We start from the raw sequence: 121896 nt of genomic DNA, 5'->3' as shown, positions 1-121896 counted from the left end.
CTGTATCCCTCTTGTGGGCGTTGTAAAAAAAAGACTGCGGTTCTCAAACACTTAACATGGTTTGCTTTAGCTGACAAAGTATAATAAACAAAATGCCATAAGCAATTCAAACCATATGAAACCCTAGGAAAGCAAATACACACCTCAATAAAGTGACTTGTGTCCTGTATCCTCTCTGCCATTGTTGTTTAACAGCACAACAGTTACTAGGTAGCTGTCACGTGACCTAAGGACCGACGCTCGCTCAGTTGAGTGAATCCTGAACTAATCATTTCTGTTTCCTTTCCTGCTGAGGTTAAGCAGCTGCCTGCCATCGTGTGGCGAAGGAAGGTACTGCATTAAAATGAACGAACAAACCACTCAGTTGAGTCACTCCTGAAATAATCATTTCTGTTTCCTGTTCTGCTATCTGAACTTATGCAGCTGTCTGCCATGTGGCGAAGGAAGGTACTGCATGAAAATGAACGAATCACTCACTGAGATGACTCATTACTCCCGAGTCATATAAAAGATTAGTTCATTTTGAACGAAACGTTCACGAACGACACATCACTAGCTCACAGAGCCTTGAGTCAGGCGTACCGTTTGCCTCACTCAGTGACTTTTTACTGCTGTTTTATAACTAATCTTCGAGCCTAAACACGTTAGACAAATATATCTCATACATAATCCAGATTTTGGAAAGTCAGAACACATCGTCAGAGTGTTTTATTTTGGATATACAGAGGGACAGCAACACATTATTTGCTGTTTGTGAGGTATTCAAGTAGGTCCAGCTGCAGACCCGCAGACCACTCAACGACACACAGGGGGTGTGTCGTTGAGTGGTCTACGACACACCCCTCACACCACACGACACTCTGATTGGGTCACAGAAGAGACTGCGTCTGAAACGTGATGACGTTTTACTGACGTAAATATTTTAGCAGTTTGGCTATAACATTTCATAGTTTACAAAGTGACAATAATTATTCACAAATTGCACAGAAAGAACATTTCTGTGTTCATAAAAGTCAACACGAGTGTTTATTCTTCGCTATTCCTGTCGCACACCAGGATAAAAGTCTCTTGTCAACAAGTGCCTGTGAAATACGCGTGTGTAAATAAAGTTTCAATAAAAGTAACGTCATCACGTTAGTAAACGTCATCACGTTTCAGACGCAGTCTCTTCTGTGACCCAATCAGAGTGTCGTGCAGTGTGAGGGGGTGTGTCGTAGAGTGTAAGGGGGTGTGTCGTTGAGTGGATGGTGTGTCGTTGAGTGGTCTGCGGGTCTGCAGCTAGACCCTTAGGATAACACTATTCACCGAGTGGCACAGCAAGGTGCTGCCTCACGACGCGTCTCTTCCCTGTATTTGAACGGGACATTTTGACATTTTGACATTCTTAATTGAAAATATTTTTCTATTATTGGAGTCCTACGTAAAAGGGATTTGTAATACATACCCGGTGACAAATAAAAATGTATTATATTTTATAATCAACTTCTCTCTTTCTTTTCAAGATTGACAGGTGAGGTTTTTTTTTATCGTCACTTTGTCAATGAAATCTCAGTGTAAGCAGCGGCCAGCAGGGGGCGCACTGAGGCAGAGAACCAACATCCAACAATCCAACAGATTAACTTCCTCTATTTATTTATAAACTTTATTCAAAAAATTATTCAAAACAATTTTGCAACACTTTTAATTTCAATGACATAAAAACATTGAGTTTATGCAGCAAACATAATTAGATCAAATAAAACTAAAAAATAATGCACATTAAATTATTACATTCCAATGCTCTGTTATTTATCTATTTATCTAATTGTTCCATTTTGTATTTGCACATTTGGGAAATAATGTTACATATTAATGTGTGTGTATATATATACATATATGTATATATATATACAAATATGTATATATGTGTATATATATACATACAGTATATACATATACCACTGATGACGTCACAAAAGTGATCAAACTTTCAAGAAATCCCAGTCTAAAACTGTCAAATAAGCTAAAATATCTATGTCAAAACTCATTATAAATAGAAATAAATATAATTTTTTTGGATGAGAGAGAGGCCACGGCGCCTGTCAATAAGATGAAGATGAAGAGGAAGAGGAGGGTGTTTTTATTCAGTTTTTAGGCTTTTTATTCAAGCCTTAAAAAAACAAATTTGTTTCCCCTGAAGGCAGTGAACGCAGCACACACACAGTGTGTTTAATCCTCAGGTGGATCATTGTGAATGGTACGTACGTGCGTGTGTGTGTGTGCGCGCAGGCGGAGGATCGCAGCAGAGCCGCACAGCAGATACGCGCCGCTAGGAGCGCAAGAAGAACCGCAACAGACGAGGAAGAAGAAGAAGAGAAAAAAAAAAAAAACATTACAGCAGCCGATATTTGGAGCTGCGAGGAGACCAGTACCAGGACCAGAACCAGAACCAGGACCAGGACCAGGACCAGAGGAGCAGCGTCGGCCCCGGGTAAGAAACATCGTGCCCGTTAAATCCTCCATGTTTTTTTTCTCCTTTTTATGCACATGATGTTTGTGCGTGTTTTTTCCATCCCTTTTGTCTTTTTATTCTTTATGTGTTCATGAGCTCGTGGAGCCGGAGCGCGCGCGCGCGCTGCGCGTGCCAGGAAATAAAATAAAAGAGTAAAGGATGCGAGAAAGAAAGAATTCCGAGCTCAGTGTAATAAGAATAAATAAGAATAAGAATAAGAATACGAATACGAATAATCATCATCATCATTATCATCGTCGTCGTCGGGTTTTTCTCCAGCAGATAAAAGTGAAGGAGCGGTAGAGAGGGGCGTGTACGGGGCGCGCGCACACACACACACGTCTTTTTTTCACTTTCATGTCAAAAAACCCGCGTGGGTGTTTCCTCTGTTTATTTATTATCATTTAATGACGTTTTTATTGTTTTTGCGTCGAGATTGTCTTTTTTTCCGGAATTGCCATGGCAACGCGCGTATCATTTACTAATGTGCGTCCAGAGAGAGAGATGCTCTTTGTCTGTGTGGAGGTGTCTCTCTCACACACACGCGCGTGTATTCATGATTGTGATGAATTATTGATTCATATTCCCGCGTTATCTCGTTGATGATGAAGGAGGAAGATGATGGAGATTTTTTTTTTTTTTTTACAGAGCGAGCGCGCGCGTGTGCATGTGTTGAGGAAGATGTGTACACACACACACACACACATACACTTCGAGTCAGACTTTATTAATGCTTCCTCCGTCAGTTTAATTGTGCACGGTCCTTTGTTTGCAGCGGCGCGCATGCGCACTGAGTGTAGGGTGTGGATGAGAGAGATGCCACGGCGCCTGTCAATAAGATGAAGATGAAGAGGAAGAGGAGGGTGTTTAAATTCTTCTGATATATGAGAGAAAAAAAGAGAATTAAAGATTTATAGAATTAACATGTGTGTGTGTGTGTGCGTGTGTGTAATCGTCACATCTCACTTCATTAATGTGATACTGTCACATTAATTAATAATCAGCTGTGAGTGAATTGTTTAGTTAATCTGATTTAATTAATCAGATCACACAGGAGTGTGTGTGTGGGTGTGTGTGTGTGGTAGAATGAGTCATCTGATGTCTGCACAGACACAACCTACAGGACAGCGACAACATGGCTGCCTGTAGACACACGAGCAAAAACAAGATTTAGCCTCTTCATAAAAAACTATCCTGATAAAATCTACGTCAGTTTAAGTTTCTACGATGTCTATGTCACATGTTCACGTCTTTATCTCACTGTGAGACACTCACTCTCCCACACCAAAGTCCATAGAATAAAATCAGGGATTCCATCATAGCACACAGGAGTTGTTGATCCACTGCTGCCGCCATCACTAAGTTCAAATGTCTTAGTTTGTAAAATTTGCACAACAAACCAAACACACATTGAGAAATAAATTCATGAGCATCCTCAAACTACAATACAATTTCAAATGCACAAGCTGGTAATACAAAGACTATTTTTTAAGATACAATGAAGTGCGGTGCACCTGGCCCCTCTGGGATCCCACCTCGGCCGACGCATGTCGACCCTCACTTTCGCCGCATGGCACAGTCCATGCGGCCGAGGAGAGGACCCGCTAGGGGATCCTTCCAGAACGTCTCAGTTTTTTGTATGTATATTTGTTATTTTTCCTTTTCCGTAATAGGAGTGTCGGAGCCACTCAATACACTGTAATGCAGTGTATATTGAAATGAAACATCAAACGGATGAAGTACCCAGCACTTTTTAAATCACACTTAAGCTATGGTTATTGTCCCCAGCACTTTTATAACGAAGTGATGCCCTTGATGTGGCTTACAACATAGGCCTACCTTACATCTAAGTGAAATCCATTCGTCGGTCTTTCCTTGTGAAGTGGGCGATGGCAGTGTAGTAAAGCTTGTCCTTTGACTTGAGCTCCAAAAGAAGTCCTCTTCTATGGACATCAGTACCAAAGCTCCAAGGCGATCCTGTCCAGTACTGTTTCTGCCATGCGTCTTGATTCGCTTCAGAGCCGAGTAAGAAAGCCGGTGGACACGGGGGTGGTCAGCACCTCGCAGGTGGGGGAATACAGCTGCGGCATGCTCTCAGTCAGCTCGTTAAGTGTCAGAAAGTACAGCAGGTCTGATGGACTCCTTGCCTCAAAGTTTGACTGTCAGTTCAATCTTGAGCCTGGGGAAGTCATAGTGCAGCCCGTAATTTTCACTGTGCAGCTTCCAGTACGCTGTGCGCACTTCTCCAACTAATAAGAATTTTCGGTTTTGAAATGCTTTTCCACTTTCATAACCTTTTCTTTTAATTCCAGTTCTGGAGTTGGACTTTTTCTGTGAAAGACAGCCTTGACAAAGGCGGTGCTAACAAGCTAGCCACAAGCCCTAGCAAGAGAAGTCCTAACCAATGAATGAGCCAGCTAACCGGGCCTAATAGAGACGGACAATTCTGATTGGATAACATGTTTCAGGACAGTAACCCTTTCATTGCTGATGGGAACTTGACAGTAAACTTAATTTTAGAACATAGATGAGAGATTTATTTATTAAATGTATTGTATTAAATTAAATTACATAGATTTTTTTAAATATATGTATATATTATTTAATACTCTATTTTATCTATTATTATCTACTATTTTCTGGTCCAGAATTTAGGTTGGGCCTTAGAAGGTCCTGAAGGTTCCCCACTGATATGTATATATATATATATATATATATATATATATATATATATATATTTTACATATATATATATATATACATGTATGTGTATACATATACTTGTGTGTCATATATCTACAGACAAATACATGTATATATGTACATATATGTATATATATATACATATATATTAAAAACTACATGGAGTCAACAAAACTATGTTTAAAACTTAGTATTTTAACTGCAAAAGTAATCTGATTACACTCAGTGTAGTAATCTGATTACACCCAGTAAAGTAATCTGAATAATCAAATCCTCAGATTCCAGACGTTCTTATGAAAGAGGAACAGATTTGTTTTTATAAAGCAGGAAGTGAATGGCGCTGGTTAAAGAATAACTTCCTGTGCTGAGGTTGTTTATTTTCTCAGCGACCTCAGGTTTGTTGACCGTGGGATCATGTGATCACGTGACCTTTTGATCGCACGACTGTGACAGAACGACAATTGCGATATCGTCAGTTATTAACTTCTGGAATGTTCTGATTCAATAAAAGGGCACAGGTCACGTCATGTGATGGTTGAGCAGCGGCCATTTTGTGTCAAACCTTGTTTTGCTTGTGAACAATGATGCAGAACAGCAGAGAGTGCACTTCTTACCCCCACCACCTGAGGGCAGTGTCTTCCGATTAAGAGCTGTCAATTTTAACAACAAACTAAGACATCAGCAGTCACTTTTCTCGTATTTTTTTTCGCAGAAAATAATTTGTAAACATGTTTAATTTTTCCGTAAAAATAGAATGTTATTAAAAAAAAACATGTTATTGCTAACAATGGATAGCAGTGGCTAGCCTGAGCGAGGCGTTTGAGCGTTGTGTTTGTGCTTCAGTCCCAGATCTGTCAATTCACATCAACCACAGAGGAAGTGACCACTGACTTATTATTTTATATTGTTGTCCTTGTGTGTGTGTCATCAGTGGGTCCACTCTGCTGTGGGATAGTGTGTGTTTGTGTGTGTGTGTGTAAGTGTGTGCGTGCGTGTTTGTGTGTGTGCGTGTCTCCCCCACCCTCGGCTATTTTCAGGGTTATCTGGAGTTCAGAGACAATTTTGTCCTGACTCCTTGTCTGGTGTCTGCTCTCCATTTAGGACCTACTTGGGACCTTTCACTGGAGTGTCGCAGTGAAACTTGTTTCTAATAATCTGGAGCTCAGTTTAATCTGTGGCGATGTATCGTTAGCCTTAAATCCACAATTCATATATCTGCTTGAAACATGGAGGGGAGGGGGGAGGGGAAAGTCAAACCTTAAAAACCTGTTGTGTCAGATCCACTTTGAGTTCGGTAGGTGGAGCATGGACAAGCCGTGTGACGTCGTACCAGGGCGACGACATCGAACATTTCGAACCGTACAGAAGCAAACCGAACCGTTATCTAGTGTAGTACAAACAAAGTCCCTTCTTCCAAAGACACTAAATCCAAACATTGTGAAGGAGGACGACCATTTAAAACTCAAGCTTTACGCTGGGATTGAAGAAATAAAACTTTTCTAGCTAATTTCACGTTCCAGTTGCAGTCGGAACTGGGAAAACACAGTGTAAGACACTTCAGTAGTTAAGCTGTGGGCGACTGGACTTGCTTGAGTTAAGTTGAATACGTTTCACCTTTATCCTGAGACGAGGTTCACACCAGCAACTGGAAACTGGGAGCGGTGTACAACTCTGCATCGTAGCTCTGCACCTCAGCCTCAGAGGTTAAAGACCTGGTTCTTCCCACTCGTTGGTCAGAACTGAAGAAGCCTCATGGATAAAGGTGAAACATATTCAACTCAACTCAAGCAAGTCCTAAAGAAGACCATGACCTGGATGACTGAGAACCTTCACCAACAGCGGAAGACGCCGATTATGCGCAGCCCGACGTCGCACCGGTGCAACGGCAACCAATGAAGACGTCAAACGCAACACAACAGACCACAATGGAGGACTTCCACGTCGGTTTGTCTCAACAAGACAAAGTCAAACTTTGTGTGAGAGTAAACTGCGGTCGCAAGGTAGTGATGTTATTTCTGTCTGTGGTGGGTGGAGACAGACCGTCCATTTTCCTCTGGTAACCCAAGGGAAGGGTGTCAAAGAACGGAACGGTCGTGGTAAACAACCGACAGCCGTTAAAACGTCACAACGCCGCAACGTTGTTCGTTTCTCCCAAGGTTTCTCGCAAAGTTTCTCCCAAAGTCAGAGAGAAATGACACTCCGCTGTCTCCCCGAGGTCATCAGGTGGAGACGCGGAAATCTTTGCAAAAAAAAAACCGAGAGAGTTGACACCAGTTAAGTCAGACAAAGGCGAGACAAAATATTCAGCCTTTTTAAACAAATTCAGTCACAAAATGGAGGGTTTGTCTGGACGTGATGTGGTACAGATGTAGACACAGAGGCCGTCCTCTCAGTGGACACATGGACAGTCCTCCAGGAAGCTGCAGATAAGCAGTAATTAGACTGTGAACTCATCTGCTGTGTTTCTCGTGAAGCTCTGCTTAAATTCACATCAGCGATGAAGTTTTCACGTTATTATTAGTGACACTTGATCACTGCCCTTCTTTGTGCCTTTTCAGGTATTCTGTTGTTCTCCGTGTTTGCTTTTCACCAGCAGATAAGGGACTGTGTTTAAATACTTAATTACTTTATCGTTTACTCTGTAAACACTGAATTCATTTTAAAGTGAGACTTCCTGTTTGTTTGTATTTTCCAGTTGTTTAGCTTTAAGCTCCACTCTCGGTGAATACATGGAAAACTCGAAAAAAGACTAAAAACCCCATAGAGAAAATCAGATTTTAGGTCACAGGGACACAGGAGCTGCTGGTCTACTGCTGCCTCGTGTGGTCATTTTGTGTCACTGACGTAAATCTAAGCAAAGGATTTCAAACCCTGAAGTGACAAAAAAAGACATTTGAACAACTCCTGTGTGTTGTGATGTTAAAATCACTGATTTTCTCTATGGACTTTGGTGTGGGAGAGTGAGTGGTGTGTGTTCATCCAACGCTACTAATTTCTTAAAGTCCTAGAATAAATTGTGCCAAATTAGAGTTTGGCACAATTTGTGTTTTGTGTTTGTGTTTTTGGGTAAATATTTAGTGATAGTCAGTGATCATCAGTCACAGAGTGTGAACCATCAAAGTCACTTTGAGTCTTTAAAGCTGCACTAAGTGATATTTGTTTATGAGTCAACTGACTAGCTAACTAACTAGCCAAGACTGATTAAGTAACTATGCAACTTACTGACTAATTAATTAGCTAACTAACCACTTGGATAACTGACTAATTATTTAACTAGCAAAGACTAATTAACTAGCCAATCGGCTGACTAACTAACTAGTTAACTAGACAGTTGGCCAGTTAGCTAATTTGTAAATATGCCCCACCTCCTCCAATCAGCTCTTTTGTCAAAGCTCCGCCCCAAAACACTAAAACTCGATGTTTTTTGGATCTTTACTTGTGACGTGTGTTTTGTCATGTTTGTCATATAGGTCTCACTAACATGAATCCTGTTGTTTTGATATTTATGTGTTTTTAGCATTACATGCTTTTAGCGTTACATGTTTTAGCGTTACATGTTTTTAGTGTTACATGCTTTTAGCGTTAAATGCTTTTAGCGTTAAATGTTTTTAGCGTTACATGTTTTTAGCGTTACATGTTTTTAGCATTACAAGTTTTTAGCGTTACATGTTTTTAGTGTTACGTGTTTTTAGCGTTAAATGTTTTTAGCGTTACATGTTTTTAGTGTTACATGCTTTGAGCGTTAAATGTTTTTAGCGTTTTATGTGTTTTTAGCGTTACGTGTTTTAAGTGTTACATGTTTTTAGAGCTACGTGTCTTTCTGTAACGTTAGCGTTATGTTTTTCTTTTACAAACACGTTTTCTCACCTAAGTGTTTCCATAGCACTATTATGATCTTTATTGTAACGTCTTTTTATAATGTGAGAAAAATCTTTATTACTGATAACAATGTAACGGGGACACATGAGCAGCTGGTCTACTGCTGCTTCATGTGGTCACTTTGTGTCATTAAAATAAATTACAAAATAAGACATTTGAACTTAGTGATGGAGGCAGCAGTGGATCAATAATTCCTGTGTGTGTGATGTTAAAATTACTGATTTTACTTTTCATCTCTTGTCCCTACTGCTTGCAGCCATGTTTTCACAAAAAAACCCTTTATGTCACCAGTTCTTAGTTTATGTACAGAAATATCATGGTTATTTATATCCACTGTGCAGATGTGGAGATCACGTGATCGTCTCAGGAGAGAAGGATGTTAGCGAGCAGAAATAAAAAAGCTACAGTATCCACAGAGGAGGACGTTTGACTTCAGTGTTTTTAAATTTCCTCTGCAGCTAAAAATGTGTTTACACTGATTATTCTTTCGTCTCTGCAGAGCACACACACACACGGTCAATCAGTAACGATCAATATCCATTTCAGTGCCTCTGGTTTTCTCAAGCTCTGTCAATTTGAGTATTGATCCACTAAACTGCAGTGTGTGTGTGTGTGTGCGTGTGTCACACTGGGGCTGCTTTTAAAACTGTTTGTACATTAAGCAAGAAAATCGAATTATAATCCACATAAAATCTTAGTTTTTCATCTTAGTTGGAGTTGAGCGAGGATTCACTGCAGCTGCAGGTTTAACCTTTAACATTATTCAGTCTTAGACGACACAGGAACACGCCACACTGCCCTCCACGCCACTCCAGGGCCCGAGGATTTACTGGGATCTCCTGGAGACGTCCATCTGCCCGAGCAGAGGAACAAGACAGGCACGGGATTAAAACGTGACCCACAAAAATGTGGCGTGAGGAAGCATAGATCAAATATTTACACGGAGAACAAGATGATATTTTACACTCTTATCAGAGCGAGGGGGGAAAGAATTCAGTCTGAACAAAAGCAATCGATTCACAGTGAAGAAACATACCAGGAAGACAAGACCTCATTTCTGTTCAGACAAGAATTTTGAACCGAGTTTTAACTAAAGACATGCAAACCTGCATTAAAATCTACAACAAACAAAAGCAAATAAACAACAGAAAAACAAAAAATGAAACAAAACCACTAAAAGACAAAAAAGCCATATTGTGACAATTTTGGAATTCTAACGTGAGGTTGCTCTGAGTTTCAGAGCTGAAAATTACGATTTCTTAATATGTTTTATTAAACCACTATCTGGTGAGATTTTAACCCTCAGGCATAAGTTTACTTTACTCCACTCTTAAGTCATTAAGGACAAAAATGGCCACTGACTTTAGAATAACTTAAGAGTATGACAAATGTTTTCCAGTGTTCTACTGACACCAAACAACCACAAAAAGACACAAAACAACCACAACAAGACACCATACAGCCACAAAAAGACATCAAACAACCGTGAAAAGACACCAAACAACCACAAATAGACACCAAACAACTGTGAAAAGACACCAAACAATCACAACAAGACACCAAACAACTGTGAAAAGACACCAAACAACCGTGAAAAGACACCATACAACCACAAAAAGACACCAAACAACCGCAAAAAGACACCAAACAACCACAACAAGACACCATACAACTGTGAAAAGACACCAAACAATCACAACAAGACACCAAACAACCGTGAAAAGACACCAAACAACTGTGAAAAGACACCAAACAACCGTGAAAAGACACTAAACAACTGTGAAAAGACACCAAACAACCACAAAAAGACACCAAACAACCGCAAAAAGACACCAAACAACCACAACAAGACACCATACAACCACAAAAAGACACCAAACAACCGTGAAAAGACACCAAACAACTGTGAAAAGACACCAAACAACCACAAATAGACACCAAACAACTGTGAAAAGACACCAAACAACCACAAAACACACCAAACAACCGCAAAAAGACACCAAACAAGCACTAGACACCAAACAACCACAAAAAGACACCAAACAACCGCAAAAAGACACCATACGACAGCAAAAAAACACCAAACAACCACAAAAAGACATCAAACAACCGTGAAAAGACACCAAACAACTGTGAAGAGACACCAAACAACCGCAAATAGACACCAGACAACTGTGAAAAGACACCAAACAACCACAACAAGACACCAAACAACTGTGAAAAGACACAAAACAACCACAAAAAGACACCAAACAACCACAAAAATACACCAAACTATGAAAAGACATTAAAATACAACAACAAGACACAAAACAACCATTTTGGAATTCTAATTCAGGGTTTGTGAGGTTGCTCCGAGTTTCCAAGTTGGAAATTCTGACAACTACAAATTAAACCTGGTGGTTTTATTAAACCACAAACTGGTGACGTTCAACCCTCGGCCATTACTTTAATTTATACTACACTCTGAAGTCATTAAGGACAAAAATGTCCACTGACTTAAGAGTAACTTAAGAGTAGGGTAAATGTTTTCCACAGTTTTCTGTTGATCTATTAGAAAAATTTGAATTCCAAAATTTCTCAAGAGGGACTAACAAAGAAAAAAATGTCCATAAGGATGCAAGAGGGTGAAACAAACATCTCAGAGAGAGAAGACAGTGGATCAATGGCCTGAAACAGAGTCACTCCTGAGAGAAAACATCTAATTTTCAATGTGCTTAAGAAAAACAAAAATTAGTATCTACAGAGGGACGGACGGACTGAAATTACACACTGAGGACAGAGGACAGTGCAGGTGAAGAAGACGAGAGCAGAGATGATGATGATGATGGCAGAGAGAAGAGAGTGGGCGACGAGACCGGGGACATGATGGATGAGACAGAGACAGAGAACTCGGCCATAAAAAAAAGTCCTTTCTTCAGATTTACCTCAGTGACACAAAGTGACCACACGAGGCAGCAGTAGACCAGCAGCTCCTGTGTCCCCGCCAGCTAAAATCACTGATTTTCTCTATGGACTTTGGTGTTAGAGAGTGAGTGGTTTACAAACTTCAGTTTCCTGTTGGAAAAGCCTGTCTAACAGTGAGATAAAGACGTGAACATGTATAAAAACAATTTAATTTTGTATAGACACCAGAGAATATTCAGTCTTCACAACCCTACATAAAGGAAGATGACCCAAAATGGCTACCTTTCTCTTGGGTTGATCCCAGTCATTGTTCACACATACAGAAGATATAAGAAAATGACCACTCCTTCAGTTTGATTTTGGGTTTGATTATTATAAATCAATTCAAAATGTATTTTTTGGTTGATCTTTGGGGGTGAAAAGTGACTGTGACACCTTTGAAATGAAGTGGGTACTCGGAGTTCATCTGAACTCCAAGCCTTTTGTGTGCGACGTGTGCGCAGCATTTTGTCCAGGTTGTCTCTGTCCTGCTTCAGCTCTTCAAACAGAGACGACAGGGACGTTTTCAGCGAGGCAGCGAGCGCATCGCTGAAAACAAACCATTGTCCGCTCAGATGATTGTGACTCATTGTCCAAAGCGGCAGTCAGACGACGCAAGGCTCCTCCATTGTTGTCGGTGTAAAGCTGCGGCAGGAGCGGCAGGAAGCCCGGACACACACAGATTTGACGTGAATAGTAGAGTAATTAATTCAACGACGACGAGGCGATGAACATTCTGAGTGGATTCAAAGCCGTTCACTGACGGGGAAAAGAATCAGTGAGTAGCCGAGTGTCTGTGGAAAGAAAGGTCAGCAGGGGGCGACTGATACTGACGGTCGATAACTATTTATCAGTTGTACGTAAAGTACGTTAAAGTGACACTTTAGTAAAAGTGCAAGTATGTTTCCAGAAACTGATTTTGGTAGAAGTTGAAGTCACTTTTTTATAATATTACTGAAGTAAAAGTCTTTAAGTTTATGACATTTACTGTACTTAAGTATCAAAAGTATCTGAACTCGTTCAATGGGACTGAACCCTGTTATATTTAAATTGCCTGCTAAACTGTAATCTGTAATCAGATCTGGATGAAACTGGTAGAGTGTATGATTCTGTGTACATACAACAAATTTTGTTTTGACAGAGATATTTTAGATTTGTTTAACAGTGTTGCCCATTGTAAGAGAATGGGATCTTTAGAATATAATAGAAATACTTTATTCATCAAAACACAGCAGCAATACAAAAAAAAAACAATCTTACCCAAATTGAATGGTAACATATTTGGGTGATCACCTACCTGTCACAAAATGTAGGATAAGATTTATGCCAAATTGTATTTTCCAGCCACATTTCTGCCCCCTACTGGACTGGAGTTAATTCTGGTTGTTTTTCAGCTATAGCCTCATTTTCATGATGAACACGTTGATGCTGAATCAGTTTAGACTTTCTCTGTTGTCTGAATGGTTTGAATAGTTTGTTTCCTGTATAACGAGGGTTGGCGTTAAATTTAGACGGAATTTGAAATCTTTTTCCTTGTGAGCAGAATCATGAAGTTATTTTTCAGATTTTAAACAACAGCTCGTATGGTTGGTGAGTGTTTGTGATTTGTAGGAGTTCTGAAGTCTTGTTCCTTGGTGAGTCGATAGATGGACGTGTACGTGTGTGTGTGTAACATCATAGTGCTATTTTTCAAGCCCATATATTCAGTTTTTAATTTAGAGACAAATAATCTTTGCTCTGTTTTAATTGTAACAACGACGATGATTTTTACACCAGCGAAAATCCTGAGGTCCAACCTTGGCTTTAAAATTGCCAATAAAATCACAATAGTTTGAAACATGAAGAAACTGAGAAGTGAGAAAAAAAAACATCAGATTTCTGCAAACATGTATAAACCAAGGTTGCTCCAGTGTAAACACTGTTCTACTGCATTTATACCAGGGAATGTGATCAGAAAATAAAATGAATAATAATAAATTAAATAATATAAAATATTTTCTACTACTATTTTAATCATCAATCAATCATTTGATCATTGACTGATCCCATTTTTCTTATTATTATTATTATTATTAGTAGTGGTAGTAGTAGTAGTAGTAGCAGTAGTATTTTCATTGTAAGTTTCCTGAAATGTTTAGTATTTTGTTGGCTGTTAAAAGTCAAAAAAATACGTCGACCTCAAGCACACAAACTCTCGTCACTCAATGCCAACCAATCAGAGCAATGATTGGGACGACAAATGCAGAGCGACGTAAAAACGCATTGTCGTAGTTTTCTAGCAGCGATGGCGTCTGATGACTTTTGCCATCATTCAAGTGGCCGCCATTTTGGATGTTTACAAAACTGCTAGATGTCACTTCTCTGTCGTCATTGTGTTAAGCCCCGCCTCTAACGTATGGCCTGTTTTTAGGAGATTCTGTATTTGAAACTTTGTCCTTGACAGACGTTCACAAACTTCACATACTTTTCTCTGAGCTTCATCCATCGTCTTATCATCGTATTTTCGTAGAACGTCTCATTCCTGTGATACTTCTTCTTCCTGTGATACTAAACATGTATTTGTTTCCATCTTTGTTTTCAGAAGCCAGAAATCCAAAATGGGAGGCAAGCTGAGCAAAAAGAAGAAGGGGTACAACGTAAATGACGACAAGGCCAAAGACAAGGATGTTCAAGCAGAGGGGGCGTCCGCCGAGGAGAGCGAAGCCCCAAAAGACAACAAGGACGAGAGCCAGGCAGCAAGTGATGCTAAGGAGGTAGCAAACGACACAGCGGCCAAGGAGGCGCCAGCTGGAGACGCCACCACGGCTAAAGACGAGGACAAGAATGCAGCTCCCGCCACGAAGGAGCCTGAGAAACCTGCCGCCAACGCCGACCCGAAAACGGAGGTGCCAAAGAGCGCTGAGCCCGCCAAGACTGAGGAGAAGGCAGCTGCCCCCGCCCCGGCCAAGGAGCCGGCTCCTGCCACCAAGGAGCCAGAGGCCAAGTCTGCAGCACCCGCCCCGGCGCCTGACAGCAAGGATGAGGCCAACGCCAAAAAGACTGAGGCCCCCACGGCACCAGCAGCCAAAGCCGAGGCCGCCTCTCCTGACCCCAAGCCTACAGAAGCAGCGGCACCAGCACCGGCAAAGGAGGCCGCAACTGCCGCCGCACCTAGTTCAACACCAGCCGTCGAACCTCCAGCCAAGGAGGTGAACGCCACAGAAGCACCAAGCAAGGATCATACCGTAGCAGTTCAAGATTAATGGACAGCTTCTTTTCGGAAATAAGAAAATAAAAAAGTACCTTACACGATGAAGATTTAAAAACAAACGTGAGAAAGAAATTAGCTAGCCCTCCCATATTTCAATGATAATAACAATAATATTAGTAATTTGAACGATGATGATTTGTTGGATGAGGACTGGACTGGAGCGACCGCCTGGGGACGTTTCCCACTGCTGCAGATGATTATTGCTATTATTATTGTTATTGTTTGATTCTATTTTTTTCTGCTGTAGTATTTGAACTTTGATACGAGTCCGTGTCGGCTTCACCATTTCACTTCCATCATCCCTCCCTCCATCATACAGTCCAGAGGTTTCAACCGGCTCCCTCCTGAGACCCTCAGACGTTCTCTTGCAGCCGCTGATCTGCGGACGTCGCAAAAAATCTGAATTTTGTCGAGAAGGAAAAAGGGGAGGGTTGGTTAGAAAAACCACTTCACCAGCTGGACTTGTCCACACCTCAGCTCTCCTCGTCCTCCTCTCCAGGTACCTGTAGATTCCTGTTGTTGAGTTGGGCTTGTGTTGGTTTACATTACTTTAAGCCTTAGACTTTTTTTCTGTGTTTTTATTAAATTAATGAGTCCTTTATCAGTCCTGCGGGGGAACTCCCCATCCTCTACTAAGAACCTTCCTAGAATTAGGGGCAGTGGGCAGCACCTAGGGAGCAATGGAGGTTAGGTTCCTTGCTCATGGGTACCCCAGCCCCCTTTTTGACCTAGTGGGGACTCGGGTCCAAACCGGCAACCCTCCGGTTACAAGCCAAGATCCCTTTCTTCTTGGCCACGGGCTGCCATTCCCCTCCTCATACCCACTTCTCCTGAATTTCCAGCTGTTTGCAAGGACTGAGAACGTCCAGGCTTTCTAAGACATTTTGCCGGTTTTAAAACGAGAAGCTTTACACAAAAACGTTGGTAGACGCGGATATAAAATTGTAGTAGGATTTTTTCTCAGCAGATTTTGTACTGAAACCCTGTGTGGTTTTTTTTAAAACATTTGTAATATAAAACCTGCAAAGCCTCGTCCAAAACACGTCTGCAATGTTCTTAGAAAGATCCTGAAGGCGGCGTCACATTTTTAAAAACACATCCACTGCTGACCCGCGTCAAACCCACTCTACGGAGCCGATGTAGCCAAGAATTTGTACCAACTTTCCCACAAAATGAAGACGGTGACGTTTATCCGAGAAGAACAGGAGACTGAAGCTTTTCTCCTGAAGAGAGTTGAGCCGTTACGCACTTAACTTAACTTAACTTAACTTAACTTAACACGGAAATGCTTTTCCCACTCATTTACTCCACAAACAACAGTATTCATTTCAAACGCAAACTTTTAAAGTTTGTCGCGATCGTAGCAGGAACAATGGCACAGAGGTCCAAGACTGTGGTCTGTGTTTCTGTGGCAACCATACGCCCCCGGCTATGTAAATTATGGGATGGAAATGCCTTGCACGTGAAAGGGAGCCTCTGGTTTTCATGCCTCGTTCATTTTTCTTTGACGTTTCTGGAATATGTGCATCACATATGCAGCAGTGGAAGATAAAGTACTGGAAGGAATGGAATGGAAGGAATTGCTTTTACGTACATTTTTCCATTGAACTTTACGCAAACCCCACAGTAACATTTTAGATCGTGAGCCAGGATAATAGTTTCTTCCAGTTGTTCTCAGAAATCGTAACTGCCAAGCAACAATAGAAACTTTGATTTAGAGTGCCCCCTGTTGATTTAATCGTAAACTAGTGAAATGCTAGTTAGCAAACCTAGCTACAAGATCGTAGCCAAACAGATTGACGCATACGGTGTTTATTCAGTGGCACAGATTATCTCACTAATTAGTAAACCTAGCGATAACATCACATACGACGAGTACATTTCTGTTACTAGAGAACGCACTTTAACTCGTGTGTAACGCCTTTTCCCACTCCAGAGTTACAATTTAAAAAAACTGCAATGGACTTAGCTAGCTGAGCACTTAGCTAGCATAGCACTTGGCTGACTTTGAAAACAACAAAATATATAAGCTAAATAACGTGTCCTGTCACTGAGGGGATGTAGCCGTCCCAGACATGAACATTGTTTTTTAGCACTTTTGTCTTCTTTTGTATCGTACATTCAGTGCTGCCCCTACTGGTGCCTACACTGTTGTTGCACACAAAAGGACTCATATAGTGTTTAGCCAGTTAGCAAACCTAGCTCTAACAATTGTATTCAACTTGCGAAGTTGAAACTCGACGGAACTGAACTCAGGTGTAACATCGTTCTCGCTCCCCTGATTAAAGGTGAAAACCACGGAAACTGGAATGCACTTAGCTAGCTTAGGATTTCATTAGCTGAAGTGTAGCGTTCAGGTGCTTGTGTAAAATAGCGTGTCCTTGCGCTGAATGAGACGCAGGAAACATGGACAGAGGATCCGTTTTTATTTATCAAAGCGTCTTGTCGACGCTAACTAAACTAACTTGACCGAATCGCCAAAAAGTGAACGTTCAATCCAAAATGGCGGCAGTCCTGTTGGGTTTGGATCATGGTCATAATGGATTTTTTTTCTTCATCCCAGCCTTCTACGCATGTGTACAGATTTTCGTGCATGTACGATAAACCTGCTGCTCTAGCCAAATTTTTCTTGGGGGCGGCACAGTTTTTTGCCCCTCCCACATCCAATTTTCGATGCACATTCACTGAACTACTTTCAGATGTAAATTTTCACCATGTGGTCTCTGATGCGGTCGCAAAAAAAGTGAGTTTTGGGGCACGGGAAAGCCCTCAAAAACACGGGAAAAATATGAATAATAACTTAAAAAATATAAACACCTGAGCCAGAAAAAAAGGTTAATTGCAGTAAAAGTTACAAGGAATACAGAATCGTTTCATCGACGTACTTTTAATCACCTCCACTTTTGCATATATGAAACTGTGCTCATGTGTACATTTCCTCATCCTTTGAGTTTCGGTCATGTGACACGCGACACTTTTTTTTCCTCGCAACACTTTTTTTCAAACTGTAGCAGAAACGAACAAACAAACGAGTGGAGGAAGCGTTTTTTTTAGCATTCCCCGCCTGTTTCTCCTCCTCTCTATGACTCGGTGAACTCATTTGCATGTCTGTGATCAGGTGAATCTGTCGTCCTGTTTTTTTTTTTTTTTGGTCAAGTGGGAAAAAAAAGCAAACAAACAAAGAAAAAAATTCTCAATCTGTATCCATGGCAACTAGGATGGATTGATCTGTTCATCCCATCATGTCTCACTGCCACACGTTCATTCAAAAGTGACAAAAATAAACGTGAAAATTGATGCATTGAAAATTCTCTGTACTCTGTAAAAATAAACGGTGCAACAGTAATAAAATTTAAGAAATTGACTGAAACAGGATTTCATGCAACGTGATTTATTTTTTTCGTGAGACAAAAAAAGGGACAGTTCAGGTTTTTTGAGTTCCAGCACAACTTGATTTTACTCTCCATCAGTGATAGAACCTGTTTTTTTTTTACTTCCCACTCTGACGAGGTTCAGCTGAGCTGATACTAAAGTGTGGCATCAACAGACTGAAGGTCACTGATTGGTCAGAGACTGTCGTCATTGAAGAGTCAAAGACACAAGGATAAAAGCCAACAATGTCCAACTGTAGATCAAAGTTAAAAAGACTTAAACATCCTGGTTATAATTCCAAAATCTACTTAAAGTTCCAAATTCTACTTATAATTCCAAATTTCCTAGCAGGCCACAGTGCATGATTCCTCTCTCTCGTGGTGCTGTCGTGTGAGGAGCTGGATTGAAAGTGTGTGTGTGCGTGTGTGTGCGTGTGTGTGTGTGGGAGGATCAGACAGCGAGAAGGAGAGGGAAGTTCACACAGATCCTCCTGTCATTATCCAAACTCTCCTTCCTGTGTGGAGAAAGAAGAAAGAAGAGGAGGATGAACCTTTGTCAGGACGATGTGTGGAGATGTTTGTCACCAGACGTGGTTCAGCCTCAGGAGACACACACGACGATCTAATATAACATAAATCAATGATTAAAAAACACCATGGCTGCAGCTAATTATTATTTATCCTGAGCCTTTTTGTGACAGGAAACTGAAGTTTGTGAACCACTCATTCTCCCACACCAAAGTCCACAGAGAAAATCAGTGATTTTAGCTTGTAGCAGAGCGTTGTTCACCACAGCGCCCCCTGCTGCTGAGAGGAGGTCCAACACACAAGACATGAGTCCAGTTAGAACCTGGCACACACGGCGACATTGGTTTAGGACGTTTCCTCCACGGCCACGATTGGCTGTGGAGGCGTGCACATTGCAGACTCTTTGCCTAGCAACAGGCACAAGTGCAGAGCAACCACACGCACACACACACACCAACAAACACACGCACCTTCCATGTGGGGGAGCAGCATGTGGAAACACAGAGGGAGGGACATGGGATGGCATATGTACATGAATGCACAAACGCATAATCACAGAGCAGAGGGTGAACTCACACACACATACAGTAATTGCATCTTGTATCTGTAACCCTTTCATAACCAGACCAAACATGAGCAGCTGGAGGGAAATTAAACGCACAACACACAACGCTGCTCCTGTCTTTACCCGCAATTCTGTGTCACACACACACACACACACACACAGTCTGAAAATGTTGTTCAGATTTATAAACAGTCACACTGAACTCCATCCCACACCAAACCTCATAGAGAAAATCAGTGATATTAGCTCGCAGGGACACAGGCGCTGTTGGTCTACTGCTGCCTCGTGTGGTCACTACATTATATTGGAATTTTGAAAGCAAAAGTGACAAAATAAGACATTTGAACTTAGTGATGGAGGCAGCAGTGGATAGACAACTCCTGTGTGTGATGTTAAAATCACTGATTTTCTCTATGGACTTTGGTGTGGGAGAGTGGTTTACAAACTTCAGTTTCCTGAGACTGTCTGTCTCACAGTGAGATAAAGAACTTTTTCTTAAAGATATCGTAGACTTAAACAGACGAAGATTTTAACAGAATAATGAGCTGTGAAACAATGAATCGCGTCTCAACTTTAAATAACTATTTTGTTTTTAAATGTGCAGATGAAGAGTAAGTGGAAAGTCAAAACTAAATTTCATCCTCTCATTCGTCTGCTCTCTCTCTCCAGACTCAGAAATACCACCCCTTGTTGCTAAGCAACCAACACACCCATGAAAATATGATGAACAAACACGAGGAGATGCTGTAACCGCTGAGTCTCCTGCAACGAGGCTGAGCTGAAAATAACTACACTTCTATTTATAACCTTGATTTTCAATAATAATTTTGTTTTTTATAAAAGGTTAAAATATCTGTATATTAATAACACACAAGACAATTATATCAAGTATTTGACACAGTATTTATTTAGTAAACCAGCAGAAAATAAAGTTGAACGTTATAATTTTTTTTGTTTAACCAGAAAAAAATAAAACATTAAATGTGACAGTTTGACAATGTGAGAAGAAAACCTCATCCCTGTGACCACTAGGGGGCTCCATGACAGAACAGGCTCAAAATTACAGTATTTGAAGTCAAAGATAAAGAGGAACAAACTGATTTACATTTTCCCTCAGTTTAAGTCAATCTTAACACATTTATGCAAGTCATTTTTATTTTTACTTTAATATTTAATAATATAATTCAAATTGTTTCTCTTTAATAGAACTTTTTTTGCATATTATTTTGTTAACTCTTGGAACAGATTGACAATAGATTAAAGCCAGATTAAAGCCCCCCCCAAACATGTCTCCAGGAGATGCCAAAGAACCTGCCCACAGTGTCTGATTGACAGGCGATCACAGCAATGAGTCCAGAGAGGTTTTTTTCTTTTTTCTTTTTTAAAAGTCCTGCTCGTGAAACTTGAGTGGACAGAAGTGAGCTCTGTCTCCAGGTAAATGAAGCGTGACTCCAGCGTGGAGCGGCTGCGTGAACGTGGTGTGGATTCTGTGGAGCAGAGTCATGGTGTCACAGACTCTATAGAAGGACAGGAGACCTGCTCTGTGGTCCAGGTAAACTCCTACTCTAGAGGACCAACCGCGAGACACTTCCATTTTGACGCGACGATGAATAAAGGTACAGCCGTGGTGGAAACAAACCAGAGCCCACGATTTGTCGTTGTTGCCAAAGTCACATTGTTCCGATCTCCCTGCTCGGCCAATGTTCTTGTACGTCAATGCAACGTTCACTCCGATCAACCCATCCCACTCCATCTCCCAGTAACAACGTTCGGTCAGACTCTCTCTGCTCATGACCTGCCTCACATCGGTGAATCTGTCTGCGTGACCAGGATAAGAATGATCTCTCTCCATGAACTTGACTTTTCTGTTTCCCTCAGATAAGGACAGACATCGGTGAGCTGTGTTTGGATCCAGTGTGATGTCCTGTGAATATCTGAGGAATTCAGCTCTGGTCTTTGGTTCTGGTTGTGGCAGTAAATCGTCCACTCGTGTCTCTATCCGTGAGATGTTTGCCCACGTATCAGTCAGGACGTCCTGTAGTTGAGCTCTGCCTTTTGCCACAGCGGCCATCATGTCGTCAAAGTATCTCTGAGGTTGGATGTTGATGGTGGACGAGTGTGCAGATGGACTGAGTGCTGACAGTGAGCGGTAGTTGAGGAGAAAGTGGGCGTGATTGTGTGTAAGCGAGAGCTGCTTCAGTTTAGGATCTCCTCTCTTCAGCTCAGTGATCTCCTGCTGAAGCTTCTCCTGAACGTCTTTGATCCGACTCACTTCAGTTTCTCGCTTGGATCTGATCTTCTGTTTCACATCAGAGCTTCTCCTCTGCAGCAGTTGGATCATCTCAGTGAAGATCCTCTCACTGTCCTCTTCTGCTTTATCAGCAGAGACATTGAGAGCCACCAACTCCTGATGCAGCACCTTCTCATCTTCCTCTCTGTCCTGGAGTCTCTGCTGGAGACTCAGCTCCAGCTCTCTCTGCCTCAGCGTTCTTTCCGCTGCAGCTGAGACCGCGTTGTGGTCTTTATGTTCCTCCACAGAGCAGAGATAACAGATACACTGCTGATCAGTGCGGCAGAACATCTTCATCACCTCGTCATGAAGAGGGCAGATGTTCTCCTGGAGGTTCTTGGAGGGCTCCACCAGCTTGTGTTTCTTAAATGGAGGTGACTGATGATGAGGCTGGAGATGTTCCTCACAGTAAGAGGCCAAACAAACCAAACAGGACTTCAGAGCTTTGTATTTCCTGCCAGTGCAGACATCACAGGCCACATCTTCAGCTCCAGCATAGCAGTGATCAGCAGGAGCAGCGTGAACTTCAGTCTTCTTCAGCTCCTCCACTAAATCTGCTAACATGGTGTTTTTCATCAGTTCAGGTCTCGGCGTGAAGGTCTTTCTACACTGAGGACAGCTGTAGATCGTCATCCCATCCCAGTAGGTCTTGATACAGTCCAGACAGAAGTTGTGTCCACAGGGAGTCGTCACTGGTCTCTTCAGAAGCTCCAGACAGATCGGACAAAAGAAGTTCTCGTGCTGCAGCTGAACTCCTCTCTGTGAAAGAGCCTGAAAAACAACCACAGTGAACAGAAAGCGTTAGAACAACGTCAGCATCAGATACTGAAACTACTATTCACTGAAAGTAATCAATAACACAAACCTCATCTGAGTTTCTCTCTCTGTCTCTTGTTGTGCTTCTTTGTCCAGTCTCATCCTCCTGGACTCGACCTCTACGTACTTTTCCTCTGCTCTTCTTCGGAAACCGGCGCATTCCTTCACCTGCAGGTACAGAAAGAAATCATCATTATTGTCCTTTCTGCTTTTCATGCATTCAAAGACCACAATAATTCCCTTATAAACTTAAGAGAAGCTTTGAAGAATATAATTATAATTGTTATGATGCTGCTGGGTTTGTTTAATTCACATTCTATTACAGAGTTGGAATTCAATTTGACCAGTTTTATTTTACTCTTACTCATAAAACTTGTTATAATTGACAGAAACACAGTGCAGGGATTTTACTTTCTTTGAAGAAAGTGTAGTATCTGATGAAGTATATGAACTAAGAAGAACACATTAACACAGCTAATGTTTAATACTTAAATGTATTGATGATTGACATTAATAAGTAAACATGAGACAAGAGGGTCTCTTGGAGACATGACAAGTCAGACCATACGTTGTACAATAGGCATCCTGTATAGGACAGGAAGCTTGAGGGTCTGTCTTGGATATATGGTTAGTTAGGAAATACAGATGTCTCTTGTTCGACTAAATGGTGATATTGTCCAATTTAAAGATCATGGGACAGCATGGTATACCTGGACCCGACTTGTTTTTCAAGTTGTTGCATTATGGAAACAGGAGAAAGGCGGGGGTCAAAACATGTGATGCCTGCAAATAGGAATGCTAAAGAATCTATATAAGGTTGGTTTTGCTTTTCTGAGGCAGAATTGTTCGGAGATTCGGCAAGAACATTCTCCCGAGCTGTTGCAGCGCTCGGCCTGATGCTTGACTTAACCAAATAAAATCCCTTTTGTTCGGTACGAGTCTTGTGTCTGAGGGGTTCTTTCTACACCATCAACTCATCACCTATCATTCGTAAGAAGGAAGCCTGACAAAAACGACAGTGGGAATGAGACATGTATCTCAGAGCCACTGTCTGATGAACGAATAACACATTCATCTCTTGACATTAGTTTTTTAAAAAATAAAAAAAGTATTTATTTGGGGGTGAAGTGACTATATAAAGTTTCCTTGTGCCCCAGCCTGGACCCGCCCCGGGTAGCAACGACTCAACAGGTAAAAATAAAAACAATACTTTAATTGTACACGCATTATAAATCTACGTAAGGGTATTAGGGCCACATACAAACATTTTTAAATTAAATTAATGATGATATATGTGATTATGCGTTTGTGCTTTAAATTGATTTAATTTAATTTAATTTAATTTAATCGTTTACCATACGGCCCTAATACGCTTCCGTACATGTTCCCGCAGCGATGTTAGCCCCCGCCCGTCCCCTGTCTTGCGCGCACACAAGCTCAATAAAATAATGCGTCAAACACACAAACAAACCGTGGTCAGCACTCGTGTCTCTTATGTGTTTGTCTCTGTGTTGACGTGAGAACCGTGAACCGCTGTGAGGAGACCACTACACGGCGGCGACGACGAGGTCGTTTCCCCGGTGAAGGCAGCCGAGTTTCTCCGTCCTCCTGCAGCTGGAGCTCAGACGATGCGGACGTGACAGAGAGCAGCAGCAGCTAACCAGACGTAATATGAAGCTGTAGTTTCTTCTTCTTTGAGGACAAACCGTGTGTGAAAAAAACAAAAATCTTCCCCTTCTTTCTTGGGAGTTTAATAGCGGTTATAGTCTTCACGTTAGAGCCCCAAGTATTACCGTTTCCGGGGACCGGGCGACTTCCTTTGTTCTCGTCCAATGAGAGGCCAGAGTTTGAACGCGAACCAGAATGTCGAGGCGAGCGTTAAAACTTAAAAACTCTGAGAATACATGTTTGACTCCTGGCAGTACATTACAGAACATTTGTGAACAACACAAATTAATAACATTAAATAATATAGTATGGTTCATTGAAGACACAATATCAGCAGTTTCTTTTTAAGTACACACACACACTCCTCAGTGGTTTGGTCCACTCTCCTCAGTGGGCGGGGAGTCCATTCCACTGTAACACTAGTGATGGGAAGTTCGACTCTTCTTACTGACTCGGATCTTTTACTCTCGGACAGTAAATTGAACTAATCTTTTTTTGAGTCATTTCGTTAATTTCGTTCATTTTTACAGCGGTTGGCGCTGTATCCCTCTTGTGGGCGTTGTAAAAAAAAAGACTGCGGTTCTCAAACACTTAACATGGTTTGCTTTAGCTGACAAAGTATAATAAACAAAATGCCATAAGCAATTCAAACCATATGAAACCCTAGGAAAGCAAATACACACCTCAATAAAGTGACTTGTGTCCTGTATCCTCTCTGCCATTGTTGTTTAACAGCACAACAGTTACTAGGTAGCTGTCACGTGACCTAAGGACCGACGCTCGCTCAGTTGAGTGAACTAATCATTTCTGTTTCCTTTCCTGCTGAGCTTATGCAGCTGCCTGCCATCGTGTGGCGAAGGAAGGTACTGCATGAAAATGAATGAACGAACCACTCGGTTGAGTCACTCCTGAACTAATCATTTCTGTTTCCTGTCCTGCTGACTGAGCTTATGCAGCTGTCTGCCAAGTGGCGAAGGAAGGTACTGCATTAAAATGAACGAACAAACCACTCAGTTGAGTCACTCCTGAAATAATCATTTCTGTTTCCTGTCCTGCTGACTGAACTTATGCAGCTGTCTGCCATGTGGCGAAGGAAGGTACTGCATGAAAATGAACGAATCACTCACTGAGATGACTCATTACTCCCGAGTCATATAAAAGATTAGTTCATTTTGAACGAAACGTTCACGAACGACACATCACTATGTAACACTAAGCGTTCACCACTGCGCCAAATGTACTACTACTTTGTCTTTTACGGGTTTTCAGCGGACAAGAAGTCATGTATCACCCCACTTGTTCAACAAGCACACACATAATACGAAAAACGACACGTCAGTTGTTTTTTTTCCTGCTTCGTCGTGTTCTATTTATTTATTTTTTTACTTTTTGTTGCTTCGTCATGTTCTGTAACAACACAGGGTGACGTCACGACGCACAAACTCTGCGCACTTCGTGGTGAAGGAATCTTGAAATTGTGCAGAGTCACTGTTCACTGCAATCTCTTCTTTGTGTGACTGTCAGAGGACAGACAGGAGACACACGGACGTCTTCATTGTCTCAATAATGTCACAAATATTTCACTGACATTATTATTATCATTTTACTTGTGTGTGATTACCATGGACAAACATTTTAGTGTAGAGCGACAGATAAGCTGTTAGCAAAGTCATCATTTAGCTAACTCTATGCTAACAATAGATAGGCTAACTTTAAGATAATAGTTATGTGACATAATTACACTTTAATGTTGTTATTGTGGGTAAAATAAATACAAATTTTTTTGAAGACTAGACTTTTTTTTTTTAGAATGTATTTTGAGCCTCTTGTAAAGTCATTGTCATAGTATGTTGTCAGGTAGGATATGGACTAATAAGCCACAATTAATATAATTATGTCAAACATTTGAACACGCTGAGGGCTCAACGCTGAAAGACACATTTCAAACAAAAGTAAGAGACAAAGAGCCGAACAACACAGTATTTTAAAAATGGCAATGAAATGGGATTTCCCTGCTTTAATGTTGTTCTTTTTAACAAAATGGACTCCAATAATTAAAAATAAATAATAAAAAAAAACATTTTATTTGTACAATTAATTCACTTTCCAAAACTCAATTTAGGAACCCGTTTGCATACGAAACCAGACGGAACAGTAAGAAATAAAAGATCAGGAAAAATCAACATTTCAACAAAAAGTAATATACATATGAGTGTTGATAAACAAGGATTTTAACTTTAAGAGTAAGAGACGTAGGTTCACACTAATCATTTCTGTTAAATAGTAATTCATTTCATTTCAGTCTGAAGGTCTCTCTACACTGAGGACAGCTGTAGATCATCCTCTCATCCTCTTTGTCCCAGTGGTTGTTGATACAGGTCATACAGTAGCTGTGTCCACAGGAAAGAGTCACCGGATCCTTCAGAAGATCCAAACACATCGAACAGCAGAATCTTTCTCGGTCCAGCTGATTTCCTCTCTGAGCCATTTCTCGTCACTGAAGTGAATCTCAGTCTCCGTCAAACTCACAAAAGATCTAAACGGTCTCTTCTTGTTGTTCTGTCCGATCATGAACTGCTCAGCCTGTCAAAGAAAACCTGATTATGTTGAAGATCAGCATCATCATCAGAGGAGGAGTTTACAGGTTCAGCTTCATTCCTGGTAGAGGATCGGTTTGAGTTAATTATATGATGCCAAAGGACCTGCCCACAGTGTCTGATTGACAGGCGATCACAGCAATGAGACCAGAGAGTTTTTTTTTTTGTTTTTTTTTTAAAGTCCTGCTCGTGAAACTTGAGTGGACAGAAGTGAGCTCTGTCTCCAGGTAAATTTAATGTTGTGGGTAAAATAAATACAAATTTCTTTGAAGACTAGATTGATGTAGTTTGGTCCCTTTTTTTTTTTTTTAGAACGTATTTTGAGCCTCTTGTAAAGTCATTGTCATAGTATGTTGTCAGGTAGGATATGCACTAATAAGCCACAATTAATATAATTATGTCAAACATTTGAACACGCTGAGGGCTCAACACTGAAAGACACATTTCAAACAAAAGTAAGAGACAAAGAGCCGAACAACACAGTATTTTAAAAATGGCAATGAAATGGGATTTCCCTGCTTTAATGTTGTTCTTTTTAACAAAATGGACTCCAATAATTAAAAATAAATAATAAAAAAAAGCCATTTTATTTGTACAATTAATTCACTTTCCAAAACTCAATTTAGGAACCCCAGTTTGCATACGAAACCAGACGGAACAGTAAGAAATAAAAGATCAGGAAAAATCAACATTTCAACAAAAAGTAATATACATATGCGTGTTGATAAACAAGGATTTTAACTTTAAGAGTAAGAGACGTAGGTTCACACTAATCATTTCTGTTAAATAGTAATTTATTTCATTTTAAAAAACAAGCTGAAGAGGGTTTACTGTTATTTCATTTATTTATTATGTATAATATTTACCTGAAAGATAATTAAAATATCCCAAAGATCCCAATTCCCAAAAAAAAATCAAAATTTTTCAAATGATTACTCATTTGGCAGTATATACATGTCTCTCTCTCTCTCTCTCTCTCTCTCTCTCTCCATATATATATATATGTATATATATATATACATATATATATAAACATATATATGCTGTTAGCATATTCTGTGTATATATAGCAACGTCATAATTAAGCTTCACCTTAGAGCTTCTTATCTGCAGGACATCAATCATCTCAGTGAAGATCTTGTCAGTGTCGTTCACTGCTTTATCAGCAGAGAGACTGACTGCCTTTACCTCCTGATCCAGCACCTCCTCACCCTTCTCTCTGCTGGGTTTCTTCTAGACTCAGCTCCAGCTCCTTCTGCTTCTGCTTCCTTTCTGCTGCAGCTGAGACCGTGTCATGGTCTTTATGTTCGTCCACAGAGCAGAGATAACAGATACACTGCTGATCAGTACGGCAAAACATCTTCATCACCTCGTCATGAAGAGGGCAGATGTTCTCCTGGAGGTTCTTGGAGGGCTCCGCGAGCTTGTGTTTCTTTAATGGAGGTGACTGATGATGAGGCTGGAGATGTTCCTCACAGTAAGAGGCCAAACAAACCAAACAGGACTTCAGAGCTTTGTATTTCCTGCCAGTGCAGACATCACAGGCCACATCTTCAGCTCCAGCATAGCAGTGATCAGCAGGAGCAGCGTGAACGTCAGTCTTCTTCAACTCCTCCACTAAATCTGCTAACATGGTGTTTTTCTTCAGGTCAGGTCTCAGTCTGAAGGTCTCTCTACACTGAGGACAGCTGTAGATCATCCTCTCATCCTCTTTGTCCCAGTGGTTGCATATTCTGTGTATATATAGCAACGTCATAATTAAGCTTTAGGCTGACATTAGATAGACACTGTTAGCAAAGTCATAATTAAGCTAAATTTAAGCTGACACTAGATAGACACTGTTAGAAATAACTTTAAGCAGGAAGTCAGACCCCGTTCCAACATTAAAAGCGTTATTTTCAAAATGAAAGCCCCGTTTTGTTTGGTTCTAAATGTTTTTTGGCCACAATGGTAACGTTTTGTAGTACTTATACTTAAAAAGAAGTTTGGGATTTTCATGTGGAGAAAAGTCATCACAAGCACTGAGATAATCAACAAACTCAAAACATCAACACAACGAGACAACCAAAGGACCCGCCCACAATGATTGACAGGTGATCACAGCAGTGAGATGTCAGAGATTTAAACACAGAGTTTATTTTTTTTGAGTTTACAGAAATCTGCTATGTCTCCAGGTAAATCAAGCCAGACTCCAGCATAGAGAGGCTGAGTGAATGTGGTCTGGACTGTGTGGAGCAGAGTCATGGTGTCAGAGACTCTGTAGAAGGACAGAAGACCTGCACTGTGGTCCAGGTAAACTCCTACTCTGGAGAACCCACCTTTCATGACTTTAGTCTTGATACTTTTGTGATAAAAGTCACAACGGAAGTTGGCACAATACAAAGCCCAAGATTTGTCGTTGTTTCCAAATCCACATTCTTGTGATCTTCCTGATCTGCTGATGTTCTTGTACGTCACTGCGACATTAGCTCCTCCTGCTCCTCTCCACTTCACCTCCCAGTAACAGCGCCCAGTCAGACTCTCTTTACTCAGGACCTGACGCCAATCAGTGAATCTGTCTGTGTGATGTGGATAAGACTGTTTTTCATTCATTAATGTCACTTTTCTGTTTCCCTCAGATAAAAACAGCTGTGTGTGAGCTGTGTCTGGATCCAGTGTGATTTCCTGTGAATATATGAGGAATTCAGCTCTGGTCTTTTGTTCTGGTTGTGGCAGTAAAGCATCATCTGGAGTCACTGTCAGCGAGAGGTTTGTCCATGTCCCAGTCAGAACATCCTGTAGTTGACCTCTGACCTTTGCCACAGCTGCCATCATGTCCTCAAAGTATCTTTGAGGTTGGATGTTGATGGTGGACGAGTGTGTAGATGGACTGAGTGCTGACAGTGAGCGGTAGTTGAGGAGAAACTGGGTGTGATCCTCTGAGTTCAGAAGCTGCTTCAGTTCAGCTTCTCTCCTCTTCAGCTCAGTGATCTCCTGCTGCAGCTTCTTCTGAACGTCTTTGACTCGACTCACTTCAGTTTCCTGCTTGGATCTGATCTGCTGCTTCACCTTAGAGCTTCTTATCTGCAGGACATCAATCATCTCAGTGAAGATCTTGTCAGTGTCGTTCACTGCTTTATCAGCAGAGAGACTGACTGCCTTTACCTCCTGATCCAGCACCTCCTCACCCTTCTCTCTGTCCTGGAGTCTCTGCTGGGTTTCTTCTAGACTCAGCTCCAGCTCCTTCTGCTTCTGCTTCCTTTCTGCTGCAGCTGAGACCGTGTCATGGTCTTTATGTTCGTCCACAGAGCAGAGATAACAGATACACTGCTGATCAGTAAGGCAAAACATCTTCATCACCTCGTCATGAAGAGGGCAGATGTTCTCCTGGAGGTTCTTGGAGGGCTCCACGAGCTTGTGTTTCTTTAATGGAGGTGACTGATGATGAGGCTGGAGATGTTCCTCACAGTAAGAGGCCAAACAAACCAAACAGGACTTCAGAGCTTTGTATTTCCTGCCAGTGCAGACATCACAGGCCACATCTTCAGCTCCAGCATAGCAGTGATCAGCAGGAGCAGCGTGAACGTCAGTCTTCTTCAACTCCTCCACTAAATCTGCTAACATGGTGTTTTTCTTCAGGTCAGGTCTCAGTCTGAAGGTCTCTCTACACTGAGGACAGCTGTAGATCATCCTCTCATCCTCTTTGTCCCAGTGGTTGTTGATACAGGTCATACAGTAGCTGTGTCCACAGGAAAGAGTCACCGGATCCTTCAGAAGATCCAAACACATCGAACAGCAGAATCTTTCTCGGTCCAGCTGATTTCCTCTCTGAGCCATTTCTCGTCACTGAAGTGAATCTCAGTCTCCGTCAAACTCACAAAAGATCTAAACGGTCTCTTCTTGTTGTTCTGTCCGATCATGAACTGCTCAGCCTGTCAAAGAAAACCTGATTATGTTGGAGATCAGCATCATCATCAGAGGAGGAGTTTACAGGTTCAGCTTCATTCCTGGTAGAGGATCAGTTTGAGTTAATTATATTTCCTCATTGTTAACATTATGCTTGCGCGTGCCTCAGAGCAAAGACTTGTGGCTCTTCTCGCCACGGCACGACACGGTTTAGGTGCATACTCAACTCAACACAGCCATTATTACAAGCCTGTACACTTGCCTTAAGTCAGCACATATCGCCACGTCTGAATCAAATCTCCCCCCCCCCCAAATTTCACAAATCATGTTTCCAGGGGAGCTCATGCCTCATTAATGTCATGGTCACTGACATGTGTTAATCTTTCTGCTCAACTGGATTAAAATGGAGGCTGTGTTCTTTGTTTACCCGTTGCCATGGTGAATCGTAGTATCAGAGCTCCATTGATGATTGCTTTTTTCATTCCCAACGCACATGCCTAACTCAGAGTGAACATACTCAGAGATGATTGAACTAATGCTGATCAGCTGTTCTGAAACCCAAAACTCAAGAGTTTGACTGCTCAGAGTTGGTCAACTTAGAGTTTGTTGAACCTGCTTTCTGAAATGGGCCCCTGGTCTAATCTTTTCAAAATCTCACATAAACTAATAAAGATTGCACCACAAGGTGGCGCTTCGAGGTCATATTTGGAAAAACAATCTCATGTTTGAGACTAATGGTTAGGCTAAATCTGACTTCATTGTTCACTGTTGTTGCATCAGAAATGATCAGAAACTAAAGCTGACTTTGTCATCATTTAACCTGCGAGGCCTGAAAAGACACACGGAAGGTTAGCACTTCTTCCCCATGTTATTGTCTGTGAGTGCTTGCAGTTACAGGCTAGTAGGCTACATAGCTTTAGATGTGTCCTCCGACACCTTCACTGCTCTTTACGTTGTACTAAAATGTTTGTTATCTTCTGTCTGTATGAAGTGTTTTTTTTATTTCCAACCCAGGAACGTCTGCGCCTCCGACATTGTTGCTGCTGACTGTCGTAAAGTCGACTGAGTCAAGTGGCAGAATGTCACATGACCTGAGAGAGCCAATCACAAGTGTCGGCTTTAGAAGGAGGATGTTGATATGAAAAAAACTATTTGATAAATCAGAAGCTTTTGCATCGATTTTTAAAATGTAACCAAAATTGTAATCATGGAAATTTCCACAAGCAACTTTAATTTAATGATACATTTTCTCCCAGTAATGAAACGGATTACAATTATGTACATTTTGTAATAAATTACGGAACGTCGTCACATGTAATTCGTTACTCCCCAACACTGCTCCTGAACATTAGCCTTTTTCCAACAGGAAATTTGTAAACCACTCACTCACACCACACCAAAGGCCAGAGAGAAAATCAATGATTTTAGCTGTGATATTAAATTCACTGACTTTCTCCGTGGACTTTGGTGTGTGAGAGTGTGCGGTTTACGTTTACATTATTTAATGTAATGGTTTAAGTTATTTGAAAGTTTCTGGAAATTTAGCAGGAATTTTCCCTTTGAAACCACAGTATTTGTGAGTTTCCTGCCGTCAGAGTTCAGTCAGGCTTCAAAGAAAACTGAAAACCCTGAATTATCACTTTAAAGTATGTAAAGTATATTTCCTCCTGTCACAGTCATCGTTGGCACCACCTGCTGTTGGTGAGTGCAGACCAGAATAGTTCTAGGAACGTCTGAAATCTGTCCTTTTGTCCTCACTGACCCATTTAGACACACGCAGCCAGGGCCCAGCCAGACTCTCCACCGTGTTGCCTAGCAACAGGCTTACAAGTCTGTTTTTTATATAACGGTGGGTTTGATGGTAGAATGAAAGGCTTCTCTTCACGTACGTCTGCATGGTGCACGGAGGAGAAGAATGTGGACTTAACCTTTATGTTTGTCCATCATGAAGACACCGGAGATGTTGCTATGACCACACGTCTCATACACCTTTCATTTTGATTGTAAAAATTATTTAATGTTGATTAGAGAAAAACACTTGCGGCTCCTTACAAGCTGAAATCACTGTTTTTCTCTAAGGACTTTAGTGTGGGAGAGTGAGCACTTTGCAAACTTCAGTTTCCTGTTGGAAAAGTCTGTCTAACAGTGAGATTAAGTCCTTGTCCATTCTTCCAAACAAACTTAAGCTTTGATATGTAAAAAAAATCTATGTAATGACTTACAGTTTTTCTCAGTCGCTTTGGTGCTTTTCTCAGATCAGAATGAAAATTCTCATAACTATTAGTTCAACCTCCACAACATTTAGTCATTTGTGCACATCATAGTAGCAATTTCTCCTTCCTCTGAAGAAATTGCAAATGCTTTAGGACATGTATCAGTTGCTTTCATACAATTCTCTGCTGTTTTATAACATCATTTGCTTATGTCATGTCAGTCAAAATGAACTATACTTATGGATACTAAATAGTCGTTCCCAATAAAACTAACAGTCTTCATTTCATTGCTTGAGTCATTACATACAAAATTGTTGAACTAGTTATCAAATTCTGTCAAGCTAATTTTATACTTTTCTTTATAATTTTTTCCTGGAACAATTGCTCTCAGATGAACTTCAGCTTTCGCTCACGAGGGGGTGTTACCAATGACAAGCCATTTGTTCACAGTCACTCAGGGATGAATCCCATGAACCCTCACTACCATTTCTACAATTCTGTGACACAGAAATGGAAGGTCAGCATCGTGGGAGAGGGGTGAGGATGCGGGGAGGAAGGGGAAAGGGAAGGGGACAAAACAGGGGAAGAGGGAGAAGAGGCCACATACATAGGCAAATTCCTAATGAAATTAGGGCTACAGTTGTGGACCATGTTGTCAATCATGGCCTCACAATGGCTGAGGCTGGTCGGAGGGTGCAACCAAATGTTGGAAGAACCACTGTGAATTCAATCATTCAAACATTTTGTAGTTATGTTATACAGGTATGTATAGTATTGGACAGTAATCAACCATCTCATTTTAACTGTACATTACTCTGCACCACATAGGATTGAATGACAGCCTCACATTTGTGCACAGCTCTACTAAAAGGGTGTTTCTTATGTTTGTTCTAAATAAGTGACTGTAGTGTATTTTTCTTTTGCACAATGCTGGAGAACTAAAGCAATGTGTAACCTTACTGTAGTTTTCAAATGGCTGTACAAGTCGTGTATAGGGCTGACTTGAGCATTATCAGGTAGTGTCACCGAGTTCTGACCTTTTTTTGCATTGGAAAACACAGAGAATACACTGTCATAATGAAAACTTGACAAAGCCATTTGACTATCTTGTTCATAAACGATGGTGTCAATACTTCTCATTTTGATGACACTGTCAGTTTCATTGACATGAATACTTGCTTTTGAGAAATGGACAATCCATTTTGAGCAAGTGATGTGCTTTTGCAGGTTATCCACTAGGTTTTGCAGTTTGCACTAATTGTTTTGAGAAATGCACTTACTGCTGTGCAAATGTTAATAGTGATGTGAGAAAAGCACCAAAGCGACTGAGAAAAATTGTAAAACGCCTGTTAAATGTTTGAAACTCTGTCCTCTGTGAATGACTATAGGATGGTGTCTTGGTGTCTGCTGCCATCTAGTGGACTTAAAAACATACTGCAGTTTGAGTGATTATTTCTGCCTGGAAAACAAACCTTCATTCTTATTTCTGGCTTTCTGCAGTGCTGTCTCTAAATCCACCAGACTCCTCGTTGAATGTTGGCTTTTAATGCATGTTTTCAGGATTTTTCAGTCTTTTAACTTTAATTAACAATTGGACATTGTTGGCTTTGATTCTTGTGTCAGACGCTAAGTAACTCTAAGTAGAGTTTACAACTATAAGTAGGTTTTGGAATAATAAGTATATTTTAAAACTATAAGTAGATTTTGAAACTATAAGTAGGTTTTGGAATTATTAGTACATTTAGGAACTTTAAGTACATTTAGGAACTTTAAGTACATTTTGGAACTATATGTAGATTTTAAAACTATAAGTAGGTTTTCGAATTATAAGTAGATTTTAAAGCTATAAGTAAATTTTAAAATTATAAGTAGATTTTTAAACTATAAGTAGATTTTGGAACTATAAGTAGATTTTGGAACTATTTATTTATTTATTTATTTCGGTCATGACGTTTAGATCACTCATCACATAACAGTGCAGTTCACACAATATACATAACCGAAAGGGAATGCGGGAGAAGCAAAGCTTGACTAGTCCCGCCCCCATTATCATCATACATTTCGTTTCCTTTTTTTTTTTTTTTTTTTTTTCTTATGACATTTTGACAAGGAAAACATGTTTCAGCATCCGATAGAACTCAGAGATATAGTCTAGCTCTAGACAGTCAACTCAGACTCCATGTGTGTTTATTCATGTGTCCATGACATTCTCGACTTGTTGCCTGGCATATTCCACTTCCCAAAAGTCACAAATAATCCAATCAATCCAATCAATAGAGGGCACTGCATCATATTATTATTATTATTATTATTATTATTTTTTTTTTTCACTTTAGTCATCTATTTCATCCGTAGGATTCGCCTCGCTTTTCTTCTCCATCCTTTTCATGTGCTCGAGGATTGTTGAGACGTCGGATCGCAGCCCAACCATGAGTTTCTTTGTTATTGCGCTTTCCACCTTCATATCGCTCCATTCCCTGGTCCTCTCTCTGTTGGTCTTTCTCAGATACCGGTGTTGCAGGTACTATAAGTAGGTTTTGGAACTATAAGTAGATTTTGGAACTATATGTAGGTTTTGGAATTAAAAGTAGATTGTAAAACTATAAATAGTTTTTAAAACTATAAGTAGTTTTTAGAATTAAAAGTAGATTTTAAAACTATAAGTAGATTTTAAAACTATAAGTTGGTTTTGGAATTATGAGTCGATTTTGGAACTATAAGTAGATTTTGAAACTATAAGTAGATTTTGAAACTATAAGTAGGTTTTGGAACTATAAGTAGATTTTGGAATTGTAAGTAGATTTTAAAACTATAAGTAGGTTTTGGAATTATATGTACATTTTGGAACCATAAGTAGATTTTAAAACTATAAGTAGTTTTTGGAATTATAAGTAGATTTTAAAACTAAAAGTAGGTTTTGGAATTAAAAGTAGATTTTGGAAGTATAAGTAGATTTTGGAACTATAAGTAGGTTTTGGAATTATAAGTAGATCTTGGAACTCTAAGTAGGTTTTGGAACTATAAGTAGGTTTTGGAATTATAAGTAGATTTTTAAACTATAAGTAGATTTTGGAACTATAAGTAGGCTTTGGACATATTAGTAGGTTTTGTAATTATAAGTACATTTTGGAACTATAAGTAGGTTTTGGAACTATAAGTAGGCTTTGGAACTATTCGTAGGTTTTGGAATTATAAGTACATTTTGGAACTATAAGTGGGTTTTGGAATTATAAGTACATTTTGGAACTATAAGTAGGTTTTGGAATTATAAGTACATTTTGGAACTATAACTAGGTTTTGGAATTATAAGTACATTTTGGAACTATAACTAGGTTTTGGAATTATAAGTACATTTTGGAACTATAAGTAGGTTTTGGAATTATAAGTACATTTTGGAACTATAAGTGGTTCTTTAAACTCTAAGTAGATTTTAAAACTATAAGTAGGTTTTGGAATTATAAGTAGATTTTAAAACTCTAAGTAGGTTTTGGAATAATAAGTAGATTTTAAAACTATAAGTAGATTTTGGAATAATAAGTAGATTTTAAGACTATAAGAAGATTTTAAAACTATAAGTAGGTTTTCGCATTATAAGTAGATTTTAAAGCTATAAATAGGTTTTTGCAAGTATAAGTCGATTTTGGAGCTACAAGTAGATTTTAAAATTATAAGTAGATTTTTAAACTATAAGTACATTTTGGAACTATAAGTAGGTTTTGGAATTATAAGAAGATTTTAAAACTATAAGTAGATTTTAAAACTATAAGTAGGTTTTGGAATTATAAGTCGATTTTTGGAACTATAAGTAGATTTTAAAATTCTAAGTAGATTTTGAAACTATAAGTAGGTTTTGGAATTATATGTACATTTTGGAACCATAAGTAGATTTTAAAACTATAAGTATTTTATGGAATTATAAGTAGATTTTAAAACAATAAGTAGATTTTAAAACTATAAGTAGGTTTTGGAATGAAAATTAGATTTTGGCAGTATAAGTAGATTTTGGAATTATAAGTAGATTTTGGAACTCTAAATAGATTTTGGAACTATAAGTAGGTTTTGGAATTGTAAGTAGATTTTAAAACTATAAGTAGGTTTTGGAATTATAAGTAGATTTTAAAACTATAAGTACATTTTGGAACTATAAGTAGATTTTAAAACTCTAAGTAGATTTTAAAACTTTAAGTAGATTGTAAAACTAGAAGTAGGCTTTGGAACTATAAGTAAGTTTTGGAATTATAAGTAGATTTTGGAACTCTAAATAGATTTTGGAATTATAAGTAGATTTTTGAACATTAAGTAGATTTTAAAACTTTAAGTACATTTTTAAACTATAAGTAGGTTTTGGAAGTATAAGTAGATTTTGGAACTATAAGTAGATTTTGGAATTGTAAGTAGATTTTAAAACTATCAGTAGGTTTTGGAATTATAAGTACATTTTGGAACTATAAGTAGATTTTAAAACTTTTAGAAGATTTTTAAACTATAAGTACATTTTGGAACTATAAGTACATTTTTAAACTATAAGTAGTTTTGTAATTATAAGTCGATTTTGGAACTATAAGTAGATCTTGGAATTATAAGTAGGTTTTGGTATTATAAGTAGATTTTAAAACTATAAGTAGGTTTTGTAATTATAAGTCGATTTTGGAACTATAAGTAGTTCTTAAAACTATAAATAGATTTTGGAACTACAAGTAGATTTTGGGATTATAAGTAAAATTTAGAATTATAAGTAGATTTTGGGATTATAAGTAAAATTAGAATTATAAAAAGATTTGGGAATTATAAGTAGATTTTGGAACTATCAGTAGAATTTATACATTTAAATATAATTTGGAACTATGAGTAGATTTAAAAATTATAAGTAGATTTTGGAACTCTAAGTAAATTTTGGAATTATAAATAGATTTTTAAACTATAAGTAGATTTTGGAACTCTAAGTACATTTTGGAATTGTAATTAGATTTTTGGAATTATAAATAGATTTTTAAACTATAAGTAGATTTTGGAACTATAAGTAGATTTTAAAACTTTTAGAAGATTTTAAAAGTATAAGTAGGCTTTGGAAATATATGTACATTTTGGAACTATAAGTAGTTGTTAAAACTATAAATATATTTTGGAACTACAAGTAGATTTTGGGATTATAAGTAAAGTTTAGAATTATAAGTAGATTTTGGGATTATAAATAAAATTTAGAATTATAAGTAAATTTGGGAATTATAAGTAGATTTTGGAACTATCAGTAGAATTTATACATTTAAATATAATTTGGAACTATGAGTAGATTTTAAAATTATAAGTAGATTTTGGAACTCTAAGTAAATTTTGGAATTGTAATTAGATTTTTGGAATTGTAATTAGATTTTTGGAATTATAAATAGATTTTTAACTATAAGTAGATTTTGGAACTCTAAGTAAATTTTGGAATTGTAATTAGATTTTTGGAATTATAAATAGATTTTTAAACTAAAAGTAGATTTTGGAACTATAAGTAGATTTTAAAACTTTTAGAAGATTTTAAAAGTATAAGTAGGCTTTGGAAATATATGTACATTTTGGAACTATAAGTAGGTTTGTAATTATAAGTCGATTTTGGAACAATAAGTAGGTTTTGGAATTATAAGTAAATGTTTTAACTATAAGTAAATGTTTTAACTATAAGTAGATTTTGGAACTATAAGTAGATTTTAAAACTATGAATAGATTTTAAAACTACAAGTAGGTTTGCAATTATAAGTAGGTTTTGGAATATAAGTACATTTCTAAACTGTAAGTACATTTTGGAACTTTAAGTAGATTTTAAAACTATAAGTAGATTTTGGAACTATAAGTAGATTTTGGAATTATGAGTAGATTTTGGAACTATAAGTAGATTTTAATATTATAAGTATTTTTTTCTACTATAAGTACATTTTGGAACTATAAGTAGATTTTAAAACTATAAATAGATTGTGGAACTATAAGTAGATTTTGGGATTATAAATAGATTTTGGAACTATCAGTAGTATTTATAAATTCAAATATAATTTGGAACTATGAGTAGATTTTAAAATTATAAGTAGATTTTGGAACTCTAAGTACATTGTAATTAGATTTTTAAACTATAAGTAGATTTTAAAACCTAAGTAGATTTTAAAACTATAAGTAGGTTTTGGAATCATAAGTAGATTTTAAAACTATAAGTAGGTTTTGGAATTATAAGTAGATTTTAAAACTGTAAGTAGATTTTAAAACTATAAGCAGGTTTTGGAATTATAAGTAGATTTTGGAACTATACATAGATTTTGGGATTATAAATAGAATTTGGAACTATACGTAGAATTTGGGATTATAAATAGAATTTGGAACTATGAGTAGATTTTAAAATTATAAGTAGATTTTGGAACTCTACATTTTGGAATTGTAATTAGATTTTTAAACTATAAGTAGATTTTAAAACTATAAGTAAATTTTAAAACTATAAGTAGTTTTTGGAATTATAAGTAGATTTTAAAACTATAAGCAGGTTTTGGAATTATAAGTAGATTTTGGAACTATACATAGATTTTGGGATTATAAATAGAATTTGGAACTATACGTAGAATTTGGGATTATAAATAGAATTTGGAACTATGAGTAGATTTTAAAATTATAAGTAGATTTTGGAACTCTATATTTTGGAATTGTAATTAGATTTTTAAACTATAAGTAGATTTTAAAACTATAAGTAAATTTTAAAACTATAAGTAGTTTTTGGAATTGTAATTAGACTTCTGGAATTATAAGTAGATTTTTAAACTATACGTAGGTTTTGAAACTATGAGTAGATTTTAAAATTATAAGTAGATTTTGGAACTAATAATAGTTCTCTAAGTAGATTTTGGAATTGTAATTAGACTTTTGGAATTATAAGTAGATTTTTAAACTATACGTAGATTTTGGAACTATAGTCGATTTTAAAACTAAGAAGATTTTAAAACTATAAGTAGGTTTTGGAATTATAAGTAGATTTTGAAACTATAATTAGGTTTTGGAATTATAAGTAGATTTTGGAACTATAATTAGATTTTAAATTTATAAGTAGATTTTAAAACTATAAGTAGATTTGGGAATTATAAGTCGATTTTTGAACCATAAGTAGATCTTGGAATTATAAGTAGGCTTTGGAACTATAAGTAGGTTTGTAATTATAAGTACATTTTGGAACTATAAGTAGATTTTAAAACTATAAGTAGATTTTGGAACTATAAGTAGATTTTGGAATTATGAGTAGATTTTGGAACTATAAGTAGATTTTAATATTATAAGTATTTTTTTCTACTATAAGTACATTTTGGAACTATAAGTAGATTTTAAAACTATAAATATATTGTGGAACTATAAGTAGATTTTGGGATTATAAGTAGATTTTGGAACTATCAGTAGTGTTTATAAATTCAAATATAATTTGGAACTATGAGTAGATTTTAAAATTATAAGTAGATTTTGGAACTCTAAGTAGAATGTATAACTATAAGTAGATTTGGGATCTATAAGAAGAATTTATAACTATAAATAGATTTTGGAATTATTAATTGATTTTGGAACTAAAAGTAGATTTAGGGATTATAAATAGATTTTGGAATTATAAGTAGATTTTGGGATTATAAATAGATTTTGGAATTATAAGTAGTATTTGGAACTTTATGTAGAAATTGGAATCCAATTCCTCCAAACTTGACTTTGAGTCCATCCTGAAGTTTACTCTCCTTCACTCTTGTTGTGGAAACAATGACGACAACCACACGTTTTGTTTTCTTTAAATAAAAAATTAGACCCCTTTTTTTATTGTGTTGTCATATATAAAAGAAATACAAAAAAGAAATACCAACACCAGGAGAGGGTCTGGGCGGGACAAGGTCTCTGGAGTTTGGGCAGGAAAAGGGCGATGTAAAAAGGGGAACAGGAAACCACGAGAGGAACAGATCAGTCCAACACACATTGAAAAGAGCAAGGGTGGATGAAAACAGTCCTGACACCCTTCCTCCCTGCCTCCACTACCACCAACATCGCCCCCTTCAGATATAGTGGAGTGGAGTTTCAGTTCTCCAAACATTCATCGAAAGTGGCATTGATTCAGGAGAAGGGAACGATTTTGCCGGTCGAGTTAAACCTCAGTGGAAATGTCCAGAGAAGTGTTTTAGCTAACCTGATGTTCATGGAAGGTCAACAGGTTAGTTAACTGGTTTACCTGGTTAAAGGGGTGATTCGGGTTTTGTCAAGTGTGGTAGCCTGAGACACGTGAAGGCTGACTCTTAGTGTAAACATGGCTGCCAGGAGAGACACAAGGACAAAGACATTTTAGCTTAACTCAACAAAATAATTGCTTGATTACATATGCAAAGCAGTGACCATATTCTTCTTAAGTTATCGTAGACTTAAACTGGCATAGATTTTAATTGCAGTCTCTTGTTAAGTCAACCTGTGAGTCTCAGGCTCATCACAAACTTGTAACTATCCTTTTTAATTAGCTAACCTGCTCGTTAGCCTCATAAAGATGCCCTGTGGTGTTTTCTTATAAACACCGTTGCTGTTTACATTCAGGTGTGTGTCCTTGAGGTGTTAGGAACTGTGTTTGAGTCTCTTTGTTCCCTCTGGAAACATTTTCCCAAACCAGCTGTTCGTTTGTAACCTGCATTATTTACATCCACGATCTTAATTTTTCCGATATTCAGCCACAATCTGGCGTTCAACACATGTCTGTATTACTTTCCTGGAGCCTTCGTGTACGGTGACAATTATGGGCCACACATAGACAACGTCCTAGGCCAGGGTACATTTGTCCCTGCACACACATGTATGGATGAAGACATCTGTGTCTCGCTGACCTCAGCTGGCTTGCAGATACATTTGACTGAAACCTGTAGATCAGTGTGAAACTAAGGAAGAAACGTGTATCATCAGGAACCTGGAACATACGTCTGGATGTTTGTTAGTCTCTTTCAGGTCAAGTTTGTTGTCCCCAGACCCAGGCGTCAAGGTTAGGGAATTTCCACCACGATTAGTAGGAGCGGATTAACAGTGTGATGTGTTTATCTCGTTCACTTCCATAGTTGTATTTTACTACACAACGTCACTGCTAAGCTAAATGCTAGCCTAAGACTAACCACCGTATAAGAATTAACGCATAAAGACAACAAGTTCACGAGAGTGTCGCAAAAGTGTGGCATCTGGTAAACAAAAATTGGTCAGTCATGGCTGCTCTTAAAGGGCCACAGCACCCTTTCAACCACCATCTGCCATTATTTCTGTCCTAACTAGTCTGAGTATGAGGTTCTCTCATGAAAGGTTGTGCTGGTGGCTTGTAGGGTTTCATATTTTATCCCAGGACTTTTAGGGACCAAGCCTAAAACCAGGACCCTGGCTGGGCATTCCTGTACAGTGGACTGGTCTTGTTCTTACCTTTTCTTACCTTGTCTGGTCTTGATTCTGTTAATAGTTTTTTTGACAGCAACACTCAAGCTTCTTTCTGCCACATAGTTCAGAACGGTAAATCCAGATCTGGCTTCCATTTCCACTGCGTTAGCCAAGTCAATAGCATGACATTACACTACTGCAAACCTCACTGTGCCGACTGCCAATAAATTATCCTTGTTGCCCGGAAGTGATGGGTTTCTATTTACCAATCAAAGGACTGCAATGAGTCTACCTCCACCCATTAGAGGGTACATCATTGTACACCAACAGTAGGGTGCCAAAAAGGTTATTTTGGTTCCCTGGTTACTGAACTAACTGAACTGTACCTCTTACCAGTCTGCGAGGGACTCAACTTTTAAGTTTGCAACATGACATAATTTGTGCTTATTTTCAGATGTAATTCATCAACCACAAGTAAAAAAACCCTGTAGGATTTAAATGTGTCTGCAGTTTGACGACTTCAGGCCTCTGCATGTGTATCTCTGGAGAGTCACAGTTAGGTTGTGGAAGTCAAAGAAAAGGTAACCTCAAATCCAGAAATGTTGTGTGCCAAAAACGGTATTGGAATGTATTTGTTCTGTTGACGTCTCTGTGCACACATCAGCCACACTTGTCCTGAGACCCACATGAACCTCTGGACCTTTTCAGACCTGGTATCAACATCTGTCCTTTGTGATCTGATCACATGTGGATGAAGAAAAGTGGGACTGTCCACACCTTGCATTAGAATGCGTCCTGAATGTGTGTCCTGTGACCACACGTGGATCTGGCTTCACCTGTCCCTGTTTGCGAGAACAGAATGGTGTTTTTAACGAGTCTGGTTGTACGGATGAAAAGAGTAGAAGAAGAAATCCTTGGACTGTCAGTGTTAATACTGTGGTGGCTACAAATAAATCAGAGTAAGGGAGAGGTCATACTGCATTCTGCATCTGTAAAGACTTGTTTCACAGTTGTTTTCTAATGATCTTCTTTACCCATGACTATGTCTCTCCAGTCTCTCTCTTTTGTATGTCCTTGTGTTCTTTGAGCCCTGACTTGTACATCTGCTGGTACCAGCAGACTTTCTTATATAACCTCAAACAGGTTTCCATGGTTCCCTTCTTCTTCTTCAGTCTCTTTTAAACAATACAAGAGAGCGCCCCCAACTGGACTGGACAATGTTGTCCTATAGGGAGCATGCGCAATCGCCATGGATCACATAAGATCAAAGTGGATCACTACAGAATACTGGAGATGATAAAATGTCTTTCATGCAGAGAGTTGGTTTCTTGTGCGGTCACATGCGTTCTTAAACCTCCCCCCAAATGTGTTTTCTGTGATCGAATCGGAGGACGCATTCAGGACGGGTTGGGAGTGTTCAGACCTGAACTTAGCACTGAGGAAGAATGTTAATACCAGGACTGAACGAGGTCCATGAATCTGCACCGACCCAATCTGATCTGGATCTGGAACCAGACTAAGAACTCACTAATGCATTGGTCAGCAGTTTTACTGTTATAATGTTACAGCTGTTTTTTAGTTGAATCCACTGAGGTTTAACTGAACCACTGGGCCGATCTTTGCCTAAAGAGCTTTGCTGCCTCTGAGAAATCTGAGTGGAACTAGATCTCCAGTCTGCTTTTCAGGACAACTCAGTTTTATCGGCTACTTCAGCGTGATGTCCCCCTCCCACTTCAGAGCCACCGGGTGCTAACAATGTCCTGCGGTTGTAGTGGTGGTGGCCCTTCATGATTCCCGAGTTGTTGTTCTCATTGAGAATCTGCTTTTGCTTCTGCCGGTTGAGAGACTGCACCAGGCCCAGCACGACAGCTGCCAGTGAGTACTGGCCAGTGATTTTGCGTGGCTGCATGATGAGTGGATTGGGTTGTACCCGACCATGCAAGAAGTGCGTGCGGATCTTGCCCTCTTGCTCGCTGATGCCCTTCACGTAGATCTCACCACGGTACTCGAAGGCAAAGCCACGTTCCTTGAGGATCAGGTAGGTATCCTCGGGGACCTGGATCATACCACTCACGCCTGTGCTGTCCATTCGGCTGGCCAGATTCACCGTCTTCCCCCAGATGTCGTACTGTGGCTTCTTGGCGCCGATCACACCCGCCACCACAGAGCCATGAGCCATACCTGTCAAAAACAAACAAATGATTTATTCTTGTGCAATGTCACACTTTCTGCCTCTGTTCTTTCAGAAACTAAAATGGCAACATTTTTGTTTGCTGCGACCTTCAGACCTGACTAAAGAGAGCGTTTATGTGTATACAGCAGCAGAGCAGGGGCGGGTGGATATTTTCATCACAGTCGAATTCACTTCTGAAACTTTTCGCGTATGCTTCTTTGTATTTCACTTTACTCGCCCAGTGATGCCACTGCCTCCGTCTGTCTCGGCATAAAACAAATCACTTCCTGTGTGCAGCTCGTAGTGTCGGAATGTCACCGGGTGACACGAGATTTAAACACGGCTATACTGAGAAACACATAGAGATTTGAGTGGAGCTGCCGGACTTAATCAACACTGTGTGAACCCGTTTGACAATGATTTGATATTTAAATTTGAGCTTTGTCGTCATCCTTTTAGCCATTGCAAAGTGTGCAAAGCTTCTAAACTACAAACCTGTAGCATATGTAGCTAGTTTGATATATATTCAAATGTTTGAAATTCAGATGGCTGCTGTAGCTCAAAGTTTTGATCCTTTTTTTATGCACGGCAAGGTGGATTTCCCCAGAAGAACAATGACAAGAGCAAGAAAATCCAGAAAATGAGGGCACATGGATACCAGACGGTGCCAGAACAGACAAACAACAGTGATTTTTAACACACATCAGGAATCTCATACCGATCCTCAGCTCAAAGTTGTTGAAGGAGTGCTTGTTGATCTCTTGGATGCTCTCGTTGAGGGCGATGGCAAAGTCTGCCAACGCACACAAGTGACCCCATTTATCTTCACATTGCTGTGGAGGGCAGAAGCAAGATTGAGTCAGCAGAAAGTCACAACTCCATCACTCGGTCAATCTTTATTTATGTCGCACTAAATACAACAACAGAGTGCTTTACATAAAAAGACCTTGAAGAACTCAGAGCTGGTGACGTGGCCTCAGAGTTCACAGTGTTTTTGGGGGTTGGATTTTAATTTTTGATATATTTATTATAAAATGACGCACCCTTACACAACTCCTTATATTGAATCCTGGTGGGTGTGTTTATGGAATTAAATTAGTGTCAATATTTTCAAACAACACTTTTTAAGAAGCAAATCAAATATCGATATAATCATTCAAAAATATTGTATTTTTTTAGTTGAAAATACACCTGGTTTGGTTGGTGTTTTTTTTTTTGTTTGTTGGTGGGACTTAGGAAGCTGCCTGCTGATTGGCTACTGAATTTTGGAGTGACAGCTCAATGGAGCGGACGTCCTCACAGGCTTGGAGTCGCTGTCCGTCTGGAATTAACGTTTATAATCTGACAAATGTTAGATCTTTACAATTATTTTGATGGATGTTCCAGACGGACAGCAAGCTGCCGGTCCATTGAGCTGTCACTCCAAAACTCAGTAGCCATGAAGGCCCCCCCACAAACAAAAAACCACGGCACAAAAAAGGGAGGGAGTGCAAAGAACACATGTATTTTCAAACAATAAAATATAATATTTTATTTGCTTCTTAAAGTGTTGTTTGAAAATATTGACACTAATCTAATTCCATATTTTTTTGTCTTCTTATGTGTTATTGAGTCAAAGTTATGATTAATTTTACATTGCTATAATTGTGTAATGGTCCCAAAAAAATGACAGTTTCACTTTTTGTTCATAAAAAATGAGCCAAGCTTATTTTCCAATTTTCACGAACTCAATCAATTTTGTGTTTATATAATTATGTAATATGTTTTTCCTCAGATTGCCAAAGAAAAAACCCGATATAAGGCACTTTATATTGCACATTCTTATAGACTGTACATACGTTATATAGTAATGGGAAAAAACCCGACAAAATGGCTGGTGTTCTGCTGGTTTAACGAGGATCTCACCTGTTTCTCAGGCGACAGACCGGAGACGGCCATGTAGGTGCTGCCAATGGTCTTGATCTTCTCGATGTCCTGGAAACGCTCCTCACCGAGCAGCTGTGGAGGACGTGACAGAGACACAGGTGAGAGTTTGTGTCTCTGGTCTCACGTTAGGACAAAGTTAAAGAGGCCATAGCCCGGAAGTGCCAATTAACACTGCGTTTTTGTGTGTATCTGTGTCATTACCTCGTCTATGAAGCCCTAAAAGTCAATAACAATCAGTTCAGCCACTGCTGAGAGTGGCGGGGTTTGATTGTTTTCCTGAGCTCTACGTAGCGGTAAGGCACTTCCATTGACTAATTACATCACTGGCGAATCTCACCACTCCTCTAAAAAGCAGCGCCTCCTAGTCCGGGCACTAGAGTCCGGGCACATCCAGTGACGTACTTTTAACCGCAGAAGAAGAAGAACTACTCTCATTGTAGCTGCTGAGCATATCGGTTGAGAACATGTGGAAAAAGGTTCAGCGAGTGTTTGTGATAAACAATACCAGACACTCCACAAGCTCCCCGCCAATGAGCAAAGAAAAGCTCAGTGGATATCTTTCATATTTGATGGGAATATCCCTGCTACATTTCCCAAACACCTCCATGTATGTGGCAACCACTTCACTGAGGATTGTTACACAAACTTCGGGCAATATAAAGCACAACACGTATATTACAATATTTACAAACCGTAAAACTGTATTTGTGTACTTGTTCTGTCGTTTAGCATAAGTGATAGCTGGCTACAGGCTAAGCTACACACATTCGCTCGTGTTTCATCTGCATGTGTGCGTGTGTGTTTATCATCTCGGTGACCACAACGTTATCCAAGCTACAGGCGTCCTGCAGCAGTCTTTCACTGTCACAGTGTCTTCTGACTCTGGATCAAATGTGTAAGGGATTACGGCGAGCGGTCGTGACGACGACATTGCTCAATATTTTGATAATTGCTAGCGGTGCATCTGCCTTTCTAGAGGGGGAGGTGCGGGTTTGAGAGCCGACGTGCCAATGACGTCACTTCCAGGTAACTGGCCAATCACAAGACAGTCCGTGTTCTGCGGGTGTGGTTTTGGTCTGAAACAGTGCAGCTGACGAGAGCGTCAGTGATGAGACATTTATATCGTCTCGTTTGCAGCGACATTTTGACCATAAAAACGACTTCATGTTTGTAAGTACACCTCCATATCTCACATATAAGTGAGATAGCATCATGCTATGGCCGATTTAAAACAGCCCGACAAGAAAGAAGCCAAAGATTCTGGAATTTTGTCTTAATTCTAATTCCTAATACTTAAACAAATCTCAGACTGTGATGTTTGTCAATAACGAGGAAAAAGTGGACAAAATCTAAGAAAGTTGTTCTACAATTCTGAGAAATTTTGACTGAAACTTTGTCTTCCTTTCTTCTACTTTAAGTTGACTAATCTGTGACAATGAAATTTTCTTCTTTATTTAAAGGAGACATATTATACCCTATTTCTTCAAGTTAAAATAGTTCCCTGGTGTCCTAATGAACATGTCTGTGACATGCCTTGGTCAAAATACCATAAGGATGAAGCACCATAGCAGTTCAATAACCCTGCTAAACCCGCCCCTTTCAGAACGCTCGGTTTTGTGCATGGTCCCTTTATATGCAAATGAGACACAGGCAAACACACACCCACTTCTTCCAGGGGGTGTGTTGACGCCGGCACGCTCACACTACCATGACAACAGTTGAACGTGAACCGTGGGAGAAACATGGCTGGTGGAGGAAACATTGCGGTTCAACTAGGGCTGGGAGACTGATCGATTTTAAATCGAAATCAAATTTATTTGTTTGGACAATGTTAAAAAAATTAAAATCGATTTTTCTGATTTGTCCTTGTTACTGCGCCCTCCCTCCACTAGTTCTCTGACAATATCAACATGGCAGCGTGTGCGGAAAACAGCGAGAGTGCCGTCACAGGAAGAGACGTCCGACACAAGGATCAAGCCGAACACTGCCGAACTGTAAATCAGTTAAAAACACTTAGGGACAGCACCGCTGATCACTGCATAAACTGCTGCTGTATGTGACTGTATCAGACTGAGTCTGCTCCGGTCATGGAGGACGTACTGAACAAATATTTTTAATTAGGACGTGTCAGAATGGTCAGTTATGAGCTCTATTTGACCTTTTCTTAAAAATGTGTGTGTTTGTACGTCGGTGAAATACGTTCGCTGACTAAATACGGCGACCGCTGGCCGCAGTCTGATGCGAAGTGGTGCGAACACACGTTTGCTGACTTTATCCGGCACATTAGCTTCATATATAAAATCCTCTGAGGCTGGAAGTTTGTGTAAAACACTGTGCTCCACTGTGCAGCCACCAACAGCACACTTGTCCCTCCGCGTTGACATAATACCGCTCTTCCTCCCTCGCCTCTCGCATTTTATAGGGACAAGGTGGAGCTAAGGTGGAGCTCTCGAAGTAAACTTACTGGTGGGCGGTAACATTCGCGGTGAAATGCGCATGCTGCCGTCACAATCGCAGGGAATTCAACATCGAGTGTTTTATCGCCTATACTTACACTAAGGGGGACCATGAAAACATGACGGAGTATTCTTTTTCCACACTTTGGTGACTGGTAGGGCCTCCAGAGTCCCAAATATAAGTATTGAAATGGTTAAAAAGTTGATTTGGCATAATATGTCCCCTTTAACACAAAAACCACCTCTTAATAGTAATTTCCGTAACAAATATTGCTTTTAACTTAAAGATCCTGGTAATTATTAACAGCGTAGAAGGTGGAGAATTCTTTTGAAGTCGATGAGGTTGAACCTCTCACCTCGTCAAAGTCGGCGATGATCTCGTTGAGGAGCCTCAGACACTCCACGCCCTGGTTGTTCATCTCTGTCTGTGAGTAGAAGTCGGCGAAGCCCGGGATTGAGGCGAACATCACGCCCACCGCGTCGTACGACTGCGAGTACAACTCCTGTGTGTGTGTGAGAACATGAAAGACAACTTAAAAAACCTGCTCATTTTAATTTTAAATAGTTTATCATTCTCTGTTGTGTGAACGTGAACAGATAAATGAGGAGATAATAACTCTATATTTTAATGCCGTTATTTATTTATTTATTTATTTATTTATTCAACAAATAGTGAATGAGGTTTGCGTCCCTGGAGATTTTGGTTTATTTCTGATTGGACCTTTAACCGATTCATGTTGTCATAATTCAAGTTTACTTTTGTCCACAAACTCAGATATTTTTTAGTTTAGGTTTCACTGCAGTGGCTGCAATACACAGTCTCCACCACTAGGGAGCAGTGTTGAAACACGTACATTAGAAAGTTTTCAGTTTTTCAGGAGAAGTCTCTCTCTTCCTCTCTCTTCCTCCTCTCTCTCAGCCTCTCTTTTCCTCTTCTTCCTCTCTCTCTCCCTATCTCTCTCCTCCTCCTCTTCCTCTCTCTCACCCTCTCTCCTCATCCTCTCTCTCTCCATCTTTCTTCCTCCTCTCCCCCTCTCTTTCTCCTGCTCAGCTTTTAAAAAACAGTGACTTTTCTGTGACATCATCGCTGACACAAACATTTAACAAACTCAGTCAAAGTCAAACTAATTCAGAGTAAACCACTCACTCTCCCACACCAGCTGCTGGTCCTCTGCTGCCTCGTGTGGTCACTTTGTGTGTCACTGATATTAATCTGAATGAAGGATTTTAAAAGTTGAATTCACTAAAATAAGACATTTGAATTTAGTGATGAGGCAGCAGTGGATCATCAACTCCTGTGTTTGTGATGTTAAAATCACTGATTTTCTCTGTGGGGTTTGGCAGAAGAGCAGAGGCGAAGGAAAAGTTTGACTCTGTAACTGCTGAGTCACTGCTGCCACGCAGAGATAAATCCATGTGTTCCCTGTCGCTGAGTGACAACGTGTTATTAAAATCAGAGCACACACACACACACACACACACACACTTCTCTTTCTATACAGTTGTTTAAAAAGCAATTACAGAGCTTTGTGTTTTCTTCACGGGCCGGAACAGCGACGCTCCGGGAGCGACTTAAAATGAACGCAATGGGACGTTTGTGGAACAGGTCGACAGTGGAGAGTGAGGTGAAGCGTGCATTGTGTGTGTGTGTGTGTGTGTGTGTGTGTGTGTGTGAGAGTGTGAGAGAGAGGAGGTGACACCAAGCTCAAAAGGTCCAGAGTCATTCCTGAAGGTTAATCTGGGTTCATTCACCATCTGTCTGCGTCAATATTTAAAACCAGTGACTAACAACTTTGAGCCACTACTGAGAACCTGACCTCACTCTCCCACACCAAAGTCCAGAGAGAAAATCAGTGATTTTTAAAATCACACACACAGGAGTTGTTGATCCACTGCTGCCTCCATCAATAAGTTCTAATGAGTTATTTTGTCACTTCGGCATTAAATAACCTTCGCTAACATTGACCTCAGTGACACAAAGTGACCACACGAGGCAGCAGTAGACCAGCAGCTCCTGTGTCACCACCAGCTCAAATCACTGATTTGCTCTATGTGGTTTGGTGTGAAAGAGAAAAGTCTGAACGTGTTCTTAAAGACAGACGTAGATGTATTTGGTAAATCTGTTTTTCCTCCTGGTTTTCAGCAGCAGGGGGCGCTCACAGTGCTGTCTGCTCTGGTTATGTGCCACTACAACACACACACACACACACACACAGAAAAACTGCACTATCACTTTTAATTGAAAAACACCTCAGGCTTTTGATGTCAATGACACTCATCTTGGTGTCACCTGATTAATTCCAGCGATCATCAACACCTCGTCGCTGATGTCGGAGTCTATTTATAACGTTGCATGTCTTCAGGATCCAGATCACGCAACAATAAACAGGCTGATTAATAATGTAACGAGTGATTAGGAGCCAACTTATCCTAATGGATGCATTTTTAATCGTGTCCTTTTTAATAAGGGAGCAGAACCTCTCCTCTCTCCACATTCATAATTCAGCGGACGCTCGCCTTTACGTTCGGGAGGCAGAGGCAGATCAGCGGAGATGATAGTGAAGGAGGACAATGTAACCGTTTGACCCCAGCGTGCGATAACTGTCCGGCTAATATAGCCGCTCATTATCGCGAAGAACGCGGGCCAAAGTTTCCTTGTCCTATTCTTCAGTCCCTGGACAGAGAGAGAAAAGTCTTTGACTCATTTATTTAAATCAAAATCACTCCAGTGTCATCTCATTTTTTATCTTAAGTGCTGGCGGTGAAGTCATCAACCAACCGTTCATGAGGACATTTTCACACTTTTAAAACTCTTAATTATTATTTAATTATTCTTCTATATCTCATTAAACAATGATGAGTGTGAGCGCCCCCTGCTGAGACACAAGGAAAAGCAGACAGGAAACTGAAGTTTATAAACCAACCAACCAAATTTGATTCTTTTGTTAAAAGACAAACACCAGTTTTGTCCTTGTGTCTCCGTCGGCAGCCTTGTTTTCTCTGTCTGTGTCTTCATGGTCGTTAACACCAGGTCAAACTTTGATAAATAACTTTCTTCTTAATTTGAGAGTTAAAGACTTGTGTGGCTGCCTCCCGATCGGCGCGGCGACCTGAAAGGACGGCGCTGGTTCTCACCTCGTTGTCACGGTCCTTCTCCAGGAAGTGTCGGGCCACATGACTGGGCAGGATGTTCCTCAGCATGTTCTCGTTGTGCTCGCGCAGCTCCTTCATCTCGTTGATCTCCTCTTTGGCCTGAACTCTCCACAGGAAGTCAAGTCTGGCCGTGTACTCCAGCTGAAGACAGGAGACACAGGACTTACATACGCCATCTTTAATCATCTCAACAGAAATTCCTATCATTGCGTCCTCTCACATCCTTATTCCCTTGTGTCGTTTTTCAAAGTGAACCAGGACCAGGACCAGGACCAGGTCTACAGTGGACAGTATAAATCATGCAGCTGAAGAAAAGGTTGGCGCTGTAATGAGTGGCTAAATTAGAAAAATCAGTTAAAGATTAATTTAATCTGAGACACAGATTAAATTAATCTGAGGACGTTAACGACTTCTTAATTCACAATTAATACAAAGTCATGAGTTTGTGGACATCTTCGGGCATCTCTTTGTCTCTATAGTATGGACGTGTTTGATGATGTGAGGAGGAACCACCACTCGTCTACGTCTCTCTCTCTAACATCAAACATGACGTGGCACGAGGGCGACGCACAAATCACTCGCATTTAACAAGCGTGAATGTGAGGCAGGCTCTTATAATGAAAGAGGCTGTGGAGAAGAAAGGAGTGAGTGTCCTCTGTCTCCTTCTCATCCACCACACAATTAAATAACTTCAACAGAAGCACCAGCGGACCTTTTCACGCCATCTGTTTCCTCAACAATGAAGGACGGACGGACGGACTCGTCCTCCAGACTGAGGTCAAACCATGACGCTGCTTTATTTTCCCAGCTACTTTTACAGTGTGTTGGATAATATCGTGTTTTCACCGTGGTCATTTTTGATACTTTTATTTAGTTTTGTGCATTGAGTGTTACCCATTCATTTGTATGGTGGACATTTTTGACCAGGAACAAAATGATGTTTTAAATGAGTGAGTGAGTGTATTTTAATCTGTTGACTGCTTTAATATAAACATGATATCCTATTTTTTCACCCATTCATTTCCAGTGGTGAACAGAATGATGTTTTGAATGAGTGTGTGTGTGTGGGAATGTTTTCCATAAGACAGTCTGTTTTCTTGGTGGTAACTGAAGGTGGTTTTAGTTTTCTAAATTCATTCATTCATTCATTGAGTAAAGCCAGCTTTCATGTGTTCTCTATGGAAACCTTTGATCTCACAGTTCAGTGGCTCAGTCAGTCAGAGACGACAGAGACAGACGAGAGGACAGAGACGAGCTCTTAATTAAAGCTCCTTTGTCCGAGCATGAAAGTGGACGATGACAAAGTGAGGAAAGAGAAGAGGGCCGAGCAGGAACCAGAACCTGAACCACGTTAGTCTGAAGACGTTACAATGTTACACCGTTGGTTTTTATTTATTTTAATTCAGTTTTAGCTTTGGGTTCAATGTTTGGGATTACGTGACTGAGAAATGTTCACCCATTCATTTCCTATGGTGGGCAAAAATGACTTTTACTTTCACCTTTGATTTTTGGTGATTTTGCAAACGTTGTATTTGAACAAACTCCTCCCAGAGCTTTGCTGAGATTTTGGTGAGGTCACTCTGGACAAAGTTACCAAAAGCTTCACGAGGGGGCGGCAACATTGTGTGACGGGTAAGCAGTGGTGCACACGTCTCACCTGCTGTCCGTGGTAAAAGACTGCGAGGAGGAACATGGCCATCAGCAGCAACGACGTCTCTTTAGTTCCCAGGAAGTTCCTGTTGGAAGCAGAACAAGCATGTATGACATCATCATCTTCATCATCCTCATCATCCTCATCATCATCTTCATCATCATCCTTGCAACAAGATTTGCAGGATCTCTGGAAGTTTCAGACTAAGCGAGAATAACCAAACCAAAGCACGAGTTTCTCTTTCAGATTTGAATGATTTCTGACACAATTTCAATAAAACACAGCAATGACAAATGAATCAAGAGAGAATTTTGTCGCTGCCTTTAAAAATTGTCTTGAATATGAGGAAATAATCTTTATCTTGTGTCTGTGAGTCCTGTGTAAATAATAAATATAATAACTAGGACTGTATGCAGTCATGACAGGGCGCTCGTGTTCCCTGACCTCACTGTTGAATTCACTGTTCGCCTTTGATGTGTCTCACTCGTTTACATAGGGTGCAAATCGCCAAATGGCCGCCAAAATTCCAAAATGGCCCACTTCCTGTTGAGTTGAGGCCATGGCTATAGCAAGGATGTATTATAAGAACTGGATAGAGCTCCGCCCCTTGCCTCCATTCATTCCTCTGGAGTTGCTCACTCAGCGCATATGCCACAAAAGATTTTGTCTTCCAGGTTAATTTCCGGGTTGTGCGGTCCATAGAGTGTGCGCAGTAGTGTTACTCCCATAATGCCTTTTATCTATGTGAATGAGCCGTCCGTGTTCTTGACGTGCTCGGCGTGTTCATGAACAGCGAAAGGCATGATGGGAGTACGCTACTGACGTGCGCAAGCGGATTTCATGAATATTGATGTCACATTAGCTTCAGGCTTTAAAACATGGCTTTCTAAATGAATGTCAAAACCAACGATAGTGAATACAGTAAACTGAGAAAGTATAATAACGTCATTACAGGTTAATATGATCAATTTAATGGTTCATTAAATTGACCGTGAATATTAGTTTATATGTTGTTGTCTTGGACGCTTTTTGCTTGATTTTACATTCACTGATATACTGTATGCTAATCATCAAAAATGTTGTAAAATACAAAATGTTGCTGTCACAGAACTCAGGGATTTTATATATCACTGTCCAAGAAAATAATGACAACATTAAGTACTTTTATGATGATTAAAAAAAACAATTCCATTAAATATTAACCATGAATATGATTTTGGTTTCATTGCTATGCTTTGTATTTTGGTTTAAATTTTGAAGTTCACATTTCTAACTTGTTGTAGGTGGTTTACAAATAAAGCTAACTTATCGTTATTATTACAATTTATGGTGAATATAATAATCATAAAATATTAGAATAAACCTGCAGACTCATGATCATATTATTAGAAACAATAACAACGTGTTAAACGTAGTTTTATAACTCCAGATTCTTTCACTCTGATTCATGTGTTCATCACATTTATCAGTAACATTATGAACCGAGAATCAGTGGTGAAGTGAGCGCAGGTCTCAGGTCATCACACGTCATCTGCCCCGTGTTCACAATGTCAGTATGAATCACGCAGCAGCTCGTTAATACATCGATAATAAGTTTGAAATAAATCCTCATGAGCGACGAATAAATAAATAAAACCTGCTTTGTTGTAATATTTTTAAAAATGTAAAAGAAAACCCATCATTACCTTCATTTATTCACATTTCTCATAAAGTTTTCGTTCGGTTCCCTGACAGTAACGAGACGTCACATGACTCGTACACAGCTGTGACGTCACTGTGGGAAATAAGATTTTTCTGGGCTTTTTAAGGCCTTTAGGAAGGTTTTACAAATGTATACATGCCTGTGTCCATCTCTCCAGGTGTCCTGTGGACAGTTTTATACGCGTCTATTTTACTATTGTGTTGCAGTACCGGGAGTGGCCACCATGACAAAACTGTCTTCAGGGCAGAGGGGGCGGAGCTCTATCCAGTTCTTAAAATACATCCATGGGCTACAGTCGACTGTTTTGTTCGTCTTGGTCGATAACAGCTTTACGTCTCTGAACAGAATTGTCAGTTTCTCTCTCTCGTGTTCCTGCCGCCATCGTAACATCGTCCATGTAAAGGTCACTGCACTAAAACCAGAGGACGTCCACGAGACGACTTTTCTCACATTTACAACGTTAGCGTTAGCGGAGGAGGACGAAAAAGGTCAATGTGTCTTTTTCCTGTGGTGTTGTGGAAAAGACGAGGCTTTAATGTCCACGTCTTTTTTTAAATTAAAGAAGAAGAAAGAAAATTGCTTTTCCCACTAATGCTGACCTCCATTTATTGTGGAGTCATGTGACCTTCACACAGTGTGAGTAAAGATGACCTTACTCCGTGTTGTGGTGGACGGTATCATAGCGGACGAACAGTGAGCTGTAGAACGCTTCGGTCAGCAGCGAGTACACGGCGATCATCACCAGCAGCACCGCTAACTTCAACACCGAGTTCAGACGCAGGAAGACGGCGCACGTCACCATCGCCAGCATGCCGGTGAACACGAAATACTGAGGAGACAGACAGACAGAGAGACAGACAGAGACAGAGAGAGACTGACAGGTTACTCAATTTTACAGTCATTTACAGTCACAAACAGACAACTTAGGTGGACAGTGAGTAAAAGCAAAATGAGTTTTGAGAATTAAAATATATAAAAAATATGTGGCGTTGATATTTTAATGATATTTGTGTTTATAAACATAACAATAATTATTTTTCAGATCATTATTTTAATGATTATTTCATTAAATCTATAGATTATAGATTCAGACATAACTTTTCTGTCCATCAATTAGCTGCTTATTGTGCGAGCAACAAAAAAATAACAGAATGAGGCTGTGGCCGCTGTGACGGCTCCATCCGTCCAGACCTCCCTCTGGGTGTGAACACACGCCCACATGTTTCATTCATCAGTTGAAACAAACACAAACACACATTTGGTCTTTGTTACCTCTGGGTAGAAGCAGATGTCTGGGATTGAGGTGGACTCGTTGAACGTCTGGTTCCTGAAGGTGCTGGACTTGTCGAAGTCGCACCACAGCTGTGGATCAGACCCACATCAGAGTTTCACGTCAGTATTCATGAGGCTGTGACACAAAAATCTGAGAATGCTACAGAGTTCGTCCTTTTGCTGTGTTTCCATCATGGTGTGGTTTCGGGTTAGAGCAGTAAAGTCCTGAGTCAGGCTTGCATTTCAACTGAGAACAGTATGTAATTATAATTTTAAGATGCAAGCAGCGTGGGTATCAAGTTTTGAGCCGATCAGTCAATGTACAGGGGCGAGTTGCAGTTCTTTGTTTTTGGCAGCGAAACAGCGGCGGAATTAAAAATTTAAAATAGCCCAAATCAAGGTCAAGACATGTTCAGGGTCAGCCTCTTGTGTCACATATGAAGTTTGGTGCCGTTCAGTTAATGTATGGTGAAGTTATAGCGCACTGCCTGTTTTGTGGTGAATGGTGGTGAACGAATTAGCGAAGACGGACACCAATTTCAAAAGGGCCGACTTCCTGTGGCGTGGAGGTCATGGTCCCAATGGGATTTTTTGTTCGTCGCGGGCTAAACCACATGTGTAGAACTTTCCAGCAGGCAAAACTATTACTCTATTGTTTTATGCGATAGATATTATGTTTAAGATAACCTCCAGTCTGTGTGTACGGAGCATGCGCTGTTCGTCATCAAAGCACTGTTGTCATCAAAGCACTGTTGTCATCAAAGCACTGCTGTCATCAAAGCACTGTCGTTATCAAAGCACTGTCGTCATCATAGCACTGTCGTCATCAAAGCACTGTCGTCATCAAAGAGCTGTCTTCATCGCAGCACTGATGATGACAGCTCTTTGATGACGACAGTGTTTTAATGACTCAAAACACTGTCGTCATCAAAGTACTGTCATCATCAAAGCACTGTCGCCATCAAAGTACTGTCATCATCAAAGCGCTGTCGTCATCAAAGATCTGTCGTCATCAAAGCGCTGTCGTCATTAAAGCGCTGTCGTCATCAAAGCGCTGTCGTCATCAAAGCGCTGTCGTCATCAAAGCGCTGTCATCATCAAAGCACTGTCGTTACCAAAGTGCTGTCGTCATCAAAGCGCTGTCGTCATAAAAGCACTGTCGTCATCAAAGCACTGTCGTCATAAAAGCACTGTCGTCATCAAAGCAATGTCGTCATCAAAGCACTGTTGTCATCCAAGCTTTGCTATCAAAGCGCTTTTGTTATATGTTAACCTTCATATGTGTCTCTGTTTAACTACTTATCATCAGAACCCGTGCGATTTTACAGTGTAACTACTAACAAACTGTGTGTGTGTGAAATAAAGATTCATAAAGACACTTGAGTTGTTTCCGCCATACTTGTTCTGGTTGCACTTTCCAGAGGGGTTTATTGAGCTGGATCAGTTTAGTAAATATTTGGACAACGTTCCCACCAAGTTAACTAAGTTTCAGCCCGCTTCATTGGTATGCATAGATGTGTTTGTGGTCGGTCTCTTATGAACTGTCGAAGCGATTAGCCGTTATTGACAGTGTTGCCTTTGATGTGTCTAGTACAAATTGACACATTTTTTTTGCTAATTTTCACCAAAATGGACACCAAGATTCAAAATGGCCAACTTCCTGTTGAGTTGAAGCCATGGTTATGGGAACTATGCCAATATTGCATTTTCGATACTTGACCTCCATGATGAGTTTTAAGAGTTTTTACGCACATTAACCTGACTGCAAAGCCACGATATATTAATAATCTGTAGGATTATGATACACATTTGTGCCAGGAGCCGTCTCAGGCCCTGGTGTTCGTGGCTCGGAGCCTAAATAATAATCTTGCAGTGAACGTTGAACTCACTATATTGATCATGGCTGCGAGGAAGTTGATGAGGATTGAGAGGGAGATGATGACGTTCCGTGCTTTGTACGTCTCGTTGATCCAGCAGCAGGCCTTCCTCAGCACCAGGGGGAGACACTTGTAGTCCTCTGCCGTCGTGACCAGGACCAGGCAGGAGTGGAGGATGATGAGGATGGTGAACTGGATCACCATGGTTACCATCCTGCTAAGTGATTCAGTTTTGTTTTATGGAGCAAAGAAAACGGACACATTTAAACATTTACATTTAAGAAGCTGAAAAATCACATAAACTTGAAATTAAACGGTTGAAATGTTTGATTTTAGCTCCACGTGAACCACGTGTCACCTGGTTTTGTTTGTACCTGGCAGATGGAAGCAGACTCTGGATGGTGGTGATGAAGATGAGCACGATGAAGGCGCACACCAGGTTGGACTTGAAGACCTCGTCCCTCATCTGAGAGTACTGCGACGTGAGAGGGAGAAAAAGAAGAGAGAAGGCGAGGAGGTTTTAAATATTTACTTTTTGTCTGAACAAAGAGAAATAGCGACACAGATCATGCAGCGGTTCAAACGCAAGCATCATCTAGAGACAGGAGGCAGCAGTGGGCGGAGCTCTGGGCGTGGCTGTGGGAGGTAGAAGTGGGCGGGGCTCTGGGTTTCTGGGAGTGCCCAGTGTTTTTTTTGTCCAAGAAACAGTGACTTTAAATTTTCCTGTAGCTGCTCAAGTCGTTTTTATTCATTTTTATAACTCAAAATGTCAAGAAACCTGCATCACATTTCCTCATAAGTACTTTTATAGTTTCTCTTAGTTTCAGTTTCAATTTGGACACAGTTCTTTATGTATTTTGTATTTAGATGTAGTTCATTTCAAACATAAAGAACAAACACTCAGACCCCCACTGCCCCGTCCTTGCTCTGTCTCCTTCTCAAAGGCCGCTGGGAAATTAGCAAGAGATAAACAGAAATCACTGCACATGTAGTGAAGATAAAATTAAGGTTCTGGAGGAGGTTTTTAGGTGGGACTGACAAGGAAACACAGACGAGTGAACGGGCCGAGGTGAGGGTCAACTCAAAGGTCAATTTACAGAAGTGCTTTGCTTTCACTCAAACAAAAGAAACTTTCTGTGTCATGACAACGACTCAACAACTCATCATCAGCCAAAACACCGCTTTGGTTAAACCCGACGCCAATGTTTTACGACACAAACAAAAAAAAACACCCGCTATGATACGTTACAAGTCGACGACGACCTCTCAGAAGAGCGAAAGCCTGACGTGCTGGGTTAGCAGGAGTCAGCAAAAAAATGCTAAGTTTGTTGATGCAATCTGCATTCCCCCCACTAGATGTCACTAACTCTTACACATCGGAGTGGACTACAACTACTACTAAAGCTACGACAAATAAACATTTGTAAATATCATACACTGAAACTTTTGAAACCGTTTAAAGTGTTTCACACTGAATGAGAAGTGAATTCTTACAAACATTTTTTTTACATTTTTGGACAATTGTTTATTTTTCCCATATTTTCACTCGAAAAACACGACTTTAAATCCCATTTTATGTCAATGAGAAATGTTTTTGTCAGGCACCAGGATTATTTTTATTCTCCTTTATTGCAGTTGCTGGACATGGAAGACGTCATTTGAAGAGTGAATTCAATGCGCTGCTGTAAAAAAGAAAGAAAACTATGGAATTAGATTTGTGTCAATATTTTCAAACAACACTTTTTAAGAAGCAATAAAATATCGATTTAATCATTAAAAAAATTGTATTTTATTAAGATATTTACAATTAAAACTTCCTATGGCCCGCCCTTCCTCAGGCCCGTCCACAAATAAAACACTACAGCAGGAAGCGCAAATAACAGATGTATTTTCAAACAATAAAACACGATATTTTTGAATGATTAAATCCATATTTTTATTTGTTTCTTAAAATGTGTTGTTTGAAAATATTGACGCAAATCTAATGCCATAGGAGTTGATATGAAGAAGAAGAAAAAGAAAATAAAGGTTTTACAGTCATCTGTCTAAATCTAAGCTACCTTCTCTTCCAGGCCGGAGTCTTTAAACATTAGAGACAAAGGCTTGATATGCTCTCGTCTCAACTTATCGCCGCTCCGTAAGTCGATGGCGTTCGCTATTCGCGTGTTAATTTCCCCAGGACAGTGGACATGCAAAGCTTGTGCGAGATGGTTTGGAAGCAGATTAATCGAATTTCTCGTTAGGGCGGCCAGAGTCTATGGGGGAGGGGGAGGAGCACATGCACATGATATGAACCTGATTTTACCCAGAATTTTTTTTTGGTTTGTTTTGTAGTTTCATTCAGGTTATAAACGATAGAAAAAAGAAGAAACACACAGTTACACAAAATGCAACATTCAGTGCAGGGAGCGAGCTTTCGTGCTGCGTTACACCAGTGACGTCATCAGTGACGTCATTGCCTGAGTTCACCACGCTCCAGCTGATAAAAACAGCTGAGAACTTTAATTAGCAAAAGAAAAGAATTTCTGATCATCCAATCAATCCACACAATGATTTCATCGCTCAGTAAAAGCTGCGGCTGACTGATGCTCGTACAGTAAACAAACACTGGAGGCGCCGCAGAGTTCATTGTGGGCACCTCATTCCCAGGACGGATCAACAACGTCTGTCTTAAGTTTGTCTTAGATGTAAACTTTAATTTTTAACCAACAAACTCCTCATAATTTACAAATTTTCCTTTTGTTTTTTGGTTTAATGAACGGCTATTATTTATTTGCCTCACTTTTCATCATTATTGTTGCACTCCTACGAACTCCGCTACCGTTCATTTCGTTTCTATCAGTTTTGTTTCACGGAAAAATAAGTTGTCGACATTGTACTGATTCGTATTTAATTGTAGACGTGTCACATTACGATGTCTGTGTCGAGAGCAGAGGTGTCAAACACGCGGCTCCACCAATCACCTTTAAATGTCTGTTTTTGATTGTTATGGATTCTTTCTTTTTGCTTTTTTGGCTTCTCCCTCTTTAGGGATTTGGCTGAGATTTTTAAAGGCCACATAGACCGGAAGCTGCAATTAACGCTGCGTTTGTGTGTGTATCTGCGTCATTACCTCGTTTATGAAACCCTAAAGTTTCAGAACAAACAGTTCAGCCACTGCTGAGAAAATGGGGTTGTATTGTTTTCCTGGGCTCTGCGAAGCGGATCGGCACATCCGTAGTTTGATGTCGTCATCAGAAATCCTCACCACTCCTCTCACCATCGTAGCGCCTCCCGGTGCGGGCACTAGTCCGGGCACATCCTGTTGCGTACATTCAACCGCAGAGGAAGAAGAACTACTCTCGTTGTAGCTGCTGAGATGCAGAGCATCCACCGTGCCACAGGGGGAGCTGTGTATCTGAGAGCTGGCCTATCTATTACGTCACTTCCAGGTACCTGGCCAATCACAGAACAGTGGGAAAGCTCTCGTTGGCTGGCCAATCACAACACAGTCCACGTTCTGGGGGTGTGATTTTGGTCTGAAACAGCGCAGCTGACGAGAGCGTCAGTGAGGAGATATTTTGATCGGCTCGTTTGCAGCGACTAGGAGGATTTTAACCATGAAAACAAGTTAATATATGTAAGTAGACCTCCATAACTCACATATATATGTGACCATGAAAACAAGTTAATATATGTAAGTAGACCTCCATAACTCCCATATATATGTGACCATGAAAACAAGTTAATATATGTAAGTAGACCTCCATAGCTCACATATATATGTGACCATGAAAACAAGTTAATATATGTAAGTAGACCTCCATAACTAACATATATATGTGACCATGAAAACAAGTTAATATATGTAAGTAGACCTCCATAACTAACATATATGTGACCATGAAAACAAGTTAATATATGTAAGTAGACCTCCATAACTAACATATATGTGACCATGAAGACAAGTTAATATATGTAAGTAGACCTCCATAACTCACATATATGTGACCATGAAGACAAGTTAATATATGTAAGTAGACCTCCATAACTAACATATATGTGACCATGAAAACAAGTTAATATATGTAAGTAGACCTCCATAACTAACATATATGTGACCATGAAAACAAGTTAATATATGTAAGTAGACCTCCATAACTAACATATATATGTGACCATGAAAACAAGTTAATATATGTAAGTAGACCTCCATAACTAACATATATATGTGACCATGAAAACAAGTTAATATATGTAAGTAGACCTCCATAACTAACATATATGTGACCATGAAAACAAGTTAATATATGTAAGTAGACCTCCATAACTAACATATATGTGACCATGAAAACAAGTTAATATATGTAAGTAGACCTCCATAACTAACATATATGTGACCATGAAAACAAGTTAATATATGTAAGTAGACCTCCATAACTAACATATATGTGACCATGAAAACAAGTTAATATATGTAAGTAGACCTCCATAACTAACATATATATGTGACCATGAAAACAAGTTAATATATGTAAGTAGACCTCCATAACTAACATATATATGTGACCATGAAAACAAGTTAATATATGTAAGTAGACCTCCATAACTAACATATATATGTGACCATTAAAACAAGTTAATATATGTAAGTAGACCTCCATAACTAACATATATATGTGACCATGAAAACAAGTTAATATATGTAAGTAGACCTCCATAACTAACATATATATGTGACCATGAAAACAAGTTAATATATGTAAGTAGACCTCCATAACTAACATATATATGTGACCATGAAAACAAGTTAATATATGTAAGTAGACCTCCATAACTAACATATATATGTGACCATGAAAACAAGTTAATATATGTAAGTAGACCTCCATAACTAACATATATATGTGACCATGAAAACAAGTTAATATATGTAAGTAGACCTCCATAACTAACATATATATGTGACCATGAAAACAAGTTAATATATGTAAGTAGACCTCCATAACTAACATATATATGTGACCATGAAAACAAGTTAATATATGTAAGTAGACCTCCATAACTAACATATATATGTGACCATGAAAACAAGTTAATATATGTAAGTAGACCTCCATAACTAACATATATATGTGACCATGAAAACAAGTTAATATATGTAAGTAGACCTCCATAACTAACATATATGTGACCATGAAAACAAGTTAATATATGTAAGTAGACCTCCATAACTAACATATATGTGACCATGAAAACAAGTTAATATATGTAAGTAGACCTCCATAACTAACATATATGTGACCATGAAAACAAGTTAATATATGTAAGTAGACCTCCATAACTAACATATATATGTGACCATGAAAACAAGTTAATATATGTAAGTAGACCTCCATAACTAACATATATATGTGACCATGAAAACAAGTTAATATAGGTAAGTAGACCTCCATAACTAACATATATATGTGACCATGAAAACAAGTTAATATATGTAAGTAGACCTCCATAACTAACATATATGTGACCATGAAAACAAGTTAATATATGTAAGTAGACCTCCATAACTAACATATATGTGACCATGAAAACAAGTTAATATATGTAAGTAGACCTCCATAACTAACATATATGTGACCATGAAAACAAGTTAATATATGTAAGTAGACCTCCATAACTAACATATATATGTGACCATGAAAACAAGTTAATATATGTAAGTAGACCTCCATAACTAACATATATGTGACCATGAAAACAAGTTAATATATGTAAGTAGACCTCCATAACTAACATATATATGTGACCATGAAAACAAGCTAATATATGTAAGTAGACCTCCATAACTAACATATATATGTGACCATGAAAACAAGTTAATATATGTAAGTAGACCTCCATAACTAACATATATATGTGACCATGAAAACAAGTTAATATATGTAAGTAGACCTCCATAACTAACATATATATGTGACCATGAAAACAAGTTAATATATGTAAGTAGACCTCCATAACTAACATATATGTGACCATGAAAACAAGTTAATTTATGTAAGTAGACCTCCATAACTAACATATATGTGCGATACAAGCATTCGATGTCGCCTTTAATGCTCATCCTAACTCAACCCTCGCATTTATCTGGGCTCAGCACTAGCACTAGAATGAATGTGCTGAATGTAACCTGTGAACTCAAAGTCCCGCAGTCCGATATAAATGGAGCGCAGCACAAGACGGACATTTTCGGATTAACAATGGCTTAAACTTGTAGCGGTGGCAGTGGCGGGACTTACGTTCTGCTTCCCCACGATGTTGTCGAAGGGAAGCTCGGGACTCCACGAGGCCTCATTGAAAGTGGCGCTGCTGGCGTGGCGGTCGGCCGAACTGGCCGCCTCCTTCATGATGTCCTCGGGCAGCGTGAGCAGACTCTCCTCTGGCTGCTTGATCAGGTACGTCTCGATGTTGTGGCGCCGCAGGAAGTCGTTGCGGTCCTTGCCGTGGCCTTCCTCCACCTCGTAGCTGCCGTTCAGACAATCCAGCGCCGCTTTAGAGATGTGGATCCGTCTGGAGACGCGGAAAGGAGAAAAGAAAAGTTACGTTAAGCTGCATTAACTTAAAGCAAAAGCCACCTGTGGACTTAATTATCAAAACACTAAAATGAGCAGTCGTGCAGACAAGAAACACACTTCGCAGCACTTTGTTAAGATAAGTGTTTTTTATTTGTATTTTATCAGAAGCAAGTCATCGTTCAGAATAACCACAACAATGAAAGATAACTTATATAAGTGTGTCTTTTATTTTATAAAAACAACAATCGACGTCCGCTCACCCCGGGATTCCTCCAGACTCCAGCTTGTTGGCGATGTCCACGTCCCAGGACCAGACGTCAAACTGCCACTTCCTGAGTCCCAGCACGCCGCACAGCACCGAGCCCGAGTGGATCCCAATGCGCATGTCGATGTCGTGTTTCGTCCGCGATCTTACGTATCTGCAAGAAAAGACACAAATTCAGATTCATGTTCACGAACAAATCAGTGCATAATGTTGTGTGGGTGGAGTGGCTCAGTGGTTAAGACCGGTACCCTGTTTGCAAAACAAGTAATGGTCGCAAGTTCGACTCCACCCCTGGCAGAAAAGCGTCTGCTAAACGACATGTCATGTAATGTTGCGACTAATTTACAGCCGTATATGTAACACCTCATTTCAGAAAATGAAAAGGAATCATTTCCAAGAGATAAAATGGGTAAAATCTTGACTGAATAGGTTGGAAATAATTTGTTTGGGGACCCCAAATAACTTCCCGCAACCCATCTGTGGGCCCCAACCCAGATTTAGGGAAACCACTACGATATGCATGATCATGTGTCAGATTTAAAATACTGATGTTAAAGATCATAAAGAAACAAATGAAGGAGGAGGAGGAGACTGCTTCTGTCTCATGTCGGCTCTCTAACGTGATCTGATGATGATGACACGGTCATTCACGTGTCACAATTCATGCTTTCATCTGATTTATAAAAATCATCTTGTGTAACAAGATCATAAAAATAATCTTTATGTAGAAAAGAGCAACATTTTGAAAATGTCTTCACTTTCACAAAAATGTCCTCACTTTTTTGAAAATGAGTTCTGTGTGAACCCGTAATCTTTGTGTGGGTTCAAACATGTTCATGTGTTCATCTGTCACATGTCCATGATTCTCTGCACAAACTCAGCCACAGGCAAATTCTTTGTGAGTGCAAATAGTGCAAATATGTGTGAGTTGAAGAGATAAAATCAAAACCTTCAGGTTAAAGAACCTCATGACCTCCACAGTTAAAGAGACAGTTCACGTTTTGACTGCGTGAGGTTTGTTCTTCACTTTTTATATTGACTTTATTTATTTATTACTTCACCCCACGGAGTGGGAGTGAAGCATTATTTTTAGTGGGTCTGTCTGTCTGTCTGTCTGTTTGTGTTTCTGCACATGCCAATATGACCAACAGAGGCTGACAGAGGCGTGTTGTGTGAATGGGGTGAAGTCTGCCATCTCTGATTGCCTTGTTTATTGCTGCAGCAAAAAACAACTGATAAAATCTCCCTCAATTTAAGTCTATGACATCTTCAGTACACGTTCACATCTTTATCTTACTGTTGTAAACCACTCACTCTCCCACACCAAACCCCACAGAGCACACAGGAGTTGTTGATCCACTGCTGCCTCCATCACTAAGTTCAAATGTCTTATTTTTTCAAATTCGGCATTTAAAATCCTTTGTTCAGATTCACCTCAGTGACACAAAGTGTCCACACGAGGCAGCAGTAGAGCAGCAGCTCTTGTGTCCCTGCCAGCTAAAATCACTGATTTTCTCTATGGACTTTGGTGTGAGAGGGTGAGTGGTTTACAAACAATAACCTTGTTTAAAGTGATAAACAGGTATGTGTTATTTTGTTAATCATCTATAAACAGTACCTGATGGTCTTGATCATGCTGAGGCCCATCTCCACACAGCAATGGGCGTGGTCTTGTCTGGGCTCAGGTAAACCGGACACACAGTAGTAACAGTCTCCCAGGATCTTTATCCTCAGACAGTGATGCTCCTGAGAGGGTGAAGATGTGACAATGACAGGGTGAAAATGTGACAGTGACGGGGTGAAAATGTGACAGTGACGGGGTGAAAATGTGACAATGAAAGGACGGAAATGTGATGTGATGGGTGAAAATGTGACAATGACAGGGGGAAAATGTGATAATGGTGACAGGGTGAAAATGTGACAATGACAGGGTGAAAATTTGACCGTGACAGGGTGAAAATGTGATGGTGACGGGGTGAAAATGTGATAATGGTGACAGGGTGAAAATGTGACGGTGGCAGGGTGAAAATGTGACAATGACAGGGTGAAAATTTGACCGTGACAGGGTGAAAATGTGATGGTGACGGAGTGAAAATGTGATAGTGACAGGATGAAAATGTAACAATGACAGGTTAAAAATGTAACAATGACAGGTTGAAAATGTGACGGTGACAGGGTGAAAATGTGATGCCGGTGACAGGGTGAAAATTTGACCGTGACAGGGTGAAAATGTGACAGTGACAGGGTGAAAATGTGATGTGACAGGGTGAAAATGTGACGTGACAGGGTTAAAATATGACAGGGTGGCAATGTGACAATGACAGGGTGAAGATGGGACAATGACAGGGTGAAAATGTGACAGGGTGAAAACGGACTTACATGTGCGAGGCGGTCAAATCGTGCGAACAGTTCATTGAGCATTCGTACGAGCTCCTGCGCAGACAGCGTCGTGGACAGGTTTGTGAAACCTTTCACATCTGCGAAAAGAATGCTAAATAAAATAGGGAGATGTCACTTTCATGTCATCAAAAAAACACTACATTAAATTGAATGCTGTCATGTTTGAGAGTTAGCGTTCTCTCTGCACATTTTAATCTTTGGCATCACCTGACGTTCTCGTAGCGGTGGATGTAGATTCTGTGGAACTGATGCTGCAGATGTTCGTCTTCCACGTTCGTCATGTCGTTGATCATTTCCAAAACGACAAACCGCGGCAGGACTGACAGCACCAGTCTTTCCTGCAGGGGGCGACACATGACTCAGGTTAGTTTTCTGAAAAACGATTATTTTGTTTTCCGTTTATCATGAAATTATTTGCAGGTCCAGTAAAGATAATGTTAATTTCCCTTTTTTCCATCAGTGTCTTTTGTTCATTTGTTTTTTTTGGATTTTGTAAAAGTGTTTCACATTTTCTAATATAATAAGGGTTTGCACTTCCTGGCCACCGTAGGTTGAAGTGTTTTGGACGGTTGTTGGATCACATTCAGGTTTAATGTAAGTACACAACTGAAAAAGTAAAACTGCGGCTGTTTCCTTCCTGCTCCATTTCAGACGAGTGAGCTCACAGGCGTCCGCTGCGTTCGCACGTGGCACAGCACAAATGACCCCTCGCTGTTTGATTTCCACAAACACTACACAGTGTGTGTCTGTATGCTCATGTAGAATTGTACTTAACAGTCACGCATGGTCTTCATATCACGTATTTGAGGCGTAGTTCACCTGTCATGTAGGCGTATGCACAACAAGGCGTGTGTGCAGCGCCTGCATGAGGCCTACGTGACGCCCGTCTGTCAATTGAAAGTGAATGAAATTTACACGCGCACGTTAGAGGTTTGATGTCATTGCATAGGCGCTGTACACGCGTTTTTAGTATAGTGTGCTGGCATTAAATGCCCCTGTGTCTGTGTGCGTGCGTGCATGTGTGTGTGTGCTTGTGTGTGCGTGCATGTGTGTGTGTGTGCGTGCGTGCATGTGCGTCTGTGTGTTTGTGTGCGTGTGTGTGTATTCTGTTTTCATTGAACGTCAACAAAAGGAAGCAAAAAATAACAAAAACCTTTTTAAAGCTCCAGTCTGCAACTTTTATGTCGTTCATCAGCAGTAAAAATGTGACACGTACGCGTTATCAATAAGTTTAAGTCGAAGTCGTGAGATTCATCTGAACATACGGCGACGTGTAGAAAGACAGAAGCAGCTGTGTTTGCTCATTACTCTGAATTCCTCAGGGGAAGTTACGCACTGGAGCTTTAAGTAAGACCATTAGTTATCAAGCCCCACCCCCAAGAAAACCTGCAATGAAACATCACAAGCACACAAAACTAAACCACTCACTCTCCAGCACCAAAGTCCATAGAGAAAATCAGTTCTTTTAACATCACACACACAGGAGTTGTTGATCCACTGCTGCCTCCATCACGAAGTTCAAATGCCTTATTTTGTAAAATTCGGCATTTGAAAATTCTTCATTCCAATATATTGTAGTGACACAAAGTGACCACACGAGGCAGCAGCAGACCAGCAGCTCCTGTGTCCCCGCCAACTAAAATCACTGTTTTTCTCAATGAGGTTTGGTGTGGGAGAGTGAGTTTTTCCTCTGATCACGATTGTGTTTGTGTCTCTCTCTGTCCTTAGGTTCTGGACTCACCTGTCTCTGGTTTTCCGTCTCGAGTCTCAGTCGAGCCTCGATGCAGCGCCGCGTCTCCAGGAAGGCCTGACGCTGAGCGCGGTCTGACAGGTAACTGATGAAGATCCCAGCGGTGTTCATACACATGAACAACACGGACTGAGCTGCCACCTGAGACACACACACACACAGACACACACACACACAGAGACATACAGCACACAGACACACACACAGACACACAGACACACACACACACACAGATACACACAGAGACATACAGACACACAGAGACATACAGACACACAGACACACAGAGAGACACAGGCCATAAATCACTCAGAAAACAAAAACTAAAAAACACAACTTTATTTTCTTTCTTTTTTTAATTAATGAGAAAATAGTTCCTGTAAAATTCAAATAAAATATTTTTAATTTTTCTGAATTGATGAGATGATTTTTTTTTGCTCAGTTTTCTGTGTTAATAACGTTTTGCTTTCTGAATTAATGACTTGATTTTTCATAAACATATATATATATATATGTAGGGCCACGGTGGTGTAGTGGTTAGCGCTCTTTCCTTGCAGCGAGAAGACTCGGCCTCGAGCCCCGGTTGGAACAAGGGCCTTTCTGCATGGCGTTTGCATGTTCTCCCCGTGTTTGCGTGGATTTTCTCTGGCTTCCTCCCACAGTCCAAAAACATGCAATGTGGGGATTAGGTAAATTGGACACTCTAAATTGACCATAGGTGTGAGAGTGAATGGTTGTTTGTCTCTATGTGTGTGTGGCCCTGCGATGGACTGGTGAACTGTCCAGGGTGTACCCCGCCTATCGCCCGATGTAGCTTTGGCACAGCACCCCCCGCGACCCTCTGGTGGAGGATAAAGCAGTGGATGGATGGACACACATACATATATATATATATATATATATATATATATGTATATATAGAGAGATAGATAAAGAGTTCAGGAAATTTTAAATTGGGAAAAAAAACATAACAAACAGATTATTTTTATAGCTTTAATAAAAACATGAATGAGTCAGATTCTATTTTCTACATCAGAGCAAGAACAAGAGCAACAACAGAGATGATGTAAGCGCCTGTAACAGCAGCAGCAGCAGCAGCAGCAACAATAGCTGCACCAGGGACTTCTTCACCTTCACCATCATCATCATCATCTGACGGTAAACACCGACGACTCCAGCTAAACAAGGTAACTGCAAAGTCTCATCACCTCATATCTAATAAAATCCTGTTAATACCAGGTCATTTGTGGCCGAGCGCTCACACAGTGCAGAATCCCAGTTTCTAACTGAACGTCTGAAAGCCGGCAGGACAAAGCCCAAACTAAGTTGCACCAAATTCCACAAAAATTGGTATAAACGCGTCACAGCCCAAGACGAACAAAAAAGTCTATTGGGGCCATGGCCTCAACTCAACAGGGAGTCTGCCATTTTGAATGTTGCCAATTTGAACGTTTCGTAAATGAACAAACTCGTCTGAGTGGCCTGTAGCTTCGCCCTACGTGAGAGAGACATGAACTTCACCCAACAGGAAGTCGGTCGTTTCGTAAAAGAACGAACTTGTCTGAGAGGTGACGATAATCGTACAGACATAAAAAACACGTAAATATGTACCAGACACATCAAAGATGAAATGGTATCAAGGTATCGCAGATTCAAAAGGGCGTGGCCACGGTAACCATCGGAAGTTGAACTGTAGCTTCGGTGCACTTTGACCGTGAGATCAGAGACCCGGCCAGAAAACATGAACACATGAAAATCCAATGCAGCTTTAACTTGGAATAAATGGGAAATCTGTCAAAATGTCCACGGTGTGAACTTAAATATAGTCGTTAAATAAAATGTATCATAATCTTTACTGCAGGGCTATCGATGTCACATGACATGACAGATGATTTCTACAAACCTGAACTATTGGACTAGTTAACTTGTTTAACAATTTTAACTAGTACATCAGCATGTGTTAGAGTGAGAATTTTCACGTTCAAAGTCACTTATTTATGACACAGACGATGTTGTCACTGCTTCTGCGTTTCAAAACAAACACAAACCAACATCAGTGACTGCATTAAAAATAAATAAATCAAAATACAGAGAAAAGTTTCTTTATTCCTGAATTTTACCTCCGGTGCTAATTTTCCACCCACTCATAAAAATAATGTTTCTGTCACATGACGATTGTGACGGTCCTTGAATGCACCTCGTCTGTATGAAGCCTCTTTTGGACGACCGGCTGGATTTGACCTCTGGGCTTTCTAGGGGTCATGTGTTTTTCACCGCGGTCATGTGACCCTGAAACACGACGTGTGTGAATGTGAGCGGCTGTCTCACGCACACACACACTGTATAACTTTTATTTTCATGCAATAACAGAAACTAATTTTCCTCTTCTGAATCCACTTCTAATGATTGTTATGATTGTAGATCAAGCTCTGATTTAAATTCTGATGCTGATTTGATTCCAATCCAAATCTGATTCTAATCCTAATTCCACAAATTTTTAATCCAGAACTGATTCCAATTCTAACACTGATTCTGATTCAGATTTAAATCCTGTCTCTAATTTTCATTCTGATTATTATTTTGCAGTTTTTTGCAATTCTGCTGGTTTGGATCCAGTTCTGCTTCAGATTACATAGTCTAATCTGACTGTAGATCTTCCTGCTCTGATTCTGATCCTAATTCCAATTTAAATTCTGCTCATTTTAATGACAGGTTTGTTTACACTTCTATTTCTGATGTGAATATAATTCAAGGTTGACAGTGTCTTCCTGTCCTGACCTCTATCCTGACGTCACGTATGTCTGTGTTTCGTTTCGGTGATGAACACATGAACACATGAAATGTCTGCTGTTCACCCTGCACTCTGAGGTGAACACGCGGTGGTTCAGCGATGACGTCCTGCTCCAGTTTTGAGATAGCGCTCAGACCTGCCCCCCGGAGGCAGGACGGTGTGTCACGCGGCGGATAAATCACACACAGACGCTTCACTGTAGCTCAGATCCAGAGCGTGAAGAGAAGGATTTTCAGTATGACAACGCGCTGCTTTGTAGGCAGAGGGCTGACATTTATTCATTAGTTTCCCCGTCGGCCTCTGCTGCAGCGTCACTGCTCAGAGAGCACTGAACGATATCTGAAGAACATGTTAGAACATGTTATGGACTTTGGTGTGAGAGAGTGAGTGGTTTACAAACTTCAGTTTCCTGTTGGAAAAGTCTGTCTCACAGTGAGATAAAGACGTGAACATGTGATGTACATATCATAGACTGTGAAAGATGCTAAAAAGTTTGTTTGATTTTATTTACAATGGATTTTAAAAGTCAACGACCAAGATGTGCTTTAACTACAGACTTTCAGCTTTAATTTGAAATCAGGTGAACGGTGTAGGAATTACAACAGTTTCTATATGTGCCTCCCAAAAGTGGGATGGGACAAACTAAACAATCATAAATCAAACTTTCAATGTTTAATACTTGGTTGCAAATCCTTTGCAGTCAATTACAGCCTGAAGTCTGGAAGGCATAGAGCAGACACTGGGTTTCTTCTTTCTTCTCAGGGCATTTTCCCTTCAGTTTGGTCTTCAGCAAATAAAATGCATGCTCTGATTCAGGTCAGGTGATTGACTTGGCCATTGCATAACATTCCACTTATTTGCCTTAAAAAACTCTTTGGTTGCTTTTGCAGTTTGCTTTGGGTCATTGTCCATTTGTACTGTGAGTTGTGAAGCATTTGGCCGAATATGAGCAGATAATATTGTTTGAAACACCAGAATTCATTCTGCTGCTTTTGTCAGCAGTTACATCATCAATAAATACAAGGGAACCAGTTCCATTGGTAGCCATACATGCCCACGCCATGACACTACCACCACCATGCTTCACTGATGACGTGGTGTGTTTTGGATCCTTTCCTTCTCCACACGCTTCTCTTCCCATCACTGTGGTACACGTTGATCTTGGTCTCATCCAGCCATAGGATGTTCTTCCAGAACTGTAAAGGCTTTTTCGGGTGTTGTTTGGCAAATTCTGATCTTCCTGTTTTTGAGGCTCACCAATGGTTTACATCTAGCCCACACCTGTCCATGAAACAGCTTTTGATTCAATTGTCCCATTACTTTTGGTTGAAATATATGTGTATATATACAGTTCAAACCAGAAGTTTACATACACTATATATAAAAACACATACGCTTTTTTTCCTCAATGTCTGACATGAAATCAGACAATCACTTTTCCTGTTTTAGGTCCGTTAGGATTACCAAAATTATTTCTATTTGCTAAATGTCAGAATAATGAGAGAAGGATTTTTTTTAGAATTTTTTTTTATTATTATTTTCTTAAGTCAGAAGTTTACATACACTAAAATTATTATGCCTTTGTGTAACATCATGGGGAAGTCAAAAGATTGTGGACTTGCACAAGTCTAGTTCATCTTTGGGTGCAATTTCCAGATGCCTGAAGGTGGCACGTTCATCTGTTCAAACAATTATACGCAAGTATAAACACCATGGGAATGTCCAGCCTTCATACCGCTCAGGAAGGAGACAGGTTCTGTGTCCCAGAGATGAACGTGCTTTGGTCCAAAATGTGCATATCAACCCAAGAACAAAAGCAAAAGACATAGTGAAGCTGCTGGCTGAAGCTGGTAAGAGTGTGTCATTATCCACAGTGAAACGACTACTGTACCGACATGGGCTGAAAGGCCACTCTGCCAGGAAGAAGCCATTACTCCAAAAGAAACATAAAAAAGACAGATTACAGTTTGCAAATGCTCACAGGGACAAAGACCTTCATTTTTGGAGACATGTCCTTTGGTCTGACAAAACTAAAATCAAACTGTTTGGCCATAATGACCATCGTTACGTTTGGAGGAAAAAGGGGGAATCTTGCAAGCCTGAGAACACCATCCCAACTGTGAAATACGGGGGTGGCAGCATCATGTTGTGGGGTTGTTTTGCTGCAGGAGGGATTGATGCACTTCACAAAATAGATGGCATCATGAGGGAAGAACATTATGTGGAAATACTCAAGCAACATCTCAAGACATCAGCCAGGACGTTGAAGCTTGGGCACAAATGAGTCTTCCAAATGGACAATGACCCGAAGCATACTACTTCTGAATCAATCTGGAAATTGCACCCAAGGATGAACCAGACTTGTGCAAGGCCACAATTCTCTTCCTGATATCTTGGCTGATTTCCAAGTATCCAAAGTAAGTCGCTTTGGATAAAAGCGTCTGCTAAATGACACGTAATGTAATGTAATGTCATTTCTTTTGACTTTCCCATCATATTACACAAAGAAGCAGTGTGTTTCAGGTGTGCCTTAAAATACATCCACAGGTGTGTCACCAATTAACTCAAATGTTGTCAATAAACCTATCAGAAGCTTCCAAAGACATGACATCTTCATTTGGGATTTCCCAAATTGTTTAAAGGCATAATAATCTTAGTGTATGTAAACTTCTGACTTTGAAGAAAGTAATAGAAAATTGTCTAAAAAAATCTTTCTCTCATTATTCTGACATTTAACAAATAGAAATAATTTTTGTAATCCTCTCGGACCTAAAACAGGAAAAGTGATTATCTGATTTCATGTCAGACAGTGAGAAAAAAAGCATATGTGTCTTTATATATAGTATATGTAAACTTCTGGTTTCAACTGTATGTACATATATATATGTATGTATATCTATATATACATACATATATATTTTTATTATTATGTTTTTAATGTCTTGACTGCTTGAGTCGTTAATTCACTGGAGACATTTTTGTCTCCGGCTGCAGGAAAACAACGTGTTACCAAAAAGGAAACAATGACTCTGGAGTGTGTTCCTCATTCACAATTCAATCTCACACACACACACACACACGCACACACACGCACGCACGCACACACACAAACACACACACACACTCTCCTCCCCGAGGCTGTCCTCTGTCCTCTGTGTCTCTGCATTTACTGTGTGTTACTGTGTTGTTGTTGAAATCTCTCACAGGACGACATCAGTGCTGATTCAATTTCACGTCGCCCCCTGCAGGCCTCTGCTCCTCCCACAGGGACCACAATTAAAACACCATAAGCCGCAGTAACAGCGGCGGCTGCGGGAACAGCTGTGGTGGCCATGTTGTTTTGGAAAAGAGCAGCAAAAAAAGGGCCACGGTTTGAGCTCATTAGAGGAAAATGTCACTGATGTGGACGATTTTAACGAGGTCTCATTAAGAGACGGAGACGAGGCGAGACAAGGAAAAGATGAGATGAGACTTAGATGAGACAAAGACCAGACGGAGACGAAGACCAGACGAGGGGAAGACCAGACGAAGACAGAGACGAGGAGAAGACCAGATGGAGACAGGACAAGTAGAAGACGAGACCAGATGAAGACAAGACGAGGCGAGGAGAAGACAGAGACAAGACGAGGAGAAGAAAGAGACACGATGGAGACGAGGAGAAGACCAGACAGAGACGAAGACGGGTCAAGACGAGTAGAAGACGAGACCAGATGAAGACAAGACAAAGACGAGACAAGAAGACAGAGACAAGGCGAGATGAGGAGAAGACAGAGACAAGACGGTGATGAGAAGGAAACGAGACGGAGACAAAACAAAGACAAGACGAGGACAAGACATAGACAAGACGGAGACGAGACCAGATGAAGACGAGACAGAGACTAGACTAAGAAGAGACCAAATCACACAAGGTGAAGAGATGGAGAGGAGACTAAGAAGAGATGAAGACAAGACGAGATGAGACAAAGAGGAGGCGAAATCGAGACAAGTTGAGACGAAGACGAGACAAAGACGAGACGAAGACGAGACGAAGACGAGACGAAGAAGAGATGAAACACTATGAGATGAAGACGAGGCGAGATGAGACGCACGCTTAAAAAACTGCTGCATGGAAAATAATCCACTTATAATAAGAATAATAATCAGTTCCTCTGCAGAGCTCCCCCTACAGTTTGGGAGTACATGTTTTTACGACACCGTCAAAATGCAATGGTCAGCAACAGGTGGCCCGTGGGCCAAAACTGGCCAGCCAGCATCAATATTTAGGGCTTATGATCTCTCTCTATCTGAAGCCTTTGTCCACAAAATGATTCAGTGTTTAATGATTTCTTTGTTTTACAGAACATTTTCACATTAAAGAAGCTGAAAAATCACAGAAATAATTCAGTTTTCTACAGAGAATCCTTTTATTTTCCTTGTGTTTGGTTCAGGAACCAGAGCTGGTGTCAAAATAAATGAATAAATAAATTAAAAACAGCGTTTCCTCTTCTCCGCGTCACTCTGATCGCAGCTTTTCTTCGCACCTCTGCTCTCACAGAGAGTGTGAGTCAACGACAGCTGTGTGTGTGCGTGCGTGTGTGTGTGCGTGCATGATGAAAACAATATGTTCTGAATATTTGTTTTAGCGCAAAAGCTAAAGTGTGTTTGTAAAGGAGCAGCTCATATATTACATTATATAACCCTGGTCTACAGATGTACGTTAGTGTTGTAGTCAAGACCTAAACCGAGACCAAGTCGAGACCAAGACCACAGTGTATCTTGAGGCCGAGACCGAGACCTTCAAAAAGTGGTCTCGAGTACTACAACACTAATGTATGTACTGAAGCTTCATACCAGTTACTTTTAGACTGATTTTAACAAATAAAGTTAACGTGTTTAAGTTTTTATAATTAAAAACATTTATTTCTCTTTTTTCTTCTTCAGGTTAAACTGATTTTGACATATTGAAGGATTTAAGTGATTTTCAACTTATTCTTCACAGTGAGGATGATTTCACAGGATTACTCTCCTCCTCATCATCTGTAATCCAGCTCTCTTTCTCTTACTGTTGGATTATTCTTATCTGTTTGAAACATTGAGAAACAGCTGAGAGAAAAGCACACACTTGTGTGACCGAGTGAGTGAACGAGTGATGTCTGACTGAACGTGTGATGTCTGAGTGAATGTGTGATGTCTGAGTGAACGAGTGATGTCTGAGTGAACGAGTGATGTCCGAGTGATGTCTGAGTGAACGAGTGATGTTTGAGTGAAAGAATGATGTCTGAGAGAACGAGTGATGTCTAAGTGAACGAGTGATGTCTGCGTGAACGAGTGATGTCGGAGTGAACGAGTGATGTCTGAGTGAACGAGTGATGTCTGAGTGAACGAGTGATGTTTGAGTGAACGAGTGATGTTTGAGTGAATGTGTGATGTCTGAGTGAACAAGTGATGTCTGAGTGAACGAGTGATGTCTGAGTGAACGAGTGATGTCTAAGTGAACGAGTGATGTCTAAGTGAACAGGTGATGTCTGAGTGAACAAGTGATGTTTGAGTGAACGAGTGATGTCTGAGTGAATGTGTGATGTTTGAGTGAACGAGTGATGTCTGAGTGAAGGAGTGATGTTTGTCTCAGGTGGAAAAAGTGAAACTCAACCAAAGTTCACTCTTCCTCCTCCGTTTACGATGTAAACTGTTTATAAGTTTATAGTTTTTATGTCTTCTTTACAACGTGCGGGTGTGTGTGACTGGATGAACATGGATGAACCTCTGAGCTGATGCTGAAAAACTGGTCTCTCTTGCAACCATGACAACCACAGTCTGCTCTTTATTATTCTGTCTGTCGCGTGTTTGACCTCAGGTGACCTTGCAGCTCACTGAGACCTCGTCTCAGTCTCTGTGTCTGTGTCTGTGTGTCTGTGTCTCTGTCTCTGTCTGTGTGCCTGTGTGCCTGTGTGCCTGTATCTGTATCTGTATCTGTATCTGTATCTGTATCTGTGTCTATGTCTCTGTCTCTGTCTTGTGTGTCTGTGTGTCTGTGTGTCTGTGTGTCTGTGGGCCTGTGTGCCTGTGTCTGTGTATCGGTGTCTGTGTACCGGTGTCTGTGTCTCTGTGTCTGTGTGTATGTGTCTTCATGTCTTTGTGTGTCTGTGTCTATGTCTGTGTCTGTGTGTCTCTGTCTGTGTCTCTGTCTGTGTGTCTCTGTGTCTGTGTGTCTCTGTCTGTGCCTGTGTCTGTGTCTATGTCTGTGTCTCTGTGTCTGTGTCTCTCTGGCTGTGTCTGTGTGCCTCTGTGTCTCTGTCTGTGTGTCTCTGTCTGTGTCTGTGTATGTGTAAGTGTAAGTGTAAGTGTAAGTGTAAGTGTCTTTGTCTGTGTCTGTGTCTGTGTCTGTGTCTTTGTCTGTGTGTCTGTGTGTCTGTGTCTGTCTGTGTCTTTGTCTGTGTGTCTGTGTCTGTCTGTGTCTTTGTCTGTGTGCCTGTGTCTGTGTGCCTGTGTCTGTGTGCCTGTGTCTGTGTGCCTGTGTCTGTGTCTTTGTCTGTGTGTCTGTCTGTGTCTTTGTCTGTGTCTTTGTCTGTGTGCCTGTGTGCCTGTGTGCCTGTGTGTCTGTGTCTTTGTGTCTTTGTCTGTGTGCCTGTGTCTGTGTCTGTGCCTGTGTCTGTGTGCCTGTGTGCCTGTGTGCCTGTGTCTGTGTCTGTGTCTGTGTCTGTGTCTTTGTCTGTGTCTTTGTCTGTGTGTCTGTGTCTTTGTCTGTGTGCCTGTGTCTGTGTCTTTGTCTGTGTGCCTGTGTCTGTGTATCGGTGTCTGTGTGCCTGTGTGCCTGTGTCTGTGTCTGTGTCTGTGTCTGTGTGTCTGTGTCTGTGTCTGTGTCTTTGTCTGTGTGCCTGTGCCTGTGCCTGTGTCTGTGTCTTTGTCTGTGTGCCTGTGTCTGTGTCTGTGTCTTTGTCTTTGTCTGTGTGTCTGTGTGTCTTTGTCTGTGTGTCTTTGTCTGTGTGTGTGTGTCTTTGTCTGTGTGCCTGTGTCTGTGTCTTTGTCTGTGTGCCTGTGTCTGTGTATCGGTGTCTGTGTCTGTGTCTGTGTCTGTGTGCCTGTGTCTGTGTCTTTGTCTGTGTGCCTGTGTCTGTGTATCGGTGTCTGTGTCTTTGTCTGTGTGTATGTGTGTCTTTGTCTGTGTGCCTGTGTCTGTGTCTTTGTCTGTGTGTCTGTGTGTCTGTGTCTGTGTCTGTGTCTGTGTCTTTGTCTTTGTCTGTGTGCCTGTGTCTGGGTCTTTGTCTGTGTGTCTGTGTGTCTGTGTCTGTGTCTGTGTCTTTGTCTGTGTGTCTGTGTATGTGTCTTTGTCTGTGTGCCTGTGTCTGTGTCTTTGTCTGTGTGCCTGTGTCTGTGTATCGGTGTCTGTGTCTGTGTCTGTGTCTTTGTCTTTGTCTTTGTCTGTGTGTGTGTGTGTGTGTGTGTGTGTGTGTGTGTATGTGTCTGTGTCTGTGTCTGTGTCTTTGTCTGTGTGCCTGTGTCTGTGTATCGGTGTCTGTGTCTGTGTCTTTGTCTTTGTCTTTGTCTGTGTGTGTGTGTGTGTGTGTGTATGTGTCTGTGTCTGTGTCTGTGTCTTTGCCTGTGTGTCTGTGTCTCAGATACAGATTACAGTCTTGCCCATTTATGAGCAATGGGGATTTCTTGATAATCTGATCATTTTTGTGGCGTCATGAGTGGGTGGAGTCTCCAATGACCGGTACTGACTCGTCAAAGGACACACAGGAAGTCAGCGCCAGATTCAAACGTAAGAAATCAGAGGACAAAATCTCTAATCTGGGCTCATCTGGGAATAAATCGTAGATTTAGTGGAGCTGAGTGTGTGACATACACACAAAAACACTTTTATAATATTTCAAACATGTTGAAATGACACACTGAGAAAAAATAACACCTGCTGACTTAGAAACATTTTGTTTCCTGTCCTTATTCCAGGTTCATGAGCAGCAGCAGAAGAAGAGAGAGCAGAGGAGACAGTACAAGCTTTTCTCATCACAGGCAAATTTTTAGGAAAAATAAAAGCCTGCGAAGCCATGAAAAAAAAGAAAAGAAAAAGGACAGGAAAAAAAGTCCAGAGACGTGAGACGCTGAAAAAACCTGTCCTTCATTAAATATTGAGAGTGGCTGAGTGCAGTGTGTGTGACACCAGGAGAGGAGGAGATCAACCACAGGACACTGAGGAGAACAGAGGAGGAGAGGAGGACGAGGGTGAAGGAGACTCCCTCCTCCTCCTTCACTCTGAACTAGAAACTTGAAAATAAACGATGTTCTCACACAAAATCACTCAGTAAAATTGTGGTGATCGTAGAAATCATGAACGTATCACATGAGCTCCCTAACATACAGTCCTAGTTATTTATTATCAACTGCCACAAGGGGGAGCCGCATCTTTCCAGTCATAATAACTTTATTGGTTCAGGTTAGCTAACAGCTAACTCTAGCTAACATAAGCTTACGACAGACTCCAGCTAACATAAGTTCACGACAGACTTACCTAAGCTAATGGTGACTCCTCCTCCTGCTAACAACACCTGAATCGAGCTAACAGCTGACTGATCCTAATAGCTAACATAAAAGCTACCAGAGCTAACATAAGCTAACAGCTGACCCAAGCTAACATAAGCTAACAGCTGACCCAAGCTAACATAAGCTAACAGGTGACCCGAGCTAACATAAGCTAACAGGTGACCCAAGCCTGTTAGCTTATGTTAACAGGCTTGGGTCACCTAACAGCTGCCTAATATAGAAGAAAAAGCTTTGAAAACAACAAAACAATATTTGTGTTAAAATCACAGTTTGCTAAAGACGTTAAACATACACACACGCACAGACACACACACTCACACACTCCTGTACCTGCTCTCTGCAGGTAAACTGCGTTTGACCTTGAAAAGGAAGCTGCTGCAGCTGAGAGAGTGTGTGTGTGTGTGTGTGTGTGTGTGTGCGTGCGTGTACGTGTGGTAAAGATATAGTGCTGCTGACACATACACACACACACACACACACACACACACAGACACTAATGTGAATGGTGTGTTTATTTAACAGCTGGTGTAAAAACACTAAGTGACTGCAGCACAAAGATGGTCGTCAGCACAGAGGCCAGTGAAGCTGAAGCTCAGTGTTTATCTGGAGTCTTTTCAGGATGTTAAAAGAAAAGAGGGAAAAAAGCAGTGAGTCAATAACAGCTTATTGTTTAGAGAGAGAGAGGAGGAGAGGACGAGGGTGTGATGTGAAGGCTTTAAAGGAAAAGCCCACGGTCAATATCAAAGCTCAACAGCTGGATCGATGCAGGCTATTCTGAGTGCAACAGGAGGACAAAACAACAAGAAGACGACTTCAGATTCATGAAAATCTACGTCACTTTAAGTCTACGATGTCTTAACGAACATGTTCACGTCTTTATCTCAATGTTAAACAGACTTTTCCAACAGGAAACTGAAGTTTGTAAACTACTCACTCTCCCACACCAAAGCCCACAGAGAAAATCAGTGATTTTAACATCACAGCACACAGTTGTTGTTGATCCACTGCTGCCTCCATCACTTAGTTCTAATGTCTTATTTTGTAAAATTCAGCTTTTAAAATCCTTTGTTCAGAGTGACCACATGAGGCAGCAGTAGCTCCTGTGTCCCTGCAAACTTAAACAACTGATTTTCTCTCTGAGGATTGGTGTGGGAGAGTGAGTGATTACAAACTTCACCTGACTACAGCTAACAGCTAACATAAGCTTACAGCCGACTCATCCTAAACCGCTAACGCTAACTGGTGACTCCAGCTAAGTGCTGACAACAGCCTCTTTAACGCTGATGACCTCTGACCCCTGACAGGCCCGATCAGGTCACCGCCTGCAGGCCGAGTGTCACAGCTGAAGCTCACAGGAGGAGGATCCTGGAAAATTCTCGCTGGAAGCGACTCAGCACGAGTCAGCAGCAGTTCCATGTCAGACACGCGGTCAGTTCAGAGCCCGGAGTGAAGCATGATGGGATTGAGTGTGACACTGGTGTCGGGGCGACGGCGGCTCATCCAGTGACCACTCAGTGTGTGTTCACAGCTCGTGAGGCAACACACACACACACACATGACTGCAAGGAGCATCAACAAGCTGAGAATAAACCATGACTCAGCGATTCTCTGTAAACAACCTCACGCACCTGATTTAAAAACACTGCTCACATGTTCCTCAGTGAGGAACATGGCTGTCACCTGTAGAGGGCGCTGAGTCTGTGTGTGTGCATGTGTGTGCATGTGTGGGTGTGTGTGCGTGTTATAATAATAATAATAATAATAATAATACATTTTATGTTCAAGCGCTTTTTCTGAATACTCGAAAATAAACAGAAAATAAAAACAGCTTAAACAACATCAAATGGTAAAAATCACAAAGAAACAAGAAAAAAGATAATGGACTGAGCTAAACGTTAAAAGCAATTTGAAACAGGTGAGTTTTTGTCAGTGACTTGAACGTTGGAAGGTCGGTGCAGTCGCGGATCTGTTTGGGGAGTGAGTTCCAGAGGGAAGCTCTGTCACCCCAGGTTCGATGTTATGGGGGGCATTTTATGCCAGCACACTATACTAAAACGCCTCAACCGCGCCACCTACACCTGCATAAAGACTGAAAAATACGTGTGCGAGTACACCAAATAATGAAGGGTGACAGGTGATAAGTGTCATGCCACATGCGAACGCAACGGACACCTGTGCGCACACTCGTCTCAATGTACAAATAATTATTTACTTTAAGATGACGATTTTGAGTTTAACAGCTGCTTCGCTTCACAATTCAAGCAGTCCATGTATTACTGAGAGAGAGCGATGTGACAGATTAGGCTATTTCAGTCACGCATGCACACGTTAAAGCGTCTGAAGCACTGGTACAATAGTGACACGCGCGTTAACGTCTATAGCGTGTGCACGCCTACAGTATAACTCATAACATTTCATTTTCCCTGCTGCGCCACCGGCCGAGCGTGCGTGTGTGTGTGCATGTTGGACAGCTCCTGGTGCTGAAACACCAGACTGGAGGAAAATGAACAAGAACACACAAACACGTGTTCCTGCAGAGTGTAGTACAACTAACCAGCTAACTCATCACTAACCAGCAGGTGAGGTGGAGGAAGGAAGGTAGGTTGGTTGGTTCTCACCTGGTTGGTGGACAGTGGTGCATTGTGGGAGATGAGCAGCTTGACCAGCAGGTGGAGCCCTGCAGTGAAGAGTCCGGCCAGAATGGCCCAGGTGAGCGGCAGAGGTAACATACTGTAGGTGGCGAACAGCGTGAACAGGACGTAGCCCACGCCGTCTCCAAGCAGACCATAACCCAGACCTGCAGCCAGGATCTGCGTGGCCATGGCCACCCATGTGACCACGCCGCTGTACTGCAGGTAGCCGTGTGACGTGGTGTCCTTCCTCACCACCACTAAGGCACAGATGACCACCTCGATGCCCGTGAAGAAGCCCAGCAGAGTTCCTTTGATGGGGTCCATGGGGGATGAGGCCAGCGTCAGGTGCAGGACCAGCAGTGTGAGTTTGGTCACCACGTCCAGGATGTTCATCACCACCACTGATTTACGCCTCTGGCCCAGGAAGTAGCGCTGGTACAGACGCTCCAGGTCGCGGGATTTGAACGCGTTCCTCAGTGTCGGGAAGATGACGCCTCGATATGTGTAGCCCCAGTTCAGGAAGAAGTCGGAGTTGCTCGGCGCGCAGTCGATCTGCAAGAAGCCCAGGTCGCTGCTGCCGCGCTCCGGGAACACTTTGGTGCCGCCGTTGTTGTGCCGGTCTCCCACCGACGTGCGACCCGCAGACTGCTTGCGCGCGTCGTGGCTCGGGTCGTAGGGCTCGTCGGACCCGATGCCCTTCACTGCTACGCCAACTCCGCCGCTCTGCTCGTGGATGAAGCGCTGCTCGGTGATGTGCCGCACCGCGTTCTGCCACAGCAGCCGTTTGGGTCGCGCGTTGCCGCCGCTGCCGCTGCCGCTGCTGTTGCTGCTGCTGTTGCCGCCGCTGCTGCTGTTGCCGCTGCTGCTGTTGCTGTTGTTGCTGCTGCTCGGAGTCTTGTTGATAGTGTAAAGCTCCTCGCTGGCGCTGGAGCAGCGGACCTCGGACAGCTCCATCACCGCTGCCGCTGCGCGCCGCCGCTCCGCGTCTTTCACCGCTTCTTGAGTCGCCGCGTGTCCTCCTCCTCCTCCTCTGCTTCTTCTTCTTCTCGGTTGTGACTCAACTCAGCAGCGATTTGAGGGAAACGAGGTCCTGTCGTCGTGCGCATCGAACCACGGGCGCGTGCTCGTGCTTCTCGCTCGTGCTGCGGCTGGAGGTCATTGTCACGCGAAAGATCCCACTGAAGAAACAGCCCGTGAATCCGACACAAGTGGAAAAGCATCTCCCGGATTAACCGTGAACCCTCATCATTATTATCATCATCATCATCGCCGCTGCCACGTGTCCGTGCCGAAGACAAACAATCAGCGCCTCGAACCAGCACCGTGCGCCGAGCGTCCGCACCATCAGGCTCCCGCCGCGTCACGCACTCACGGAGCGCGAGGCGCAGAGACGCAGGCGGAGTCAGGGAAGAAATTCAGATGATGATGTGATTTTAAAAATCAGGACTGACTTAATTCAAAGCCAGACACCACAGGTTTAAATCCACATCTGGATGTGAGCAGGTCCAGAGCCGACACTCACGCGCGCGCGCGTACGCACACACACACACACGGTGTCAGAACCTCGCACAGTGGTCCCTGTTAAAGATCCAGGTCCAGGTCCTCTCATTAAGATCCGGGTCCAGAATCAGATGCTCTGATCTCTGCAAAAGATCCAGGTCTAGGTTCAGGTCCTCGTCAGTCCTGCCGTCTCGTGTCTCTCCATCATCACACGCGCTGAGACTCCCGGTCCTCTTGTCTCACACCAACATCTGTGATCAGAGAAACATCTACACGTCCATGCTCCTCCTCCTCCTCCTCCTCCTCCTCCTCCTCTCCTCCTCCTCCTCTTCTTCTTCTTCCTTCTTCTTCTTCTTCTTCTTCAGTGGTTTAAAGGGCGTCCGTAATCGTCAGCGGTCTCGTGCAGCGGCCTTGCTGAGTCTGGTCAGAGAGAGAGAAAGAGTCTGTCTCCGGTTTGTCTCCGGTCTGACGTCACTTGTCACCTTAGTGTGTGTGTGTGTGTGCGTGCGTGTGTCTTCGCGTGTGTGTGTGCGTGCGTGTGTGTGTGTGTCTTCAGTCAAACTTGAAGCTTTTTTCAGTAACGTAAGTTAAGTGTTTTTCATTAACGTAAGTTTAGTGATTTACAGTAACGTAAGTTAAGTGTTTTTCATTAACGTAAGTTTAGTGATTTACAGTAACGTAAGTTAAGTGTTTTTTCAGTAATGTAAAAAACATTATTTACTGTGATCTATATTTTTAAATGGGAAAAAATCAAAATAAACGTTAAAAATGTATGTTATATAACAAAATATCAACAAGTTAAAACATTACTTTAAAAAACTGTTACTAATGTTACAAAAAAAGCATCACTCTCTGTAGGCTACAAAATACACACTGATGTTGCAAAAGTAAAATTAATGTTACAAAACCTGTTACTAATGTTACAGGAGACGTCACATAAAATGCATGTTGTTAACATGACAAAAACACGTTACTGTTGTTACGATAAAATCACACCACTCTGTTACCAAGGTTAGTGTAACAAAAACACGTTAGCAACAAAAAATGCACAATGTTATAAAATATGACATAAAAAAATTTTATTTCAATATTTTAAACCTTTACTAAAATACATGACCAAAAATCGAGAAAAAAATACAAGAAAAAATGTCAATGTTACAAAAACACAGAAAACATGTTAGCAACAAACAAACAAAAACACAGCGCTATATAAAATATGACTCTTTTCTCCGTGATTTTAAAAAGTTTGTAACATAAAAATGTGACGTTAAACACTAATGTGATGTTTGTAAGCATGTATCAGCAGTTGCTAACGTGGGCGTTTCTTTTGTCATGTGATGACGACAACAAACAAAGGCCGTTTCTCAATACTCAAGTAAGCAAGTATGTACTTGCGTACTTGGGAAGTATATACTTGAGAAGTACGCTGGGAGTATATACTTGCCAAGTACGGGAGTACACAAGTATGTGGTTGTTTCTCAATACTCAAGTATGCAAGTATGTATGTATTGTTCTGCTGTTTGAATGGTGGCTGGCGCCAAGTGTTGCAGCCTCATTACCGCCACCTACAGTGTTGATAAATGAACATATGAAATACTTTTAATAAATGCATATATATGTTGTTATTATTTTTACATTTTAAATATTTAACTTCATTTATTAATTAATTCTATTAAAATATACAATACAAATAATACAATGTGGAAAATAGATATATTACAGCATTGTAGAGTAGTATATATATATATATGTATGTATGACATATATGTACGTGTACAAATATATACTACTCTACATACTATACTATACATATCTAATATTTACATATTATATTTAAATATAAATCTCGACTTTATTATAAATCTAAAATTCAAAGTTAAAATAAATAAAACATTAACAATATACAAACCTTCAAACTTTAAAGTCAAAACGTTTCCATTAAAAACAAAATAACACGTCAACAACAAATCTATGGATCACACCGAGCATCTAATGACAGCGACGTCTGAGCCAGCGGATCATTTCATCAGGACAGGCCGAGGTAACGCTGCTCTGTGCCGGGCACAGTGAGCGCCGAGCGCCCGCAGAGGCGGAGCTGATCACCTCCGACAAACGTCGCTGCCAAACTATAAATACGTCATATCTTCATACACAAACCACATGTTTGAATTCTATATGACTCATTTCTCGCCTCAAATGATGTTAAAACTTTTTTTCCGGGACACAGAAAAATATTTATTTCAGATTTATATTTCTATTATCTGCTGCTATGCTCCGCCGAAATGTATTCTGGGATACATGGCCATCGCAAGTACGCTTAAGTCACCTCCGATGCATACTTGGTAAAAATGGGCGGAGCGAGAACATTTCCGGATTTGAGAACCGTCCTCGCTGTTCGCTTACTTGAGAATTGGAACAGCACTTGGACTGAGGCTGATGACGTTTTCACAAGTACGGGAGTACGCAAGTACGCTCAAGTACGCACAAGTATGGATATTGAGAAACGGCCAAACTCTCCGATTCTTCATCAAAGTGTGAGTTTAGCAGCTGTGGTGAAGTAGGCGGGGCTTACAGGTCATTTCATAACGGGAAGTAACAGGAAACAGCTGGTGCAGCAGTGTAATGAGTCATTGTTTAGAGACACACACACACTCTCTCACACACTATCACACACACTGTCTCTCTCACACAGTCACACAGAGCAGCAGCAATTTGATTGACAGCTTCTCTCTTATTATTATGGTCTGTAAAGTCACAGTTCAGAGGAAAGTGAACAAATGTCGTGACCTGCGGCTGCGATAAATATAAAAAACACTTGTATTGCTTTTGTTTCTTTGTCTCTGGTTTAGAAAATACAGACATAAAATGAAATGATAAAGTTAATAAAGTTAATGAAGTCAATAAAGTCAACTTGTTAACGTTGCTGAAATACATCGTCATCTATGGCAGCGCTAACGTTTGACTGCTCATCAGGCGTGGAGGTGTGGCCTAAAGGCTACATTGTTTTATTTATTTATTTTATTAAGTAAGATAAGTGTTTTTTCAGTAACGTAAGATAAGGTTTTTTCAGTAACGTAAGATAAGTGTTTTTTCAGTAACGGAATATAAGTGTTTTTTCAGTAATATAAGATAAGTGTTTTTTCAGTAACGGAATATAAGTGTTTTTTCAGTAACGTAATACAAGTGTTTTCTCAGTAACGTAAGATAAGTATATTTTCAGTAACATAAGTGTTTATTCAGTAACGTAAGATAAGTGTTTTTTCAGTAATGTAAGTTAAGTGTTTTTTCAGTAATGTAAGTTAAGTGTTTTTCAGTTAAGTAAGATAAGTGTTTTTTCAGTAACGTAATATAAGTGTTTTTTCAGTAATGTAAGATAAGTGTTACTTCAGTAACGTAATATAAGTGTTTTTTCAGTAATGTAAGATAAGTGTTACTTCAGTAACGTAAGATAAGTGCTTTTTCAGTAATGTAAGATAAGTGTTACTTCAGTAACGTAAGATAAGTGTTTTTTCAGTAACGTAATATAAGTGTTTTTTCAGTAATGTAAGATAAGTGTTACTTCAGTAACGTAATATAAGTGTTTTTTCAGTAATGTAAGATAAGTGTTACTTCAGTAACGTAATATAAGTTTTACTTCAGTAACGTAAGATAAGTGTTTTTTCAGTAATGTAATATAAGTGTTTTTTCAGTAATGTAAGATAAGTGTTACTTCAGTAACGTAATATAAGTGTTTTTTCATTAATGTAAGATAAGTGTTACTTCAGTAACGTAAGATAAGTGTTTTTTCAGTAACGTAATATAATCGTTTTTTCAGGAAAGTAAGATAAGTATTTTTTAGTAACGTAAATTAAGGGTTAGGGTTACGCTAAAATCTGTTAGAGTTTGAGATCGGACAGTGCATGTCTCACATGGACACCATGTTACTATCTCTTTAGCAACATGAAGTCGGCCATGACAGACGCTGATTAGCTGATCGACAGCTGATTGACAGCTGACTGTTTCCTGAAGACATGAAACAGGGTGTGATACACAAAAACAACATGAGAAGTCCCCACAGATGTTTTTAACTCCACATGTCTGCGCTCTGTCACTGGGGGGTTGAATCTGGTCAGAGTGAGATTAATTGAAATCAGATTAACTTGAAGTGAAAGATACAAGGCAGAGGAGAAACACTCATCCTCAGCAGCAGCAGCAGAAGAAACAGCAGCAGCAGAAGCAGCATAGTAGAAACCAGAGCAGCAGCAGAAGCAGCAGCAACAGCAGCAGCAGCAGAAACAGCAGCAGGATCAGATTGTCACCTAAACCTTGAGGATCACTGGTTGCAGGGAACAAAGCTCACTTTGACTCACGCTGAGCTGCAGGCGAGAGGAAAAGTTGCCTCATTGCTATTCAGTCTATTTTTACCCTGCACTCGTCTGCTGCTTCTCCTCTGAAGATGCTTCTCTTTTCTGCTGCTGATTCACGGGAAACAAGGTTCAGTAAAATGTTTCCTCAAACACAACCAGGTGTGGAAGTACAGTTTATATAGAACCAGATTTAGCCTCTGATAATCTGAATAATATATTCCACAATGTCTTTATCTCACTGTGAGACAGACTTTTCCAACAGGAAACTGAAGTTTATAAACCAATCACTCTCCCACACCAAAGTCCAGAGAGAAAATCAGTGATTTTAACATCACACACACAGGAGTTGTTGATCCACTGCTGCCTCCATCACTGAGTTCAAATGTCTTATTTTGTCAATTCTGCATTTCAGATTTACATCAGTGACACAAAATGCCCACACGAGGCAGCAGTAGATGTGTGTGTGATGTTAAAATCCCTGATTTTCTCTGTGAGGTTTGGTGTGGGAGAGTGAGTGGTTTCCAAACTTTTCCTGTTGAGAAGTTTCCTGTTGGAAAAGTGTGTCACACAATGTTCCTTCTTCCTTAAACTTTAACTTTAACCTCCCAAGATGGTTAAGGTTATAAAAATATGTCTTTTAAAACAGCAAACAATGTTTATTAGGTTCCACATAAATTCAAGTTTAAAGCATAAACACTGATTATGAATTATAAAATTCTAATGTTAATGTGAAAGACAGTTGCTGATGAAAGGAACCTCTTCATTTACTTTCTCCCTGACGCCTCATTAAACTCTGCTCACATTATCTTTTTCTCCATCAGTCAAACGAAGACGTTTTTGTCCAAATGTTCGTGGCGTCGGCGTCGCATCCACGGGGCAGAGCGCAACAGATCATCAATTTCCCCCACGACAGCGACATAATTTGACGTTTCAATGCAGAGATGACAGGAAATGAGGGACGGCTGGTGCGTCGCACACAGGGAGGACAAACGTGTCCTTCCTTGTCAGGACGGCAGTGAAGAGAGAGGACGTTGTTGTAAGAAGACTTCATCTGAAGAACAAAGCTGGGCTTAAATATTTAAATATTACTCACCGCTGCAAAGTTTACGATTAAAAAAATCAAACAGACAGAGAACTGCTAGCTAACGTCAACCAAACAACACATTTACATCCAGGGACTACAGCACCACCTGCTGTCCTACATTTGTTATTAACAGCAAAGATTACCATACTGTCTCTGAGGTCCAGGTCCAGGTCCAGGTCTGTTTTCATGTGATGAGAACCTTCAGTTAAATAAAGGTTCATTATTACACAGACACAGATCTGGACCCATCCGCGTCAGAAAGCTGGACAAAGACCTGGTTCTGGACCAGTTTGTCTCTCATTATGATTATGAGACCTGAACAACAAATCCAGATCAAACATTTAATTATAAAAAACAACTTTTTGTTCTTGCACACATTTTCTAGGTGGCGCTGCTGAGCTACTGAACCTTGTTTGTCACACACTGACATGTTCCTGTGTTCAGGTCACTTCCTGTGACATCATCACCACGTCTGTGCTCGCTAACATTCACTCACAGTCACAGCGCTACTTGCTGGTGACAGGAAACATAATTTAATTTATATTTCCTTAGCCACGAGCAGCTAGTTTGTTTTTAGCTTCTTATTGACTAGCAGCTAGTTTTTTTATTACCTTCTTAGCAGTTGGGAACTACTTTTTTGGCCTCTTAACAACTCGCAGCTAGTTTCTTAGCTTCACAGCAACTAGGAGCTACTTTTTTGGATTCTTAACAAGTAGCAACTAGTTTATTAGCTTCTTAGCAACTGGGAGCTACTTTCTTGACTTCTTAACAACTAGCAACTAGTTTCTTAGCTTCTTATTGAGTAGCAGCTAGTTTTTTATTGGCTTCTTAGCAACTGGGAGCTACTTTCATGGCTCCTGAACAACTAGCAGCTAGTTTCTTAGCTTCCTATTGAATAACAGCTAGTTTTGTATTAGCCTCTTAGCAACTGGGAGCTACTTTCTTGGCTTTTTAACATTTAGTAACTAGTTTCTTAGCTTCTTATTAGATTAGATTGTACTTTATTGATCCCACAACGGGGACATTCAGTAGCATACATGTTACAAAGGACAGAACAGAACAGAATGGCATAGATGACCTAAAGAAACAAATATTAAAATAAATAAAATAAATAAATAAAATAAAATAAAATAAAATAAAATAAAATAAAATAAAATAAAATAAAATGAGAACTGCAATTTACATCAACACTATACTGTACAGAAAATATGGATTATATTTACAAAAGTGGCTTATGCTGCTAATTATTGCACAGAATTTGACTATTGCACAGGGTTAAATTGCACTTTAGGTAGAGGTAGTTAAAACAGCAGTTAACACAGTTTATTATTGTACAGTCTGACTGCGGTTGGAATGAATGACCTATAAGGCTCCCACAGTGACGTGAAGGGGGTGAGAGATATTGTCCATGATAGATGTTAGTTTGGATATCATCCTTCTCTTACCCACCTCCTCGATGGAGTCCAGAGAACAGTCCAGGACTGAGCCAGCTCTTCTGACCAGTTTGTTAAGTCTCTTCCTGTCCTTCTCTGAGCTTCCACAGCCCCAGCAGACCACCGCATAAAGATAGCAGATGCCACCACAGAGTCATAAAAGGTCCTCAGTAGTGCCCTGCATACGCCAAAGGACCTCAGTCTCCTCAGCAAATGGAGAAGACTTTGGCCTCTCTTGTACAGGGCATCAGTGTTGTGAGTCCAGTTCAGTTTATTGTTGAGGTGAACACCCAGGTATTTGTACTGCTCCACCTTCTCGATGTCTAAACCCTGGATGTTCACCGGTGCAGTTGTGGGAGCCTTCCTGTTGAAGTCGATCACCACCTCCTTCGTCTTGCTGGCGTTGATACGCAGATGGTTCAGCTCACACCAGGCGACGAAGTCGGCGATGGCCTCTCTGTATTCCAGGTCGTCCCCCTCGGACACACGTCCAACAAAGGCTGTGTCGTCGGAGAACTTCTGGAGGTGGCAGATGTCAGTGTTGTGGCTGAAGTCTGAGGTGTACAGTGTGAAGAGGAAGGGAGCGAGCACCGTACCCTGCAGGCCCCCATGCTGCAGACTACCAAATCAGACACACAGTCACGAAGCCTCACATACTGCGGTCTTTTTGTGAGGTAATCAATGGTCCATGCAGCCAGGTGACAGTCTACTTCCGCTGCTTCCAGCTTCCCCCTGAGCAGCACTGGGTGGATTGTGTTGAACGCACTGGAGAAATCAAAGAACATGACTCTCACAGAGCTCCCGGCACTCTCCAGGTGTGTCAGAGACCTGTGCAGCAGGTAGATGACAGCATCATCTACACCGATGCCAGGCCGATACCCAAACTGCAGGGGGTCCATCTCACTGTTCACGATGTGATGCAGAAGGGAGAATACGATCCTCTCCATGGTCTTCATAAGATGGGAGGTTAGGGCTACTGGCCTGAAGTGGTTAAGCTCCCTGGGGTGTGCAGTCTTTGGAACCGGAACCACATACAACATATGTTTTCCACAGGAGCGGAACTCTCTCCAGACTGAGGCTCAGGTTGAAGATGTGCAGAAGCACACCGCAGTGCTGATCTGCACAGTCCTGAAGCAGTCTGGAGTTGATGCTGTCAGGGCCAGTAGCCTTCCTCGCCTTGGTCTTCCTTAGCTCCCTCCTCACCTGGTCTGCTGTTATGACGAGGCTGGGGGCTGCTGATGGTAGACTCCTGATGGGTGAGGGGGAGGGGGGGGAGACTTGGAGTGAGGATGGTGAAGTTATTTGATGGTATGGTGGGGCAGGCCAGGACCGCCGCTGGAGAGAAAGGGGGGAGGAGGAGGAGGAGGAGGGGGAGGGAGACATGTCACCGTCGAATCTGTTGAAGAACAGGTTCAGCTCGTTCGCCCGGACCAGGTCACCTGATTCAGGGGCCCTCCCACTGTCCTTGGAGTGGCCAGAGATGTTTTTTAGGCCTCTTCAGACCTCCCTGGCATTGCTCCCCTTCAACCACTCCTCCAGCTTCCTCTTGTAGCTGTCTTTGCCTCTCCTAATCACCTTTTTCAGCTCCCTCTGCACTCTCCTCAGCTCATCATTGTCCCCAGATTTTTTCACAGTTATCGCGATAAAATGCAAGAATTCCCTTGGAAGGTAATATGGCCGAATGCTAACAGCTAGCAGCTCAATGTCCCTACTGCAGTACTGCTCCTTAACCCTGATGTGTCCCGGGTTGCACCACCTATCGTTCACGAACATCGCAATGCCCCCCCCCCTTTCCTCTTACAACTCTCCTTCGCTTTCCTGTCTGCTCTCACGAGTTGAAATCCGTCCAGCGTGACGTGCGTGTCCGACGTGAGTTTGTTCAGCCAGGTCTCTGTGAAGCTCATAATGCTACACTCCCGATACTCCCTCTGCAGTCTGGTTAGCGCTGTTAGCTCCTCCATCTTGTTGGGGAGAGATCTCACGTTCCCCATGATAACTGACGGTATGAATGGTTTGTACCGTCGCTTCATTCCAGCTCTGCAGCTCCGTCTCCTCCTTTTTAACTCCGCGGGGATCTACGGTCTTTCCTCGGGGAGTACCTGCGTGTAGCGCCATGCTAACAGTTGCTCTCTGGTGAGAACAATGGAGCCTTGGTTGTACAGGTCCGGCAAAACCGGGTTAAACAGTCCAAAACCGAGAAAAATAAATATGCATAGTCTCAGGAGTAGTACATTCATAGGTGTACCCTTCCGACACAGACAAGTGGCAAGAAAAACACGAAAAACGAACAAAAACACAACAAAACACAGAGAGACGCCCGCAGCTACTGCCCTAACCCATTGGCTGCCACACGCGCGGCGCCATCTCCCCTTATCAGTTATTGAGTAGCAGCTAGATTTTTTTATTAGCTTCTTAGCAACTGGGAGCTCCATTTTTGGCTTCTGAACAACTAGCAGCTAGTTTCTTACCTTTATATCAACTAGTAGCTACTTTGTTAGCTTTTGTCAACTAGCAGCTATTTTGTTAGCTTATCAACTAGTATTTTCTCTTATTTGTAATTGTAGTGTGAGGTGTTACACTCACCTCAGTGTGTGTGTGTGTGTGTGTGTGTGTGTGAAAGTTAATGAGAAGCTATTTCTGACCCTCTCAGGGACAGCATGTCAGATTTGCTGTGACTGTTCGGCAGCGGGCGACACACATCAAATTAATACGGACAGAAATGGAGCATTAATGAGCCGTTGAGCTTTAGACATATTCCTGTGTGTGTGTGTGTGTGTGTGTGCGTGTGTGTGCATGCTCAGCCCACCAGGAACAGCAGGCGGTTTTTGAGAAGCAACAGCAATTTACAAAAGCAAACAGGATTCGCTGAAAATTAAGAGCCACAGTAGGATTTCACACAATGTCCTGAGCTAATTTTAGCATCTTTTAGCATTAAATCTGGACATTGAGCAACAGCTGCAGACAGACACACACACAAACCAGTTTATCAGTCACCATGATTAACAGATTTTTAATTGTGATTTTAGGAAGTACTGACAACTAGCGCCCCCTGTGCCCAGACTGAACATGTTCACGTCTTTATCTCACTGTCAGACAGACTTTTCCAACAGGAAACTTTGTAAACCACTCACTCTCCTACACCAAAGTCCATAGAGAAAATCAGTGATTTTAACATCACACACACACAGGAGGGCCACACGGTGGTGTAGTGGTTAGCACTCTCGGGTTCGAGCCCCGGTTGGAACAAGGACCTTTCTGCATGGAGTTTGCATGTTCTCCCCGTGTGTGCGTGGGTTCTCTCCGGGTTCTCCGGCTTCCTCCCACTGTCCAAAAAGATGCAATGTGGGGTTTAGGTAAACTGGACACTCTAAATTGACCATAGGAGTGAGTGTGAGAGTGAATGGTTGTTTGTCTCTATCTGTGTGTGGCCCTGCGATGGACTGGCGAACTGTCCAGGGTGTACCCCGCCTATCGCCCGATGTAGCTGAGATTGGCACAGCACCCCCCGCGACCCTCTGGTGGAGGATAAAGCGGAAGATGATGACTGACTGACACACACAGGAGTTGTTGATCCACTGCTGCCTCCATCACTAAGTTCACATGTCTTATTGTGTCAAATTCTGCATTTGAAATCCTTTGTTCAGATTTACCTCAGTGACACAAAGTGACCACACGAGGCAGCAGAGGAGCAGCAGCTCCTGTGTTGGACATTGGTGTGGGACGGTGAGTGGTTTACAAACTTCAGTTTCCTGTTGAAAAGTCTGTCTGAGATAAAGACGTGAACATCAGAGACTTAAACTTATGTGGATTTTATTAGGTGAGTTTTTATTAAAGATCCGGTATGTAAGAGTTTGTGATGTCTAATGACTCGACATTCTGTACGTCTGTCTGCTGATGACGTTAGCAAAGATTGTGTAAAAAGCTACAATACACATAAATGAAACATCAGCAGCAACACTGACTTTTTGTTATTGATATTTTTTACAGCGTGGTGGTCGGTGGCCTCGCTGCACTGTGATTAAACTGACAGCTGCGACGTCGGCGAGTGCCAAAGCACTACTATCCAAACTGTGAACCATCGGCCATAATTAACGGCTTCAGCTGCAAGAGGAGCAGCGAGCCAGAGCAGCTGGGAGTCAGAATTCACCACATCAGGACAAAAACAAGCACCCACCTGACAACAACCACAGATCAAACCTTTACTAAACCGAGTCCTGCTCAATGATGAGGTCATTAATGAGGTCACTATTAGGGCTGGGCAGATCGATCTAAAATATTGATAGTAACGATACTAACGTTGGTATTGGGAATTGATCGATACTTGTGTGATGAGATCGATTCATAAGTACAACTCATTTACAGAGTGACCGACTGGCCGTATAACACCGCTCTTCTCTCACTTCACTCATGCTTAATTAGCCACTCCCCTTTACTCCGCTGCCAACCCCCTCCCCCCTCCACTGCAACACTCACTCACTCACTGCGAGGCGAGCAGCGCACTGTTGTGGCTGCGTGACGGCAGAGCGGAAGAGGAGCGCTGTTTGGAGGTTTCTTACAGCTGTAAATCAAACCACTGCAATCTGCGATGTTTGCGATGTTGTTAATTGCAAATGCAGATTACCACCCCAAAAGAGAAATTTAAGTTACTTAATAAAAGTATTTTTATTTTTCTGACAGTAATTGCAACATACCAGAGAAAGGATTTTCTCCAAGGCAGGTCAGTTAGTAAGTGAGAGAAGAAGCTCAATAAAACAGAAAAATGTAAACAATATTTCTTTGTTACTTAATAATAGTATTTTTATTTGCCTGAAAATTTTGTCTTGTGTTTTATTATCATCATAAACATGATTAATTAAAGGAAAACTTACGAAATAATTAAATAATCATGAAAATTCAAGTTTTCAGTCCACCTGTCACTACAACTTCTTGTCAAAACTATTTACGACTAAAATAATGTGTTATATTCCGAATTTTACTCATTACTTTTGTAAAATAAATACAAGTTTTTACATATACATACAGTACATATACATACATACACACACATCCTTTCAGTGGCCATACCTTCAAAATAAAATACCTGTTTTTACGTTATCTTTCATTTTAGTAGCTATTACTACAAAATAAAAGACACATTTTGATGTTATTTTTAGTAGCTATTCCTACAAAATAAGACATTTTAGTAGTTATTCTTTGGCTTCGACTTTGTCTTTGTGGCAGTGGGGTGTGGTTAGAGCGGCGGCTGCTGGAGGAGAGGGAGGAGTGGCTCAGCCGGTGATCAGACAGCTGGACAGAATCAGGTAATTGGTCAGCTATATAAGCACACTTGTAACCTGGTCCCAGTCTCTTGCAGTAGGTGGTGTTTTGTAAAATTTATTTTGGGTGGACTTGATTTGTTTTTGGGAGAAAAAAAGGAGTATTTTCATTGCAAGCTGACTCTTCCTTCCATCTGAACAAGCCGTGAGCGGTGGAGCTGACATCTGGCACCTGAACAGGGCCATGGAAGGACAAAACACCTGAGGGTGTGACCTGTGCTGCTCCAGCCCTTCAGCTTCGCTTTCCTCCTTTCTCTGGACCCAGCCTACTGCAATAGACCAGAACCAGGTTACAAGTGTGCTTATATAGCTGACTGATTTCCTGATTCTGTCCAGCTGTCTGATCACCGGCTGAGCCGCTCCTCCCTCTCCTCTAACCACACCACACTGCCACAGTCTTTTAACTAATTCCTGTGTAAACTTTTCATAAAAATTTAAAACTTTTTCTGAACCTTTGAGTCCGGTTCGGGTTTTCCTGCTCTACAGTCTGTACTCAGTTGTGTCCTCCTGCACACAGGAAGCTGCTGTTGTCATGCAGCACACAGGGAGACTCCACACACGCCAAGGTCACATGTGTAGATCATGTCATGTTAATCAGCTGTCGTTTAAATACACACAACAGTGTCCGGTGGAAACCAGACAGAAGCAGTCGACCTTGTCTTAATCCAGATTTAATCATCAGTTTAATAAATTTGCTGTGTGTCTGCCTCACTGCCTTCATTTCCTGTGTGCAGCTCTCCTGGTCTTTAACATGTGAGCTGATGTCAAACGAGGACATGGCTCATGTTTTTAGTCATTTTTGGGGGACAAGTAAAGTATAATTAGACGTCATCTGCGTATTTATTTTATTTATTTATAGGTTTATTTCGGTCATGTCAGTTAGATCACTCATTATCCCACATCATCTTAGTTTAGTTCACACAATACACATAACCGAAAGGGAAAGCGGGAGAAGCAAAAGTTTATCTAGTCCCGCCCCCATTACCCACAGAATACATATTTTCATCGTACAATACATAATTTACTTATGACATTTTGACAAAAACATGTTTCAGCATCAGGTGTGTCTGTACATGTGTCCATAATATTCCGTCGTGAGTGAGTCTCGACTTGTTGCCTGGAATGTTCAACTTCCCTAAAGTCACAAAATTATCCAATCAATAGAGGTCAATTCATCAGGTTAATTATTAACTTGGATGGTGTGATAGCCTGTTTTGTTCCGTTTTGGTTTTTTTCCCTTTAGTCATCCCTCTCATCTGTAGCAATACGTCAGTACTTCTCAGATAGTGGTGAGGTGTCGGGGGGCGTGAAAACATTTTTGTCCGCAGGGGGGCGTGACAGAAAATGATTAAGAACATTTACGTTGACTTTATGGTTAATGTGTCGACGAAGCAACTTAAACACTGACTGAGGATCTTCACACGTGACTTTTCGGTCTCTCTCTTAAATAAGAATTAAAACATTTAAATGCTACAGTGGCTATGCTAACACTTAAGTGGGGGGTGGAGCAGCTCAGTGGTTAAGACCGGTACCAATCGCAATGGTCGCAAGTTCGACTCCCCCCCGGCTGATTGTACTTGGTTCCATTGTAAGTCGCTTTGGATAAAAGCGTCTGCTAAATGACATGTAATGTAATGTTAAGTCTGTTTTACATGGTAAAACACTGCTCTGTCAAAGCTAACTTCAAATAAATACAACCTTGATTAAAAGCTTGGGAGAATTAAGCAAATTTGTTTAGGGACCCAAAAATAACTCCCACGGGCCATTAGTGGGTCCCGACCCAGTGTTTGGGAATCACTGTTTAATTGAAAATGATACAGCATTTTTTTTTTCAAAGAGTGGTTACCATCTTACATACAGCTAAATGAGGTTTGTAAACCACTCACTCTCCCACACCAAAGTCCAGAGAGAAAATCAGTGACAGGAGTTGTTAATCCATCACTAAGTTCTAATGTCTGATTTTGTCCTTTGTTCGGATTTACCTCAGTGACACAACAGCTCCTGTGTCCCCGCCAGTCAACACAACATGCAGCTTCAACTGTGACAGGTTCAATGTCACGCTTGATATGTGACCCACAAGGCGCCGCACAACAACCCACACGACCCCGTGCGGCTCATCCCACAAGAGCCTTTGATCACCTGATCGGTGACAGGGGATCCTCGCGGTGACCAGAGACCACCGCACACACATCCATTTATATCAGGGGTCACCAACCTTTTTGAGACCGAGAGCTACCTGAAGGGTAGAGAATAATATGGAGGGCTACCATATTAACATTTTATGCAATTTACCATTTAAATGATGAATATTATGCATTTAATTGCATACACATTAAATCCAGTGCTTACTCCTAATGATTATCACAGTTTTTATAAACAATATCAGGACATTTTACTCAGTGATCATTTGGATACATGCAAGTGAGGTGAAGTGAAATGGGCCCACGGGCACCTCGCTGGCTGCTCGTGGGCTACCAAGTGCCCGCGGGCACCACGTTGGTGACCACTGATTTATATGATAGCAACTCACCATCTGAAACCCAGGGGAGGAGCCGGGGGCGGAGCTCACCACGCCACGCGGAGACGAGACAAGGACAATTCTCACTGGAGACGCTGAAGAAAGCTAGTGACGAAGACGAGGAGGACACGTCCGGTCCAATCAGCTCAACTGTTTCCTGTCACATGATAATAATAATACGTCACTGTCCACCATTTTGTTTGCTGTCGGACTTTTGGTGCGTTCACGTCGGAACACGTCTCCGTATGAAGTAATGCACTAACATGCTATCGCTAACATTCAAGCACAAAATCGGACTTTGGGCAAACTGATTTTCCTACTGCTTCCTGCCATCATGCTAAACCAAGCTAAGCTAGGCTAATGTGCTGTCAAACTACCTCTCTGATGACAGCGTTTATAAAATATGTAAACAGAAAATTATTTGTTGTGATTTTGATTAGTTTTCCATCAAAAAAATTGGAATTCAGCTTTAAAAAAATTGTCCATTTTAGCTTCAATAAATGAATATTTGTTTATTTGTTTATTTCCAGGGTCAAACACAATGAGCGCTCAGAGCGTCACTAATGACGGACGGATCTGGAAGCTTTTAACGCGATTAAATGTCTGCGAGGTCACGACAGGAACAGGAAGAGTTTACGTTTGCTCCAGTTCATCTTCATCATACATTCATTCATTCACCATCATCGTCATCATCCGTTCATCTTCATCACACGTCCTGAAATCAGGTCATTACATCATCGTTTAACGAGGTTTTTAACAGGTGACATTGATGGATACGAGGGATGTTTACAGAAGAATTCTTCCAGGATTAGATTAGATTAGATTAGACTTTATCGATCCCAAGATGGGTAAATTCCCTTCTTCTGTGGGCTTTAACAGCAGTTTGTATCCACGATGTTGCGACACTGCCCCCTGCTGGAGTTAGACAGCTGCTACAGTCCTGTCTGTGATCATATACATGCCATATACATACATGTATTGCGAGAACTTAAATTAAGATTTCACAGGACATACCAAGCCTGTGATTTCAATACAATGTAATAACCGGATCCTCTTCTGGTGGCTCCAGAAGTGTAAGTGTGTTCCCAGACACTGCAAGGAAATCCAAAGTCAGACAGTATAATATATTTATTTGATTGTGTTCCATGTGCACTAGTACTGCAATATGTACCTTGTACGAAGCGGACAGTTTCTATGGCTGGGACAGAGTCTGTTACTGTCCCTCCCTGGATCCCCTCCATCACTGGCCTCCCTTTATTTAAATGGAGTGCCAGTTCCTCCACTGGGGTCATATCCTGGCTTGGTGGGCCGTCCCCTGTGCCAGTTCTATGGGCTTTTTTTTGACTGCTACAATCATACAGACATTCAATCTATCAGCAGACACCTAAACTATTCACCTCATTTGTTCCCTGTTATCTACTTTAAAGTCACTTACCAGCCTGCAAAATGTTCTTATATTTAATTTTAACTTGCTGCCAGGTCCTTTTATGGCCAGACAAGTTTGTTCTTTATGAAGGATAGAAAGATAAAATAGATAAAAACGTATCATGAGAAAAATAGATTAAATAACACACATTGTGGATAATTGTTTGCACTTAATCATACTCTACATTTCCTGAGTAACTTGAAAAGTAACTCCTTTAGTACTTTAATTGTAGCCTAATTATGACAGTTCCAGTGGAGCACTGTTTATTAATTGGACAGTTTTGGACTACTTGCGCATTAAGCCAGTCCGCTGTTGTCTGCCAGGCTTTCTCACGTTCTTTGATTATGGCATAAGTATTGCCTTTTTTTCGTATGGAGTCTTTCACCTCTTCATAGAACTCCATCAGGAGCTGTTGTTTGGCGGCCGTAAAGCATGACACGCGACTTTTGTCCATGTTCTCACCGGTGATTCTGTGAGTGATCGCTAGGTCTATTTAAGTATGCCGTGAACACGCACTTATCCCAACTATCTTCACCTGGTTTAACATAGCCGCGCATTTTCATCCAGGGGGGTATTCCATCAAGCAGGCTAAAGGCAAAGCCAAGCTTAAATGGCCAAGTCTGGCTAATATGAGTGAGAGTTTGGTTCCATCAAAGAGGCTGAGATTAGCCCCAACTCAGTAACTGTGGAAACTATGACTCTGGCTAAGCCTCAACCATGGCTAAGCCATAACTGTGGCTCAGGTTTCCGTTCCATCAATCTGAGCCTCAACCCTGTTCCACCAAGGTGGCTAATGTGAATGCCAGCCAAGTAACCATGGTAACTAATGCTGCCGGGCAAACCTGGTCTGTAGCAGGCTAAAAGTGAAGCTTAGCACCATCTATGATCAAAGAATGTCCAATAGACAGAAACAGAGACACACAACTGTCATGGAATGATAAAATAATATGTAAAACATAAAATATATAATAAAATGTATTAAAGAAATGATTTATACTAATAATTATATATTAACCCTAACCCTAACCCTTTGTGGACGAGCTCAGTGTTTGTCTCTGTGTTTGTGGACGATCTCTGTGTTTGTCTCTGTGTTTGTGGACGAGCTCTGTGTTTGTGGACTATCTCTGTGTTTGTGGACTATCTCTGTCTTGGTATTTGTGGACTATCTCTGTCTTGGTATTTGTGGACGATCTCTGTCTCTGTGTTTGTGGACGATGTCTGTGTTTGTGGACTATCTCTGTCTCGGTATTTGTGGACGATCTCTGTCTCGGTGTTTGTGGACGATGTCTGTGTTTGTGGACTATCTCTGTCTCGGTATTTGTGGACGATCTCTGTGTTTGTGGACGATCTCTGTCTCGGTGTTTGTGCACGAGCTCTGTGTTTGTGGACGATCTCTGTCTCTGTGTTTGTGGGCGATCTCTGTGTTTGTTGGCGATCTCTGTGTTTGTGGACGAGCTCTATGTTTGTGGACGATCTCTGTGTTTGTGGACGACCTCCATGTTTATTGACGATCTCTGTGTTTGTGGACGAGCTCTGTGCTTGTGGACGAGCTCTGTGTTTGTAGACGAGCTCTGTGTTTGTGGATGATCTCTGTGTTTGTGGACTATCTCTGTCTCGGTATTTGTGGACGATCTCTGTGTCTGTGTTTGTGGACGATCTCTGTCTCGGTGTTTGTGGACGATCTCTGTCTCTGTCTTTGTGGATGATCTCTGTCTCTGTGTTTGTAGACGATCTGTGTCTCTGTCTTTGTGGACGATTGATGCCTGGGCACTGTTTGCTTTTATGTTCTGCCTGAGCCTTTAATTATTCGCTTGTCGTCTTCGTCTGTTTGACGAGCAGCCGCCTGCTCGCTGCCTCACAGTTTGACTCCAAACACGGCAAAATGTCTGTGGACAGAATCTGAGAGCAGCAAAACAGAAATGAAAACGACTCGGTTTGTGTGTCTCGATGTCTTTAAGAACACGTTCACGTCTTTATCTCACTGTGAGACAGACTTTTCAAACAGGAAACTCAAGTTTGTAAACCACTCACTCTCCCACACCAAAGTCTAATTTTAGCAGCGGGGACACAGGAGCTGCTGGTCCTCTGCTGCTTTGTGTGGTCACTTTGTGTCACTGAAGTCAATCTGAACGTAGAATTTCAAAAGCCCAATTTTATAAAATAGGGCTTTTGAAATTCTACGACATTAGAACTTATTGATGAAGGCAGCAATGGATCAACAACTCCTGTGTGTGTGATGATGAAATCATTGGTTTTCTCTATGAGGTTTGGTGTGGGTGTTTATTACACAAGTCTTTGTTAAAGTGAGTAAACTCTGTTATTCCATGTTATTATTTCCATGACTCATTATCTCACACAGGCAGACTTCAAACATCCCAAATCATTTGTGGACAGAGAAGTATTCACTGACATGGTGAAAGGTCAATAGGTCGCCCAGGATCAATGAACAGGCTTTTGTACAGTGACACAAATGTGTGGCGTGTGATTCAGAGCAGTGCGGTGTCACAGAGCACATAATACAAGGTAACACTATGTGTAATGTATAGCATGTGTGTGTGTGTGTGTGTGTGTGTGTGTGTGTGTATGGTGAGCTACTTTCCATCATTGGAAAGCTGATTACAGCAGCTATTGATCTGCTAACCGGCTACAAAAGACTTCAGTGATGAATAATTGAGCGAGATGCTCCTGTGTGTCGATGTCAGAGCAGAATCAGCTGCAACCTTCACACACACACACATGCACATGCACGCACACACATGCACGCACACGCACACAAGCCAAATTTTACAAAATAAGACTCCTGTGTGTGTGATCACTGATTTTCTCTCTGGACTTTGGTGTGAGAGAGCGAGTGTCTGTCTCTATCTATGTTTATTTCTGTTTAAAGTGTATTCAATCCTCTTCTCTGTTTCAGCAAAGTAGATAAAAAAAAGTCCTGTGTTTCTCTCTGTGAAAAATAAAAAATAATCTTTTTAACTACAGTTCCTGAGCAGAACAGTCAAATGAAGCTCACAGTAAGGTCTGTGGACGACACTGACATATTCTACGTTTTAGGGTCACGCTTGCAAACAGGGATCTGGGTTTAAGAAGCTTATCCACAGCTGAAATATCTTTTGCTGCAGTTTTATTAAGCAAATGGATCATCAGCTTATACCAAGAGGAGACTTTAGAAAACTGCGCAGAGGGAGAGAAGGATGAGCGGTCAGGATTAAAGTCACTGAGAAACTGTTGGACCCACAAAAAACAGATTAACTGCCTCGATCAGGAAGATTTAATGGCACAGTTTGTGCGATGTAACCGCACAAACTCTGCATGTGACATACAAAATTATATTTAAGCTACAGAACAACAAGACTTGTTTAATAAACTCTGCGTCAGTTTAAGTCTACGATATCTACGTCACATGTCCACGTCTTTATCTCACTGTGAGACAGACTTTAACAACAGGAAACTGAAGTTTGTAAACCACTCACTCTCCCACACCAAAGTCCATAGAGATAATCAGTGATTTTAACATCACACACACAGGAGTTGTTGATCCGTTAAAAGTTCTTCACTCAGTGACACAAAGTGACCACATGAGGCAGCAGAGGAGCAGCAGCTCCTGAGTCCCTGCCAGCTAAAATCACTGACTTTGGTGTGGGAGGGTGAGTGGTTTACAATCTCATGCTAACATAGATTTTATTTTGCAAGACTTTTCCTTTTTCCAAGTCATGTTTTCACTGAGAGTGAGTCTTCATGTGTCAAGCTGCCTCTCACCAGCAGGGGACACTCACACTGCCACAACCTGAACTAAGCCTTTACTGTTGTTTGAATTTAGAAGACATGTTAATGTCCACATAGTTTTGTCCATGAAGTGTAAAGTAATGCAAGGTTTTCTTGTCTCCTGTCCTTAGGGAATGTCCAAATTTGTCCCGAGGCTGTAACCCAGAAATGCCGTGTTTGTAGGACACAAAGTGGGAGACACAGCAGAAGAAACGAGACATGGGGGATATTTCTGTATCTGGACTCCAGACACACAACAAAGGCCGGTGCTGGGTCTGATGTTGAACCAGATCTCGGTGGCGTCTCCGTCTGTGCGTCCACACAATGGGAGGTAAAATGAAGATGTTAATCCTCCGTGGAGAATATCTGATGACCCGCTGCTTTTATTTAGCCCAGACCAGAACCAGACCAGACCAGAACCAGACCAGAGACAGACCAGAACCAGACCACGACAGACCAGAACCAGACCAAACCAGACCAGAGACAGAAGAAGTAAAACATCTGAGGCTTCGGTGAAACCTAAATTGTGTCTTTGTGGCTGAGCCACTAGGGGGCAAAACAAATGTTACGGCTTCACAGTTTGTTCTTAATTTTGAATAGATTTTATCATAGTGGACACAAATTACTGACCTGTTGTGTCTTTAGTTTTTATCTTCAACTCAATGTTACTGTTTCACCAGTCGGGGGCAGGTTTATTTAACAGGTGACATTACAGGAACTTTCATGGCTCTGTTTGTTTGTTAAGTCAAACACAGATGACACAGCATGTGGCTACAGTAGCTGCTAATGGCAAGTGCTAAATTTAAATACCAATGACACAGCATCTGACTACCATAGCTGCTAACGGCTAACTAATCCATTAGCTGCTACAGTAGCTTCTTCACAGTACTGCTAGCTCATACAGTAGCTGCTAACTCTTACCGTAGCTGCTAATGGCAAGTGCTAAATTTAAACACCAATGACACAGCATCTGGCTACCATAGCTGCTAACAGCTAACTAAGCCATTAGCTGCTACAGTACCTTCTTCACAGTACTGCTAGCTCATACAGTAGCTGCTAACTCTTACAGTAGCTGTTAGCTGATGTTAGCTCTCACAGTTAGCGCTCTTTCCTCTTTCACAACACTTAGAGTGTTGGATGATGTAATGATATAAAAATAAATAAAACAGAAGATCACTCGACTCCTCACAGTTTCATTTAAAATGTTAATTTTACCTCTTGGATATGAAGAATGAAGGTGTGATGATCTAAACGTGTAAAACGCTCCAGCCTGCTATTAATGGCGGTGTTGATATTAGTTTTATAATTAGCAGCGGCAGGCGGCTGCGGGGGGCGGGCTCCCTCCAGCGTGTCGGGAGTGCGGGGAAGTCACAAGGTGTCAAAACAAGCGGCTGCATTATCACAGTGACAATGAGCAGCAGCCGCGCTGCCACGTCTTTATTTAGACCCATGAAGTAAAAAAAGGACAGTGAAAATAAAATGATTCATATGTGTTCACAGTGAAGCTGCCGTGTCTTAAAAACATCACAGTATTGCTCAACCAACAAACTCCTTTGTTTTTTAATCAAAAAACAAAAAAGGACAAAACAACAGAGCTGTTTTGTCCTCCAGCTCTGTTGTAAGAGCTGGAGGACAAATGTTGATATCAAGTGACTGTAACACGTTGTTCTTAAAAAAAGGTCGTCAACGTTTATGTAATGACAGGTAGTGACCTATAGATGTCGTTGTCCTCTCCCAGGGTCATTGTTCCACACCAGGGGGGTATTCCATCAACGTAGCTAAGAATTGCCAGACTTAGGTGTAAGCTTGAAGCTTGACTAAGCTCCACCTCCCAATCTAGCTCCAAGTCGTTCCATCAAGTGAAATCAGCTGGCTCCACCTGACGCTTAGTCAAGCCTCACCTGTTAAGCCTCAGCTTGTGCACGCCCACAGGGAAAATAAAAAGCCCATTCTAGTCGAGTGCGAAAAATGCCCAAAAGCAAGAGGAAAAGAACGTGCAGAGATGTTCTCTGCAGTGGAGCAAACCCTCCTCATGGAGGTATATGAGGATTACAGCCACATAATCCCAAAGAAGGGCAATACCGCGGCAATCAATAAAGCGAGTTTTAAACTAATCAATTATGTGGACCTATTAATGCAACCAAATCCCTAAAATGAAAAGGAAAATCCCCAAAGAACAAAAAGACAGCCCTAATAAGTAACATTCATATGAACATAATTAAAATAGCATTATTGTTTCACTGCAATTTATGTGAAATTCTCCATATTTTATCATTTGGCAGCCCTAGTAGTAATGTTAGAAAGTGATATTCATCACATTTATCAACTGAATGTTATGCAAATCGATGGGACAGCTTTCATTTATTTCCTGCATGGCCAATTGTATAGAATTGATATCATTTTCATTTAAGCCTGTCATTTTTACATGCTGTATTTGTGCTACTTCTGTATTTTGTCCCAGATGCTATATGTTGAATTGTTGTATTTTCATTTTATTTTATGTAAAGCACTTTGAATCACCTTGTGCTAAAATGTGCTATATAAAGTTGCCTTGCCTACATTTTTGATAATAATAGGCTACATTTAATCAAAGTATTTTACATGACTCATCACATTTATCATACAATTGATGGTAGATTATTACATGAAGAAATGCAATGTTGGTTATCATTCTATAGGAAATAATCAGACAGATCTATTGATTGTAAATAAAAGTTATTATTTATCTAGAATCATTTAGCAAATCAAGCAATTCAATGGAGACGAGGACCCCTGGGTAAGTGAATGCAGGTGACAGCAAATCAATCATCTATCTCCTATCAATCGGAGGCCCTAACCCACATGTGTCAAACTGGTGGCCCGGGGGCCACATGTCCAACTCCAATCGAGTTCATGCGGCCCGCCCACCACTGTGTGAGGTGATGGAATAGAGACAGAATATAAGACTAAATGTATTTGCCGGCAATATTTTTATAATAGTAATAAGACATTCGGTTGTAATCATTGCTTTATTAAATGTATTACACTCAACATGAAATTACATATATTTAAGCTGTTCTTATCACAATTACCCTCGTCATTATTTGCTAAATTTCCAATTTAATTCTCCATTTTTGTGCATCATAAATATGTTTCTATTGTGAACCATTTTATATCAAAACAAGCACTTTTACTTTGCAATTCTGTCTATTATCATAATGAATATCTTATATTGCCCACCGGCTATAAATAGTTGTTTTTCCACTTTTTTTCCTCTATGTCGGCCCCCGCTTGACCAGACTAGATGCTCATTGGCCCCCAGGTCATTTGAGTGTGACACCCCTGCCCTAACCCTTGTTACGTCAAAAGAATGATGATCTCTTTAAATTTCCTTTTATTATATTTTTTTGCTAATTAGTTTAATTTTGTATTTATGTGTGTCTTATTTTTTATTATATTTTATTTTGGTGATAATGTTCTTTCATGTACTTATATATAATATATAATTATTAGTATAAATCATTTCTTTAATACATTTTATTATATATTTTATGTTTATCATATTATTTTATCATTCCATGACAGTTGTGTGTCTCTGTTTCTGTCTATTGGACATTCTTTGATCATAGATGGTGCTAAGCTTCACTTTTAGCCTGCTACAGACCAGGTTTGCCCGGCAGCATAAGTTATCATGGTTACTTGGCTGGCATTCACATTAGCCACCTTGGTGGAACAGGGTTGAGGCTCAGATTGATGGAACGGAAACCTGAGCCACAGTTATTGCTTAGCTATGTTTGAGGCTCAATATTGTAATAATTTAACAGCAGACCACCCGTTACTTGGGTTCAAGTGGTGATACTGTGTAAGCAACGCAAGCTCGAGAGCTCTAGCGCCATCAACAGGACAAAGTTGTGAATGCATTCAACATCTTGAAATATAAAGGCACTTGGCCGTGGCAGCCAATCAAACATGACGTTGAGGTCACCAAACAGGAAGTAAGCCAATTTCTCTGCAACCCTTTAACATATTTTAACCAAACTTGGTACATATATTTGCCAAGCATTGTCATTAGATGAGAGCATGGCTTGTGCTCAAGTATCTGAGTTATGGGAGATACCAAGTCAGAGATATATACTGGAAGTAGAAGAGACAAGTGGGTTCATATCTATACACAGAATTTTGTAAATATGTTGGTATCTCAAACTATTTCAAAACATTCATATTGGATTACTTCTTTTTCAAGGAGACCACAAGGAGTGGTGGAGGCCTGGATGCCGAAAGAAAGTTCAAATCCATGTTAAAATAGTCATGATGAAGACATCAACGATAGAGTTCTAAGTTCTAAAATGATGGCTTTAAAATTAGGTTGCTTTTCTGGATATAAGTTACTTGTGCGTTGTGTGTGTACTGTTGTGTGTTGAAATTAAGTAAACAGTTTAAACACAGCGCCCCCAGAGGTCAAAGGTCACCATTTTTTGTGGTATCCCCAGGATGACGTCATGAATCTATGTACCAAGTGTGGTTGAAATATGTTAAAGGGTTGCAGAGAAATTGGCTTACTTCCTGTTTGGTGACCTGAACATCATGTTTGATTGGCTGCCATGGCCAAGTGCCTTTGAATTTCAAGATGTTGAATGCATTCGTGTGGCATGGTCTGAAGATCATCTGAACGATGTTTTGAGAAGATTACACAAAATGTGTGACAAGAGAAGCCTTTGAAAGGTTATGGATCAAATCAAAGATGGCAGAAAATCCAATACGGCCGAAAAAAACATTAAGGATGCGTTGAACTCGGCTTGGCCCAAGGGTTCCAGTGATACATCGTTTGTGAAAAACGGATGAACAAGTCAAAAGTTAATGTACATACATGCATGTCCAACTTTGTCCTGTTGATGGCGCTAGAGCTCTCAAGCTTGCGTTGCTTACACAGTATCACCACTTGAACCCAAGTAACGAGTGGTCTGCTGTTAAATTATTACAATATTGGGGAATTATTACATTATCAGGACCTGCGCAATGAAGGCTAACCTGATAATGTGATAACCTCCCGTTAATGTAATACTTTATTACATTATTGGTAAAAAGTGTATTACATTATTGGGAAATGCACTTTATTACATTATCGGGAAGTTATTACATTATCAGGTTTTATTACATTTTCAATGGACTCAAGTGCAAATTTTTATTACATTATCGGGGTTATTACATTATCAGGGATTTATTACATTATCAGGTTCTACAAGCCGTCCTTTCACCATTTCCACCATGTTGTCCCAGTTTTTCTTAGTGCTGGTTTCGTCCCCCAGGAAGACTCCCAAATACCTCAACATCACAAATTAAAGTTACATTGTCACTTATGAGTCTGCTGGGAACACAATAGGTCTAGTCAGGGTGGACGATGGATACCATCACCTCTCTTAATCTTAGGGCCAGAGTTTTGGAAAGGATTTTATAATCTCTGCACAGCAGTGACACTGGCCTCCAGTTCTTCATCAACTGCAGGTCTCCCTTCTTAGGTATCAGGGTGATGATCCTGCAGCTCAGAGGGAGCCGTCCTCTCTGAAGGCTGTCTGACACCACCTCAAGCAGGTCACCACCGATGATGGGCCAGAAAGACTTGTAGAAGTCAACAGGAAGTCCGTCAATCCCTGGTGCTTTGCCACTCTGCAAAGACATCATTGCTTCATACAACTCCTGCAGCGTTAAAACTGCCCCCAGCTCCGAAATTGCTTTAGAGTTTATCTGAGGGAGACCTGCAAGGAAGCTGCTGTGCACATCTGGATTATCTGACCATTCACTCTTAAAGAGGTTTCTGTAGAAACCGACAGCAAACTTAATGATCTCAGACTCGTCTGAGATCTCAGAGCCACTATCCGTACGTAAACAGTGAATAATTTTCCTCCTGTCCATTTTTCTGCTCCATCCCAAAGAAGAATCGAGATGGGGCATCCATCTGAGCCACATTTAGAAACCTGGACCTGACCAGATCCCCCTGTGCTGACACCCCCAGCAGGTTGGCTATGGCTGCCCTTTTGTGTTTGAGGGAGTCTAAATGCCCTCGAGAGGACTCTGCTAAGAACTGCAGTTCTCCCGCCTCAGACTCTTTTTTAAAGATCGGGTTAAGTCTCTTGTGACATTGCCAGTGAACTGTTGGCAGAGTTGCTGGATCTGGACTTTGCCAAAATCCCACCATTGCTAAGTGCCGGGAAAGGCAGGCCTGCTCTCTCTATGGCTCTCCCAGAAGTACTTAAAAGCAGTTCTAAAAGCCTGGTTGTTTAAAAGAGCAGTGTTAAAATGCTCTTTAAACGAATGTTTTTAATAAAAACGGAGCAGGAGACTAAAGAGTGGTCGCTAAAACCCACAGGCTGAATGTCACATCTTTTAAAAATATTTAAATTATGTGTAAAACAATAAAGGCGGTCCAGCTGAGCTAAAGATAAAAAGTTCTCTCTTGAATGAGTCCAGGTGTATTGTCTGTGATTACTGTTAGCCCTCCACACATCACACAGCTGGTGTGTTTGTATGAGCTGTGCGATCCTGCTGGATGAAGCAGGGTGGGGTTCTGAATGATTCCTGTCTAAAAGAGGAGTTTCTGTGCAGTTAAAATCACCTCCTAAAAACATAAAATCATTATCATTGCAGTTTTTAACAGTACCTTCTAAAATGTTTAAAAATGCCATCCTCTCCAATGCATTGGTTGGGGCATAGACATTTAAAAACACATGCTGAGTATTTTCAAAAGTTGCTTTGACTTTCAATAACACACCTGGAATAATTTTTTCAGAAACCAGAGAGACGGGTAAAAAATTGTGAGAAACCTGGCTGACCTCAGGAACAGGTTAAGATAAGGGAAATGCTCCTCCACCACAGTCTTTTGCCCTTTAGTCTGCTCTAAAAACCATTTCATCTGACTTGCAGTGTAAAGATTCTGTGACTCCTGTGATCCTGACTGAGCTTTAAGTCTCTCCTGCTCATTTATCTGTTACTGTTTCCTGATCTGGTGCTTTTTCTTTTCGGTGAGATTTTTAAATCATCATCACTAAACATTTCTTCATCAATCACCGTAGTTTCACTGAGGACCCCAACACCGTGCTCCTCACCTGTCTTAGTCTGTGTCATTTCAAACAAGAGGTGGGCTTCCTCCGGTCTCTTACCTCCAGGATGTCAGCCTCCTGTGACCGGAGAGGCTCCAGACAAGCAGCCGCCAAAGACCCACCAGCAGAGCCCTCAGACATCGGGAGCCGCGGCGGATCCCCGCTGGCAGCATCCCCGGACTCGGACAGCCGCGGCAGCTCCCCGCAAGTAGTGTCTCCGGACCCGGTTGGTTGCGGCGGCTCCCCGCCAACAGCGTCCTCGGATCCGGTCGCCTGCGGCGGATCCCCGCCCGCAGTCCCGGATCGAGCGGCCCACGGCGGGTCCCCGTCAGCAGCGGCCACAGACCGCAATTTTTGCAGAATTTTGCAGAATTATTGCAGTGGTCTGTAACGTGTGCTCTGTAACAGAGACGTTCAGTGCAGAGGCTGGTGATTTAACACCTGTACAAACCTCTCGGGATCAATCGCCTCTTCATCGATAAGCAGTGGTGGGCTGTCAGGGCCAGCAGGGCCTTCTCTGCTGGCCCTGACAATATCAAAACAGTATTTTTATTTTATTTTATTTTATTTTATTATTATTATTATTATTATTATTATTATTATTATTATTAATAATAATAATAATAATAATAATCAAATTAATGTGTGTCTGAACGTGTATGAATTCAATTACTTTTTCAGTATGGTATGATTATATTTCCAGAAAGAATATGGTTATTTTTTGTGAAGCTGAGCTGAGAACCCCCAGGCCCAGCGATGTGTCTGGCGTTAGCCCCCGCTGTTGTCGACGACGTTTGAACCTTTGGCGGGTTTTGAAGTAAGCTATGGTCACTGCATTAACACCAGCGATCCATCATGTTTCTGATCTCTGAGTGTTTGGAGAAAAGAAGGAAATTATTTCAAGAGGAAGACCTACACCGAAGAGGTACATCATTTACGATAGTTGGAGTGTTAATGATAAACATTTTATAACATTTTTTAGAAGTGGTGAGGACAAAACTGTTGATCATAAATAGTGCAGTGGACGTGTTCCCCGCGTAGCTGACGCCTATGCTTATGTGGAAGCTTGTTTTTGTGTCATATAGTGGCTTGTGAAATTGCGGTTGCTGAGTGACATAACGGAAGATGTGGTGGTAATGATGCAGTAGCCTATAGATGCGCAGTGGTGTGCGTGTGCACTATGGTTGTTGCAGATCAACTGTCTCGTGAATATAGTGCATAATACTGTGTTTTGTATGTGTTTGTGCGTGTTTTTGACTGAAACCCCACGGTGCGCTACTGTCGATAAGCGATCAATAAGGTGTGACCTGGTTTTAACGTTTGTCAGGTGATCACCTCATGACGAGTGTGTGTTCACACAGTGGCTGCATGGGTCCGGATCGATGTGGACATATGTTAATTCCAGGTTCTGATCGGGAACAAAAGTGATTGATTAGTGATCAGAAACTTGTGAGGCTGCAGACAGAGAGAGAGAGAAATGGAGGAGAAGGAGAAACGTATTTTCTTAAACAACAGACGCTCACACCCTCTGTCACTGCAGCAGATAACGCGGCGGGGAGTCGATGAGTCATCGCTGGAGCTTTTATACAAGCGGTGCATCAATCACACTCTCCTGATGGGAGCAGATGGTGTGTGTGTGTGTGAGCACCAGCCAGCGAAGGAGAGCGGTTGAATGGAGACGGATGAAAACAGCAGCGTCGAGGCTGCCAGAGAACAGACGCCCACAGACGGGAACGCCAGACAATCAGCTGTTCATCAGGTGCAACAACAAGAGGAAGAGGAGGAGGAGGACCAAGACCTCTGAGTGAAGGAATCTGACATGTGGTGATGAAGAAGAGCATCGGGACGTCATGTGACCCAGGTGTCATAAAGGTGTGTGAGACACAGCTGACTGTGCCGTGAGCGCCCCCTGCTGCTGAGTACCAGCCTCAGACACAGAGACTCACTCTTGGTGAAAACAAAATGGCTGCCAGCAGAGACATGAGGGAAGAAAAACAAGGGCCGTTTCTCAATATCCATACTTGTGCGTACTTGAGCGTACTTGCGTACTCCCGTACTTGTGAAAACGTCATCAGCCTCAGTCCAAGTGCTGTTCCAATTCTCAAGTAAGCGAACAGCGAGGACGGTTCTCAAACCCGGAAATGTTCTCGCTCCGCCCATTTTTACCAAGTATGCATCGGAGGTGACTTAAGCGTACTTGCGATGGCCATGTATCCCAGAATACATTTCGGCGGAGCATAGCAGCAGATAATAGAAATATAAATCTGAAATAAATATTTTTCTGTGTCCCGGAACAAAGTTTTAACATCATTTGAGGCGAGAAATTAGTCATTTAGAATTCAAACATGTGGTTTGTGTATGAAGATATGACGTATTTATAGTTTGGCAGCGACGTTTGTCGGAGGTGATCAGCTCCGCCTCTGCGGGCGCTCGGCGCTCACTGTGCCCGGCACAGAGCAGCGTTACCTCGGCCTGTCCTGATGAAATGATCCGCTGGCTCAGACGTCGCTGTCATTAGATGCTCGGTGTGATCCATAGATTTGTTGTTGACGTGTTATTTTGTTTTTAATGGAAACGTTTTGACCTGACAGTTTGAAGGTTTGTATATTGTTAATGTTTTATTTATTTTAACTTTGAATTTTAGATTTATATTAAAGTCGAGATTTATATTTAAATATAATATGTAAATATTAGATATGTATAGTATAGTATGTAGAGTAGTATATATTTGTACACGTACATATATGTCATACATACATATATACATATATACTACTCTACAATGCTGTAATATATCTATTTTCCACATTGTATTATTTGTATTGTATATTTTAATAGAAATACATTAATAAATGAAGTTAAATATTTGAAATGTAAAAATAATAACAACATATATATGCATTTATTAAAAGTATTTCATATGTTCATTTATCAACACTGTAGGTGGCGGTAATGAGGCTGCAGCACTTGGCGCCAGCCACCATTCAAACAGCAGAACAATACATACATACTTGCATACTTGAGTATTGAGAAACAACCACATACTTGTGTACTCCCGTACTTGGCAAGTATATACTCCCAGCGTACTTCTCAAGTATATACTTCCCAAGTACGCAAGTACATACTTGCTTACTTGAGTATTGAGAAACGGCCAAGGTTTTTTAGCTTTACTAATAAAATCTACATCACATGTTATTTTATTAATCCCCTTAGGGAAAGTATTCCTCTGCATTTGACCCATCCTAGAATAAGGAGCAGTGGGCTGCCACACTGAGTAGCGCCCGGGGAGCATTGGGGCTTGGGTACCTTGCTCAAGGGTACCCCAGCCCTTTTTGGACAGGTGGGGATTTGAACCGGAGACCCTCCGCTTACAAGTCAAGTTCCCTTTCCACTTGGCCACGGGCTGCCCCATGCTCACGTTATCGCACTGTGAGACAGCCTTTTCCAACAGGAAAGTGAAGTATCACAGTCGAACAGTGAGACGTGAACATGTGACGTAGATATTTTCTGAGTCTTTTATTGCAGCCATGTTTGTCGATGTTTCAGGCTGCTTCTCAGCAGCAGGGCGGCTCACAGCACAGACAGTGCTTAACATGTGTCCACAGACACACCAGTCCTCACAAAGTGAAGAAAGATCAGAGTGAAATGAAGACACATGTTGTCCTCTGATAGCATCCCTCTCTCTGCCAGAGGAACAGACATATGGTGGAGCTGTGACACCACATCATCACAGACATGTACAGCAGCACACACAGAAACCTCCTCCTCTCCTCATGAGGCTACATCCACACTGTGACACGAGAGCCTGAGGCCTCACGAGGGTCTAATGTGACCGGAGGTGAGACAGAGAGAAAAAGATGAATTCAGGAGCCACAGGCACTCCAAGTGTACGCTTGCGTTACCGTCGAGCATCGTGTGTGTGTAAATAAAACAAATTCTCATTCTGTTAAAACAAGACACACAGTCTCTAGAACACAGAACACAGAGCATTTAGGCTGCTTTTCCCCACTATTTTAATATGTAAAACCTTATTTACAGAGGCTTTAAAGATGTGCAATATTGTTTCTTATGTCCCTTATATTCCAGCACAACCAAGGCAAAATAAAATTTTTACCTAAAAACTGTTTATTTTGTAACTTCTGCACAATTATCACAAACTCCCATGGTTTTCTTTTACGTATATGTGATATACCTCCAGGATGTCCAGATCAGGAGTTGTGTATTATTCCCACAGCAATTTACCCAGGGTGCACCTGCGGCACAGATCCGTGCCACGTAACCACTAAGGGTGAACTCAAATGACCTTGGGGGGGGGGGGGGGCGCGCAGTGCCTCGTCTGGTCAGGAGGGGGTGATGAAGTGAGAGGAAGTTTTGGGTAAAATTTGCCTAAAATTAAATCGCAACAATCATTTTTGTTACGATATTTCAAAGAATTTCAAAATAAGAGTGTCTGTTTTGATATGGAACTGTAAATAAATGGACAGACCGTGGCCAAGTGGAAAGGGAACTTGGCTTGTTGCCGGTTCAAGTCCCCAAAAGGGCTGGTGGGCAAGGTACCCAACCCCCATTGCTCCCTGGGTGCTACTCAGTGTGGCTGCCCACTACTCCTAATTCTAGGATGGGATTAATAAAGTATTTTAAATGTATTTGTGATTCAAAACAAGTCTTTGTGACTTGATAATAAGTGGAGGGCTGCCGGTTTGAGACCACTGCTCTGTATGTCTGAATCAATCAGACGTATTGATTTATTGGCAGATTTCAGACGGTGGCTCTTTGTCTTTTCCGTACAAAGTTGAGTTCTGCGGAGGAAAACACGTCGATTTCAATCTGAACTCAGTCAGAGTCTGTTTTGTGATGAGCGGCAGCAGCAGCAGCAGCAGCAACAGACGATCTGAACGTCCAGCTGCTCCACACAAAGGCTGCTTAATGTGTGTGTGTGTGTGTGTGTGTGTGTGTGTGTGTGAGACAAGTGCACTCACACAGCGCTCACACAGGGAGCTCCTTTTTCCAAATGTCAAGGGTTTGTGAAGTAAATGTCAACTAGCTCAGGAACAGGAAATCAAACGACGACTCGGCGCCGATACAACGTGGATAAGAAAAGACAGAGGACTGAAAAAAACAGGGGAATCGATTTTTGTGTCCACTCAAACACACGGACGTGTCTGTGAAATAAGAAGCGGCGTGTGAGGAGAGTCTGAGCTTCTACTGCGACAGTTAAAGCTGCACTATGTAACCTTTAAACACAAACAAACCTTTGTTTACATTCAAATCATCTTCAAACAAGTCCACACACTGTTGATTAAGTGTATCAGCCCCATGCAACTCTAAACAGCCAATTTGCTCAATTTACCTTTAACTATATGTTATTATTAATAATTAATGATATTCAGCTAGATTTCTCATAATAAATATCAACAATGATTTAACAAGATAGGAAACAGATAAATATCAATATGCTGTGCTTTATTTCTATATTTTCTCTAAGTGCAAGTGTTTTTCAAATTCAACATCTTCAAATGATCACTTCTATAACAGTCCTAGGACATCTGTAGTCACTGATAGAAGCTTCTCCAGCGGCAACTTTTTTCTCCACCAAAACCTCCTTCACCACGTTATAGATGTCAATTCCCCTCGCAGTTGTCTTTAAGGGCAGTAGTGTTAGAAGTTCTTCTTTTGTGGAGAAATCACCGAACACCATCCTGATAAAGACCATCAGCTGAGCCGGACTGCTGGTGTCCACCGACTCGTCTAACTGGATGCTGAACCACCTGCCTTTTACTTACTCACCTGCCCTGTGGGTAGTTGGTGTGACAGGTTGTGAAATGTCTCTCCACAATGTGCCGCTTTGCCATCGCCACAGTCGCCCTGCAAATGAGACACATGCAGGCTCCTTTCACAGTGGTAAAAAAAAAACTTGTGAAAATGATATGTTTTCTACAGAGCCCCTAAAGGGACATTGAAAAAAAACCAAAAACGTTTCTGGTGCGCACAAGATACTTTCTCGTACTCACCAGAAAGTATCTTGTGCTCACGAGAAAGTATCTCGTGCGAACCAGAAAGTATTGTATGCGGGTGTGATGTTCCCGAACGCAGTTTTAAGATCATTTGAGGCGTGAAATTAGTCATTTAGAATTCAAAAATGTAGTTTGTGTTTTAAGATATGACGTATTTATAGTTTGGCAGTGACGGTATCGGAGGTCATCAGCTCCGCCTCAGCGGACGCTCATTGCGTCCAGTGCGTGGGGCGGAGCAGTGTTACCTCGGCCTGGTCTTATGAAATGATCCGCTGACATCGCTGTCATTAGATGATTGGTGTGATCCGTTATTTTGTTTTTAATTTAAACATTTCGACCTGACAGTTTGAAAGTTTGTATATTATTAATGTTTTATTTATTTTGACTTTGAATGTCATCTGAGATTGGCATGGCACGGCACAGCACCCACCCCCACGCACACTGTATGCAGTGAGCGTCCGCTGAGGCGGGGCTGATCACCTCCGATACCGTCGCTGCCAAACTATAAATACGTCATATCTTAATACACAAACCACATTTTTGAATTCTAAATGACTAATTTCACGCCTCAAATGATCTTAAAACTGCGTTTGGGGACATCACGCGCGCATACAATACTTTCTGGTGCGCACAAAATACTTTCTTATGAGCACGAGATACTTTCTCGTGAGCACGAGATACTTTCTCGTGAGCACGAGATACTTTCTGGTGCTCACGAGATACTTTCTGGTGTGTACGAGAAAGTATCTTGTGCGCACCAGAAACGTTTATTTTTTTTTTTCCGTAGTTTTCTTCCTTTCTTCTGCCATCTTTTTGGGGGTCAGTCATCTCCTCTTTTTCGCCACGCTCGCTAGCTTGTTTACACCTTGTTTGTGTGATCTCCGCATACGCTACGTTACTACCTTTGAACTATACCAGGTCAGAGTTCATTTATATTAAACATCTTTTTAGAGTCTTTATATATATATATATATATATATATATATATATATATATATAGTCATTTCCAGTTTACATGCAAGTGTGATTTAAACAATAGCAAAAAAAACAAAAAAAAACTTAGATGCAGCTCATTGCCGCTATTTGAGCTATTTTTAGAACAGGCCGGAGGGCGACTCATGTGGTCCTTGGGGGCGACCTGGAGCCCGCGGACACTGCGTTGGTGACCCCTGAAATAGCCTATATACGTATATATATATACATATATATACGTATATATATATATATATATATATATTTCTCATGATATCACTATAATTTCTCATTTAAACAACGTCAAAGTCGTCACTGCTCACACCTGCCATGTTTGATGGATACAGTAATAAAACTAAATTTTTGCTTGTTTGTACAAAATGGTGACGCAAGATGGCTGCCCTCGTAAAGCAAGGCCCTTGCCTAGAATAAGTACAGATAAAATGTTGATCTGTGTGGAATTAGACTACGAAAAACGAAAAAATAAACGATTAACAACCACACTTGTGAGTATTGAATCAGTTGTGTTCACTCCGACCAATTCTCTGTTCAGAGTCATTAAAGGACTCTTAAAGGGGGCACTGTCGGCCGAGCCCAAGTGGAACTTACTCTTTTTGCTATATCGCGTGCACTTGTCCAAAAGAAACTGTTGCGGGACGGACGCTTGCGCGTGCCTCAGAGCCTTCTACTGGCTCTACTCGGTTTAAGTTGCATTTCCACTACAAAAAAAGTACACACTCAACTCAACACATCCATTATTACAAGCCTGTACATCTACTTGTCTTAAGTCAGCACATATCGACACATAACCAACCTCCACACACACATCACATCTGAATCAAATCAATCAGAAAACAATATTTTGCCAATATTTTAGAGACGCCCCCAAAATCTCACAAATCATTTTTTCCAGGGGCGCTCATGCCTCATTAAGGGGGCTGAGACCCCCCCGGTACCAACATTGTGACTGTGGGCACATTAAGACTCTGTGTTACTGTCGGCTCATCATCACTGTAGACACCCTCTGGTACTGTAGACATCATGTGTCAGGTTGTGAAATCTTCCTATCATAGATCACATCATGATGATGTGAATATTTCTGATGCAGAAATATTTAACTTCACTGTAGTTTAGAAGTGACTTTTTGAATCTAGCTGCAGACGAAATCTTAATGTTTGACAGCATTTCACACTGACGTGTTAATCTTTCTGCTCAACTGGATTAAAATGGAGGCTGTGCACTTTGTTTACCCGTTGCCATGGTGAATCGTAGTATCAGAGCTCCATTGATGATTGCTTTTTTCATTCCCAACGCACATGCCTAACTCAGAGTGAACATACTCAGAGATGATTGAACTAATGCTGATCAGCTGTTCTGAAAACCGAAACTCAGAATTTGAAAGCTCAGAGTTGGTCAACTTAGAGTTAAGTTAACTCAGAGTTTGTTGAACCTGATTTCTGAAACGGGCCCCAGCTGTCAGTCATTTGACTCCACCCATGTGTTGACATGGCCGTCTGTCAGGGCCTAAGCCTTTAATCATCTGTAATTCTGTTGGACGACCCAGCAAAAGTCCTTAAGAGCTTAAAAAGCACAACCAGCCAGCGCTTACACACACACACACACACACACACACACACGTTCTGGTTAATTAACATCTGTTTGGTTTTAAACAAATGTGTCTTATTAGAACATGTTCTGGTTTAAAGTGAATCACACATACATATTTATATACATATAAGTATGTATGTATTTGTTTCCTCTGTAACTTCATGACAATATTTCCTCACTTCCTGGGTTGGGTTCCTGGGTTTTTTTCAACTTCCTGTTTTATTTTCTTCAGCCCCTCTGCAGTGGCTCCTGTAGTAGTTTTAGAAAATATACTATTTAGAGTTAAAGGCGATAGCCAATGTCAAGCCTATGTGTACATGAAGAAGAAGACATTTAGAGTCCTGTCCACATGTAGTTATATCCACGTGACTTTATTTATGCCAGGCAGGTTTTCTCAAACATGAACATAACAGCTGTAACATAAATACGTGTATTTTACATTAGCTACAAGTTAGCTTATCTATCTGTAAAATATGTGTATATGCAGTATATTATGAAAAATACAGGACAAGACAAGTACAGGACAATTTAAATACACACACAAAAACAAAAGCTTATTTTTATACACTTATAAAACACATATGTATGTGTGTTTGACAACATTAGCACCGTTAGCACATAATTAGCTGTTAGCTGTCTGAAGCACACGCGCGCACACGCGCGCACGCTCGCGGACTGACACTTCCGTGTTGTGTGTGTGTGTGAGAGAGTGTGTGAGACCGACCGACCGTAAAGCAGTCACAAGTGTAGTAACGTGTTCAAAGTGTGTGTGTGTTCTCTGTTGCTCCATCTGCCGCTGTTCTTCCTCCACAGGTATGTCGCTGTGTTTTCACTTATCTGACCAGGAATGTGTCACTCATGTCGACGCCGTCTCCGTCGCAGTGTCGCCTCCTCCTGTGAGCCGTTGTTAGCCGCGGCGGCTAACAGCGCCCGCCGTGTTTACGTGTGTGTACCGGGGCTGTTCGTCAGTGTGTGGCAGCGGACGGCGTTAGCCTTTTAACGTGTGTGTGTGTGTTTGAGGTTAAACGTGTGTTCTGTCGTCACAGACTCGAGACTGATGTCAGGTGAAGGTGAAGACAGGAGGAAGGAGAAGCTACATGGAGGCTAACTGACTGGACTGAAGTGACCTACACACA

The 121896-nt window shown here is 41.1% G+C and overlaps 5 protein-coding genes across 11 annotated transcripts in view; 2 read left to right on the top strand and 3 right to left on the bottom strand.

Annotated features, from left to right (window-relative positions):
- The first annotated feature begins 2286 nt into the window (after positions 1–2286).
- On the top strand, positions 2287–18639 carry basp1 (brain abundant, membrane attached signal protein 1). The gene is made up of 2 exons (XM_058642826.1): positions 2287–2470; positions 14601–18639. The coding sequence occupies exon 2, from the start codon at positions 14617–14619 to the stop codon at positions 15259–15261; it is 645 nt and encodes a 214-aa protein (XP_058498809.1). The 5' UTR covers positions 2287–2470; positions 14601–14616; the 3' UTR covers positions 15262–18639.
- Positions 18640–20612: 1973 nt separating this feature from the next.
- Positions 20613–25290, bottom strand: LOC131458295 (tripartite motif-containing protein 16-like). 3 transcript variants are annotated; one of them, XM_058627297.1, is made up of 3 exons: positions 25191–25290; positions 22889–23007; positions 20613–22794 (listed from the first exon to the last, which is right to left on the bottom strand). In XM_058627297.1, the coding sequence occupies exons 2-3, from the start codon at positions 22997–22999 to the stop codon at positions 21115–21117; spliced, it is 1791 nt and encodes a 596-aa protein (XP_058483280.1). In that variant the 5' UTR covers positions 23000–23007; positions 25191–25290; the 3' UTR covers positions 20613–21114. The 3 variants fall into 3 exon arrangements, with proteins under 3 accessions (XP_058483280.1, XP_058483269.1, XP_058483260.1); XM_058627286.1 differs by lacking the exon at positions 25191–25290 and adding an exon at positions 24303–24868; XM_058627277.1 differs by lacking the exon at positions 25191–25290 and adding an exon at positions 24311–24867.
- Positions 25291–26515: 1225 nt separating this feature from the next.
- On the bottom strand, positions 26516–31008 carry LOC131458314 (tripartite motif-containing protein 16-like). The gene is made up of 2 exons (XM_058627323.1): positions 29423–31008; positions 26516–28837 (listed from the first exon to the last, which is right to left on the bottom strand). The coding sequence occupies exons 1-2, from the start codon at positions 30918–30920 to the stop codon at positions 28800–28802; spliced, it is 1536 nt and encodes a 511-aa protein (XP_058483306.1). The 5' UTR covers positions 30921–31008; the 3' UTR covers positions 26516–28799.
- Positions 31009–40985: 9977 nt separating this feature from the next.
- On the bottom strand, positions 40986–85489 carry adcy8 (adenylate cyclase 8 (brain)). Of its 3 annotated transcripts, XM_058627147.1 has the most exons (18): positions 83692–85489; positions 69754–69903; positions 68220–68350; positions 67992–68103; positions 67231–67358; positions 65608–65766; positions 65072–65342; positions 60854–61048; positions 59168–59268; positions 58806–59007; positions 56917–57006; positions 56301–56473; positions 53949–54027; positions 52274–52432; positions 49495–49641; positions 46662–46754; positions 45475–45589; positions 40986–44764 (listed from the first exon to the last, which is right to left on the bottom strand). In XM_058627147.1, the coding sequence occupies exons 1-18, from the start codon at positions 84658–84660 to the stop codon at positions 44265–44267; spliced, it is 3774 nt and encodes a 1257-aa protein (XP_058483130.1). In that variant the 5' UTR covers positions 84661–85489; the 3' UTR covers positions 40986–44264. The 3 variants fall into 3 exon arrangements, with proteins under 3 accessions (XP_058483130.1, XP_058483113.1, XP_058483122.1); XM_058627130.1 differs by lacking the exon at positions 60854–61048 and having other exon boundaries at positions 58806–59010; XM_058627139.1 differs by lacking the exon at positions 60854–61048.
- A 35942-nt stretch (positions 85490–121431) lies between these two features.
- The window catches only part of efr3a (EFR3 homolog A (S. cerevisiae)), a 61878-nt gene continuing 61413 nt past the window's right edge, over positions 121432–121896 (top strand). For all 3 annotated transcript variants that reach the window (XM_058627192.1, XM_058627183.1, XM_058627201.1), the window contains exons 1-2: positions 121432–121573; positions 121807–121896. The exon at positions 121807–121896 is cut by the window's right edge and continues 36 nt beyond it. The gene's annotated coding sequence lies outside the window, so the exon portion shown is untranslated. The remainder of the gene's footprint in view (positions 121574–121806) is intronic.

This window comes from Solea solea, chromosome 1 (genome assembly GCF_958295425.1).
Source record: "Solea solea chromosome 1, fSolSol10.1, whole genome shotgun sequence".
Taxonomy (NCBI): domain Eukaryota; kingdom Metazoa; phylum Chordata; class Actinopteri; order Pleuronectiformes; family Soleidae; genus Solea; species Solea solea.
Note: the sequence above shows the minus strand (reverse complement) of the source record. Positions and strands in the feature narration are given on the sequence as shown.

Coding starts and splice junctions, on each gene's coding strand:
- basp1 (XM_058642826.1), top strand. CDS start 14,617: ATGGGAGGCAAGCTGAGCAAAAAGAAGAAGGGGTACAACGTAAATGAC.
- LOC131458295 (XM_058627297.1), bottom strand. CDS start 22,999: ATGCGCCGGTTTCCGAAGAAGAGCAGAGGAAAAGTACGTAGAGGTCGA. Junction 22,795..22,888: donor GAGAGAGAAACTCAGATGAG/GTTTGTGTTATT, acceptor GTTGTTTTTCAG/GCTCTTTCACAGAGAGGAGT.
- LOC131458314 (XM_058627323.1), bottom strand. CDS start 30,920: ATGGCTCAGAGAGGAAATCAGCTGGACCGAGAAAGATTCTGCTGTTCG. Junction 28,838..29,422: donor CAAGACTAAAGTCATGAAAG/GTGGGTTCTCCA, acceptor ATATATACACAG/AATATGCAACCACTGGGACA.
- adcy8 (XM_058627147.1), bottom strand. CDS start 84,660: ATGGAGCTGTCCGAGGTCCGCTGCTCCAGCGCCAGCGAGGAGCTTTAC. Junction 65,343..65,607: donor GAGTCTGGAGGAATCCCGGG/GTGAGCGGACGT, acceptor CCGCGTCTCCAG/ACGGATCCACATCTCTAAAG. Junction 59,269..60,853: donor ACTCCGGCCTGGAAGAGAAG/GTAGCTTAGATT, acceptor CTCACGTCGCAG/TACTCTCAGATGAGGGACGA.